General features: G+C 47.1%; 3 protein-coding genes and 2 pseudogenes across 3 annotated transcripts; 3 read left to right on the plus strand and 2 right to left on the minus strand.

Moving 5' to 3' along the window:
- The first annotated feature begins 41,191 nt into the window (after positions 1–41,191).
- LOC120707174 lies at positions 41,192–49,119 on the plus strand (annotated as a pseudogene).
- Positions 49,120–57,653: 8,534 nt separating this feature from the next.
- On the plus strand, positions 57,654–62,165 carry LOC120707175 (putative transcription factor bHLH041). The gene is made up of 4 exons (XM_039991996.1): positions 57,654–57,887; positions 58,006–58,726; positions 60,837–61,202; positions 61,510–62,165. The coding sequence occupies exons 1-4, from the start codon at positions 57,769–57,771 to the stop codon at positions 61,633–61,635; spliced, it is 1,332 nt and encodes a 443-aa protein (XP_039847930.1). The 5' UTR covers positions 57,654–57,768; the 3' UTR covers positions 61,636–62,165.
- A 1,842-nt stretch (positions 62,166–64,007) lies between these two features.
- LOC120707176 (DENN domain and WD repeat-containing protein SCD1-like) lies at positions 64,008–85,517 on the minus strand. The gene is made up of 31 exons (XM_039991997.1): positions 85,173–85,517; positions 84,371–84,464; positions 84,021–84,222; positions 83,802–83,943; positions 83,573–83,673; positions 83,241–83,304; positions 82,982–83,095; positions 82,007–82,227; positions 81,266–81,320; positions 81,079–81,168; positions 79,059–79,254; positions 78,262–78,379; positions 78,073–78,136; positions 77,935–77,979; positions 77,012–77,087; positions 76,863–76,936; positions 76,723–76,773; positions 75,831–75,988; positions 75,004–75,051; positions 74,677–74,734; positions 74,507–74,590; positions 74,193–74,424; positions 73,917–74,116; positions 67,539–67,603; positions 66,756–66,879; positions 66,478–66,659; positions 66,316–66,387; positions 66,080–66,240; positions 65,938–65,976; positions 64,929–65,137; positions 64,008–64,433 (listed from the first exon to the last, which is right to left on the minus strand). The coding sequence occupies exons 1-31, from the start codon at positions 85,353–85,355 to the stop codon at positions 64,338–64,340; spliced, it is 3,618 nt and encodes a 1,205-aa protein (XP_039847931.1). The 5' UTR covers positions 85,356–85,517; the 3' UTR covers positions 64,008–64,337.
- Positions 85,518–109,195: 23,678 nt separating this feature from the next.
- Positions 109,196–118,610, plus strand: LOC120709885 (annotated as a pseudogene).
- A 13,811-nt stretch (positions 118,611–132,421) lies between these two features.
- On the minus strand, positions 132,422–136,687 carry LOC120707177 (LRR receptor kinase SERK2-like). Its single transcript, XM_039991998.1, has 4 exons — positions 136,108–136,687; positions 135,177–135,437; positions 134,171–135,091; positions 132,422–133,239 (listed from the first exon to the last, which is right to left on the minus strand). Exons 1-4 carry the CDS (start codon positions 136,535–136,537, stop codon positions 132,779–132,781), a joined length of 2,073 nt encoding a protein of 690 aa, XP_039847932.1. The 5' UTR covers positions 136,538–136,687; the 3' UTR covers positions 132,422–132,778.
- Between the last annotated feature and the right edge of the window lie 7,492 nt (positions 136,688–144,179).

The raw sequence follows: 144,179 nt of genomic DNA on the forward strand, positions 1-144,179 counted from the left end.
GAAACTCGGCCATCATGAATATTTGAATATATGTATATTATACATGGTTATTTTAAGAGTCATACAAAATATTTGAATGTATTATGTATTATCTCATGTATGCAACAAAATAGCTACAAAAATCAATATGTACTAGATCACCATGAGTTTGTGTGTCAAAGAATGAATTAATCATCTTGCGGACAGCCAAACAGACAGCTTGAAAAAAAAACAACAACCGTCTGCACTGTTGTACATGCCCTAACAGGTGATGGATGGATGGTATGGCAGGTTGTGGGTGGCCCGGACGGGCAGCGAGGAATCGAATGCGTGACGAGTGAGGACGACTTGTTATTACTAGTAGCTTGCAGCAGCACGTCGATTATATTGCTGGCAGCGGCGGAATCAACAATATATATAATGGATCGGACGTCCGTCTCTAGTCTCTACCGTATTACCACCGCTTTGTTGGTGGACAGTCCCTGTTGCTAAATGCTCATGCGCGCGTTCTGCCTTTTGGTGGGTTGGCTCGATGGTGTCGTGTCGTGTCCACTTCACGTCGTGTGTATGGACACCCACAAGGCCACAAGCTTTGTGCAGAGAGGCTGCTCGATCTGCTTGCCGTGTCTGCAGCCAGCAAGAAGAGTGACGATGGTAGCTGCTACAGGCTAGCTACGTCGGTCAGTGTTAGCAGTACACGTTTCCAGGATGGCCTGACTACTCCAACGGAAACGATTTAATTTGTAGCAACAAAAAAGTGATCTAAACGGAAACGATTCGAGTCGTAATCAGCTCGTACGCTAGGGTCTAAGCTCGGAGTACGCATGCTGTTTTAGTTTTTTCCCCTCCCATCTGCCTTGGTAACGGCGGTCGACGATCGAAGGAAGAATTAATACTGTTGCGAATCTTATCTTGTTTCTGGCCCTGCTTGGATTTAGTGGACACTCCTAGTAGTAGATAGAGACGCGTCAACAAACCAACCGCTGGGGATGAGACCGCCGGCCGCGCCGTTCCAAAAAGATCCCTGTTCCATTATTACTCGTCTGTTTGGTTGGGCTGGGCTCGCCGCTCGCAAGAGAGCAGTGAATTACAGTACCACTAATAAGCTGACTGATTGATCTCTCCGTCATCGTACGCGTACAGTACTCGTCCGGTCCAGCTGTGTAGTGCATGCCCAGCTGTTGCAGAGACTCCATCAGTGGCATCTATCGATCAGCTCTAGTGTCGTGTCGTTATTCCATTATCGCCGGAACCTAAAGCTAGCCATGTCGTCGGCCCGACGTACCTATCGGCGGCCTTAATTTTGCCGTGGCTGGTGGTGGTGGTGGGTAGTGTTGATTTGTTATGAGAAAAAAATATTTTTAGTTGGTTGGTAGCTGCTAACTGGTGCTAATTTAGTGTGAGAGAAAAATACTATTAGCTGGATGCAGCGAAAAAAGTGTATAAGTAAGAACGAAACGGGACGAAGAGAAAGGACGAAAGGGCGGCTGCCAAGCAAGACAGATTACAGATCAGGTGGGGTGGTGACTCTGCTCTGAGCATTTGTTGGCTTGGCCGCGGAATAATGGAAGGCCCGCGCGGAAGACGGCTAGCCGGCCGGCGGTCCTGTCGTGCGTGGTACTACTGGCAGCTAGCTCGTCCACTACTGGATCATCGTGAGCGCCATTGGACAGAGAGCAGTGGGCACCTGCGCGAGGCAAAGAAGGAGCAACGGGGAACTTCGGGTTCCCCGGCTCCCATGTTTACGGCCCTACACATGCCACCGGGGAGAGAGGGAGGTGGCTGTCAAATTAAAAGTATTACTTAGAAGATAAGACCCTGGTTGATGGATATGGTAACATTAAAAAACTCAATTGCTGCATGGAGCAATCGAGGGTCGCCAATACATAGCCATTAGAGCTCGGCATGTTATTTTACCTCATAACATAATTTATCTTTTTTTTTCTCCATACACAAGTTGAATTTTAATTTCAAATTTTGCATAGTAATAGTAGATATCACAGTGCATATTTAAAAAAATTATAATTTTCCCCATTAATTTCATATAATTTTGAACTCTAATGATTAATTTATTACTAAATATTCTAACCTATCAAATAATGATAAAAAATTATGATTTGTTTTTCTAACATGTGTTATGGTGTGAACTATTATGTTGTAAAATTTTAATTTAACCTCTACCTATGCATGGAGAAATGAAAAAGACAAATTACATTAGGGGGTAATTTGAACCAAATGGTATAATTTGGGGTGGGGGTGGGTGGGGGGGGGGTTTTAAATGAACCAAACAATAGTTTAAAAAGTTATCCAGACTTTGGCTATAGTTGAGGGGAGTAATTTAGACTTTTTTCTATATTTTATTTTAATATTAAGGATGCAGATATGCATAAAAAAATTTAAATTTAAGATGATGACTACTTAAAAATTCACAGTGATGCACAATATTTTTGGAGGCCACGGTGATGGATATATATATTTGCACACAACAACAAAATTTTAATTGTTAAAGATGCACATAAATTTTCACATTTGTACCTATTTCTAAAGCAAGTAAGATTTTTATCTAATTTTTAGCTTAGTCCGTCTTGTGTTATTGACAGGTGGATCTTAGTTCATCCTGTATGCGAGTTGGACTAGCTCTCCTTTCATGACTTGATCATGCAGATTTCTACAAATTAACACACGATCCCCTATATGTATGCGATACTTATAGGCTTGTCCGTAGCAACACACAGGCACATCCCAATTAATATGAGTATGTTTTTGCATATGAAGAATATTCAAAAGATGAGGTGCATATATTTTCAAAAGCTTAAGACATACATAAGAAAAATAAAAAATATAAATTCACAGTGATGCACGGGACACAAAATGCATTTATAATTGTACACAACACAATCTCAAAACCTTTTATTGTTCAAGATGCACATATACTTGCACATCTAATTTCATGCCCAATAAATAATAGTTAAAAATTATCAAAAATATAATGGATGAGATGCACATATTTTTGTGCAAATAAAAAACATTAAATTATTGAACATATGAGATGCACATATTTGTATGCAAAAAATTCAACAACCGATGCACATTATTTTTTATAAGCCAAGAAATAAATTAAGAAATAGTGTAACAGGCTATGATGCACATTTTTTGCACGCGAATATTACAAATGTACATACTTTATATTAAAACGAAATATTAAAGTTATTTGCCAAATGGACAACTTTGATCATCACCAACCTAAAGATGAACATTCAAAGATTCAAAATTTCATTAAATGTCTTGTAGGTTCAAAGGCGTATAAAGAACTTGAACTGTGCATCAAAGTGGAGGCTAGAGAGTACTTGTTCTACATCATTCAGTTAAAATATTATTCTCTTTTTTATGAAATCATAAAAAAATAGTGCAGCGGTAGCGACAGGTGAAGACGGATGTGATGTGGCGGTTGCATATACTAGTAGAAGTTATACACTCCGTTCGCTGTGCTGTGGCTAGTGGCAGGTGCTGATTTGTTGTGAGAGAAAAGTACTGCTGACTGGCTGGTGGCTGCTGACTGGTGCTGGTTTGATGTGAGAGAAAAATATTGTTAGCTAGATGCAGCGAACAGAGTAATAGTGTCTTGCACAGAAAGCGATGAATCACCGTCTCTCTGCGCCTTTCCAAATCGTGTAGCGGGCCAGACAGGAGCAGGGAACTGTTTATTTTTAGGACTAAAGTTTAGTCTCTATCACATCAAAAAACATTTTGCTATTTAAGAGTATTAAATAAAATTTGTTTATACATTTTTTTTCATAGATGAGTGTGTAAGCATCTAGGCCCTCTAGGTATGTTTCGGTGATTAATGATAACTATTATTGTGACTAATGAGTTTGTGCAGCTTATTGAAACATTTTCGCTCATTTGGTCATATGTTAAAGAGGCCTCTCAATTTTATTATTCAAAAAGGCGATCTCGGTATTCAACTAAAATATATAACAAGACTAAGGATCTTTCTTGTCCTAAGTGTCGCAAGATTGAGAATGACACTTAGATTAGTATAGGTTTTATAGTTTTATAGAGGTCGCACTATTAAGAGGGGTTAAGACCAAGTAACTTGAGCATGGACATGTTCAATCAAAAATGGATGCACACTATGATCACTCAGGTTCTTAGAAGTTCAAATAAGTGGTTTTCAACTTATATCTCAAGAATATTTGGATTTCATTCCATACTCAAATCAGAAAAAGGCAAAATCAGAAAAAGTCTATACACCGGTTTAACCGACGACTCCAATTTTCTATACGTCGATTAAACGCAGTTAGCAGAGTCTGGACAAGTACATACACCGGTTAAACCGACGATATTTGAAATTAACGTCGGTGTAGTTGTCCAGAACGTTGGTTTTCCAGGGCTGTTCAAGGTTATACTCATCGGTTAAACCGACGATATTTGAAATTAACGTCGGTGCAGTTGTCCAAAAGTTGGTTTTTCCAGGGATTTCTAAGGTTACACTCACCGGTTAAACCGACGATGGATTTGAGTTAGCGTCGGTGCAGTTGTCCAGAGAGTTGGTTTTTCAGTTGATCAGTGGACAACTACACTCACCGGTTAAACCGATGATACGTCGGTTAATTTGCCCAAGTTGTAACGGCTAGTTTTCCAAATGGGCAGTTTACATTCATCGGTTAAACCGACGATGACTTTTGGAGGACCGTCGGATTAACCGGCGTTGCGTACTTTTCTGGCAGCTTTTCTCCTACGGCTCTATTCATGTGAGCTGCCTATATATTCCCCTCCAATGGGGCATTTTGAAGTCTCTTGACACCAGGCAACATTCATACACTCATACTATTGTTGAGAGCCACCTTGAGCTTCATATTCCACATATTTGTTCATTCAATCATTCAAGAAGCAAGACTAAGGACTTGAGTTGAGAGAAGCTTGTGTGCATACGTTCTTGGTGATCGGTTCTTGCTCAAGTGAAGGCCCTAGCTTGTTACTCTTGGTGATTGGCAGCACCTAGGCGATCTTGGTGATTGAGGTGTTTCTTCCGGAGGTTGCCAAGTTGATTGTGGGAGGCCGAAGAAGTTTGTACGTGGCTTGAGCTCCACCACGCCGGGATGGTGAACGGAGACTCTTAGTGAGCGCCCTCGTCTCGGTGACTTGGGAGGTGACAAGACTCTTAGTGAGTGTCACAACGTGGATTAGGGGTGTGTGCCAACACATCGACACCACGGGAAAAAATCCGGTTGTCTCTTGCCCACTCTTTACTTTCAAGCACTTATTTTCATGCAATTATTCATGTGCTTGACCTTAGAGATCATAACTTACCTCTACCTTGCTTAGTTTCATATCTTGTTATATCCTTTATAGCTTATGTAGTTTGCTTAGTTAGCCGGTTGGTGAATTGAGCTTTACTAGTATTGCATAGGTTAAGGTTGCTTTACTTTGTTTTAGAAATTTAAAAAATGCCCAATTCACCCCCCTCTTGGTCCATCGATCCTTACAATTGGTATCAGAGCCTCGTTACTCATTTGGATCATTAGCCTTCACCGCCTAGAGCTATGGCCAAGATGGGTGGTTCGCCGCCTCACTTCGAGGGCAAGAACTTTGTTTATTGAAAAGTTTGCATGACAGCATATCTTGATGCGATTGCCCCCGAAGTGTGGTTAGCGACTAAGACCGGGTTCACCAGAAATCCCACCCCCGAACAATTAAAGTGGAATGCTAAGGCTAGAAATGCAATTTTCGAAGCTATTAGTGAGGAAGTCTTTGCTAGAGTTAATGGTATGGACTTGGCAAGTGATATTTGGAAAGAACTCATTGAAATTTATGAAGGCTCCACAAAAATTCGTGAGCAAAAATATCACTTGTTTAGAGCTAAGTATGATTCTTTTAAAATACTAGCTCATGAAAATTGCAATGATATGTATTCTCGCTTGAATATCATTGTCAAGGACATTAATGCACTTGAAATATCTAAAATTGACAGTGGCTCCATCAACCGCAAGATATTCATGCTTCTTTCGAAGCCCAAGTACAATATCATTAATGCAATGCTTCAAAAGGAGAATCTTGATACGATGAAAGTGAGAGAGCTTGGGGGCGAAATTCGCGCTCATGAAATGAGTATTCTTGGTATGTCCGAAGAGCCAACTACAAGGAAATCAATCGCTCTCAAAACCAAGGCCAACAAGCCCCGCAAGCTCAAGATTATTAAGCAAGAATCAAGCTCAACCAATGAAGAAGAAGATCATCATGAAAGCTCATCCGATGATGAAGATGATGGAGAACTTGCTCTCATGATGAGAAAGTTCACACGCTTAAGTGACAAGATCAACAAGAAGGGGTACAACTTTGACCCTAAAAGAAGAATGTTCCGGCCAAGGGAAGATGTCAAGAACAAAACATGCTACAATTGTGGAGAAAAAGGTCACATCTCTCCCGATTGCCCCAAGCCGAACAAGAGAAAGAATGACAACAAGAGCAAGCATCGCCATGATTCAAGCGATGATGATGAAGATGAAAAGAAGAACAAGAACAAGAAACTTGGGAGGAAGAAGAGCCATGACAAGAAGACCAAGCTCTTCCCAAAGAAGAAAGGCCACACCAAGAAAAGTTTCTTGGTGGAAAAACAATTATGGGTGACCGATGTCTCATCAAGTGAAGATTCAAGTGATGAAGAAGACATCGTCACCATTGCTCTCACCAATGAAGAACCATCGCTACCTCCACCTCCCATGTGCCTCATGGCCAAAGGTAACTTTAAGGTATGTGAGAGTGAAGATGATAGTGATGATGCGCTTGACCCTAATGAGTTTACTAACCTCATTAGTGAGTATACATCCGTTATCAAGAGGGAAAAGGGCAAAGTCAAGCTTCTTGAGAGCACTCATGCCAAGTAAGAGCTTGCCCACTCCGATTTGCTTGGCAAGTACAATGACTTGCTCAAAAAGCACAATGAGTCACTTGTTGTCGGTGTCCCGACCCGGGGGCCCGGATCCCAACTAGTAAATGCTACGTGTTTCCTCGTCCCAGATGATGATGCAAGAGGCAACACAGTAACGCACGGTTTATCCTGGTTCCGGCCGCGGGGCCGTACGTCCAGCAAAAGGGGGTGTGCGAGGGCACTGTATTATCTTGCACCCAAAGTGCTTGTAGTAGGGGTTACAAGCGAGGCGAGAGAGGGAGGAAAGCTCCCAAGTCTCAGCTAGGAGTGGAGTCGGTTGAGATCAGTGCTCAGTAGTCCCTGAACGTCCTTTTGAAGAGAGAAATCAGAGAGTGAGAGAGCGAGAGTGAGAGCGGGCGAGACCAGCCAGCTCAAAAAAAGCCGAGAGCGAGATCCCCCGTTCGGCCAGCCCACCTCCTCCTTTTATAGTCATAAGGAAGGGCGGCGTACGTGAGTGGGGGCATGGAAGTCGTCGTTTTCCCCTAAATCACGGGGGTACAGTGGTCGGATACTGTAGGAAGTACACTGTGGGAAGGCGGCGCGCGTCGCTGTTTGTCCTAGATTTCGTCCTTGGTCCCGCGGGGATGGCGCCGGTCGTCCTGCAGTGCCCCGGCGGTAGTAATGGCGTGAGTCGGCCCCGGACCCCCTGGTCGGAGTGCGAGTGTGCACAGTAGAAGGTCCGGGGGACAAGTGACGTCGCCGGACCCCTTCCTCAGTGGGAGGCGGGTCCGGAAGGTCGGCGAGAGCAGTACCGAGCCTGTCTTGTCCCGCGTCGCAGGTCCCAAGGCGCTGCTACAGCGTCCGGGATGGCGGAGTGGTGACCAGAGTCAGCGGATGGGACCCCGGTCACATCTACTGTGGGAGTGGCGGCTTGACGCCGCCCGTCCTTTGAGCCGTGGTGGAGTGGCTGGCTTTTAATGCCTTCGTACGGCGAGCAGTGGGGCGGCAGGGCTGTTTGTCCCTCGCGCCGAGGGGTGGCCTCGAGCGAGGCGGAGATTGGTTACCTGCTCGAGGGTAGAACCGCTACCCTCGAGCGAGGCGGACCCGAGAGGGACCCTCGAGCGAGCCGGAGATCATTCCGCGGGTTCGAGGGGAATGTGAATGGGCCGCACGCTGGGCTTCTTGGAGTCCTTTCCTTTCTTCCGAATGGGAAGCAGGCCGTGGGCCTTTGTGGGCCCAGTTATTTTAATATGTGTTTTGCGTTTTTTAAAGTGATCTTAGTACCCCGATTAGGGTGTCCCTAATCGTGGTACCCGACAGTAGCCCCCGAGGCTTTGGTCGAGTCAAGAGATTCGACCAAAGGGTAATTCGGCAATTTCTCCCTTGACGTGTTTAGTCAAAGTCGTGCACCTGCTGGGTGCGCCTGAGCGCGGGCCCGGCGGGTGTGACAACACGCCGGTTGGGATAGTACGCCCGTGGGGGGAGTACTTTGAGGTGCGTGCCTCTTTGTTTGTTTGGTTTAAAGGACAAGATGTGTCCGCGCGCTGAGGGGGCCAGGGCGACGGTGGCGCCCGCCGCTTGGCAGCTGGCGCTTTCGTCGCGCTGTCCCGCACATCGGGCCTTGGCCCCGGCGTTCCTGGTCGCCTTGCGGCGCGCCGTTCGAGGGCAGCCGGCCAGAGCCGACGCTGCGCCGCTTGGCGTCCAGGGGCTCAGCTCTGCTTTATTTCGTTCAGTCGTGTCTCGGCGCGGTGACCGAGGGCATCCTTTGTTCGTGGAGTGCCGCGTCGTCACGGACGATACAAGCCTCCGCTCTTCGCCAAGCGTGAAGCTTTGTGCTCGGCGCAGCTATAAATAGGGGTCGTGGGGTTCCCTTTCCTCTTCAACCTCCCAACTCTTTCTTCCAGCCTCGCCTAAATCTTGTAATGTTTCCTTTGCCTTTTTGTGACCGGACCCCAGATGGGGTGGCCTGGCTTTCTTAGGCTTTTGGCGCTAGAAGAATGCTTGCGAGCGGTAGGGGAAGACCGGAGTGGGTGTGCGCTCCATCCCTTAGGTTCAGTGGGATCAGCAGAAGAGCATTGGGCCCGTGGGGCCCTGCTCCTGCGATGTCCCCTAGCCTGAAGGGGGATGGAGACGCCTGACCATGGCGTTAGTGCCAGGTTGGACGGCTGTTTTTCGTATCGTCCCCCCCGGCGACAAGGTTGCTCTCGGGGAGACGGTGCGGAGGGCGCTGTCTGCCAGCTCGACCCCCCGTGTGGTCTTCGGTGGAGGAGACGCCAGAAGAAGGCTTGCGAGGAAAGCATCCCGCTGGACCCGTGTGGTCTGGGGGCTGGTCCTCGCATCCCTAGCAGCCTCGCTGTTGCGTCAGCTAAGGGCTCGGTGCCTTTCTTCGTCGCTCGCCCCTCCCCAAGACAGGGAAAATTGCCACGTAGGTGGCAATGTGTTTGTATCTTTCGATGGCTTCGCGCCGGTAACCGTTTGTAATCTTTATTCGCATTTGAGCAATAAAGTCCCCTTTCTCCTCTACGGGGAGGATTACCGAGGGTATAGGGGTGTACATAGAGTTACGACCCTCGAATATGTGTGAAGTCACCTTCGCGGGGGCGCGTCAGCGCACCCGCGGGTGTAGCCCCCGAGGCCTTGGAGGAGAGTTTGTGCTCGTCCAAGGGCTATGAACGTTGTCCCACTGGGTAGCTTTACTGGGGCGGCCGTCCAGCAACTTTTTCAGTCGGCATCGGCACTTTTTCAGCCGGCCTCGGCACTCTCAGTGCTGGTACAGTGGCCCAGCGCTCAGCTTAACCTTCAGGAGAGCGCTCGTCAATAGCGAAGGGTTTGATTAAACACGCGGAGCTTCACAATGGACGATTGTCGACTTATTCGAGGGTGTGGTTTGAACCGTGGTGTGCGGGGACCCCCGAGCCCAGGCCCGTATGAAGGCGTTCAGGGGAACCCTCGACTTCGATTACAACCCTCGTCGCCCTTCCGCAGGGAGGAGGGTGAAGCGCACCATGCTACCCATTCCCGGGCCGCGAGCTATGGCTGCTTCAGTGAGCTATTAGCGGGTTGTTCAAGCGGACATCCGTGCCCCGTTCGATAGGGGTCGGCTCGTGGTCCATAGACACGTCTCATAAAGTGCTCGCGAGGGTGCGCTAGGCGGGGCTCGAACCCATTCGGTAGGGTTCAAGGGCTCGATGCTCTCCCTCGATGGGATCCCCCTTCTAGGCACCCTCGACTGGCCTTGAACACTGCATAGGATGTCTCGAACTCCGCGTTCGAGGGTAGCTTGTACGGCACATCCCTGCAGTCCCTGACTCTGGTGATCTGGGGCGCCTGTCGAACCCCCTGAAGGGCCAGGCTTCGACCCCCTGATTAGTAAGGCCTCAAAATGGGATTCCTTCGAGGGTAAAGAGACCCTATGAAGGAATATTTCGTCGTGATATGAAAACGTCGCAGAGCCGCGAGCCACGCGCGCGCGGGTCTTCCGCCGGTAGCGGGCGACATGGCCTGATTTGCGCAGCACGGTGTGGGCGCGCCTTTTCAGGCGACCACCTTGGACCACGGATGGGATGGCACAACAGTCGCGCCGAGCCCACCGGTTACCGTGCCGCATTTACTGCTGCGTGCGCGTGTGGGGGACTCCACGGTCGTGGGGCCCATCCGTCAGTGGTAGCAAAATGTGGTAGATTTGGGCCGTGGCTGCGGATGCGCCCGTCACGGTGAATAAATATGAAGAGAAAATGGATGCTTTGTGTTCACCTGGCCATTTGCCTCTATCCTGCTTCGCCTCCTCCGCCTCCGTCGCTTCCTGAACCCGTGGCCAAGAGCGAAAAGGAGGGAGAAGGAGAAAGTGAGAGAGAGACTTAGCTGTATCAGAGCATTCTTTTTCGCATCCCCCTTCGACTCACGGAGATGTCGGACATCCAGGAGCCTTTGCCATGGGGGAAGTCCTCCGCCACCGTGGCGGTCCTGGAGCAGCTGGTCAGAGACCGGCTGCTGCCGCGGAACCCCGACTCGGGGGCACCGGCGTGGATTTCCCCGCACCCAGACGAGACTGAGCCGAAGCCCCCGCAAGGCTACGTCGTCAGCTTCGTTTGCCTCCACGAGCGAGGCTTCGGCGTCCCCATCAGCAGGTTCATGAGGGCCTAATGCGAGTACTACGGGGTGGAGCTGCACAATTTCAGCCCCAACTCCATCTCGCAGGCGGCGGTCTTCGTCGCTGTCTGCAAGGGGTACCTCGGCATCGAGGCCCACTGGGACCTCTGGATCCATCTGTTCCGCGGCGAACTCTTCGTCGAGAACGCGCGGAACAAGCCGAGGAGGTACGCGCGCGCCGGTGGTCTGACGCTCCACGTCCGCCCGACCCGGAGGAAATTTTACATTGCAAGCAAGATGATGACCAACAACTCCGGGTGGAGCTGAGAGTGGTTCTACCTTCGGAACCACAAGGGCACGCTCCCGGTGTTTACTAACAAAGTTCTCCGGGAGCGACCGCCGAAGTGGGATTGGGGGGTGTCGCCCCCAGCGCAACAAGCCAGGCTCGAGGGCCTCACCGACGCGCTGGCGCGCTTGGCGAGGAAGGGGCTGACAGCAGCGGCCGTTATTGCGAACTTCCACCGGCAGAGGGTCATCCCTCTCGTGGAAAGGGCCCTGCCGATTTTCGAACTCACCCCCGGGGGCAAGGTTGAAGGCTCGAGCCCCGGGAGCAATGCCGCCCGTAGGGCGAAGTACGCGGTGGCGGAGTTTCCCCAAGATCCCGCGGATCTTTGGAGGATCAAGATGCGCCCCGAGCCGGGGTATATTTCCCTGGTAAGTTTTGGGTTCGAATTCGTCGTGCGTCGTGTAGTTCCCATTTCCTGACCCCATCTCGGGTGTGTTGTACAGGGGTTGAGGTGCGGCACCTCGAGGCCCCCGGTCCCAGAACAGCACCTGATCAATCGCCTCCACGCGGAGAAGATGAAGAGGCGGAAGGATGCGGCGGAGAAGAAGGCCGAGAGGAAAAGGAAGAGGAAGGCGAGGCACGACAAGGCATGCAAGCTTGCTCACGCGGAGGGGAAGCCGCAGCCCGCCACACCCGAGTCCTCGGACGCCGAGGACCACGCTCTGAGGAGCGACGGGGAGGGCGCGAGCCCCCCACCATTCTACCTGTGGGACGAAGAAGAGGGAGCGACCGTGGCGCCAGAGGAGCCGAGGGCCGGGGTCATCGGTGAATCCCTCCCTCGAGGGTGCGGGGCGGGAGTCATCCCCGCCGGCGGCCGGCGAGGAGACGCCCGCGCCCCAGGTGCTGACCCGTGGCGACGAAGCTACGGCGGGAGAGGAGTCATCCGTACTGGCAGCCTCGAGCCACCGGGCCGACACGAGGGGGGCGCCCTCGGGGCAGTCTTCAAGGGACGGCACGATGCCCCGGGCTCGAAGAAGTGCCACGAGGAAGCGGAGCATGAGTGCTCGGTCTGGGTAAGTACTTTGGATTTCGTTTTTGTTACGTGTTGGGTGGATTTCTCAATCTTGTTGTCCTCAACTCGCGTCTCTTGGTTTCCAGCCCCGGGGCCGTTTCCAAAGATGCGGTGCAACTTGCCCCAGCCAAGGCTCTCAAGACTGGGGCACGCAGCACGCTGCACACGGCGACGCAGCCCCAGCCTGCTGTGGATCTCGAGGCGGCGGCCGCGAGGCTACGGGAGGCCCTGGTTCGAGGGGTCCGGGCGGCGCAGCAGGCTCGGGCACAGGAGGGGGGCGACGCCGGCCAGAGTGGCGCCGAAGCGGCTGTTCAGGCCGACGACGCCGAGGAGACCGGCCGGGGCAGTGCCGGTGGCGCCGCCCAGGCGGCTACTGAAGTTGAAGCTGGTCAGGGCGACGCGGCCAGCGCCTCCCGACCGGATACGGAAGGAGAAGCTGGCGGGGACGCGCAGGTGCGCCCTGCCGGCCAAGCAGAGGAGGAGACCCTCGTCTTCGAGCCCTCGAGGGCCGAGGGCGAGGGCCTCGCAGAGGACACGGTGCAAGAGGCGCCAGAGGTGGAAGGAGCCCCCATCTCGGAGCCCTCCGAGGCCCGGGACGAGGGTACCGTTGCGGTAGTGCCCGTGCCAACGGCGCAGGAGGGCGCGACGACGGTAGTGGAGCTGCCGGACAGCAGCGAGGAGTACGGGGACTCGATGGATATCAACCCCGCTGCTGCGGCAAGCGCCGCCGCGCACATTGCCGAGTTTGCGTCGGCCAGCGCGGGCACGCTCGAGGCGGGGGCGTCCGAGGGGGGCCATCTCGGGGCTATCGTTCCGTCCGGGGTCCCCTCGGAGTTCCTCCACAAGGAGCGAGAGGAGGAGGAAGCCTGGAACAAGCAGATGGGCGTCGGTCGTGAGATCCTGCAAGCCCTCGACCGCGCCTTCCAGCTCCACCAGAATGCAGATTACCAGATCAGCCAGGTAAATCCCTCCCCCCCCCCGAGAATTGCTCAGGTTGGGTTTTGGCTTTTACGCGTCTTTACCCACGTCTTCCCCCTTTGCAGCAGCTGAGGGAAATCTCACGCGAAAAGAGCGCCGAGATGAACCGGCTATACTCCCAGATGAGCCAGCTCGGGCAACACAACGCCGAGCTGGTGCTTAAAAATATTGACGCCAACACAAAAATGGCCGATCTGGGAGCGCGTCAGCAGGCGCTGGAGAAGGAGCTGGCACAGGTTGCTAGTGAGCGAGACGTCCAGAGGGCGGCAGCGGAGCAGAAGGCCCGGGAGGCCGAGGCGCAAACTGCCGAGCTGCAGCGCCTCCGGACGGCGCTCGAGGAGAGAGCTCGCGAGGCGGAGGAGCAGAGCGCTGAGCTGCAACGCCTCGGCACGACGCTCGAGCAGCAGAAGGCCGAGCTCTTCCATAAAGAGGTGGCCGTGGTCGTGCTCACCGGGACCCTCCGGGAAAAGGGCGAGGCCCTCGAGGGGAAGGAGGTGGCCCTCCAGAACATGGGGGCCGCTCTTAGAGAGAAGGAAGCCTCCTTGTCCTCGCTCGAAGAGGCCGCCCAGACCCAGAGGGAGGAAGCAGCAGAAGAACATGACGGGTAAGTACCTTCGATTTTTCGTCGATTTGTTTCTTTTCGTAGCTAATGTTGATTTCCTTTGTTCAGAGCTGAGGCAGAAGGTGGCAGACGAGACCGTGGCGAAGGAAGCGGTCCACACCGTGCTCACGGCGGCACAGATGGAGTTTGCTGAGCTGGAGCAGACTGCCGTGAGTGTGTCAAGAGCTCGAGAGGGAGGGTGCCGTCTCGGGCAGTTCGGTGATCAGCCGCCTGCGCGCGCTAGGCGGCCGTGTTGCAGAACACGCCAAGAGCACCTTCCGCCTCGGTGTCCTGCGGGCTCTCGCCGTGGCCTCGACGCATTACCTCATGGATCTTCAGAGGGTGTCATCGGGGTACGTCGTTCCCGATGATGCTGACGCGGACGCCGCGTCGGCCATCATGGATGAAGCCGACGCGGCCGCGAAGGAGTTCGCCACCGTCCTCGCCGAGAAGCTCGAGGCAGACATCCCTCCCATTGCCGAATTCGTCGCCCTAGAAGACCCGCAAGGGGGGATGGTAGCCTCTTTGATGAATCCGGCCGCCAGAAGATTCTGCAACTCCTCGCCGATCGCCCGGCGCTTGAGCTTGTCAAAGCGTCGTAGGCGTTGCTTCACCGGCTTGGAGTTGGGTCGGACATCAAGAGAGTGCTCGGCGACCTCCCTCGGTATGCCAGGCATGTCCGAGGGGCTCCACGCAAAGATATCTGCGTTGGCGCGGAGGAAATCGACAAGCACCACTTCCTATTTGTCGTCGAGGGTGGCGCTGATCTGCAACGCCTTGTCGTCGGAGTGGCTCGGGTCGAGGGGTACCTTCTTGATACCCTCGGCGGGTTCGAAGCTCCCGGCATGTCGGTGCATGGAATCCAATGCCTCGCTTGCCATTTTGTCGAGGGTTGCTGCGAGGGCCTCATCTTCCGCTTGAGCTTCCGCGCGCTCAACGCACTCGACGTCGCACTCATAGGCGTGCTCGAACGAAGAGTCGATGGTAATGACGCCTTTCGGACCTGGCATCTTGAGCTTGAGGTAGGTGTAGTTGGGGACGGCCATGAACTTGGCGTAGCAAGGACGACCAAGGATGGCATGGTAGGACCCTCGAAACCCCACCACCTCAAAGGTGAGTACCTCCTTGCGGAAGTTAGCTGCCGTGCCGAAGCAGACAGGCAGATCGATCTAGCCGAGGGGTTGGACTCGCTTCCCCGGCGCGACGCCGTGGAATGGCGACTTGCTGGGGCGAAGCTTGTCCAGTCCGATCCCCATGAGCTCCAAGGTGGGGGCGTACATGATGTTGAGGCTGCTGCCTCCGTCCATGAGCACCTTGGAGAAGCGGGTGTTGCCGATGATGGGGTCGACAACGAGCGGATACCGTCCCGGATGCGGGACGTAGTCGGGGTGGTCCTCGCGGCCAAAGGCGATGGTATCCTTCGACCAGTCGAGGTAGGATGGCGTGGCTTTGGTGACGGAAAAGACTTCGCGGCGCTCACGCTTGCGCTGCCGAGAAGTCATGTTCGTCGTTGCTCCTCCAAAGATGAAGAAGGCGTTCTCCACTGGGGGGAACTCGTCATCTCCACCTTTGTCGCCCGCATCCTTCTTCTTGTCTTCGTTGCGATGCGCGACGCGGTTGTAGTATTTCTTGAGCATCTCGCACTGCTCGAGGGTATGATTGACCGGGCCCTTGTGGTAAGGGCACGGCTTCTTAAGCATGTCGTCGAACTGGCCCCCACCGCCTCGAGGGGGGCCTCGAGGTCCCTTGCGGTCTGGGGCGGCTGCGAAGGCCTCCTCGGAGTCCTCTGCCTACCCCGACCCGTGCTGGTTCGGTGGGACCGGCTTCCTTCCCTTCCTCCCCCACTTCTGTTTCTTGGCGGGGGCGTTGGGCTTGATGTTGCTGCCCTCCGCGGGCGCATCGTCCTTGCGCTTGCTCGGCTTGTCGTCGAAGATGGCACCAACCTCTTCTTCGCCGGCGGCGAAGTTGGTGGCAGCGTCGAACAACTCGTTGGTGTTAACGGGTCGGCTTCTCGCGAGCTCATGCACCAGATTCCTGCATGTCGTACCCTCGAGGAAAGCGTTAATGACCTCGACGTGGGTGACGCTGGGGAGCTCGGTGCACTGCTTGGAGAAGCGTCACACGTAGTCACGCAGGGACTCGCGGGGCTTTTGGCGACACCCCTTGAGGTCCCAGGAATTCCCAGGGCGCACGTACGTGCCCTGGAAGTTGCCCACGAGGTTGAGGATCTGATCCGCAGGCAGGTGCTCGAGCCACGTTCGTGTGGCATCAGCAAGATGAAGAGGAAGGTTGCGGATGATGACCGCGTCCTCCGTCGCGCCGCCTAGCTGGCACGCTAGGCGGTAGTTGTTGAGCCAGACTGCAGGATTAGTCTCGCCCGAGTATTTGACGAGGGTGTTGGGTTGTCGGAAGCGCGGGGGAAAAGGCGCGGTTCGAATCTCCCGGCTGAACACCCGGGTGCCCGGAGGCTCCGGTGACTCACCCCTGTCGTGCTCGGGGTCGAAGCGTCCACCCCGTCGAGGGATGTACCTCCTGCCGTCAATGACGTTGCGGGCGTCGCCGTCGCCAGTGTGCCCGCGAGTGTCACGGATTCGCTCCCTCACGGGAACTCTTTCGATGCGCTCGTGCACCGAGGGTGCCCTCGCACCGGGTATTACGGCTGCCTTGCCCCTCCGTGCTAGTGGCATGTGCACAGAAGCCTCGCGGTCCTGATGTGCAGTCCCGCCAGGCGGCTCCGGGGCCTTCGAGCGCATACGAGACGCAGAACTTTCGGCCTGCTGCACGGCAGCTTGCTTGATGAGCTCCTGTGCCTCGCGGCGCAGGTTGCGGCCCGAAGGTGTCGATGGCTAGGGCATAGCTTGAAGTAGATAGGCCGCAGCGACGAGTTTCTCGCCGCCCATTTGCAGTTCCGGAGTTTTGTCGACGTTGTCGTCGGCCAGGATGCGCTCCCGCGCAACACGTCCAGCTGCCTGAGCATGTGTACCACGCGCGGTACGCTGCTGCTCGAGTGCGGTGCGTAGCTCCTGAGTTTGTTGACGCTGCTCGTCGAGCTTGGCTTGAAGCTCATTGAGCTGCGCCAGTTGAGCTTGTCGCGCCGCTGAACTTGACGAGGAAGGGGCTGCAGGCGGGTTTACCGGTTGCTTTGCCCGCGCGTCCGCCCCGGCGTCCCCGTCGTTGCTTGGGGCGTTGTCGTTCTGCTCGCCCGCCAGGTCCACCATGAAGCATTCCCGGGAAGGATCGAAATCCCTCTCGCTGGAGCCTTCGGAGCTGGTGAGGCAGTAACCCGTCGCCAGTTGGAACGAGCGAAGGGCGTCGGGGTCGCAGACCCCGGAGTAGTCCTCGGCCTCGTCGGCCGCGAAGTTGTTCATGAAGAAGTTGATGTCGTCGGCGATTGAGCTCGCCGTCTCAGGGTAGGATTTGTCAGGAGGCGACGCGACGAGGCTGCGGATCGACAGAAGATGATGCCCCGAAAGATCCGCACGCTTGGTGAAGTTAGTGCTGACCGAAGAGAGGCAGGCGGCAGCGTTGCGCATCCCGAAAGGGAAGGGTGATGGCGAGGTCGAACCCCCCTAGGGAGCACTGGTGCCGCCGCAGAAGACGGCGGCGACGCAGGCGACGCCGGAGCACGTGATGACGATGCGGTGGCCTCGTTGGCCGTGATGCTGAGTTGCGATATGCCAGCCTCGACCCACATGGGGGAGTTGTGGCGTGCCGCGCGACGCCGCTCCGCGCGCGCTTGTCGCGAACGTTGGCCCGAGCGCCTGTTGCGCCGGGCTGGTGAAGTAGGAGTGACGGGGTCGCGTCCGGGGGAGAGGCGCTGCATGAGGTAACCGTTGCCGGTTGCTCTGAACTCGAGACTCCCGAACGAGATTACAAATCCAGCTGGGAGCGGATCCGAGGCACTCATAGAGTATGGGTTGGATCTGCCCGCCATCCCTGGAGATCAAATAGGAAAAAAAAAGAGAAAATTGTCACGCATCCTTTTCCCCTACCTGGCGCGCCAACTGTCGGTGTCCCGACCCGGGGGTCCGAATCCCAACTAGTAAATGCTGCGTATTTACTCGTCCCAGATGATGATGCAAGAGGCAACACAGTAACGCACGGTTTATCCTGGTTCCGGCCACGGGGCCGTACGTCCAGCAAAAGGGGGTGTGCGAGGGCACTATATTATCTTGCACCCGAAGTGCTTGTAGTAGGGGTTACAAGCGAGGCGAGAGAGGGAGGAAAGCTCCCAAGTCTCAGCTAGGAGTGGAGTCGGTTGAGATCAGTGCTCAGTAGTCCCTGAACGTCCTCTTGAAGAGAGAAATCAGAGAGTGAGAGAGCGAGAGTGAGAGCGGGCGAGACCAGCCAGCTCAAAAAAAGCCGAGAGCGAGATCCCCCGTTCGGCCAGCCCACCTCCTCCTTTTATAGTCATAAGGAAGGGCGGCGTACGTGAGTGGGGGCATGGAAGTCGTCGTTTTCCCCTAAATCGCGGGGGTACAGTGGTCGGATACTGTAGGAAGTACACTGTGGGAAGGCGGCGCGCATCGCTGTTTGTCCTGGATTTCGTCCTTGGTCCCGCGGGATGGCGCCGGTCGTCCTGTAGTGCCCCAGCGGTAGTAATGGCGTGAGTCGGCCCCGGACCCCCTGGTCGGAGTGCGGGTGTGCACACTAGAAGGTCCGGGGGACACGTGACGTCGCCGGACCCCTTCCTCAGTGGGAGGCGGGTCCGGAAGGTCGGCGAGAGCAGTACCGAGCCTGTCTTGTCCCGCGTCGCAGGTCCCAAGGCGCTGCTACAGTGTCCGGGGTGGCGGAGTGGTGACCAGAGTCAGCGGATGGGACCCCGGTCACATCTACTGTGGGAGTGGCGGCTTGACGCCGCCCGTCCTTTGAGCCGTGGTGGAGTGGCTGGCTTTTAATGCCTTCGTACGACAAGCAGTGGGGCGGCGGGGCTGTTTGTCCCTCGCGCCGAGGGGTGGCCTCGAGCGAGGTGGAGATTGGTTACCTGCTCGAGGGTAGATCCGCTACCCTCGAGCGAGGCGGACCTGAGAGGGACCCTCGAGCGAGCCGGAGATCGTTCCGCGGGTTCGAGGGGAATGTGAATGGGCCGCACGCTGGGCTTCTTGGAGTCCTTTCCTTTCTTCCGAATGGGAAGCAGGCCGTGGGCCTTTGTGGGCCCAGTTGTTTTAACATGTGTTTTGCGTTTTTTAAAGTGATCTTAGTACCCCGATTAGGGTGTCCCTAATCGTGGTACCCGACACTTGTACTTGCTAAGCAAGTTGAAGAGAGCCACAAAAAACTTAAACAAGAGCATAGGGAGTTGGCTCACAAATATTAAGAACTAGAACTTGCTTATGAAGCAATTGACCCGAGTCTTGAGAACTCTATCAATGAAAATGTTGAAAAGGTCAATGCTTCTACTTCATGTGATGACCTACTCATTAATGAAGATGCTACTAATGTTTTGCCCAAACTTACAGCTTCTAGGGAAAAGGAATTGATGGATCAAGTGGCAAGCCTCAAGACTAGTGTGGAGAAGCTCTCACGAGGAGAATACATCCACAAGAAAATTTTCTTCAACAATGCTTGTGACTATGGCAAGAGAGGTCTTGGTTCATTTCCGGAGCCAAACCAAGGCACTACTCCTTCTCCGGAGATCAAGACTAGCTTTATCAAGGAAGTTGGTTCATATTGCCAATATTGCCAAGTCACCGGGCACCACAATAGGGAGTGCACCTTACCATCACGCCCTCTTCCCACTTTAACAAAGAATTACAAATCAATGTTTCAAAATAACCATTTTCTTTTGAGTAAAGTGAAGGGCAAGCTGAAGGCCAAATTCATTGGCAAAGTCACTAAGGAGTCAAGGAAGAAGCTCCCCAAACAGCTTTGGGTCCCAAAAGCTCTTGTCACACATGTGCAAGGCCCAAAGCTTGTTTGGGTTCCAAAAACTCAAAAGTGAATTCTCATGTGTGTAGGTGAACTACAAAGCCGGTGGAAAACATTGGGTACTTGATAGCGGTTGCTCTCAACACATGACCGGCAATGATAGCATGTTCACCTCTCTTGAAGACCCCGGCGATCATGAACATGTCACCTATGGTGATAACTCAAGGGGAAAAGTTTTAGGTTTGGGTAGAATAGCAATTTCTAAAGATTTATCTATTTCTAATGTCATGTTTGTAGAAGCTGTTAGTTTTAATCTTATTTCAATTGCTCAATTGTGTGATCTTGTACTAACGTGTGCCTTTGACAAGAATGGTGTTGTAGTAACTCATGAAAAAGACAAGTCATTGGTATTCACGGGGTTTAGGCATGGCAACATTTACTTGGTGGATTTCTCTTCAAAGCAAACAAGCACCATGACATGCCTCTTCACCAAGTCTTCTCTTGGGTGGCTTTGGTATAGAAGAATTGCTCATATTGGCATGAGCAACCTCAAGAAAGCCCACAAGAGAGGGATGATCACCGGTTTGAAGGATGTCACCTTTGACAAGAATAAACAATGTAAAGCATGTCAAACCGGAAAGCAAGTTGTAACACATCATCCTATCAAGACGATGTTGTCTACCTCCAAGCCGCTCGAGCTACTTCACATGGATCTTTTTGGTCCAACCACATACAAGAGCATTGGTGGTAATCTCTATTGCCTAGTAATCGTTGATGATTTTTCATGTTATACTTGGGTCATGTTTCTAGGCGATAAGGGTGAAACTCCGGAAGTCTTCAAGACATTTACAAGAAGAGCTCAAAGGGAGTACAACTCACCAATTGTGAAGATTCGGAGTGACAACGGCACCGAGTTCAAGAATATGAAGATTGAAGAATTGTGCGATGAAGAAGGTATCAAACATGAGTTCTCCGCCACCTACACGCCTCAACAAAATGGAGTGGTGGAAAGAAAGAACAAGACACTAATCACTCTAGCAAGAGCAATGTTGGATGATTATGGCACGTCCGAGAAGTTTTGGGCGGAAGCAATCAATACGGCTTGCCATGCATCCAACCGAGTGTATCCCCACCGACTCCTCAAGAAAACGCCATATGAACTCATCACCGGGAAGAAATCAAACATATCCTACTTTCGAGTCTTTGGTTGCAAATGCTTCATTTATAAGAAGAAAAGACTCGGTAAGTTTGAGAGTAGATGTGATGAAGGATTCTTTCTTGGTTATGCATCAAACTCCAAAGCATATAGAGTATTCAATCAAACCTCCGGGTTAGTTGAAGAAACATGTGATGTGGAGTTTGATGAATCTAATGGCTCCCAAGAGGAGGTTATTGGCTCTGAAAATGTAGGTGATGAGGAGATTGATGAAACTTTGAAGAAGATGTCCATTGGGGATATCAAGCCGGAAGAGGTGCATGAAGGCAATGATCAAGGGGGAGGACCTTCCTCGTCTACAACAAGCACCTCCATGGCACCCCAAGTGGGTGAAGATAAAGAAAAAGATGATCCACAATCTCGAGAAAGTGTTCCAACACCAACACCCCAAGTCCAAGAACAAGAAGAGCAAAATGTTCCACCACAAGCACAAGTCACCCATGATCCACCTCAATAAACATCCACGCATGTACCGCTAGTGAAGCATGGTCGTATCTCCAAGGATCATCCAATTGATCAAATCATTAGTAGTCCTTCCAAGGGAGTAAGAACTCATTCTAAGCATGCTTCATTTTGCGAACATTACTCGTTTGTTTCTTGTATTGAACCCACTAGCATAGAGGAAGCGCTTGAGGACTCGGATTGGGTGATGGCTATGCAAGAAGAATTGAACGACTTCACCCGCAATGAAGTTTGGGTCCTCGAAGCTCCTCCGAAAAACAAGAACATCATCGGCACTAAGTGGGTCTTCCGAAACAAGCAAGATGAACATGGGGTGGTGGTACGCAATAAAGCAAGACTTGTGGCAAAAGGGTTTTCTCAAGTCGAAGGTTTGGATTTTGGTGAAACCTTTGCTCCGGTCGCAAGACTTGAAGCTATCCGTATTCTTCTTGTTTACTCTTCGCATCATAATATCAAGTTATATCAAATGGATGTGAAAAGTGCATTCTGAAATGGCGTTATTAACGAACTTGTTTATATTGAGCAACCTCCCGGGTTGGAAGATCCGAGGAATCCTAACCATGTATATAGGTTGCACAAGGTACTCTATGGGCTCAAACAAGCTCCAAGGGCTTGGTATGAGAGGCTTCGTGATTTCCTAATCATGCAAGGCTTCAAGATCGGGAGGGTGGACACCATATTGTTCACAAAAGACATCAATGGGGATCTTTTCATTTGTCAAATCTATGTTGATGATATTATCTTTGGCTCAACTAATGATTTACTAAGCCATGAATTTGCTACCATAATATCTAGGGAATTTGAGATGTCCAGGATCGGCGAATTGACCTTCTTCCTTGGTTTTCAAGTCAAACAATTGAAGGAAGGGACATTCATCCATCAAGAAAAATATACTGAAGATATCTTGAATAAGTTCAAGATGGATGAATGCAAGCCGATCAAGACACCCATGGCAACCAATGGGCATCTCGACTTGGATGTGGACGGTAAACCGTTTGATCAATCCCTCTATCGCTCTATGATAGGGTCTTTGCTTTACCTTACCGCATCTAGGCCCGATATAATGTTTAGTGTGTGCTTGTGTGCCCGCTTTCAAGCAAACCCAAAGGAATCACACCTCTCGGCTGTGAATAGGATCCTTCGGTATCTCAAACACACCCCAAGCATAGGCTTGTGGTACCCCAAAGGCGCTAGCTTAGATCTCTTGGGATACTCGGATTCGGATTTTGCCGGAAGCCGTGTGGATCGCAAGAGTACCTCCGGGGGTTGCCACTTGCTTGGGCGTTCTCTAGTTTCCTGGTCGAGTAAGAAGCAAAATTCCATGGCTTTGTCCACCGCGGAAGCGGAATATATAGCGGCCGGTGCATGTTGTGCCCAAATCCTATATATGAAGCAAACCCTTTTAGACTTTGGTGTGAAACTAGATAGGATACCACTCCTTTGTGACAATGAAAGTGCCGTAAAAATTGCCAAAAATCCGGTTCAACACTCTCGGACAAAGCACATTGATATTCGCCATCACTTCTTGTGTGATCACGAAGCTAAAGGAGACATATCTCTTCAAGGTGTGAGATCCGAGGAGCAATTGGTGGATATATTCACAAAACCATTAGACAAGAGTACGTTTGTTAGGCTAAGGAATGAGCTTAATGTATTAGATGCGGCAAACGTCATGTAAGTTTCCATATCATATAGAAAAATGCATACATATAGGACACTTGTCTAACCATGGTAAGATAGTGATGAGCATGGGTTTAGCTAGAGGTGGTGGTCCACTTGTTTTCCTCTAGGCTTGTAGAAAGGCTCATCATGAAGAAGTTTCCCGTGGGTTCAAACTTGACAAGTAGAACTTAAATTCTTGTTATGCATTCCTTGTCATATAGATGTGCACTTCATGTTTACTCTTCTTTCGCATGTGGTTATAGCTTGCACCATCATTGCATGCGTAAGGGTCACAAAGGAGATCACTTGTTGAAAATGAGACTTGTTTCATATGCAAGATCTTAATTCATGAAAAGTGAAAAGAGCAAAGTGTTAGGTGTGTTATTGCCTAGTGAGTCATATCATGATGAGTTTGAAGCTCTCTATCTTCAATATTCTTATGACATGACTCATACATTTTATTTGGCGCTTTGTCTCGCTTTGCGGCTTTTCCTTGTGTTTGAAAAGAAAAACTACTAAGTTCTATGCTATCCTAATTATTTAGAGGGGTAAAGTCGCCTATGCAAGTCCATTAACTTGAGTTTAGTTGGATTTTATAAGTTTATTGGACTTAGCATAGTAGAGTGAGCTGAGTGAAGGTTTTTCGGGTTCACCGGTCAAACCGACGCTTAATGGATCTACACCATCGGTTTAACTGGCGTTACTAAGTTCTGTCTCAGCTCAGTCAAAACCAGGCATTCAACCGGCGTATGCAATTGTCAGAGCATCGAATCAACTGGTGAACGTAATGCAGATCTGACCTAACAATCAACCGGTGATAGCAGTGTTCAACCGGCGAGTTCAAAATGCATATCGTCGGATCAACCGGCGTTCAGATGATTTTCTGCTGGAGTCTCGGGTGAACTGAACCGATGCATTCAACCGGCCTTCTAGACCTAAGCATCGGTTTAACCGGTGTTAAGGAAAAACACGGAGCCCACATGTCATATATGTTTCTTGCCCGCGCCGCCGGTCTCTGTTTCTCCTTCTCTCCACATGCCGCCGCGCCCTCGCTCATCCACACATCCGCCGCCGCTCGTTTCGCCACGCCGCCATCGCTATTCCACTCCACCAGCACGCGCTAGCTCCACGCGCCGCCGCGCCTCCCATCACCGTGCGTCTTTCACGCCGCCCGCGCTTTGCCCGCACACAGTTTGCGCCCGCGCCGCTCCACGCCGCCACCGCCACCGCCACCGCCACCGCCACGCGCCGCCGTGCGCCTCAGCGCCGCCCCCACGCTCTCAGAGCTGCCACTGCGTACACCTCACGCCGCCCACGCTGCAGCGCTTGCACGCCGTTCACTCCGTGCCGCAGCCAGCACCCTCACTCAGTACGCGCAAGGTGTTCGACATTTTGCCTGACCGAGATGGGCCGCGAGAAGAGGAAGGGGAAGGAGGTCGTGGTCGAGAAGCCGGTCTGAAAGCAGACCCGTGCAGAGAGGGAGGCCGAGAGGGCCGAGATGGTGGCCAAGGCCGCCGAGGAGCAGGCTACGGGGCGTGCTCATCCGTTCAGTATCAGGGAGCAGCCAGCCAGGGGCAGAGGCAGAGGTATGGGCAGGGTCCGAGGTGCCAGGGCCACGACTGAGGCAGCAGCAGAGTCAGATCGCTCAGATTCAAATGCAGATTCAGATGCAGCGCAGTCAGAGCAGTCTCAGGGGCAGAGTACTCAGGGGTCACCGACTCCACGACGTTCTGGCCGCACTCAGCAGACGTCCCCAGCAGCAGAGTCTTCGCCAGTGACTGAGCGTCGCAGTGGACCGAGGACGCAAGGCGGTCACCAGCCATAGGAGCCTCGCAGGTCCACAGCTGCAGCAGCAGCAGCTCGCAAAGCCGAGGCCCTAGAGGCCGAGCGCGAAGTGTTCCGTATGGACACTGTTGTGCGTCTGGAGCCAGGTGTGCGGCTCCAGAACTTGACCAAGGCCAATGCGGCGAAGGTCAAGAGGCTCAGGTGGAGTGTAGCAGAGGAGGACTGGTACCCTTTGACACGTGACAGCAGGGTTGACCGTAGGTTCTGGACGCTCCTTCAGGCCAGTTTCTACGAGACCTATCAGAGGCGGGGACATCAGATCTTTCTGCACAGAGTGCTCGACTGGGTTTCACTGAGGACAGCCGCAGGGGGAGCGGACGTTAGAGAGCACTTTGCACACGTCAGAGGTCTGCCCAGGTTACTTGAGATGGAGCAGAACAGATACATTGAGGACTGGGTCAGAGTGTTCCATGCCACAGCCTGGATTGCTCCCGAGCACAGAGCCGTGCACTTCATGTTTGGAGGCCAGGTCTTTGGTTTGTCCAGGGCGACGATTGCAGGGATCCTTGGAGTCGACTTGGTCGATGTCTCCCGGCACGAGAGAGTTTACGGAGACGCAGATCCACCTCGCAGGGCGATGATTGGTGGGATTGCACCTACTCACGAGGCGATCTCTCAGTGCTTCTTCCAGCCATTTCCAGCATCGTATGCCAGAGTCCCTAGCTTGCTGACCCCAGAGGCGTACACAGTTCACATGGCACTCCGGAGGACTTTATTACCGAGGAGTGGCTACCCAGAGGGGTTCACAGGTCTGCAGCAGTTACTGCTTCTACACATCCTCACTCACGAGCCATTTGACATAGTGGATTTTATTCTGGCTGAGATAGAGGATGTGATCACTGACGGGATGGGTGTTGTGCGCCAGTTTCCTTATGCTCACTGGATCAGTTACATCTGCTCTATGATCGTGCCAGCTGTGTCACCCATCAGTGCAGTTTACCGTCAGGATGAGGCCCCCAGGTTCCCAGTCTACCGTCCCACTGCACCACATGACCGGAGGAGGGGTAGACAGGCAGACAAGCTGCTATGGCACGGCTGTCAGCTGAGGTGCAGGCCCGAGTGGCAGAGGAGGATGAGGCACTTCTAGCAGCAGAGGCACAACTTCCCGGAGGAGATGATGAGATTCACTGGTCTGAGCTTGAGTCAGACTCCTCCGAGGATGACGAGTACTTTCCTACAGCACCAGCCAGACACGACCACGAGGCAGGAGGGTCCAGAGAGCCACCTCAGATGTCATCAGCAACTTCTACTGTCTCAGAGTCCCAGGTGACTCAGCCGTCCGAGCTCACCTCTCTCCTTCAGCCGCTTGTCACTCAGCAGAGAGAGGATCATATTGCACAGGAGGAGGCCAGGAGAGCCCATGAGGCTCAGCTTGCAGCTATTTAGAGGGAGGCTGCCCGAGAGCGAGCTGCAGCCGAGGAGCGTTTTGTCGGTCTCATTGACCGAGTTTCACAGAGGACAGACGCTCAGTTCCAGCAGATGCAGCAGGGCATGATGGCGATGTTCGGGATGATCACACAGCTTTACACTCACACCGGACTCGCCTCGCAGCAGCCAGGACTTTAGGGTGTTGGAGCACCTCAGCTTGCAGTCACTCCAGCTCCAGCCCCTACTGCAGCTCTAGCTTCTTCGACGACACCGGAGACTACGTTCTTGATGTCCGCACTCCTTGGATTTGCCGGTCGTCCGCTCTTCTCGCCACTGCCAGCGACTACGCTCTTTCAGGACTCACCATCAGCGGTTCAGTCAGTCGCCCTCCCCGTCGTACCACAGGCACCACTTCCAGGGGGAGGAGGAGGAGAGGAGTCTATACTTCCGCAGTCGACGCAGCCGGCAGCTTCAGCAGTCACGACTTCAGATGTTGACACTTCTTCTGCTGACCCGGTTACCACTTCTACGGACCCTCTCCCAGACAGTGCCAGCACGAGAGCCTCCACGACAGCTACACCTCCAGTAAGCTCGGACCCACAGCTCCCGTCCGTCACCGAGGGTTCTCCGTCCGACGACGATGACAACGACGACCTGGACCGCTTCCTCGCCGTGCCGCGACAGCAGGACCCGTAGCTCTCCTTTTTGGTGCTTTGATGCCAAAGGGGGAGAGAGTTAGGGGGAGTTGGAGTCAGGGGGAGGGTAGAGCTAGAGAGAGCTCGTAGTTACAGGACTTTGATGTTTGATATCTTATTTGATGTTAATTTATGGATATGCACATTTGACTCTTGCGTATGCTGTGTTTTGAGACATATCTATGGATTCCGTTTGAGCCGTTGAGCTCTTTGGTTCTCTTTCGAGTTTGCTTGAGTTTCTCCTGTTTATCTTTCTCGCTCTCTCGTTATTTTTATGTTTGTGTTGTCATCAATCACCAAAAAGGGAGAGATTGTAAGCATCTAGGCCCTCTAGGTATGTTTCGGTGATTAATGACAACCATTATTGTGACTAATGAGTTTGTGCAGCTTAATGAAATATTATTGCTCATTTGGTCATATGTTAAAGAGGCCCCTCAATTTCATTATTCAAAAAGGCGATCTCGGTATTCAACTCAAATATATAACAAGACTAAGGATCTTTCTAGTACTAAGTGTCGCAAGGTTGAGAATGACACTTAGATTAGTATAGGTTTTATAGTTTTGTAGAGGTCGCACTATTAAGAGGGGTTAAGGCCAAGTAACTTGAAAATGGACATGGTCAATCAAAAATGGATGCACACTATAGTCATTCAGGTTCTTAGAAGTTCAAATAAGTGGTTTTCAACTTATATCTCAAGAATATTTGGATTTCATTCAAGACTCAAATAAGAAAAGTCAAAATCAGAAAAAATCTATACACCAGTTTAACCGACGACTCCAATTTTCTATACGTCGGTTAAACACAGTTAGCAGAGTCTGGACAAGTACATACACCGGTTAAACCGACGATATTTGAAATTAACGTCGGTGCAGTTGTCCAGAACGTTGGTTTTCCAGGGCTGTTCAAGGTTATACTCACCGGTTAAACCGACGATATTTGAAATTAACGTCGGTGCAGTTGTTCAGAACGTTGGTTTTTCCAGAGATTTCTAAGGTTACACTCACCGGTTAAACCGACGATGGATTTGAGTTAGCGTCGGTGCAGTTGTCCAGAGAGTTGGTTTTTCAGTTAATCAGTGAACAACTATACTCACCGGTTAAACCGATGATACGTCGGTTAATTTGCCCAAGTTGTAACGGCTAGTTTTCCAAATGGACAGTTTACTTTCATCGGTTAAACCGACGATGACTTTTGGAGGACCGTCGGATTAACCGGCGTAGCGTACTTTTCTGGGAACTTTTCTCCAACGGCTCTATTCATGTGAGCTGCATATATATACCCCTCCAATGGGTCATTTTGAAGTCTCTTGACACCAGACAACATTCATACACTCATACTATTGTTGAGAGCCACCTTGAGCTTCATATTCCACATATTTGTTCATTCAATCATTCAAGAAGCAAGACTAAGGAATTGAGTAGAGAGAAGCTTGTGTGCATCCGTTCTTGGTTATCGGTTCTTACTCAAGTGAAGGCCCTAACTTGTTACTCTTGGTGATTGGCAGCACCTAGGCGATCTTGGTGATTGAGGTGTTTCTTCCGGAGCTTGCCAAGTTGATTGTGGAAGCCCGAAGAAGTTTGTACGTGGCTTGAGCTCCACCACACCGGGATGGTGAACGGAGACTCTTAGTGAGCGCCCTCGTCTCGGTGACTTGGGAGGTGACAAGACTCTTAGTGAGCGTCACAATGTGGATTAGGGGTGTGTGCCAACACATCGACACCACGGGAAAAAATCCGGTTGTCTCTTGCCCACTCTTTACTTTCAAGCACTTACTTTCATGCAATTATTCATGTGCTTGACCTTAGAGATCATAACTTACCTCTACCTTGCTTAGTTTCATATCTTGTTATATCCTTTATAGCTTATGTAGTTTGCTTAGTTAGCCGGTTGGTGAATTGAGTCTTACTAGTATTGCATCGGTTAAGGTTGTTTTACTTTATTTTAGAAATTTGAAAAAGACCCAATTCACCCCCCTCTTGGTCCATCGATCCTTACAGAGTGCTAATTCACGAAACGAACCTAATGAGCCTAATTAATTTATGATTTGCAACAGTGATGCTACAACAATCATCCGTTAACTATAAATTAATATATTTTATTAGATTCGTCTCGCAGATTAGTCCTAAGATTCTGCAATTTGTTTTGTGATAAAACTTAATTTAACACTTTTAAATAGTAAAATTCTCTTTGATGCAACATGAACTAAAGTTTAATCCCTCCATCCAAACACCCGCCTCACGCGCGAGGCAACCCGTGCCAACGTCCTCACGCGCCGCCGGCACCAGCGGCCCTGCCGACCTCGCGCAGGTGTTGGTCGTCGGTCTTGAGTGTCGTTCACACCCGGTCTGAGCTCTCGGCTCACGGAGCCTAGCCACCGTGCTCCTATCCCCGTCCAGCCCCTCCACCTCGCATCGTCTGCATCATCGTTGGATGCGCTCATCATTGGGACACGTGCTCCCCTCTCTCGCCAGCCCTAGCGTCACTCTCTAGTCTCTACTTGTTTCTCTTCCCTACGTGGAACGAAGTGTTGCAGAGAGACCGTAGACCCCGTTGCGGCTGCTCTTATCAATTGAGCGCCTCCCTCCCGACTCGTTGAGAACCGGCTATTAACAGAGGTAACAGAGGGACTCGGTCACTGACACATAGGGTCAGATCTACGCGTTAGTAACTGAAATCACCTCTACAGCTACTTAAGAGGATCTCAGTCCACAGTTCAAGATCTAAAGACTCGGCATTTTACCCAGCCGCTGCACTCAGCTCTCAAGTCCCAACAAAGGAAAACAAGCAAGTCGTCCTCCAATACTTTAATTTGCACACCAAATTAAAATGTATGTGCAGCTAGCACGTACATATATACTCCGCTGTAAGGAGTCCGCTGTCATTTACTGATGTTTAAATTTTAGTATTATAGTACATTTCGTTGTTATTTGATAAGTAATATCTAATTATAAATTAATTAGATTTAAAAGATTCATCTCGTATGAAAACAGTTATATTATATAATTAATTATATTTTCAATTGTATTTAATGTTCATGTGTCTAAAGATTTTACGTGACGAGTATTCTAGTATTTTTTAAACTAAACGGGGCCTCATCAACAGGGGGATTGATCGATCGAAGACAGAGCCGGGCGGACAATGCATGTACGGATCGCCCTGTCATTAGGGTTGAAAATGGGACGGGAAAATCCCGTCCCGACCGGCTCCGTTTACCGTTTAAACCGATCGTAAATCGTTTCCGCGAAAAAATGGGAAAATGAGAAAATAAAACGGGAAAACGGGCGGGAACGGGAACGGGAACGGTTGGGGTGTTTTCCCGACCGTTTTCCCGGTTCCCGTTTTCAGCCGGGAAAATTCCCGCGGGAATTCCCGTATTTGTCGTAGTCGGCTGTGTTACCTGTGTTGGAAACGTGAATTGTTGTTTGCATGTGTTCCAACGTGAATTGTGAATTCGTGATTCACTTTACCTGTGTTTCTTAGTTATACGAGTCTTGTTTCCATGTTATTTATGCATAGTTGTAATTATTTTATCGAGTTAAATATTTGAAGTGGTTATATGTATTTTCCCGTTTTGAGTTATCGATTCCCGATCGTAATCGGCATGCTCCCGACCGATTGATTCCGTTCCCGATATCCCGTAATACCGATTTCGTTTTCCCGTTCCCGTTTCCGTTCCCGACCAAAAAATACAGTTGCGGGAACGATTGAAGGGGTTTTCCGATCGTTCCCGACCGTTTTCATCCCTACCTGTCATTAATGCCTCCTTCGGAAAATGGCTGACTGCACCCTGGACTCTGGTTTCATCCATCAATCTAGGCCCTGTTTGCTATTCTGCTGCACGCCTTCAACTCCAAACCAGAGAGAGAGAAGATTTTTTTTCTTGGTCCCTGACGTTCACGATAGGGTGGTCTCGGCTCGTCCGATCTCGATCTCGATCTCGATCTCATCACGTTGATCCATCCATCCAGCACCGTACCAGAGATGCTAAGCATTAGGTACAGATCGACGGTGACGTACAGCGCTGCTGCTGCTATTTTTACATGCTCCTAATCAAAATCATGCCTTTATTATTGCGCTAAAGTTCCGTCTTCAATTGCATGAGGATCGGAGCAGGATGTGCCGGCGAGGGTCCGACTCCGACCTTTCGCTTCTTAACAGATGAACAGTGACGAGGCGAAAGAAAGGGGCGCCGCCGCCGCCGCCGCCACCACCGTTTGCAGCCCCGTTCCCTCGCCTCCGGCCTCCCTGCCGGTGGTGACGAGGAGCGGGGTCCGTTTTTTCAACAGATCGTCTGTTTTTTGTAGGATCTTAGTCGAGTCCACCTAAGTTTAGGGTTTGCTCGTTGTCGATGTTCGGCGATAGAGTTAGATTTTGCCGGAGGAGTGTGGCTCCTCTGCGGCTTGCTTTTCCTGACGATACCGGCGATGCGGAAGCGACGGCGGCGCAGCGGAATAATTTCTCCCAGTCTCTTCCGTTCTCCGATGGCGATCTACTCCGACATCAACGGAGAGGCTGGGGAGACCTGTCCAGGAGTCGAGGGCCGGCGCATCGTCATCTTCTTCAGGTGATGATGTTGTTGACCCTGTTAATCTCGAGAAAGATAATCTTTGGTGAAAATCTGAGCTTTGCTCGGATTGCCGGCGGTGGAATCGAAGGATGCGTAGTGGGTACGGGAGTTGGCTGATGTGCCTGGGAGGCAGTGTACTCGGCTGATTTGCCTAGAAGTAAGCCCTCCTCTGCGGTCTCCACCTTGTGGAGATTGGCTCTGATGCTCGACGACGACTGGGAAGCGATTTCGGCGGCGGTGACGAACGGATCTCTGAAGACTTCGAGAAAGATGAACATGAGTTTTAAATTTCTTTGTAATTTTTTTTGGGGTCCTGTTTGTGAAATGACCGGTATAATGCGCTAGAATCAGTACATTTTTCCTTCTAAAAAACAGATGAACACTGACGGTGCTTTTACTAGCTACTCGTAGTACTGCAGTGCGCGTGGGAGTCTGATGATCGCGATCGTTGACCAGATGATTTAGCCACATAATGGTCGATTAACGGGAGCTTTACTTCCAAGTTCCAACTCGCTACGAGCTACTGAGTCACTGCTTTGTGTTATGCATCAAGGCTGGCCCAATCAGGCCCGCCCCATTTGTTTGCTTGGTTCCGGGCCCATTCGCAGCCATCTCTGCTGGACATGTGTGGTCTTCTCGTTTTCTTTCCAAAGTCTCTCATTTACTACTTGTCTCAAGTCTCTCTTCTTTCATGACGCGTAGATTCATGCTTTTTGAACAAGTTTTGCACAAAAATATATAGTTGATCATGTTGTTTTTTACAAAACTTAATTACCTGGTCGCCCGGTAATTAGCTTCGTCGTCCATGTTACTTGGTCGATGCGGCCGGATGGCAGCAGATTCTTCGCTTGCTAGCTAGGCTATCTACAGGCTACAAATATCTCCTCTGCCAACTCGTTCAGGTTTTAGGAATCATAGAAGCCTCACCATGGTTCATGGCGGATCGCCCTCTTGCCTTCTCTGTTAGAAGTAATCTTTGATTTATTTTCTGCATGTGCACGTTTGTTAAGTTATCTTGCACCTAGAAAAGTAGTACTTGCATGTATATAGTCAATGTGATCTGCATGAGATGAGCACGTCAGGAGTGCATTGCCCTGTTATATATAGTCCGGGTCAAGCTCAAGCCACGATATGATGTGAAGTTGGGCTTGTGGATAGGTCCTGGCTTGCATGGTCAGTGTACGTTGCATTAGTTTAGGATCATGGCGTGAGTCACAGCCAAAGGGAAGTGGCTGTTTGTTATCCCTTGCATGTTGTTGATGACTCTATATAATGAGAAAAAAATGTTGAGGCCTGGCTGCATCGACAAAAGTCTTGTGTCTTGTGCTGTGCGTGTGTGTCCACCAAAGAAGCTCTCTTGTGCGTGTGTGAGCAGAGAGAGGGAGAGAGAGAGAGAGAGAGAGAGAGAGAGAGAGAGAGAGAGAGAGAGAGAGAGAGAGAGAGAGAGAGAGAGAGAGAGAGAGAGAGAGGGAGGGAGGGTGTGATTCCTCACTAGAGAAAAGATTAAGTGTTTGTGATAAACACTTACATGAGAGCAGTGAGCGATCCCATTCCCAACATTCTAGAGCGTTCTATTGTGACGTAGAGAGAGATGATTTCCTCATCTCCAGCCCATGTACTCGTGAGATTGGAAGTAGCTAAACTAAGATTAAAAGAAAAGATCTATCTGGGGAGAAAAGATCGAACAACATCACATCTAGGGATGAAAATGGGAAGGATATAGGAGAACCGATATCCGAGATACTATTCGAATCCGTATCCGTGCAAATCTAATCCACTTCCATTCTAGGGGATGGAAATGGGAAGTAAACATACGATATATATTTGAGATATCTGAATCCGTATTCGTGCAAATCCGATCCGTTTTCATGCTCAAGGACATCAAAGGAACAAGAAAAGATAAAGCGAAACATTGTGAGAAAGATGCCATCACTATGTAAGAAACGTCCTAAGGAGACATGCACAATGGTAACACATTGTTGTTGCGCGCCACCTTAGCGATATAGATGACGTGAAGATGATGCATATCATCTTTGACACCTTGAGGGCCTCCCCAAAATATTGCCTGTCACCTTTCTTATGACAAGTGACGTGCAACATCAAAGCACGTCACCTTTGTTATAGATGACGGAACATATTTATGATCCGTCACCTATAAGTTTTATATAGGTGACGGGCAACATTAAAACACATCACCTATAAGATTAGTATAGATGACGGACTTTGACGAGTCAAGGGTGACGGGCATCATCAAAACGTGTCACCTTTATGATGACATAGGTGATGTGCAACATCTAGGCGTGTCAACTTTGTGACCTTTTATAATATTTGAATACACAATTTTAAAAAAATTGAAATGGTCTCAAATTAAAAAATGGTCTATACAAAAATTGTAGGTCTCAACCATATCTACAACTTTGTAGTTGAAATTTTTTTTAGTTGAGGTCATTTTCGGACCCAAATATATGGTTTAAATTTTGAATTTCAAAATTTTCAAATGACCTCACATGGAAAAAAAATGTATATATGAAAGTCTTAGGTCGCGAGTCGATCTACAACTTTCTAGTTGAAAAGATTTTCATTTGAAATCGTTATAGCTGTGAAATGAGTTAGTATAAGACATTTGAAAGTGATGATAAAAAGAAAAATATCTCATTATTGATTATATGTGATGGTGTAGCCCAGTGGTAGGGAAGGGTACTAGCGAGATTGAGGTTGTGGGTTCAAATTCTGATACGGTAAAAAAATTGCACGCACGCATATTTGTGTAAAAAATCATGCGACTTGCGACCTGAGCGCGGTGGGAAAAAATATTTTTTTTATTTTTATTCACACTGAAAATATTTATTTTACATGCAAAAGAATAATGCCTGTCACCTATGTGTTGACATACGTGACGAGCTAAGACTACTATAGGTGACTGACTAATATTTACGCCCGTCACTTTTATGTTGGCATAGGTGACGGATTTCAGTTTGTTACTTTTGAGTAGTTATCCGTGACGTAATAAAAATGACGAATATTATGACCGTCACCTCTTATTAGAGAGATGATGCCTGTCAGTGTAGAGCTTGCTGCATGGCTTTTGTTTTGCCGACGGGAGGAAGGGAGGTGGGGCAGCCCACGCCCAATGGCGCGCCGACACAGGCAGCGAAAGGCCGGCGACAGGATTTACGGCGCTCCATGCCCGGCGTGGGCAGCTCCTTTGCCCCGTCGAAGGCCTCCAGGTGAGGCGGCCCGACGGTGTGCCAACTTGCCTGCCAAGGCCAATGAGGATGACGGGTAGTCACTGTAAAGGTTTTTTTTTGAAATGGATAACAAGTTCCATTAGTCAGGTGTTCCTGGCTTATCGCCACACACCAACAAAGTTACAAAGTCTGGTATACAGCCTTGCAACAGCAAAGGACCGTTCGTACAGTTTAAGCCCATAGCCGCCAGAGTATCAGCCATTGTATTACAATCTCGGGATACATGAGATATAGTAAATTCAGAGAATTCCTCATACATTAAAGCCTTGATATCACCTAATAATGTGCCTAAGATAGATCTGTCCACCCCTGGAGCAGATAAAGCCTTGGCCACAAAAGCTGCATCAGTCTCCAAAATAATACGCCTCATTCTTAAACCAGCAGCACACTCCATACCTTTCAAACAAGCCACTGCCTCAGCATGCTGAGCACTCATTAGGAAATTAGCTGAGCCGGCACCAGCAGCTATCGCCATGCCAGTGTGATCTCTAATGACAAAACCCCATCCAGCTTTATTTATCCCGGGGATAAAATCTCCATCACAATTGATCTTGTAAACATCTTCTGGTGGGACTTTCCATTTTGGCTTGCTATTTGAGGTTAAAGCCTTCCTCATGTGTGTTGTATCTCTCCACACCTGAAAATGGAAATAAAAGTCATTAATCACTTCATGAGCAGACTTCTTTCTTTCACCTGAGTTTGTCTTATTACGTGCAGACCACCAACACCACATAAATAAAATTATTTTACATTGGTTATCTGTGTTAAAGCCCCAAATTTTCTCCAACACTGTCTTGGGTGAATTTTCTGCCTTCAGCATGATTCTTATGTCCTCCATATTCAGCAAGCGCCAGCACAACTTTACCGCCTTACATTTAAAGAATAGATGACCTGAATCTTCATCAGACCTTAGGCACATCGGACACCGCGTGTCAAGATCCATGCCTCTTCTTGCAATGTTTAATTTCACCTGCAAAGCATTATGAGCCATCCGCCAGACAAACATTTTGATTTTGTTTTGCACATTCAATTTCCATATTTTGCTCCAATCAAAATCCCTTCCTTCTGCATATGAGGTGGATGTGTCACGGCTATTTTGGTGATCCCTCCTCTTTGTTCCTAGAACATACGCATATTTAACAGAAAATTTTCCATTAGGATCTGGGTGCCAAGCCAAGAAATCTTCTATCTCAACAGAGACCGGTAGTGACAATATGATATTTGCATCTTCTTCATAGAATGTATCTCGCACTAGCTGTTCATCCCAATCTTCAGTGACCGGATTAATCAACTCTTCAACTTTCTGGAGGATGGAGGCACCTTTTGGGGTGATGACCCTTCTTGTATCCCCTCGGGGAATCCATGGATCCTTCCAAATATTAATTGTCTTGCCATTACCAACCCTCCAAATCAAACCATCCTTCAAAAGTTGCAGACCCTTCAGAATACTTCGCCATGTATAGGACATTCCTCCCCTCGGCCTAGCTTCTAGTAAATTTCCTGTTGGAAAATATTTAGCCCGAAGGACTTGAGAGCATAAAGCATTTGGAACCATCAATAGTCGCCATGCTTGCCTGGCTAACATAGCTATGTTAAAAATATGCAAATCTCGGAAGCCGAGACCACCATTCCGCTTTGTTCTTGTAATTTTCTCCCAGCTTACCCAATGAATCTTATTTTCTTTGTCCTGTTGATTCCACCAGTATCTCCCTATCATTGAAGAGATCTGTTCACACAAACCTTTTGCTAGGTCAAAACATGACATGGCATACGTTGGTATAGCTTGTGCTACCGCTTTAATCATAATCTCCTTCCCTGCTCTGGATAGGAGTTTCTCTTGCCAACCTTGAATTTTTGCCCAAATTCTTTGCTTGATGTGCTCGAACATGCGCTGCTTATATTTTCCAATGTATATTGGCAGGCCCAGATACTTTTCATTTTTTGCAGTATGCTCAACACCCAGCGCTGTCAATACTTGATCCCTCACATGTTTTGATGTATTAGGGCTGAACATAATGGATGTTTTTTCTTTATTTACCATTTGACCTGACACATCCTCATATAAACTTAATATCTGCTGTAGGCATTCAGCATGAGAAGCTGAAGCTTTGATCAGCATCAATGTATCATCCGCAAAGAATAAATGGCTGACAGTAGGAGCGCCCCGACATATACGAATTCCTTTGATATTTCCTTTTTCTTCTGCTCTCTTAATTAGGCTAGAGAGACCCTCTGCACACAGGATGAAAAGATATGGAGATAGAGGATCTCCCTGCCTAAGCCCACGATGCGGTCTAAAAGGTTCAGTGTACACCCCATTAACTTTGATCCTATATCTCACAGAGGTAACACATTTCATAACCATCTCTATCCACCTTTGCGCAAATCCCAATTTCCTCATCATTTTCTCCAAAAATTTCCACTCGACTCTATCATAAGCTTTACTCATATCAAGTTTGATAGCTGCACAACCTTCCTTTCCAGTCCTTTTGTTTCTCAAATAATGGGTCATCTCATATGCAAGGAGCACATTATCAGTTATTAATCTTCACGGCACAAAAGCACTTTGTGAATAAGAAATGATATCCGGCAGAATTTTCTTTAAACGATTTGCAAGAACTTTTGAAATTAATTTATATAGGACATTGCATAAACTGATTGGACGTAAATCCTTAAGTTGAGTAGGATTTTTTACCTTAGGGATAAACACAATGACTGTATCATTCCAGCCCTGCGGCATGGGACCTCCATTTAGCACAGCTAGGACCTCCTTCTTCACTTGTTCACCCACCAATGACCAGAACCTTTTGTAGAAGACTGAAGGCATCCCGTCTGGTCCTGGGGCTTTTAGATCCCTGATACTCCTTAGGGCTTCCTCCACTTCTTCTCCCATGAAAGTTTTGATGAGGGTCTCATTCATTTGTCTTGATACCTTCCTTTCTACACAACAGAGAACTTCTTCAGTTCTCTGACCTGCACAGGAAGAGAAGAGATTTTCATAGTGATTAGCTATAAAAGGTATCAGCCTCCTCCCTGTCACCATGTCACCATCATCTCCCTTTAAGCTCTTGATAAAGTTCCTCCTCTTCCTCTCAGAAGCACATGCATGGAAAAATCTTGTATTACGGTCCCCTTTTGTCAGCCATAATGTATGAGCTCTTTGTTTCCAATAAACATGTAGCTGATCTTGTAATATCTCCAACTTGTATCGCAACACATGCTCTCGATTCACATTTTCCTGATTTATACACCTTCTTCTACATGCCTCGAGCTCCTTCTTTGCTTTACTAATTCTTCTCCCCAATTCACCTAGAACATTCCTGTCCCAATTTTGCAACTCCCCCAGGATTTTCTTTTGTATAAACAACATATTAACCTCCCTAGCCTGCATGGCTTCAGTCCAAGCGCTTTGCACTTTCTCCCAACAACCCTCCTCCAGCCATTTTGCCTCAAACTTGGGAGATACATCACGAATGGAAAAGCTATTACTGGGGCTGCCTTCTCGAGTGTTCCTAAGTGAACAGTAGAGAGTGGCGTTTTCTCCACCTTTGTTCTTCCCCACGACAATCTCGATCCAGGAGATCGAAAGGGGATCCTGCAGGCATCCGCTCGGATCGCGCTGCTAGTCGGGTGAGGTCTCTATTGTAGTTATGTCACAGTTTTTGCTTTCCCCACATTCTGCCATCTCCACGAGGCTGGTTTTGATTCGGGATGAACAAGGGGTGATCCTAGCATCACTGCCCGTCCTTGGTCGAAGCCTAGATTCGTGGTGCTGAGCGGTAGCAGTGTTGTGGGGAAGCAGGAAATGGAGAAGAAGAGTGCAGTCTTGGAGAAGGGAGAGGGCTCCCTGTCGACTCCTAGAGCTGATAGAAGGAAGGAGATGCCGCAAGGATTGGAGCAGCAGGTTTCGGATTTGTTCGGTAACCTTAACCTGACTGCAAAAGAGAAGAATACTCTAGTTCTGGAGGATGCCGAGGATTCCGATTTAGCTGTGGTAAATCATGTAGTGATTGGAAAGGTGCTTGCACCCAATCCTATGCAATTGCAGACGATTATGTCTGCTATGCGACCTGCTTGGGGCAACCCAAGGGGTTTGGAAGCGAGAATGGTGGGAGATAACTTTTTCATTGCTGAATTTGAATCTGAATTTGACAAGAGCAGAGTTCTTGAGGGTTCTCCATGGTACATTGGCCGGCAAGCTGTAGGTAGACAAACTGTTATTTTGCAGGACTTTAACTCTGATATGCGGCCAACTGATGTTAGTTTTAATGAAATGGCTATTTGGGTGAATATCCTAAATCTTCCCCTTGGGTTAAGGAATGAGAAATGGGGTTTCGAGATAGCAGGCAAGATTGGGAAGGAGGTGTTGAAAGTTGATGTGGATGAACAGAAAAGGGCGGTTGGAAAAGAACTAAGAGCAAGGGTGGTTATTCCTTTAAATGAGCCACTGCCACGGGGAGTATCTGTGTTTTCATCAAGGAGACAAAGAAAAGAATGGTATGATGTGGTGTATGAGAGACTTCCGTATTTCTGCTTCTCCTGTGGTATTATTGGCCATTCAGAAATTGAATGTCCCACACCAGCCATGCGTGATGATAAAGGTTGTTTGCCATATAGTGAGAAATTACGTGCACCTGAAGATAGAAGATTGAAGTACCAAAGTGAATGGCATGACCAGGGAGACACCTCACCTAGGAAAAGTAATTCTTCAGGAACATGGGGAGGTTCTGGTAGGAAAAAGATGATCTCGGAAAAAAGTAATGATCACAACAAGGTTTGAAATAGGGAAGACGAGGATCAGGATGGCAATGGAGTGTCTTCACCAGATTGGGACCAAGAATCTGACACAAGCAGGCAGGATCTTGTGGCGTATGATAAAGAAATTATCTCTCTCACGAAAAAACGTAAGTCTGATAAGAGAATGGAAGGACAGGGAAGGAATATTATAGAAGTTGAGAATTTATCTTTGGCCTTGATGCCACACACACAAAGCGGTGGGGACCTTCAAGAAAAGAGGGGTACTAAGGAGGTTATCGATGGCTCAAAGAAGATGAAAAAAGAAAACGCGGGGCTGCCGGAGCAGCTCCGCGCGCAAAAATGAAGCTTATAAGCTGGAACTGCCGTGGGTTGGGGAATGCCTCGGCAGTTCGAGGGCTTCTGGATCTCCAGAAGCGTGAATCCCCAGACATTCTCTTTGTCTGAGACAAAAATGGACTGGAGGAGAATAGAAAAATTTCGCTGGTGGTTACAAATGCCAAATCTAGTGGGGAAGGACTGTATGGGCTGCAGTGGTGGTCTTGCTCTGTTCTGGAGAAGAGATGTAGATTTAACCTTGATGAGTATTTCAAAATATCACATGGATGCTGTGGTGAAGGAGGAGGATGGACATGTATGGCGTCTTACTGGGATTTATGGGGAGCCAAAAGCAGAAGAGGAGAAAACATGGCGATTGATGCGAATATTGAATAATTTGTACAAGAAACCATGGCTGTGTTTTGGAGATTTTAATGAAATTCTTTTTGGGTATGAGAAGGAAGGGGGGCAGCCTAGGGCTGCATCATGCATGGAGCGATTCAGAAACACTTTGGAGGATTGTGGCCTTGAAGATCTGGGATGTGAGGGCGACATGTTTACTTGGAGGAATAATCATCATAAGGCAGCAAGATATATTAAAGAAAGGCTTGATAGAGCTGTTGCATGTAATGAATGGAGAGGTATCTTTCCTCTTGTGCGTGTTATTAATGGTGATCCACGAAATTCAGATCATAGGCCAATAATTGTCACTGTAAAGGTTAGGGAGGGTGGCGAGATATTTTCCTCCACGAGTTGGTAGGGAGACTCGAGAGACTTCGTTACGCTATCGTGGCGCCCCTGTCCTTCCGGCTTCAATATGACAATATGTATTTCTTCGGTCTCAAAATAATTACACATTTAAAATTTGAAATTTATTTCATAAAAATTACTATTTCGACTCAGCTATCATAAAAAAAAAGAGTATTGGAAGTTTTTTTAAAAAAGACAAGACAATATTCGAATTCTTCTCACAAAAAACAAGACAATATGTAGATCCTACTCCCTCCGTCTCAGAATATAAGTATTTGTTGACTTTTGCTGATCACGTTTGATCATTCGTTTTATTCAAAAAATTTATGAAAATGTAAAAATAATTATGATATACTTAAAATATATACGATGATAAAACATGTTATAACAAAATAAATAATATTTTCACAAATTTTTTGAATAAGACGAATGGTCAAAGGTGAATCATAGAAGTCGATAAATGCTTATATTTTGTGACGGAGGGAGTACTCAAAAAAGACAAGAGGTATTATAGTAATTTCACACTATATATCGATTTGCGTGTTCGGTGTGTTCGGTCTTAGACGTGCAAATATCGGGACGGAGGGGGTTACCTGGCGCTCATGTGTCGGCGTGACGACTTGCGAGTGGAGACGACCTCTGTTGCTCGCCGGTCCAAGTCGTCTGCTCTGTGGCACCGCGACGTACGGCTCCGCTATCCTCCTTCCGCACTCGCAGCCTCGCCCAACTCCTGCCCCTAGCTCGTCTTCCCGGCCGGCCTGCTGCGCCACCGCAGCTCGATCGCCTAGGCGCAACGGGAAGTGATCGTTTTGCTGAATCCATCGTCGAGGCAGAGCACGCGAATCCATTTGCGGCCTTGGAGTTGGATCTATCTATTCCCGTCGGCTCGATGGCCACAGCCACGGTACTACACGATTTGCAGTTCTTTTGTTGCTCCGTCGTCCGATCCAAGGTTGCTGATCGTGTCTGTGCTCTGACGACCGCAGAGGATTGAGCTGAGACTGAAAATGGACTTGCCCGACGACAGGCAGAAGAAGAAGGCGCTCAAAGCACTCTCCACCTTCTCTGGTACGGGTACCACTCCCTCCTCTTTCTGTTTTCTCTGTCATCCAGTTTTTTCTTCTTCTTTTTTTGTGCGAATTCGTTGGCTGACGAGGACAAGCGCAACTCGCTGCAACGCAACCTCAGGTATCGACTCCATCGCCATGGACAGCAGGGCGCACAAGATGACGGTCATCGGCTGCGTCGATCCCGTGGACGTCGTGTGCATGCTGCGAAAGCTCCGGTTCGCGGTGCGCATCGTCACCGTCCGTCCGTCCGAGGAGCCACCTCCTAAAATGGAGCCTTCGCCACCACCTCCTAAAATGGAGCCTTCGCCGTCCGGTGTGCATGTCGTTTTTCAGTCGGGTTACACTCCAGACCTCAGTCGCCCAGGGGGCGTTCGCAAAGAGAAAAAAGATTATTACACTCCAGTGGAGTTTACACTCGAGTTCTTAAACCTTATCACAAATAATTTTTCTGAAGAGCGCATAATTGATCGTGGTAGGTATGGAGCAATTTACAAGGTAAACACGATTGCTTCTTGTATCTTTCATTTCAAAGTAACAACGACACCACTAGTATAAACTACAAACCATGTACTGTATGAACAAGACGTTTTATTAACAGGGAGTAAGGGACAACGGGGAATGCGTTGCGGTGAAGAAGCTTAATCTGAAACCAGGGCTTGAAGGGGAAGAATTTATAAACGAGTTTAATAAACTTGAGGATCCAACACCGGAACATCACCCGGTTAGTTGGTCACTGCCATCATATAGAACAAGTGCCTGTTGAGCACAACGGAGAATATGTTTCTGCTACAGTGGAAGAAAGAGCTCTATGCTTCGAATACTTGGAGGGAAGCCTTGACAAGCATCTTTCTAGTATGATTATTCTCCACTTTCCGCATTTTTAAAAATAATTAAAATGATCCCTAAACTTTACATTGCTAATTGCACTCTGTTTATTTGTACAGATGAACCATGTGGGGTCCCTTGGTACATATGTTACAGAATAATTAGGGGAATTTGCGAGGGTTTACATTACCTTCACAAGGGACTCGAGCATCCTATTTACCATCTGGACTTAAAACCAACGAACATTTTTCTGGATCGGGACATGAATCCCCGAATTGGCGGTTTTGGTTTATCACTCTTTGATTCACTAGAAACCAACAACATATCAGAAGATATGGAAACGAGGTTACTTAACATCCATCAGGAGTAATATATATGCTTATTCTTAACTGCTTGTGAAATATACATATTTTTTGGTACCATGCAGTGTGTACATGCCACCAGAATTCATCAATAAACAGCAAATCGCACCGAAGTTCGACATATTCAGTTTAGGTGTTATAATCATACAAATAATGGCAGGAACGGAGAGTTACTCCAAATGTGCAGATACTCCACCCGAAGAATTTGTTCAGCTCGTAAGGAAAAATCCTATATTATGTAGCATAATCATTTTTCAATGTTATTAGTTTGTGTCTCACCTTTAGGCATTGTTGCTGGCATTATGTTTTCAAATTCTGCAGGTTCATGACTTATGGGAAAAAAGGACGCCAGAAATAAGTTGGAGACATACTTCTCGTGAAGTTAGAGCATGCATCGAAATAGCATTAAAATGTGTGAAGTCTGATCGAGTGATGAGACCCACTATGACTGAGATTCTAGATAAACTGAAAAAGATCTATATTGCTGATTGCTCTTCTATAAATCAGCTTTATAGGAAAAGGGAGTTCACGCTCGATTTTTAGAACGTATTACAAATAAGTTTTCTGAGCAGAACATCGTTGGCCGTGGTGCGTATGGAGTTATTTACAAGGTGCGTACAATTATTACTTTCATCTTCTATTATAGTCCATCTGTCACAAATTATTAGTTGTTTTGGCTCTTCAAAGTGCGTAGTTTTTTTTATTATGAATCTAGATATATGTTATGTCTAGGTGCATAACAAAATCTATGTATTAGAAAGCCAAAAACGACTAATAATTTGGGACAGGAAGTATTTTCCAAATAGCACCATCGTTAACTACAAGAATCCATGTTCCATAACAACAAGAGATGTTCAACAGGGAGTACTGGACAATGGGGAAGAGATTGCTGTCAAGAAGCTTCACCAAATGTTGTGGATTGACAACGAACAATTTAAGAATGAGCTTAATAATCTTATGAGGGTCAAACACAAAAATATCGTCCGGTTAGTTGGTTACTGCCACAATATAGCACACATTCTTGTTGAGTACAAAGGAGAACTTGTTTCTGCTAGGGTGGAGCAAAGAGCTCTTTGCTTGGAATACTTGCAGGGAGGAAGCCTTGACAACCATATTTCCGGTATGATTCTGCTATACTTAGACCTAACTTACATTAAGATTTCCTACAACATATAAACGACTACGAAAATTGGGGAAACATGGTCAATTTACTCGTAGATGGACCTACATAAATGATTCATTGTTGGGCTTGTCTTCTCCCCCGATGGCTTAGCTTATTAATTCCTCTCTGGATGGCGAGGCTGGGCTGGATGGATTGGGACTAGGGATTGCAATTTTCCTTAGGGGCCGTTTGGATATTCTCACTTTGGAGGAATTAAAATATACTTAATAAACTAGGCTATTTGACTTAGAATTTGATCCACCACTTTCCAGCCATTTTTCAAAGTTTAGAAATAAGTCTATCCTAAGTTCTTAGGGTGGGAGATGGAATTTGATTCTATACACCACCAAGCTATGTTTCAATTCCATAACTTATAGTATTGGCTCAGAAATATAGCACATAAGTATCTCCCTCATATGACCAACAATAGTATACAAATATATTTTATATATTTTCATATTAGCTTAATAGATTTGTGTCTAAATTATAACTATTGGAATGGAATTCAATTCCAAGGTTCCAAACGGGGCCTTAGTGAGATTGGGATCCTTGGAAACCCGACCCAAATAGAGATCCTTAGTTGTTTTTAAGTACTTAAGGATGTTCTTACAATTATCCTTTGAGATTCACCAAATTTGTTTGATAGCTACTCATAACACTTTGAGCATATGAGATATTTGGGTATGTGCAAAGCATGGCATACATGATGGGTCTAATAACTGAAGCATAAAGAATCACACACACACTTTGTTGCTAATATGGTGTAGTAGGACATTTGTGTCTTGCAAAGAGTAATACCATGTGATTGGCAGTAAACATTTCTTAGAATCTTGCATATTGGACCATTTCAATATCTCGGCAATGTACTTGTTTGGCTTAATCAAATTGGCCTTTTTATCTACCCCTATAAATCTTTATGCCCAAAATGTACGCCACCTCTTTTCAATTTTTTATTGAGAAACTCTTTCTTAATGATAACTTAATAGCCTCAAGCATTAGAATATCACTTTTCACCAACAATATCATCCACATATAGGACTAGAAATACAAGCATGATCCCACTAGCCTTCTTCTAAACACAATGTTTTCATTTTTTATAAAACTAAACCCTTTGATCAATTTATCAAAACAAATTTTGGAACCCCAAGATGCTTGTTTTAATCAATAGATGGACTTCTTACGCTAGCATATTTTTTCAATATCTTTAGGATCGGCAAAACCTTTCATGTTATGTCATATACACATACATCCTCACTTATGTAATATGTTATTTATTATTTTTGTAGATGATGCCTGCAGACTTGACTGGGACACGTGTTACAAAATAATCAAAGGAATTTGTGAGGGTTTAGATTACCTTCATAATGGATCTGATGGCCGCATTTACCATCTCGACTTGAAACCCTCAAATATATTGTTGGATAAAGACATGGTGCCAAAAATTGGTGATTTTGGTTTGTCAAGACTCTTTGATTCGATACAAACCTATATGACACAATCCCAAGATGTTACCGGAACACGGTAAGTTAATGATTCATAGAGATAATTAATCAACTTATTTTATTAAGTTTTCACAAATATAACTGCATTTGATTCAATGCAGTGGATACATGCCACCAGAATACATCAACAAACAGACAATCAGTCAGAAGTTTGACGTTTTCAGTCTAGGTGTCATAATCATACAAATGATGGCAGGAAAGGAGGGCTACTTCGACTGTGTAGACACACCTCCCGAAGAATTTATTAAGCTTGTAAGAACAAGGAACCAATATCATGGAAACCATTCGTTTTCACAGTTTATTGTAAGTAACCAGTGTATATGCAAGCCTTTTTTCATCATTATGTTTCAATGGTGCAGGTACATGGAAACTGGCGTAAGAGGCTGCTGCAGTCATCAACAGTGTCGTATCATGCATCTCAAGAAGTCAGAACATGCATCGAAATGGCGTTAAGATGTGTGGAGACCGATAGAGCACAAAGGCCTACTATAACCCAGATTGTTAATGAACTGAATAACATTGGTGCTGCTAAAAGTTCGCCAGTGGATCAGGTATGCATTTCACCCATCAGTGGATGATATATTTTCTCGATGATTTGCCTTCTATCTGTAGGTTAGTAGCCATCAGGGACTACGTGGCTAGCTATCTAGGACAAATGTATACAATAAAATGTTCAATAAAATATATTTAGTGTAAAATATGCTCATGCTCGAAATACAACTGATAAAGTAGAGTTCAAATTTAAATAAAATGTGTGTAGAAATGAATTACATCTGTAGTAATTAGATAATCAGACATGCATACATGTTTTCTTCTTGCTGCAATAATTGTATGTACAGTTTTCCTGTTATATTGAGGCCTAATGGTTTATATTTTTACTTATTCACTAGCGTGCACTCTTTTCTCAAATATTTTGCTGGATTATTTAGTACACTTGGGTATCAGCATGACACATACATTAATTGATTAATTTGTGCACAATATTACCTGTAAGACATGATTATTATTCCATCTTCTAGCTTCCAAATTGCAGGTCGTTGTAGCTTTGTTTATTAGATATACAATTTTAGTTATATATCTAGACATAGTGTATATTGAGATGCGTGAAAAATAACTATATATCTAAAAAAGCAAAAGTACCTATAATCTGGAATGGATTATGTGGGAATTCCTAGAATTTTTCTCTTTTTATAGAATACACTATTTTTTCTATAATGAAGAGATTACTTCATTTAGACCTTTTGGAATTTAGCCATTCTCGCGGTTCTGTACGCATGAACAATATAAAGATTTTTTTATTTAATAGCCTGATAATTCATTGCATGCACAATTCTCCAAATACTAATTAATAAGGACACACATCGATCTGCAGACTAAACAGAGCATGTTTGGATTTTTTTTTATATCCAGTTCGTGTACTGCTTGAACTGTGCTTGATATGGATCTTTTTCTTCTTTCTTTCCAATATGATATGCTTAACATGATTCGTAATTTGTTTCTTTTAGACTCATTATTTTTCATAACCCTACATTAATTCGTATGTTCTCTGCATATTGCGAAACTAACCGCTACTAACTTGTTGTCAAATGAACGGAAGAAATTCTGAAAGTAAATCAACGGAAACATATTAGTGTAAAAGTTTGTAGAAACAAAAAGATAGAAATATATTAGTGCAAATTTTGTACAAAGAAAAGATATAATTTCTGGAAAGACCATTCTTCAAAAGTAAAGTTCGGACAGTGTTCATAGTGATTTCAAATCTTCAAGTTTTTTATTATCATATTCATATTTGTCATTAGTTTACCAATTAGTATTTTAGTAGCCTTTTTTTAGCCAAGCATGTCTTTTATGTGGTGTAATTGCACTCAGTCGCAAATTCTTTAGTACAGTACTTTATGACATAATTAGAAGAACAGTAATCTCACATTTTGCAATGCTTTTTTATAGTAGACCTACATTATTAAGGAGAAAAAAACTGAAGCAATATGATTGACTTTGCTATTCTCTTTTCTGTGTGGATATGTAAAGAATCTAAATATATTTTTTTCTAAATGTAGTGGCCTACCATAGTCAGCAGGGACGTGGAACGCCCCTATGTTCCTCATTCCAGGAACGTCGTTCTAGCGACAGGAATGCGGAAACATTTTCGTCTACGTCGTGTAAAAATTCATCTCAAGCACCGTACCACGTTCCGCTCAACCTGCTAATGGTCTGGGGTGAAATCAGTTTCAACAGTTTGGATTTCACCTGGTATGTTATTAGTTTGGTGGAAAATGGGTTAATTTTCTAAATAGTTTGGTTTGGTTTGGTTTGTTAGGAAATCTGGTTTGGAATGGTTTGGTCTGGACTTTAGTGAGTTGAAAGTCACGTCCTCGCGCAGACCTCAAGTCGTGCTCCCACCATGTGCCGTCGCGGCCGAGCCATGCTGTGGTGGGTCCTGGAAGTAGTGCCGACACGTCGATGGTTGAGGGACGCGATGGGGCTGTAGCTGGGTCCCACAGAGGAGTGGGCCCCCCAAGTTATTGAAGAACGTGCGTACCGAGGAGCAGCAACCAGCATCACGTACAGCAGTAGAGGAGGTAGAACTGTAGTAATGGGTTGGTAGATGTTGTATCCAGTTGACATCAGTTAATATTTACGGTTCAGTTTGGTTTTGGTTGAAAAAGATCGTCGTTTTGGTTTGGTTCAGTTTTTTACATATGCAGTTTGGTTCGGTGTGGTTGATTGGTGAGAAGAAAAAGAAATTAATTTGGTGTGGGTATGGGGCGGTTCTCAGACCATTAGCAGGTTGGGGTTCCGCGTTCCCGTTCCTCAGTCCCGACGTCTCTGGAACTTGGTGACTATGTGGCCTACAAACAAGTTGACTGCGTGGAGGACTTCAATATTGTTCACTCACTTCAAATATTGGTTACCCCTCTTAATTGCACTGGTGGTTGCCATATTTTTGGCGTGGCCTCAACTGTGTCCAGGTATTTACGTATTAGTTTTTGTTTAAAAAATATTTACATACTGTAGTTGATCAGGATTTGTTTGAATTTTTTTTTGCGAGGAGGATTTGTTTGAATACATGAGTATGTTGGCTTCAATTAATTTCCCTATGTTTGCACAGAGTCATGGTCCCGATAAACTTGACGTGGGTGCAGAACTCCTCCATCATCCAGGGACCCCAAAACAAAAAAGAAAAGAAAAAGCAACTGTGTCGACCAGGGTCATGCCACACTGTCGTGAAGGGAGGTGCCGAGGCGGTGCATCTATCTGGCAGCAGTGACGTCGTCGATGAATAGGCAGGACGACACAAACATATGACTAGGACATATGTCGGCATTGAGCGTACTTGCAGTGAAGTGAGCATCAAAAAGAGATTATGATTCAGACGTGTCTGGCATTAGAATCATCGGCACTTCACCTTCTTCGCCTCCCATGGACATGCTTTTAGTTTAAGCTCTTGACATTTTTGTTGGTGAGCGTCGATTATGTGAGCGTGTAGCGTGCGTCAACCATGTGTACTATAGTGTCTGATCTGATTTTCTCTCCATGAGGGGTTGAAGCCGGATACTTTTCTCTCCATGCTAGATGCTACTTTGGTTTGGCTCGTTAAGGAACCGAGCTAAATACTTGACTTGGCTCGGTAATATTTTCTAATGAGCCGAGCCGAGCCACTAACGAGTCAAGCCGAGCGAGCCACTGAGCCACGAGTTTTTTGTCCAGTCTTGCTCAGAACAACTGCAAATATATGGCATTCGCAAAATGATGCTTCTACGGGCTACAGCAATGCTTCCTTCTCAAAAGATGCTGAGACTGCACATCGATCAGGTGAAGTTGGGATATACTTTTACGTCCCATAATACTACTATATACTATTGTCTCTACTATATACTACTGTCTGAAAAGGACTCGTATGTAAAGATCGTACGATCTAGATTTATTCTATGCTACTAAATGTTGATTAGTGGTATGAGGCAGTGGTCCTGTTTGGTTTGCGCTACGCTAAGAACTGTAGCAACTTTGACCGCTAATTAAGAATATTAAATGAAGGTAGTTTACAAAACCAACTTCAGAAACTCTGTGCTAGGAACCCTGAAGAACCTAATGAGACCATCGACCGCATGATTAGAGTATGGTTACTGTAGCATCGCTGTAGCCAATCATGGATTAATTACTGTTATTAGATTCGTCGCGAAAAGTTACACTCATCCCTAAAAAAATTTTGCAAATAAATTTTATTTAGTACTCCATGCGTGCAAAAAAAAAATCTGTGCTAGGAAGTAGCATCAAGAAACCAAACAAGGCCAGTATAGCTAGGTAGTATAGGTAGTATGAGCATAAGATGGGAAAGATTATTATCCCTATTTATTTTTTAATATCATTATTTCAAATTTACATTAATATAATTCTTTTTCAAATTTACATCTCTATCTCTTTATCTTTATCTTTTTTTCCTTTCTATCCCTTCACTTCTGTTCTCTGATACTCCTCTTTCTAGTGCCCGCGCCGGACTCACCGCCGGGGAGACGGCACGTACCGCATGTCGCCGTCATGAAGTCCCCCCCCCCCCCCCCCACCCCACCCCACATGCTAGCACCTCTAGCCACCGGGGAGTCGCGTCCGCACGGCCCGCTGCTCGCCGCCGGGGATTCAGATCGGAGCCCCGCTTGGCGGTCGACTCCTTGGCGGCGGTGGGTAGGTTGAACACGGATGGGAACGGGCGGGAAAATTTCTCAACTATTTCTATTTCTGAATTTTATTACGGAAAACAGGAACGGGAGTGGAATAGTCAAAAACTGGAGCGAAAACGGGATATACAGGTTACGAAAACGGGCGGAAACTGAAAAATTTACCGAAATACATTATTATTTAATCACCATTCACCTTGTATGAATATAACACTATACACTCTTTTGCACAAACGATTTTTTAAAAAATATGATCAATATTTCATGTTTCCTATGATTAAATCATGAAGTACACCGATTGATGTTGAGGAACAAGAAAGGACGTATGGTGTGCCAATTAAATTTTAACCATATTGTATAAATACGGGACTAATACGGAATCATCCCGACTAAAAACGTGATTATGCAAATACGGACGGGATACACCCCTTCCCTCTTCTTGTCCTATTTCTATATTTTTTTGTAAATACAAAAACGAACTAGATAAATATAGAAATACAGGTGGAACGCGTCCGTCCTTTTTCATCCTTAGTGGCCCCCACCCCCGCGATCCGTTGCCTCAGGCTGGGATGGCGGCGCGGCTCGGGGATTTATATCTTCCAGCAGGGATGGCGTCCAGTACTCGCGGGGGAAGGCGGCGTCCAGCATATCGGCCCCTCCCTGCGCCCCATCACCGTCCCTTTCCTGGCGGCCGGCCTCCCCGGCGCGCGCAGCCTGAGGATTTCACCTCCCACATGTCGTTCACCTTCCGGGTGCTGCCCAGCCACCCCAACCTGCAGGAAGACAAGTAGCTAGGCTGCTGAATCCTGTTAAGCTCTGCAGTACGCACCTGCATCTTCTAGCTTGCATTTCATCGTTCAGTGTCGGCTCTGTATCTTTCTTTTCATCTCAATCTTGATGAACAATGCTGTCAGGCAGTTACTTCGATGTGGTCGTCTGCGTCTAGTTTAACTTTCGTAAGCTAATGCCAGTCCATGTCATAAAGATGCCAGGATTGGCCAGCGCATCTGGCAAATCCTTGAAGTTGAAGATCAGGTAGCCCGAGACCGCCAAGCTCGACTTGCCAGGGCCAAGTGACCAACCGGACACAGTTTCAGTGCCCCTCCATAGAAATGCTCGACGGCACTTGTCGATAATTATCTTCAAATTACCGTTGCATATCCGTCAACCGAAGCACTGAACGGGCAATGCATGCATCAGGGCTGGCCCTGAGAGAGCGCGGACGGAATCGCCGATTCGCCACCTGCTTGTCATGCCAATTTAATTTTTTATATTTTTATATTTAATGAGGGCCTCCATTAATTTTTCACACGGGACCACCAAAAAGTCAGGGCCGACCTTGGCATGCATATATATACATACAGGCAGACAGCAACAGGTCTTCTCCAGTTAGGACATACACGAACATGACGAACACGCTCGATCACCTGCAGACGAGACCTGGAGAACACCTTCTTGTCTTGCAGACTCTCTGTAGACGGGTCTTTAACCTGCGGAGGGTCTCATTTGGTTTTTTCAAATAACTGTCATATCAAATATTCGGATATCAATTCGAATGTTCAGATATTAACATAATATAAAACTAATTACATAAGTTATAGTTAGAGCTCTAGATGATTAGAGTAGCAATTAGTGGTCAAATTATATGAATTAATTAGATTTAATAGATTGGTCTCATGATTAAGTCACGATTTATGAAATTAATTTTGTAATAAACCTTTATTTAGTACTCCTAATTGATATTTAGCCGTGACGAAGGGACTTATCACTTAAATTGAAAAAAAGCAAACGAGTCCTAAGCTTTAGCCGTACGCTTTGCTTGTCACTAGCTAGATCTTCAGTCAATCCCTTTTCAAACCAAAAAAAGGATCTTCAGTCAGTCCACTGCAGCTTCATTCAGAGTTCTGTCCATCACCGATTAAACAGGCACGCTGCACAGTGCTCACAGCCATGGAATTAGCTTAAGCGTGATGGGTGCTCCCATTTGCGCGTCTTTCTTTTTTTATTTTGCTTAAAGTTGGCCACAGGCCCACAAACATGGGAGGTGCACGCATGTTCATATTCCAGAAACAACTGCGAACCCCGGAAGATAACTCATAGTCACCCTTGATTTTATCTTTTTTTTTTTGAAATGCCGTCCTCTTCTCTCTTTTTTTTCCTTTGACGCCTCTTATCTGGGTACAGCTGTAGCATCTGTTCATACACGCACGCACGCACCGCCCTACATACGCACACACCACACGTGTACAACCAGACCTACAACTACACACAGATACGAAGACCGCGTCTTTCTAGAGATCACCGAAACCTCCAAGGCTCCGTAGGCGACGGGAGCGTCACAGTCCCTTTGTGGCTCCACGCGTGAGAGGCTGTAGAAATTATTGGGAAACACTGTTCCCGGTGAGAACACCAATGTCGAACCCGGGGTTCGAACGCTGGTGGGCAGCGTGCCCACTGGCAGGCGCTACCAACCGAGCTGGAGCTCGTTCTCAAATGCCGTCCTCTTCTAGGATGACTTCGGATTGCATCTTTTTTTGAAATGCCGTCCGCTTGGTATGTCTCTATAAGTCACTTTCTTGGTTATACCAAGCGGTTGTCAAATTTTAACTTTGGCTGTTAAAAGTAAAAGAGCAGCACGGATGCATGGATAACTAACCTGTTCTTCTCGAATAGATTGGTCCCAGGATATTTTAGTTCCACATTATTACACCAAGAAAGTCGGATGAGAATAACTATATTGTGGTACCAAAGCGTGGTAAAACGTCTAAAAATCTTGTCTAGATAAGAGCAGCTCCAGCGTGAGCTTGAGGGGGGGTTCTCCAAAGCACCAGCATCACTTTTTGCATGCGCCACACGCTGGAGTGCAGGATGCTAGCAAGCATTACCTTAGCAGTGGTGCTTACTTTTGCACCTGGTGCTCAAATAAAGTAGCATTTTCTACTCATTTGCGTACTATTTGGCTACCACATGCATGGGAGGCAAAGTTACTAATCATAATTGTTTATGGGATATAAGGTTGCTTTTGCTTTAGCTTGTATGCTGGAGCATTTTGTCTTAGCTAGCACCGGTGACATGCCCAGCTTCAAAAATTTTGCAATGGCTATACGCTGGCCTTGCTCTAATTTAAAGGCCAGATTTTTATTTTATAAGATTTTGAGCTAAAATATATAAAGATTAAGTTGGACTATCAAGAGAACAATAGATCTGTTACCATCTTACTATAGACAACGTAAAAATCATAAGGGATGATCGTCTTTATGCGCGTGCGAGTGCGGGGTACTTGTGCATCCTTGTACGTCAGGTATACGGCGAGTTGCCGTCCATGCAACCATCATGGTGGAAAACAGAAGTTACATTTCCTTCTTGTTGTGGGGAACACGCTGAATTACACTAGCATATCCGCACGGGTAAATTAGAATTAATATAAAATAAGACTTATAGATAATAATTATAATATGTATCCACGCATTATTTTTCATCTATTAAATATTCTAACACATATTCTAAATATATATTTATCATTATCTAGTTACAATAGATTTTATTTTGCATCAAACCTATATATGTATTTGATTATATTTAAATAGACCATTTGTTTGTGAATTGGTATTCTTGTCTCTTCCATCATACATGAATACATAGTGACACATTGTGGATAGTATTTTTATATAAATAATAACATATTAATAACAATAGAAATAATAATTTAGAATTTTATATTAGTGTAATTTAATATTTATAATTTTTTACAATTTACATTCAGATTTAGGGGTTACTTTAACTTTTAATAATGATATAATTGGATAATTGCCAATTTAGGGGGTTATTTGCATTATTTTTATAATGGTATAGATGGGTAATTTATACGAAGATCAGAGCGGTTACTTTATTCTTTTATAATGGCAGAGGTAAGTAATTTAGATACATGTTTATGGGTTTCTTTAGTTTATTTTCATAACAGAGGTGGATAATTTATTAGGAAAGACAACAGATCCAATTATTATTATAATTAGAGTTGTCGGATTGATGGTCGGATCTTTTTTAGAGTGCCCATCTAAATTCTAGATGACTCCATGTGACGAGGCTTGAAAAAAAAACCAAGTAATAGTAAGATCCACATGTACTATCATCGCTAGGGCAACCCAAGTGTCCATGACATTTTTGCTCTGCTAGCTGAAAACCCAAAACTTCCCAACGTCGGCTGTGTTCAGTTCCACAAAAATCCCCACAAAAACATCACATCTCCATCACATTGAAACATTAAATATAGCAAATGACTCATGCATGAAATACTAAATGTAGATAAATAAAAAAACTAATTGCATAGTTTTGATGTACGTTGCGAGACGAATCTTTTGAGCCTAGTTAGGTCATGGTAGGACAACATCTACCACAAACAAACGAAACGTGCTACGGTGTGCTACAATGTTTTTCTGACTGCTACAGTAGATTTCACCGATGACCACTTCCCCCTATAGTACGCCGGGTCGTACTCCCGGTACCCCGCGCATGCGATGCACACTGACCAGAACTCTCTCCCGTCGCATGTCAACATGAAATCAAATCAAAGGTAGTACAAATAATAAATAAATCATGTGGCGACTCGTTCTGTGGCATGCAACGCAACTATTCCCGCAATGACCCCACTTTTGTCCTGGTTTGCCGTGCGCGCCTTGTTTATACTAGCCCGATCCGGCAAGTGGTTCGTACGTGCAGACTGTAGACCAACAATCGTGTTCCACTGTTCTAGAAAAAGAAAAGATGTACAGTACACATGTAATCCATAGTTAATGCTAATACTATGAGCTGGCCGTACTATGAACTTGGCATGGCATATTTTAGCTTTAGTTTTAGCTTCATCGGTTTCATGCAAATCGAGATACTATAAAGTAAAATTATCTTATAAGCTCGAAATTAAAAGCTTCACTGACTTTGGCTTCACCAACTTTAGCTTTGCTAGGCAAGTTTAGACTGACCCCAACAGACGAGGAATCACGCGAGGCAAATGGAAATTGCATCTCCTCTCGGTACTGTGCATATCCTGCGCCTTCTCCAACAGGCGACGCAAAAGCAAAGGGAAACTGCCTCGGAGGAGAGAGGCGATGCAAATATACACACTCTCTCTCCTCAAATGCATCACGACGGCCGGGGCGGGTGCGGCGCCCGGGGCGAGCGGGGCGCGAGGCGGCCGGCGGCGCGCAGGGGGAGCAGGCGGATGGCCGGCCGCCAAGCCGACGCGCGCGGGCCTCCCCGCCGCTGCTCCTCCGCTCTGCCCCGCCATGGCCTCCGCCGCTGCTCCTGGGCAGACACTGCGGCTTCCCCAACGGCCGGCGCGCACGCGAGCTCCGCCGCAGCGGCCGATAGGGGGAAGGGGGAGCAGAGGGCTGCCGCACCGCGCTCGGGGAGGAGCAGAGGGCCGCCGCCGCCGCTGCCGGTGGAGGAGGAGCAGGGGAGGCGCCGCCGCTCGCCGCTGGCCGACGGAAGAGGTGCAGGGGATCGGAGGGGCCGCATGTCGCAACGGCTCGCCGGCGGAGGAGGAGCAGGGGAGGAGTCGTGCGTCCGGGGCCGAAGCTCTAGGTGGCCGGGGCGGCCGTGAGCTCCAGGGGAGGGGCGCCGGAGCAGGGGCCCCGTGCGGCTCGGGCTCCCGGCCTCCCTCCCTCCGCCGCCTCGTCCCCTGCTCTCCCTCCTGCTCATGTCTGGCGGCGGCGGAGGAGTCGAGGCGGTGGCGGCCCGACGGCTGAGCGCGGGGCCGGCGGGGAGGAGCCAAGCCGCGCGGGCCGCGGCGCGCGAGGCCGGCGGCGGAGGGGCGGGGCCGCCGGGGCGTGATGAGGACCTGCACGTGCGCGCGGAGGCGCGGTGGCGAGCGGCCGGTGGACGTGCAGGGGGCCGGCGCGCACAGAGCAGGGGACGAGTGGGGAGGAGCTTGGAGGCGCGAGCCCGTGGGCGTAGGCGGGTTCGGGCGCGACCTGCTCTTGCTGCCGTGGCGAACAGGGACGCCGGCGCGGCCGCGGACCTCCGCCTCCTCCTCGCCTTCCTCGCCGCGCGCGACGGCCGCTTCGACGACGCCGGTGGAATGAAGCTGCAGATGGCGGCGTCGGGGGAAGGAAATGCAGCGCTTTGTTGGAGACGGTGCTGTGCGAAGGAGAGGCAAAACACTGTAGATGAGAGGCAATCTTCGATTTGCATCTCAAAAATGCAAGTTCTTGTTGGACTCAGTCTTAGGCCCCGTTTAGTTCCAAAAATCAAAATTCCAAATTTTTTTCCGGCACCTGCATGGAGACTTAAATCTAGACAAAATAAAAAACGCATTGCGACTGCTGCCTGTAAATCGCGAGACGAATCTAATGAACCTAATTAGGCCGTAATCGGACGCTAAATTGTTACAGTAATGCTACAGTAAACAACCTCTAATGCCGGGTTAATTAGGCTCATCACATTCGTCTCGCGATTTACAGACGAGTTCTGTAATTTATATTATGATTAATCTATATTTATTATTTTAAATATATAAAGATGTCTTTTCAAAAACTTTACGGAGCGCAACTAAACACGGCTTAGAAAAGCTGTTTTGGGTGGAGGCATGGCAAACGGCCCTGTATACCGTTGGTCTGACCCACCGATCCGGGGCAGGGAGCACCGGAGAGTACGGTGCAGCACTGACCGCGACTGACGACCAGTCTTCCTGCAGCAGCAGAGCGAGCGAGCTACTTGAGCTGTCCGGGTATCCGAGTAGTTTGACGGGGCTTCGCTGCAGCTTCGCTTGGCTTGGCCCGCCGCGACTTTGACCGCAGCGAGTCTATGCTTCGGGCTGAACCGTGCCGGGCCGATAAGGCACGAAATTTTACCAGGCCGTGCCGTGCTGGGCCTAAGACCTGAAACCACGGCCCAACTCAGCACGGCCCAAAAGCACGTCGGGCCATCTTTGGGCCGTGCCAGCCCAAACACGGCCCACAGATCATGAATACCACCATTTGAAAGGGTTTTTTTCACAATGACAAAAATTATAAGAAATTAACACTAGTGATCCTCCAGATCTGCAGCTGCCGGGCCGGCCCAGGCACGGTCCAAAACACCGTGCCGTGCCGGGCGGCACGATGGGCCGAAATCTTAGGCACGGCCCAGCCCGCCCTTCGTGCCGTGCCAACACGGCCCAGTTGTTTTCGTGCTGGGCCGGGCTTCGTGCCTAGGTTTTCGGGCCGTGCTCATGCCAGCCCATTAAGCACGGCCCATATTTACAGCTCTAGCAGCGACTATTCCACATCCATCTCATCGTCTCTCTTCCCCTCTCGAAAAAATTAACCAGCAACCACTTGCACTGCCTCCTTGGAAATTAAAATAATTAATTGAGATGAGAGAAAGCAACGCCACCACCAACTCCCTCCCCGTCTTCGTCCTCCCGCGCCGCGTATAAAGCAGCTGCCTCGCCGCCCGCCAACTCACTCTCGCCAGCTAGCTAGCTCCACCACCGTCTTCTTGCACTTTGCTTCGCTGGCCATCGGTATCGATCGACATCTCCCCATCGAATAGATCGTCGTCGTCGTCCATGGATGAAGTGTGGTGCGGCCTCGACCTGCAGCAGCTGCAGCTGCAGGCCGGCGACCCCCTCGCCGCGCCCGCCGGCCTCCACGACCAAGACCCCTTCTGGCCGGCCGCTCTAGCGGAGTACGTGTCCTTCCTTGTGTTCGTCCGCCGTTGCTAGTACCACTTAGCTGGTAATAACCCGATCGCGCGCTGTTCTGTTTCATACTAACCTTTGCTTTCGTTGCCATCCGTTCATCAGCTGCGCCTCCAGCTTCCTCGCCGCCGACACCGCGTGCTTCGGCGGCGTCGCCGACATCGACCTCTCCGGCGGCTCCGCGGCCAGCGGGAAGGCGGCGGCGGACGGCATGGACACGGCCAGCTTCTTCGCCGCGGACGACGGCCACCACCACCACCTGATGCCCCAAGAGCAGCAGCCGGTGCACTCGTCCTCGTCGCTCTCCTCCAAGCGCTCCCTCTCCGTCGACAGCGGCGGCTCCTGGTCCACCTTCTTCCCGCTCGACGACGCCTCCCTGGCCGCCGCGGGCGGCCTCTTCTCGACGCCCTCGCCCTCGCACGCCGCGGCGCCGGCCGCTTTCGCCGCCGGCGAGGACGAGGCGCTCATGCGCGCCATGATGGCCGTCATCTCCTCGGCGTCGCCCTCCTCCTCCGAGTCCTCGTCGCCGCCGCTGGGCCAGGACTACACCACGGCCGCGCCGGCCGCCGTAGTGCAGCCGCGCCCAGCAAGCGGGGGCAACGCCACCAGCCACGTGACGGTCAGGAGCAGCAGCCTCGCTGTGGGGCCGGAGAGGACCGCGTCGCTGACCAGCGCTGCCGCCGGCGGCTGGCAGCAGCAGGAGGACGCCAAGGCCTGCAGCAACAACAGCAGCCAGGTCTACCACATGATGTCGGAGAGGAAGAGGCGGGAGAAGCTCAACGACAGCTTCCACACACTGAGGTCCCTCCTCCCACCGTGTTCCAAGGTATGCAACTATGCATCCATTCTTAATCCAAATCCATCGTCTCCTGCACTTCTTGGCGCCATTGTTACTACTTACTAGTGCCATTTTATTATCTTTCCTTGAACATACATGTCCACCTTTCACGTGCTGATGATCATAACAAAAATAAAACCATCCTAGGAGGAGCTGTTTGAATCTCTATATTAAAAGGAAATCGACACCCCAATTCGTCTCGATAAGAACTCGAACTTGGGCGATCTGAATAATATACATTATATTCACATACCCTCAACTAATTGAGCTTTAGATTTATTGATGATAATAAACTGTATTTGCTATATCATAACTCTAACGTCCAATGCTAAAAAATATGGTCTTGCTTGCTATAAAACTGTAAGATCGTAGTCTCCGAGATCGATCATCTCATTGATCAAAAGTTTATTGAAAAAGATTAAACAATGCTTTTATCTCTATTCTATGGCGCAATCGACCGTCGAGTCTATAAACAAGTACTAAATAAGAAAATAAGGAAAAAAAAACTTTTGATCTTATTTGTTGTTTATCTATATATACATGGATAGACCCGTTGCAACAATGACCTAGCTAGGCTATTATAGAGACAATCTAACCTACAACAAATAGTCACAGGGAAGAAAATTAAATTCTTATTAGGTTGTTGGTTTACGATTGGATGGTCGAAAAAGAACCCAAGAAAGTTGTGTCAAGTCATGTCACTTTTGTGAGGCAGAGAATAGATCCTCTGGTCTTTTTCCAATTTTTCAAAGGTGACTTGGAAGAATGGAAGTCTTGCCACTACGTCCAGCCTTGCGAAAGATAGCATTGTTTATTCTTTTGAAAAGGACATCGGCGGATGAATGAAGGTGTTTAGAAGCGCCCTAGTATAGATTCTTAAGATAAAAGGTCCCCGATTGCACAAGCGGACAAGGTCCAATACGATGCATGGAAGCTTCCAAGAGGAAGCACATTTGTGTGATTGCGAGACAAAACAGGCCCGTGCTAGGATTATAAATTAATAAATTGCAGGCTCTGGTGGAAGTTTTCAACAAAATTGTTTAAGCTGCTGCTAGCACATGATAAAAGTTTTAGTCAATGTATGATGCTGTGTTGAACACTAAAAATAGAATTAGATCCATTCCAAATAGCGAGAATTAACTCCAAATTTCAGGAAAAAAAGCGAGCATATCAGTTAAAATTTCTTTGATGCATCAGAATTCACAGCCAAAGGCATAAACTACAGAAGTAGAAAACAATTATTTTGTTAAAGCATGCTAATTTTTTTGTTTATTAGACTATATGTGATATATTTTATTTTTAGTAGGTTTATGAGATGAACTTTTAGAAGATCAAACAATTTTTATTATAATGATTTTTCTTCGAGGATGATAATAAAATATATGCTCAGCTGCAAAGTAGGACTCAGAAAGTCAAGCGTGTTAGCTGGTCAATAGTTTCTTGTTTCCAAGGAAAGACATCAGCCGAGGAAGGCGATCGGAAGGACCTTGCTGCTGTCTACTGTGGTCCTCAAATACACAATGCAAGTTGACAGCGTTAGGTGCCGATCGACGCACAAGCAACCGCAACAAAAACAAAGTCCAAAAGCCTGTTAAACAGGTTGGTAAGAAAGAAGTATTGGGCTCTTGGAAAGACAAACAAAGGCACATCATCATCCACATTACTTTAGAGTTTTCCGTGGTTGCCGCGAAACAGCCTGCAGTTGCCTGCATAGAAGTACAAGAGGTTAATTGGGCTGTCCTAATCAGCCGAGGACAGCAGATTAGCCACCCGGTGAAGCTGTCCTTTCATGAGTAAGACAAATTTTGAGAATGCCTTTTTTTCATTGATACGCGAGCAGCTTCCGACATGGTCCGGTGGAGAATTCAAGCTAGCTCAAAGTGTTAGCTTAACAAAAAAAAATTTGAGCGCACGTGTTATTAGCTTAACTTTAGAAAAGTTTAAATTCACCGCTGTAGTAGGATCACACAGCAATATCTTCTTTCCTTGCACTTTGGAAAATTTTAAATTCGCTATTATTTTTCATGACAAGTTTTGTTTTTGGGGAAAAGAACAAAATTTGTTAAACCGCCCTGTTCCGTACGTACGTGCATCGCAGAAGGACAAGACAACGGTGCTGATCAACGCGGCGAGCTTCCTGAAGACGCTGGAGGCGCAGGTCTCGGAGCTGGAGGAGAAGAACACCAAGCTGGAGAGGTACGTCCCCCGCGAGGGCGGCGCCGGCGCCGGCGCGGCGGCGGCGCACCGGAGAGCCAAGGTCCGTATCAGCAGGGCGGGGCCGGAGGAGCGGCAGGTGAGCCTGACGGTGATGGTGATGGTGGAGTGCGACATCGTGGACCTGGTGCTGCACCTCCTGGAGTGCCTCCGGTGGATGAGCGGGGTGAGCGTGCTGTCCGTCGACGCCGACACCTACTCGCCGCAGGCGCCGCTCAAGGCCCGCGCCAACATCAAGCTGCAGATCATGGTAAAGCTAGCCCTCAATTTGCATAATTAATATCGCTCTTAATCTCACTCATGCCAATAACTCTGACAAAGAAAAAAGTAAGAAAGAAAAAGTCAGGGCATGCATGTTAGGTCCAATTTGGAATAATGCAGCAAGGAATTCAGAGGATTGCTAATACGAAGGAATTGGTCTAAAACTCATCCCTGAATGAACGGATAAACAATACAAGTTGATCATCATCAGCCTGACTGCTGGTTCATTAGATTCTTCAAGCAATACAATAGTCACTCAATTGACGTCTCTGCCTGCATTGTGATCACCGCCGCAGGACGGCGACTGCTGGGACGAGGCGCTGTTCCACGAGGCGATGACGAAGGCCGTGCACGAGGCGACCTCGTCTCCCTCCTCGTCCTCCTGCGCCGCCCCGGCTCCGCTCGTGGCCGCGGCCTACTAGGCAGGAGCAGGGGGCGGGCACGTAAGCCCCCACCGCCTCGGTTTCTTCCGCCACAGGTTGGCTGTGAAGCGACCGGTTCAGCCATGGCCATGCGCGCGTGCTCCCTCCGATCCGCATTGGGCTCGATCTATCGGCAGTCATGCATGGTTGGACTTTGAAGGGGTAAAACCAAACGTGCCGGCGCCGCTGACGGACGACGATCATCGAGTTCGGCCTGCGGTTCTCCTGTAAGCCTTGGGCGGTTAATTAGAAAAGGTTATGCAACTACACCTTAGTCTCTGGTTATTAGCGAAGTGTAAGAAGCCCTGTGGCTGCCCTAGCGCGGTCAGAGAGGTTGCAGATGATGATGGCATTATGAGATTGTAGGTTGTGTGATGCATGGCTAGTGATCGGTATTTAGTAGTAGCATGTGTTGGCATTTGGAACCAAGTTAGTGGAGGGATTTTGTACATAGGAAATGAAGCTCCCATGACTATGAGCAGTTCGTATATGAATGAAGAAACGTGCACACGCGGAAGGAATCAAGTTCAGCGCTCCTCAAATGTTCTTTAGATAACTTTTTAAAAATTGTATACTTTAACTTTTAAAAAATTGAATACTTTTGGAAAAAATATTTGAATATTTTCAAAAATGATATTTAATCAGAAAGTTACGTAATAATTTTGTTCGAAAAAATTATATATTTTCTTACATATTAAATATATTTTTTGAAAATGCAATTTATATTTTTGTAAAAGTTCATAATATAAATTTTATGTATAACCTTTCCCATCATTGTGTAAAATTTCCAAAGTTTCTCATGGTTCTTGCAAAAATCATCACCTTATAGGATGATCTGGACCAAGAAATAGACTTTAAGTTTGCACACTTTGGAACAATTTTTAAGACGAGGGAAAAGGTATTGAATAAATTCAGATCCTTTCTGATTCTCAAAATAGCATAGAATTCCCAGCCAAAAAGGAAAACAAAAACAGGAAGGAGAATGGCATATAACATCAGAGGCAAATGACCCTCTCATAGCCCAAGAATGTCTAAAATCATCTAAAAAGCCTCATCATTCTTCTATCTATTGTACCATGACGCTCTAATGGCCGTATGATGTGATTTGTCTAACATAACTGAACCCTATCCTTTTTCCTTTTTTGTGCTTTACAACAGCACCTTATATGAAATGATGCAAACATCAGGATTTTAGTCAAAATATACTTTTTTTTAATCGCAAACGTGCTTATGCGACATGGGCAAAGCTATTTTTAGCTATTGCTAGTCTATTGACAGCGTTAAACTTAAGAACATGGAACTTGATCCAACCGTGTGAATTGCACTTTAATGGGCAATGCAAAGCTATTTTTTGCTATGCTAATCTATTGACAGCGTTAAACTTAAGAACATGGAACTTGATCCAACCGTGTGAATTGCACTTTAATTAGACTAACAATAGGATATGCCGTATGCGTAGGGGTGGTAAAAGCCTCAAAATTTTGAACTAGAAAATATAAAGGCTGGGTCCTAAAAGGATCGGGCTCTAATCTTATATAATTTTAAGCTAAATAATTTAAGGGCCTTACTGAGCTGTGAAGAGGCCACTAGGGCCATGACCCATTACCACCCCCAACGTATGCGTAGGGGTGGTAAAAGGTCTCAAATTTTAGCCTAGATAATTTAAGAGTTGGGACTTTTTATACAGTTTTGAGCTAAAAATATACTCCATCCATTCACTTTTGATAGCTATATTTTAAAAACTTAAATGTTCAAAAATGATAGCTATATTTACTATTGGCATGGACTGTGGCAATAAATAGCACTAGTTACAAAGAGTTTCCAGTTTAAATATTGAAAGACCAACAAAAAAAAGTCTGTAGCATTTATTAGATTGATAAGCACACTTGTGGTGCCCTTTAGTCATTGTGCCATATGAAAATATATCAATCAAAACTAAATGAATAGAGTATAAAGACAAGTTGAATTGTGAAGAGAACACGGATCATATGATCTGTTACCCCCCTACGTATGCGTGAGCATGTGCTGCTTGGAGGCGGCTTGAGTACAAGCAGGTTAAGACGTCGGGCGCAATACATGTTAGCAGTCAGTAGCATATCGACTATTCTTGCAATAGGACTTACAACCTCTACTTATCTTATCTAATATTATCCAAAATTCCCATATAAATGACTTTAGGACTGGTAAATAATATTAATAAGAGCGTAAAGGCTTTTATTCTATAAATTTTTCTAAAATACAAAATTCTTTGTAGTTAATGATGAAATTCTAATGTTCCTAAATTCTATGGCCTCTCCCAGTCTCGACAATTGGCACGAGTCTGTGCCTTAGTGGAGTAATTGTACATAGAAAACAAAGCTCCCAAGTTCATATGGAGAAATGTGCACACATGAAAGGGATGTACTAGACTAGTAGCCCAAAACTGCCCGAGTTTCTCATAGTTCTTACAAAATCATCGCCGTATAGGGCAACCCGAACCCAAAAATGTAGTAAACAAAACTTTACAAGATACATCAATCATGTACAAAATGGGACAGTTTTTGAAACAAGAAAAAGAACGGAACAAATTCAGTCCCGTTCTTATCCTCAAGAGCATAGAAATTCCTAGCTAAAAGGGGTGAAAAGTACAAGAAGATAATGCCGTACAACATCACAGGCAATTGCCTTCTTTTTACATGAACATATAAATCCTAGTATGAGTACTAGATACTTGTGGTCGCATCCCAAAGCCGAAGAAGTCCATTGCGACCACCACTGCATATTCTTTTCCTATCTAGGTCTGATGCTATACACCTCACCTGCAACAAGGGACATTTAGAATACCCAGAAAGAAGGAAAAATACAGCTGCTCTGAACACAAGAACAATTATCCATGATGAGTTAACATGAGCCTTAACTAGCCATGATCAGTGATCTCCTACAAACAAGTTCATGTACAAGTATAGCAAAACACCACAGATCTTAATCTTACCTATAAACATGCTTAGATTAGTAAGTTACATAAACATTGTACAATTAGCTTAAATGTATCATACCCTTAAATTGATTCAGTAAAATAGTAATGAACATTAAAAGATCATCGCTAGCGGTAATCAACTCAAATATAGGACATTCTTTCCAAAGGAATGCAGTTTTACTTGCTGTATATAATTATAATGTGTAGGATCTTCTAATGGGTCATTGATATATATGGCCTGAGTCTACACAGAACTAGGCAGGTCAATACTGGAAAACATATTCAAAAGGAATGCGCTAAACAAAGCAATGTGTGGAAGTTTAGATGAGACACGTACCACAGCAGCAGTTTTCTGGGGAGTCCTGTAAAGCTGCCATCCTGCAGCTTTTGGTCCTGCATTTGAGAAACCACCAAATCTTTCTTGGGGCCGATGGAAGAGAGACATAGAATTATCAGCAGCGCCAATTCCTAGCCAGTGATCACCGGCACTAATGGACAGAACGGATGCTGTGTGAAGTGTCAGATTCTTTACACATTTTATTCCTCCTACAAAAGAGAACGAAATCATTTAGTTGTAAAAGAAAATGGAAGAAAATGAATAAGGTGGCCATTCAACAAATGAAAGTTATAAAAGAGGAAACCCTCTCAAGTCATAGGATTGAATACTGCAAAGATTGAATGGTAGTAGTCACAGCTAGGGATAAACATTTTTGGGTTTGAGAAATTTCCCTACCTAACAGTTTTTATTATCTGGTAAACTAATATTTCTCCAAACATTTTTAGAAGTTTCTACAAATCCTACCCTGCTAGGTAAATCTAGATAACCTTGTATCCATCCGTACATAAGTGATTATTGGTAAGCCAAGATAAATAGCATTTTATCATGAGTGGATATATGGTACAAAACCACAAACCCCCCTTTGAAATTGACTTCTAATGCAGAATCCATATTATGACATGTCATCTCTAAATGACAACCGCTGGATCGATTAAATTAGAATATTAACAGATTTTTTTTCTCGAACACGCAGGAGAGCTGCGTATCAATATATTAAGAAGAATAAAGGGGAAAAGAGCCCCAAAGAGTTACAGAAAAAAAAACTGAGAGGTACTCTTTACTATAGCACCCTACTGCAAATTTTATGCATGTTTTCATGGAAGGCACTTTTCACTGAAAGACACATTTAGATTGCACCCTTTTGAATTTATAAATAATCTTGAGGTGTTGATAGACATCATTCAAACATCCCTTAGCAAAGCATGCGCACGCGCTAGTTCCCCAAAAATAGGAACAAAAGCATAGATTCGGTAGAATGGAATTAGTTTTACAATCACTAAGACTTCACCTTCATTTTCCCAAAATCGTATGAGCCCATCAGACGAACCTGGAATAAGTTAAGAATCAGAATCATATGAGGCGCAGATTATTTGGATATATATAGCCACATTTCAGTCTGCCCTATTCTTAAAACGAGCATAGTCACATACCAGTGATAATTCCTTTATCTGAAGGTGAGTATTCAACGCAGAGTATGGGACCAGCATGGCATGCTAACACTGCATCGCATGTTCCCCGGTTAAGTGACCACACTCTAGCAGTCCAATCATCACTCCCCGTTATTATGGTTTCTCCGTTCATTCTCATTGATCTTTAGCCAACAAGACTTTATGTCAGAATCACATGTGCCCGTAAACGAGGGTTCAAAATTCAACGTAGAAATTACCTTATCCACTTTGTATGCCCTTGAAGCTTGAACATCTGCTTACTGGAACGAATATCCCAGACATGCGCCATTCTGGTTGGAATAAAATTTTCAGAATAAATGCAGCCCCTCATAATTTTTTTTAAAAAAATTAAGTATCCAAAATCCTGTTAGGGTACATACACATCTCTTCCAGCAGCTGCCAAAATTCCAGTGGAATCATCATATTCCATACAGAGAACAGCACTTTGACAACGACCCACAGTAGCAACACAAGTATCAGTCCGGACATCCCACATCTTCACAGTACCATCATGGGATGCAGTAAGGACACGTTCTCCTGAGAGCATCCTGACTGAACTAACCTATATCCATATTGAACACATTCATGCTTCATAGTTACTAAAGTGGGGCAATGAAAACATTAAAATGAATCTACAGCTATTTTGTAAGATCCTCACCGGTGCCTCATGGCCCTTAAGCTCTTCTAAAAGCTTAAAAGTCTGCTTATCCCAGACAATCACAGACTGATCATCAGCTCCAGAAACTATTTTACCACGATCTGAACTGATTGTTCGAATTGCCCTGCGCATATTGAAGAAATTGACAGATAAATTCAGCAAACAAAGTGAATGAAAAGGACAATCTACAATTTATCTAAAGAATGGTACAAGAGCAACAAGAAAAGGCAAATCCCTTGAAGATCTACCTCAATTCAATTAATTCCCAGAACCACCATACAGTGTATCAACCAACAACCACAGAAAACATTGCCAACACTTTATAATTAAAGATGGTTCATCAAATGGATAGCCTTACTCTATGATTCATAACATCAACCATTGTATATCCCTTGGATCATATGAACATTATTTTAGACTTTTAAACAACCATTGTTAATACTTGACAGGGACAATGTCACCAATAAAAAATCAATGTTTTCGAAGTTGTGTCACATTAAAGATAACCCCCATTAAATCACATTTCTTGAAAATGTGCCTCTAAAAGATGCAGTTCAAGTTGCATCAATTTATAAGTCAGCTCAAGATAATTGCAATTATGTAACATCCTTAAACCAGTATAAAAAGAGATCATTCAATAATTCTTTTAAATCCATGCTATGTCTTGGTTGTGAAAAATTATAGCTAGCTTATAAGACGTTAAACTGCAATTGGATCAAAGTGGGAATTTAGTATTTTGTGCAGTTAACCATTAAATCTAATAATTTTGATGATGGCTTCTACCTCGTATGCCCTTTAAGTGTTGCTCGAAGTTCAGAACCACGCAAACTTGGATCCCAAATTTTTACCTGTGAAATGTACAAAATAATCTAAATGTTCATGTCCACATCAAAGACAGATAAAGATATGTTGTAGTAATTTAGCATAACTATTAGCTCCAATACCGAGGAATGGTTGGAACATGGTCAATTAACCATATAGCAACACTATTAAATCAAAGACAGATAAATATATATATTGGAATAAATACAATTACCAGCAAATTCTTAGTAAAGTGCACACGAACAATGAATGATAAATGTAGCTTTTGATAGCGTTAAAATGAAGGCAATTAACAAGTGGTATGCAAATTCCACAGTAATTTTTGGCTGACAAGAATTATTAACAACCTCCAAACAAGTTGTCCTTATAGCATTCAAATGTTGTTTCTTAGACATGCCATTCTACAAATTTGTGGTGGCTTCTTAAACTCTCTCTTTAACAATTCAACCTATGTTGTGGTCTTGGCATCTAAGACTGTACATTTCAACCAAAATTATAACACCATTAATTTACTACAACATTTATGGAGTTGGTCGACATGTATTTATTGGTAGCTCATGCATCTATGATATGCATGTTGGAGCTGGTGTATTTACTGTTATCAAGCCATTCAAGAAAGTAGTTTAATCTTTCACATTTGTTGCTTTATTCATATGTGAAATGTTAGAAACTTAGAATTGTGTTTTTGAAAATGAAGCAAACACTTAGTGTGAGGTAATGCCATCTTTTCTCAAGAACATTGAATTCTTTCATGTGGAGAGATGCTAGCCTTTCTCAACACAAAGAAAACCCATATCTGCCATTGAATGTGACACGATTAGTGCGATTGGACCCAATTTGCATATCAATTCTTATTTTAGTGTTAATGCATCTACCATCTCTCACAAAGTTTTCCTGTTTGATGTTGGCATAATTGAAGAATAGAAATATTATTAGCATATAAGTATATTGTGTAGGAGAGAATAATGGCTTGTATTCCTCCAAACCCTAGAAGGGTGGGATATATAGTTACTATATATGGGCCTCTATACATGGGCTCACATATACACCGACACCCCCCCGCAGTCTGAACTACCGGCGCAGCAGTGTTCAAGACTGGACAACAAGAAAGCCAACACCCCCCCGCAGTCTGAACTACCGTCGCAGCGGTGTTCAAGACTGGACAAGAAGAAAGTACAAAGGGCAAATACCCCCCCACAGCCACAACTAGCCACCTGCTACGTTGAGGCTGGAGCGAAACTCCGAGAAGATAGAGGAGGGCAGTCCTTTGGTGAAAATGTCGGCAAACTGGAAGGTGGTCGGGACATGGAGTACCCGAACATCGCCGACGGCGACCCTGTCGCGCACGAAGTGCAAGTCAATCTCCACGTGCTTCGTCCGCTGATGCTGAACGGGGTTGGTGGAGAGGTACACGGCACTGACGTTGTCGCAGTAGACGAGCGTGCTCTTGACGAGCGGGCTGTGGAGCTCCGCCAAGAGCTGTCGGAGCCAGGACGCCTCCGCCACGCCGTTAGCGACAGTCCGGTACTCCGCCTCAGCACTGGAGCAGGAGACAACCGGCTGCCGCTTGGACGACCAAGAGACAAAGTTGCCGCCCAGGAAGACAGCGTAGCTGGAAGTGGAGCGGCGAGTGTCCGGAGAGCCAGCCCAGTCGGTGTAGACCACCAGCTCAGAGGTGGGAGAGCGGTGAAGAACCAAGCCGAAGCCAACAGTGCCACGGACGTAGCGGAGGAGACACTTCAATGCAGCAAGGTGAGACTCCCGGGGATCATGCATGTGAAGACAAACCTGCTGAACGGCATAGGTGTGATCCGGCCGGGTGAAGGTGAGGCAGTAGGATCAGCCACGGGATCACCCTGAACAGCAGACAGCTTCGCCTGAGTATCGACAGGAGTGGTGCATAGCTTGCAATCAGTCATCCCGGCCCGCTCCAGAATATCGAGTGCATACTGCCGCTGGTGAAGGAACAGGCCAGACGGGCGAGTCTCAACTGTAACGCCCGAGAAGTGGTAGAGCTGACCAAGATCCTTCATAGCAAACTCCTGCTGCAGAGAGGAGATAATGCGCTCAAGCAGTTGCTGACTGGAGGCGGTGAGCACAATATCATCAACGTAGAGCAGCAGGTAGTCAGTCTCATCCCCACAGCGGTAGATGAACAGAGAAGTGTCAGCCTTGGCCTCGGAGAATCCCAAAGTCAGCAAGAACGTGGCGAACCGAGAGTACCAAACCCGAGGAGCCTGCTTCAGACCATAGAGGGACTTGTTGAGCCGGCAGACCATATCCGGACGACTCGAGTCCACAAAACCCGCTAGCTGACTGCAGTAGACTGTCTCTGACAGAGTGCCATGGAGAAAGGCATTCTTCACATCCAACTGGTGCACAGGCCACGAGCGAGAGGACCGTGCGCACAGTAGCAGGCTTCACCACTGGACTGAAGGTCTCATCATAGTCCACACCAGGCCACTGGTTGAAACCCCGGAGAACCCAGCGAGCCTTGTAGTGCTCCAGTGTGCCATCAGTCCGACGCTTATGCGTCCAGATCCACTTGCCAGTCACCACATTGCAACCAGACGGATGCGGCACGAGGTCCCACGTCTGGTTGGCAAGGATAGCTGTGTACTCCTCTTCCATCGCGCGACGCCAGTGAGGATCCGCCAGGGTGTCGCGGACAGAGGAGGGTACCGGAGAGACCCGCGGCTCTCCCTCGGTGGCGGAGAGAGTCGCGGCCTGAGACGCCATCCGCCGAGTCACCATGGGATGGATATGCCGAGGATCCCGATGGATGACTGGCGGGTGGTACACCGCCGGCTCGGCTCGAGAGGGAGCCGGAGGAGGTGGCGGAGGCGACGGCTCTGGTGTAGGCGTCGCAAGAGCCTACGGAGCCGAAGGCGGCGCCGGTGTCGACACCGAACGACGCCGGTACACCTGCACCGGCTGAGCGTACCGCGGCGGCACCGGTGTCGGCGCCGAACGACGCCGGTACACCTGCACCGGCTGAGCGTACCGCACAGGTGCAGGGGAAGGCACCGGGGCCGCGCGAGGCGCAGCAGGAGACACCGGGTCCGCACGCGGCACGACCGGAGGTCCAGAGGCCGCGCGTGGCGCGACCGCGGGCACCGGGGCCGCGCGTGGCGCGACCGCGGGCACCGGGGCCGCGCTTGGCGCAACAGGGATCACCGGATACGGTGCCGGTGTACCGGGAAAACCTGCAGGGAAAGGACAGACAGGTAACGGTGGCTGAACCACCGGGTCAGTCGAAAACAGTGAATCCAACTCGGGGTCAGGTGAATGTGTGGAGGAGGTGGAGTACGGGAAATCCGACTCGTCAAAGACGACGTGTCGGGAGATCAGGACGCGGCGAGAGGTGAGGTCAAAGCATCGGTACCCCTTGTGGTCAGGGGAGTACCCAAGGAACACACAACGAGCCGAGCGGGGCGCCAGCTTGTGAGAAGCGGTGGCGGAGGTGTTAGGGTAACACGCACACCCGAAGGTGGTCGTAGCGAGGAGGGGTACCGAAAAGAGCGTGGTGTGGAGTGGGAGCAGGAGAAGCAGTGGACGGAAGACGATTAAACAAGTAGGTGGCGGTGTGGAGGCTCTCAGCCCAGAAGCACGGGGGCAGAGAGGCCTGGATCAGAAGGGTGTGCACGACGTCATTCGTCGTGCGAATCATCCGCTCAGCCTTGCCGTTCTGAGGAGAGGTATATGGACAAGACATACGCAGCTGAACACCCCGAGAGAGGAAGGAACAGGAGGTGGAGTTATCGAACTCACACCCGTTATCGCACTGGACGGCCTTAATGGTGAGGCCGAACTGAGTGGACACCCAAGCAAAGAAGTGGGGAAGGTCTCAGACTTGGCGCGCAAAGGAAAAGTCCAAGAGTAGTGTGAGAAATCATTGACCACCACCTGATAGTATTTGTAGCCAGAGAGGCTGAGAACAGGAGAGGTCCACAGGTCACAGTGAACAAGATCAAAGGCATGCGTCACATGCGAAGAAGAAAAAGAAAGTCGAACATGACGACCAAGCTGGCACGCATGGCAGAGGTGCTCAGCAGGAGCCCTAGTATACGGAACATCGGTACTACGACTAAGCTGAGCCAGAACGTCGCGGCCAGGGTGACCAAGACGGTGGTGCCAGGTGGTGGAAGACGGCGTCGCGGCAAAAGCGGCAGACGGAGGAGAAGGAGAAAGTGGTGCAGCGAAAGACGGAAGGCGAAGGGTGTAAAGGGGCCCCATGCTGTCACACCGGAGGAGCGGACGCTGGGAGGCCGAATCCTTTACAGCAAGGCCAGGAAAGTCAAATTCGATGGAGCAAGAATTATCAGTTGTAAACTGACGAATGGAAAGAATGTTATGAACCATCTGAGGAGCAACAAGGACATTGGAAAGACGAAAAGAACCAGGAGCAGAACCCACGGCGGTGACAGGAAGACAAGACTCATCACCAACCATGATGGAAGAAGGACAAGAGGGGTGTGGGGGTCGGACCGAAGAGAGGATACCGGCATCTGAGGTGGTGTGGAAGGAGGCACCCGAGTCGGTGATCCACTCGGTGCTGACCGGCGTCGTCCGCCCCATGGTGCTGAAGGACTGCGCCAGTGCGGCCTGGTCCCACCCCCCAGGCCAGATCGGCTGCTGGCTGGGCTGAGCGGGTGGGATCCAGAACGGTGCGAACAGGGGAGCAGCACCGGTGAACATGGCCGCCGGCTGGGGCTGAGGACGAGCCCCCCCCCCCCCCCGACCCTGAAACGGCCACATCGGGATGCGTCCTGACCATGGGCCGATGAAGGATGGCCAGAGCATACCTCCAGGGCCAGCAGCAGGAGTGGGAGCCGGAGTTGGGGCCGGAGTGCCCCGACAGCCTCCACCAGTACCACCCAGAGCCGGAGTAGTGCCCGCTCCACCACCACCACGTCCCCCCCCCCCCCCGGTCGACGATGCCTGCAGCCTCCTCCACCCCCGGTCTGGCCGGTGAGAGGAGCACCAAGCAAGGGGTCGGGTGGGTCGATCCGGGATCCAGATCCAGAGGGCGGAGCCTGGTGGGAGGACGGAGCGCCGTGCTCGGGGAAGGGGATGGGCGGGGCAAGGAAGTAATGCTTCTCCGCGGCGACCCGACGAGTGAGAGCGTCGGCCGCGGAGCGCTCATGCTCCCAAGCGAGGGCAGCCGCGCGGACCCGCTTCTGAGCTGCCGTAGCCTCGGACTTGGCTGCGAGGAGGGCCGCGGCGAGAGCCGCGTCGGTCGTAGCAGCATTGGTGGCGAGCTGCTGCCCGCGAAAAGCGGCGACGGCGAATGGCGCGTCCGCGTGGGGCATACCGAACTCAGGCCACGCGGGCGCGGGCAAGGGCGCCGTGGCCAGCGCAGCCGTCGCGGGCGCAGGCAGGGGCGGCGCGGCCGGCGCGGCCATCGCGGGCAGAGGCACCGCAGGCAAGGGCAAAGGCGCCGCGGGCGCGGCCACGGGCGGCGTGGGCGTGGCGCCGTGGGCGGCAGCGGTGGCGGCCTGGCCGGCCCGGGCGGCGGCGGCGGCGCCAGGGGCGCCGGGGAAGGCGGATCCGGCGGCGGCGCCCTGGGGCAGCACACCCGCGGCCTGCCCGCCCTGGGCGGCAGCAAGGGCGGCGGCAGCGCCTTGGGGCAGCACGCTCGCGCCCTGCCCGCCCTGGGCGGCGACAAGGGCGGCGGCGGCGGCTCCTGCCCATGCGCCGGATCGGGCGGCGTCAGGGGCCCCCGCGGCGGTGTTGTCGGGTGTGGGCCCGGCGGATCGGGCCGGCCAGCCCTGGGCCCGCGCGGCCGGCGCTCCGGGAGCAGGGAGAAAGGGGAGGGCCGGTGGCGCGCCCTTGCCCTGGAGCAGAGGGGGCGGCGGCGCCCTACACGGGGTGGCCACGGGAGGGCCGGCGGTGCGCCCTTGCCTTGAAGCAGAAACGGCACCCTGGAGCAGAGGGGGCGGCGGCGCCCTGCACGGTGCGGCAGGAGCAGAGGAGCGGCCGGGAAAGGAAGAGAGGGGAGGGAAGGAGGAGAGGGGAGGGAGGAGCGGCGCCGGCGGCCAGCCCGCCATGGTGCCGGCGGCGCCGGCGCCGGCAGCTAGAGGAGAGAGAGAAGGCTAGTTGATACCATATAGGAGAGAATAATGACTTGTATTCCTCCAAACGCTAGAAGGGTGGGATATATAGTTCCTATACATGGACCTCTAGATGGGCCTTTATACATGGGCTCACATATACACCGACATATTGGCCTGAAAGATGCTGTTATGCCTGATAACAAAGTGAACTGTGATGCTTGAGCAAGTATCGCAAAAAGTAATCATGCAAGGAACAGTATAACAGTGTAAGCTTCAAGCTAACCGTGCAATCTGTGCTTCCACTGATGAAAAAGCCAGCATCTTCACGATCACCAACAAGATCCCAGACCTCCTTTCTTGTTACACAATGAAGAGCAGTTATAGCACATGTATGTCCTCTAAGGGTCCTCATGTTTGTTTGAGTTTTCTTTTGTGCAGCAGATATGTCAGTTTTGCCCGTAGTAGCAACAGCATTTGTATCATCTGACAGTATACAGCAAGACTATATTATAAGATATATTGTATTAATGTCCTCAGATGGTAGTAGCTGTAAACTTACTTGCTCGGTTGAATGAGCTCGCTCTTAAACTTCTGTCTCTGCTGAACATACTATGCACCCAACTTCGGCCCAACCCAGATGCTTCAGCAGGTTGTTGGCTTTCATCAGACACATCAATCGCAAGAGGTGAAGCCATGCCATATGATTGAAGTGGCTGGCTTTTCCCTGTAGCAACCCCCCAATAGCCAATGCGGAGTTGTTGCAGATGTGTGAGCAATGCTCTAAGTTTGATCTGAGGAAAGTTTAAAGGAAATGTAAGAAAACGAGTGTTTAAAGCAACAAATTCCAAATGGTGAAAGTTACGTTTGACTTACAAGCTGCTTATAACCCAAGTTATTTCTCTCAGCTATTTTCTCAATCATATTCCAAGAATCGATGTCAGGTAATCCCAATCCAGCCTTCATTATTTAGTACAAGACAGTAAGTTAGGGGCAGTAAAATTGAGTTCTTTTGGAAAGAACATAAGATGAAAGTAATCAAGTACCATGTGAGTTGCCATGACAATGAGTTGTGCAGTAACTAATGTTACGTAGTTTGTTGACCTGAAGAACAGAAGAAATAAATATAAGATAACACAGCACATGCAATCTTCCTGAAATTCTTCATTGCAACTATACTAGAACTTTTCTCCATACAAATAAATAATCAATCCGTACTGTTGATAATGCAATATTATAGATGAGAAAGCAAAAAAAATGTATATTTACAGTCTCCCTGCACAAAGCTGTGCATCTATACAGGGCATATGATTCTTTCAGTCCCAGACAGGGAATTAAGGAAGATATCACAGAAATACGAAGTCACAACTTACTTGTTGGAACAATTTTCCATCAAATATTCAAAGTAGAAATCCCAGAAGCTGTAAGAGAAGCAGAGTCACATCATAATCGAACACCCAAATTGATAAGACTTGAAAATAAGTCCATAAGAGCAGGACAGTCACAAACTTCTAAACTGGTGTGATCATTTGGAGAGAGAAAATCATATATAATCAACAGGTCAAAAGAATTGATGCAGCTTCTTTTCATTATATTCTCTTTTAACAATAGTGTTGTTTTTGTCCATACATTATCCCAACTTCTTTCAGTTTATAAATGGATAATATTACAAGCTAATGTGTGTGTCTTCAAGTCTGGAGAATGGCATGGGAAACAGAATGCAGATGCCCAGTTTGTTGCTTCAACAGGGCACAGAGAAAGGTGTAACTAAGGTTTCGAAAACCTGATCAGCACCATACCAATCAAGAAAACAGCAGCTATTCACCAAATACTTGCAGTACCAAGTATTACATAAGTATAGTCAACATAAGCATTTTGATCAATTACAGGATTTTGTTCTAGAATACACAAGAGAGCTGCACATCATTTCATTAAAGAAGAAAATAGTTACAGGATTTCATGTCCTGTGACCAACAAACATGATTGTCCTCTGACAGTTCCAAGGTATTGATTATAGATTATCTTTTGTATAAACTTTCTTAGAGTTAGAGCTGAAAAGTTCCAAGGTAAATGGCAAGATCAGCATTATTGGAGCAAAAAGCCTATCAATGCATGAGCAATTGATTTACAATGAACTTGAGAATCAAGCTAGAGTTCAAAACAGTATTGATCAGGCTATCTCGCACTAAGTATGACATACCGAAGCTCCTCCCATACTGACAAAGATAAGAGATGACGCTGAACGTAGTCTTGAACATTGTTTGGGTCTTTCCTGTACATTTCAGCAGCAACTTCAAGAGCGTCTCTAATGGTTGCCAGGTCGTTGCGGGAGTTGGCGAGAGTTATAGCCATCTTGAGCTGCAAGCACAAAAATTAAATAGATGGTTTCATATTGCTAGCTCTGCAAGCATATAAAACATGAGTTTCATAACCATATAAAATAGACGTTTAGTGCATTAAGAATAGCAAGTGCAGAATGGAAATGGCAAAGACAATCGTATAAGGAAAGGCCTAGCATCATAATGAGATGTCAGCATTGGTTAGCAAATGTTAAAACAAGGAACTAGAAGTTTTAGAAGTGGAATACAACTAACCAAAACAAACATACTGGTACTCAATGCATTTCAAAATAAAAGGTGTAATTTGACTCCGGGTGGTGTCCAGAACTGAACTATGATCCTTAGTGGTGATATCTGCTCAAGATATTGGCATGTTGTATTGTTGGATCCTGACTGGTAGGATGTAGTACAATTGTGATGGCTGGTACATAAGTAAACTGACAAGCCAGCTGGTGATACTCATCAGGTTTTCCAAGATAATGTAAATATAATGCATGCAAGAGGTGGAGATTTACTGGTAAACCAGCTTTTATCGGGTTCAATTTCTTGTAAAATATTACTTTAGTTTCTTTTTGTAAGGTCCGCACACATTTCAAGATTCAAACTTTGGAATTTTTAACTAACTGCTACTCAAGCAGTGTATGGATATTGTGATACATAAATGGAGCCATTCAATTCATATTATGATCATGATATTGTTGTTTTTAACTATATATTATATGATAATTGCAAATAGGGAATTAGAGAACTCACCAACTCTTTTACAGCAATAAACTGCTCATCAGTCAAGCGGCATTGCCAGCCCTACAAATATAGTAAAGCAAGATATAAAGTGGATTAGAATTTGGCAGCGTATAGATTCATGAATTGTAAGATCCAAAGATCCAGATTACCGAATGAATATGCTCTCTGATGCATTCAACAAAGCCACTTCCCCCAATGCCTTCTGCATCAGACTCAATCAAGGCTGCAAAAAGAATTTAGAAAACAAATCACATGGATGATACGAGAGGTATAGAAGTAAAGTGAAACTTCACCATACCTAGGATTGTGCCATATTCAAAAGATGAGAGAGGATCCTCAGTTGCCCCAAGTCTCAAAAGACGAAGCCATAGTCCCTGGAGATAAAATGCATACTTTTAGTAGTGACATGCTTATAATGTGCATAGTGCATGCATAGTCATCAAATCATTTGCATTTTGCACATCAACCAATAACACAATAGTAGTAATTATGTCTGCCCTAGGAGCAGATAATCAGAACAGCACTGTATATTCAACAGATGAGTTTGTGGTAGCCTACAGAAAAGATTATGCAGAAAAATAAAACGGCAAAAAATAACATTTTAAAAGTGCAGGCTATATAAGCCTATAATGAATGTATTGCGCTTTTATTGCTTGGGCATCAGAAACAACCCAACAATACTATGAACTAAATTTATGCCACTGCAAAAAAACACAGTTATATCAATAGTCAATAGTGTCATTTAAACATCTTATGCTACTCTAGGTTGCCCCATGGTTGGGTTTTGGTTTGTTAAGAGTTCAACAATAAAAGACTCTTAATTCAAATAAAAGTTCAAAATAATCAACCAAATAGTCAAATCTTTCAGAATCTAGGTTCATTGATTTCCCCAATAACTCATTACAAAATCTCTAAATTAACTCCAATGCGTTAATAATAACTTGGCTACTTTGGACTTCCAAATTAAATGTTACCAATACAATTAAGATTCCATCTTACATATGGTATCAAGCCTTGTTTCATGTTAATACCAGGATACTTTAGTTGCCGTATATTAATAAGATACTTTCAAGAAAAAATAAAATGGGAACATAGGGCAGCTTTGGACATAAATTTCAGAATCCACAATAGCTTTGTAGTATGCTGACAATAGTGATGCTAAGAAGCACATGAAAGTCAACATTTTGGGGTTGGGATAATTGCGATTAATGCAATACTTACCTGGAGTTTTACTTTAATATCAAGAACCATCCTTTCTCTCTCAGCCTGTTGACCAAAAAAAAAGAACATATGCACAAAAAAATTGTTACACTGTCATGCATGTTGAGAACTGATGATTGAGTTAGCAGGATGATTTACCGCCCTCTCTCTTGGACTCAGACTTTCTGCCTTTGGACCCCCATGTACTCGGATAGAAGGTGAACTGAAAATGGATGTCATTTTTTTTTTGAGGGAAACGAAAATGGATGTCATTGACATTGTAATAATATTCTAGCCATTGGAGAAAAAGAATAACAGCAAAGAAATATTTCAGGTGTGCCCTCTTACCTTGGTACTTGCTTACTAGCCCCACTAGCTATTGCCAGTATCGACTTACGTTTTTCTTCTTGTTCTTCTGTTCTTGCACTTGCTGGAAACCTTTTATAGCAGTGTCTATTGCCTGGTTCTGCATGTGAATATATGGCTAATTATCTTTCCAACACACACCACAAACTTAAGTACTATATCAATCTCAATCCACAGGCATTATAGATCAAACATGGACATCAGCATGAGAAAATTAGATACAATAGCTATGCATGGATCCTTTTAGTTGATACATAAATTCAATACCTTACATTACTTTCACTAAACAAACCTGTTTTGTTCTAAAAAAAATCCTACAGTATTGTTAGAGTATATTTGGTAGTATAGGAAATATCACGTAGGGGGCTTCTTTCCCTCCAAGTATTGTACCCCTATATATTCGCCCTTGAGGCTCAATGGAATACACCCCACGCATTTTATCCTTCCTACAAATATGATGTATAGATCCAACAAATTATATTCATGCATGATAATCAAGATACTCAAATGGGCCTTTTCTTAGGTCATTTGATGCTAGCATTACCCTAGTTGACAAGGAACACACAGCAGAGTGCATGTAAATGTTAGTTAAGGTCAAATGTTACTGAGAGCAGACAACATGATGTGTTTAATGGAAACATATGAGTTATCATGCACTGTGGTTTAAGTAGTGTGCCTTTGATTCTAATATAGGCTTGAACTACTAGAACACAGAACTAAGTGTTACTGTAAAACTGGATAGAGTAATGTAGGTCGTAGGAAGAAAAATGAATAAGTACCTGAACCATCAGTCTTAGGGTCAGCTATTGTTATAATCTCAGGATCAGCAACTTCAGAAGGAAAGATGCTTAGAGGGTTTTGTCCTCTGCCGGTGGCATCCTGCAACTTATCCAGAAGGTTGTTGGCATTTTCTTCTGCGCTATTGCATCTCTCCAGATAATCCAAGAACCCCTGAGTCTCTATAAACTGCATAATCTGCCAAATAAACATGATATTTAAGTACTCCCTTTGGACCATATTCCTGGACAAAGCTTCAAGCACACAGAACAACGAATGTTTAAAGCCTCTTTATTCGTTATATAGTTTGCCTCTTATTATTTATATAATTATATGCTACCTCTCGAACACCAGTAGCAATAAGTGATCAATGCAGGTGGTTTGTTTGGAAAGTGATGCCCTGAACACACAAAAGCGCATCTCTTGAAAATCGAAACTGTTTGGATACAATAATTACTTTTTTTGAAAAGAGGTGGCAGTTTGCCAAGAATAGGTCAAACTTGATGTATAAGAATAATGCGAAATTCCCAGGCCTATGTGTATTCACATATGATCAGGATAATTTAATTAACTAGGTTCAAGCCTAAGCTCTTATTCTTTCAAAAAAAAATCTTAAGGTCTCAAAGAAAAGGATGCATGATAAACAAAACAAGAAAAGTAATTTCTAAATGCGAGAGATGGCAGAATCATTGCAGATGTGCAGCTGTAGAACAAAGAAGGAACCAAACTCAAAATCAATCATGGTCAGATATCTTCATAAGTTAATGAACTATATTACAGCTTACACAACATTAACGTGTTCAGGAAATGCACGGTGTATAGAAGAGAGTAAACACCAAGTAGCTTCAATGTAATAGGGCTCTTAATATCTTTTGAGGCCATTTTTGTACGTTCATGTGTATAAAGAATTACACTGGAACACAGCCTTAGATGACGCAAATGTGCTCATTATTTAAGACCTTAGATTTGAAGTCCTTTCATTTGGTTCCTCGTCTTTGGGATCAGGACCATTCACCATGCTATGGTCTATACTGTATGCAGGGTGCTTACAGGTGCCTAGCCGGATTGGTTAGGTGGCCTCAATAGCACTCCTCAGGTCCTGAGTTCTCTTAGAAAAAGCCGTGGGGGCGGTCTTTCCCCCACAGGTCAAGTTTTTTTTTTGTATACTTTATGTGGGCACTATTTTTGTCCTGATTTTGAAGATAACTCCAAATCAAGCCTTCTGAGTATTCACCAGTGAACAGATATTGAATAATTTGCAGATGTTTAAATGCAAGGAACAAAATAGTATGTACCTCTAATTCGAAAACCAAAATAGTCCTCCCATTATTCCTATTTGACATTGTACGCTTGTGTACACTTATTGAGGAAAAAAACAAGATGAACATATGCCCCTAAATACGTCTCATGCTCTCTCATATATTCTCGTCACCTAAACCAACTCTCATTGACATTAATGCTGATGAACAGAGAATCTGAAGGCTGGAAAATGTATTACTTATACTAATTGAGGTACTCAGGGCACATTTGGTTGCTCCTGTCCGCCTGCCAAACCATGACCCGGCCAAATTTTGGTGCAGAAATCGGCCGCCCAGGATTGGGCGGAGTGGGGCTGCAAAAATGAACAACATGCATGCATTGGACCAAGGGCCAGCCAAATTTCGGTTGTCATCCAAATGGTGTGCTTGCCCATGGTGAACCACCGATATTTGGCCTGGCCGCTGAGGGCTCTCATCCAAACGCGCTTTCACTCCTTAGGAGCATGTAGCTAGTTCTCTTCTTGAAATCCTAAAATATCAAAAGAAAATGGGAAACCTCCACCTTCTAGAACATCACATAAAAAACGAACGGAGAAAATACCGCGTCAAGAAAATAGCAACATCTGATGAGGAAACAAAACAAATTTTCCCAGGTTCACCATTTCATTATACCTTTTCTAAAACGGTTCAAATGTACATTAATTATGACAATATGAAGACACCAAAAGAAAATAAAAAGAGTAAGCACGAGCTGTAAGCATACCATTGACATGGACTCGACAGGCTGATTAGTTGCTCGAGAACGCTTTTTAAGAAATGCTTGAGAATTGAAACCAGTTGTCGATGTAGTATCCTGACAAGGGGAAAACAGCACATCTTAATTGAAACCAGTTTACCACTACGGGCAATATAAATAGCTGATGCGGAACTTAATAGAGATGATGGCTTACAATGAAGTTACGGTAACCACTCAAAATCTGTGCAAAGAATCTCAAAAATATCAGCCTGCATCAAAACAGAAGATCAACTACTAAATACATTTACCTGATAACCATGGAGAAGAACATAGTCCAAAAGATCAAGTCTGTGCATGAATAGTATGTTGAGACAAGCTATTCATGCCAATTTACAACCAGACCCCAGCCCCCTTCTTGTCAATGTGTCTAAACTAACCATGCAAGAAGACCGAGGCGAAACGGCCCCACATGTCCTATTGAATGATATGCTGAAACTATTTAACTTCTTTCGCAACATTGAAAAGCAGGGAGTGGAAATATTACAAAAACTAAATTTCAGATCACTTCAATGTACCAACATTTAAAAATAATAGTTCCCAAGAGAGTGGAGAAACATCTTGAAGCATTGCGAGAGATCACAAAGAACTCCAAAGATCCTTGCTGATTCAGCAAGGACATATTTTTCTTTATTTTAGAAGGTTTGTGTTTCTAAAATTGCCTGTGACAAAATATTATGTATCCACAGATTCTGTTATCATAGACACACAAGACGAAAATAATCCAAATATCGAATGTAAGTACATATGCTGGTGCAGGAACTAAAATGCAATTAAACTTATTTATCTCTATTCATACCTAAGGTACTAGGCCTACCCTTAGTAAGTTCTTGCTGAAACATGATACTAATTTGAAATTGTACAAAGCACATAAGTATAGGATGGAGAAGAAAATTACCTAAGTTGGAAATCATGCTCCTGGCCCCAAGATTTTGTGCCAGATCTTAAAGAATAGTCACCCATACTGCCAAGATTGACTTTCATGAAATCAATACCCACGACATTGGGTTGTAGTAGTTTTAATATCTCACCACGCAAAAAACTATGTTCAGTTTCTGGTATTGGAGGAATTTCTTCCGATGTTGTTATCCGGTTGTACTCAAGATCTACCACCACTACCTGCAGTCATATACATTATCGCAACAATACTGAAATGTGTTAATGTGATACAATATAGAAAGCATGAAATGTATTCAATGGTCAGCAAACCAAAAAGAGAAAGACATGGACAGTGCAGAATTATGGCCAGAAGATGTGCTAAACATATGCAGCAAAAGAATCTTTTATTTAAAGCATGTGTGCACAGAATAAAAAGAAAGAAACACTTCATCTCTTCAGAGTACTTTGAATGGGTACTTCTCTTCCTAAGATTACTTTGAACAATAGAACTTATGCTTGATTAAAAGCAGGCGAACTATTATCATAAAAAATATTAACAAATCTAGAAGAAAACCTAGTGTCCTCAAAATTCAGATATTAGTACGCTTACATATTCTTCAAAAGTTCAAATATGTTATAAGTTCAAACAAGCATCTTCACTCTGGAGGATTCTTAAGGTACACTACACATACTTACATTCCTCAAAAGTTCAAATATGTTGAAATATGTTGGAAGTTCAAACAAGCATCTTCACTCTGAAGATTCTTAAGATACATTGCACACAACTCAGACTTTTATGTTGTGAATCAAATAGAACAAAGATGTTTCATTCAAACATCGGTTGTGAATATCAAGGCACCAAAACTACCTTTTAAAAAGAAAGAAATTCATGTTTTATACCAAATAAATGAGAACTGATGTATCGCTCCAAGATAGAAGAAACAAGAACAAAAGTTTGGCTAACGGAAAATCTCATCTTAATATTACAACTTACACCATCCATAGTCACCGCAGACGTGTCAACACCAGAATGAAGTCCCATCATGTAGGGTGTCGGAGCATCAATATAGTCAACCCCACTTGAGAATATTATTGGAATATAGACATGCTGCAGCACAAAACATAACATCAATAGGAATTTTGGATATAAACACGAACAGATTTTCTCAAGCACAACAATTCTTTTCCAAAGGATGTTTCAAGCCCACTGAAAAAGTTGGAGTACAAAACCACGCATTTTGAGTGCAACCTACCTGCCACCTAATTGGGTATATTAAATGGCAAATGGCTTCTGAAACTAGAGTCAATAGGGTATACCTGCATTATGAATCAAATAAAAGTCTATCAGACTCGTAATAATTTCATTATTAATGGTGCTGAATGTGTCAAAAACTCTTTGATGTCGAGGCAATATTTCCAATGAAACATTTCCTTCACTAATGAAGCTATGACATGCAGAGATAAGGTTCAGATACAACAAGGAATTTTAGTCCCAAGCAAATTGGAGTAGGCTGAAAAGCATGAATTGTTAGGAGGAAGCAAAATGATCAAAAGTTGCTAAGTGAGAAGTGAGGACTGAACGAACTTATTTGATCGCAGCAATATCCTTCTTTCAAGCAGGACAGCAGTAAAGAGAAGTATCAGTTTATCAACATCCAGGCACTGCACCAATGGCTGGAATGATATCTGCAGTCACAGTAAAGCTTCATATAACCAGTTGGAAGTAAATAAAATGAATGTTTCTAATTTAACTGAGCAATGATACTGGAAACAAGGTTTGAATAGGATAGGACAAATGGAAACAGGAACCATACATCAGCGTGGGGAAGCCATTCTTTTGGAGGAGCTTCTGCAGAAAGAAGGCAATTCTCAATGGAAAATAAGACACGATTCTTTCCTGGTGTTGGTAATGTCACATGTGACACCATATGAGATATTGTGTCCCACAATGGCTTGCTGAAAGCATAAAGCATATGGACTGTGAGGTAGTTGAAACTGGAAAATGTATATAGTCCACGAATACAGAAGTTTACCTACACCCTGCAGGAGAAAAACAAAGAACAAATATTTCCTCAAGGGCATCACGAAGGACTTGGAAACTAGGAGAATGGGACACAAGGCATATGCATTTATCAGCAAAGGAGTTTGCCGGAATTTGGTACGCTTCAATAATATCTTCACAAATAGGATCCCGAAATGCAATACAACTGACGTAAATTTTTGAACCATCTCCCTCTACAAGAAATGACAACATAGTTAAAAGGGTGATCTGTATACATTAAGCAATAGTGAGTTTGATTAAAAGGCTTGAAAAGCATACTAAAAAATTGCAAAATATCATTGTTCAACCAGAGCTATAAATTTGAATGGCAATTGCATGTACCTGTCAAAACTATAGGATAACTGCGTGGATAAGTTGAGATATCGTCTGTGTCCAGCCCTGAAGAATATATTCTTACTCCGGCTGGCAAAACACACTGCATTTATGACCAGTCAATGTCACATAGGTTCATATTCACAAAACATAGGGAAAGAAAGAAAAAAAGGAGTAGTTTCTTGATTTAAACAAAGATAAGGCCAGTGAGCCTAGATCAAAATTGACAGAACTGCAAGCCCAAGAAATCGAGTCGATTGAATCAACACTGTAGCTGTGTAATTCAAATTTAATAGTACCAACTTGACCAAATCAACACAGTAGCTACTAGTAGCTAGATGATTGAGCTACCAAGCAGCAGAATTGCAGCAGGAGCCCAGCAGGCTGGCCAACAGGCAAGCACAGGAAGAAGCAGGATAGAGAGTTCAGCGAGCAGGACGTTTAGCAGCAGGCAATGACATGCAGCATGCTGATCATCAATTCGCCACATTTTCTGTAATTTTCTGCCTCTGCACTGTGCATGTTATCGCCCAGTGCCATTTTCCAGCCACTGTATCCGTGAATCCATAATACATAAATAGTACAATGCTAATAAGCCCGCTGCACAAGAGCAGCTTCTTTCGATCATTTTTCACTTTTTTGCCGAAATGAGCAACACGCCACCCCTAACCAAATGCCGACACGTCTTTCAATGATCACCGATTCGGCCCATTCTACCGGGAATTCGGCCGGAAATCACCCAACAAGGCCAATGCTCGATCAAATCAACGCGGCGAGGGGAGAGGAGGCGAGGCGGGATCTGCGGACTCACGGTGGGGAGCTGCGGCGGCGGCGGAGGGTACAGAGCGTGGTTGGAGGGCGGGAACTGGTCGAGGAAGGCCGGCATGTACATCTCCTCGACGCCGTGGAAGCCCTTGGCGCCGTCCAGCGCCCGGATCTCCGGGCCCAGCCCGCACACCACGAAGTACTCGAAGATCCGCGACGACGACCCCATCTCCGCCGCCGGAACCGGCGATCACCGGCCTCCCGGGAGGGATCCTCGGCGCGGCGGTGGGCGCCTCCCTCTCTCTATAGTGTTGGCTCGGTGCGCGCTCGAGCGAAAGGGAGGAGGCGCTGGCGGGTCAGGCGGAGGACGAGGCCAGATGGTGGTTGCGGTGCGGGAGGAAGGCGACGAGGCCCCACGGGTCGGGTGGTTGTCGGTTCCTTTGACCCGTTAAGGATTTGGAGGCAATTCATTTTTCCTCTTTTTTGTTTGTGTTTGACAGTTTTGAGACTGATCGTTGACTTCCTAGCAATCAAGCATTTTTTTCACAGCTCAAAATACCCCCAAGGATTGAAAGCACATAGTAGCGTTTAAATTTTTTATAAGGTCAATATAGTGTATATATAGTAAAACTTCAACTAATAACTTGTATGGAAATATGGCATTTCAACAAAAAGTACTTACACATTTTGAAACGATTGTACATTGTGAATGTAATAACTTTCTATCTTGTCTCTTGTGACTTCATAGCATCAAGATTTTGTTCGCACCTCAAAAATTTCCCCAAGGATTAAAACACATATAGTGTTTATATTTTACAACATCAATATAGTAGTATATAGTAAAACTTCAACTAACAACTTGTATGAAAATCATTTCAACTGAAAGTACTAAGATATTTTGAAATGAATGTTAATTGCGAATTTAATAACTTTATATGTTCTATATATTATCAAACACTTTGTAATAAAAAAAAATATAACCAGCATGAATCCTAAGACATCATGTATCTTGATTATTCATCACTTTAATTTAGCCATGTTGGGCAGCTTCAAAGGAGCTTATCCTCATAATCAAATAGCTACATAAGAAAGAATCAACTGCAGTTACTAGGGATATCTTCGATGTTTGATGCTAATCTAGGCTTTGTTCAGGACTGGTCCATATATATGCAAAGAAATGTCAAAGAATCACAACGCGTGCAAGCATGCGATAGGGTATTGAATGTTATTTTCACCTTTAGATGATGTTTTTTTCAAATCGAAGCTATACAGTAAATATGTTTTATTAGGCTCGACAACAAGTGGTGTTACGACATATTGCACGATTGCATGATGTATGAAAGCATATTCAGCACCTATTGGTAGTTTCCTTTTGTTAATTTCTTCATTCATTGTAGGTGATGACACTTGATCCAAAAATCCATGTAAAATAACAGCAGTTTAGTGATTCATAAATTAATTCCAGTGCATAAGATAAATACTGCATAAACATGTATTCTAGGCATGGCATGAAACGTAGGCATTCCTATCTCAAATACATGTACTGACAGATCACAAAATAGCAGTAGACAGGCCATTCGAATCAACAGATGATCCGATCTAGTCACCATAGGGTTTTGCAAAGACAACTTACTGGGAAGCGCTCCGGCTATGGACAATGTAGAGACTGTTGAGTCGATGAAGGCAGGCGCACATGTGTTGTTTCTTTTCCTCCCGTCAATAGTTTCAACCATGGTGTCACAACTCAATTATATAAGTTGGTCTCTCTCCACCTACTCAAGTAATATGGGAATAAAGTTTCCACCATATCATGCATACATGAATGGGCCTTTAGGATTTATTAGCGTTATTATTTGGCCCAAGGCCTAAATCTTCTAACAGTGTACACCAATTACTAATTATTATCACTAATTTCACACCAAAATAAAATAAACAATTGTGCCAACTACTGTCGATTTCCTTCTCCATGCTTAAAAGAAATGCAGATTTGCAGTGGACTAGCCTCCCTTAATGCTTTTGATGCCAACCTTTGTAATAGCCTCCCTTAAATATACGGAGCCATCTATGTTTTGGGGTGTCCGCAAAAAGTTAAACCATTTGAAAACTTGTAATTTATACTATTTACCATTGTAAATATAGAGGTTTTGCTGACTTACTGGTTGATCCCATCTTAGATTTTCTTGTGATGGGGCTTCAACGTGGTACAAGTATAACTCACAGATATATCACATAATTATTCATTATGCAAGCAAACCATCCTAATCTCACTACACGCTCCACCTTAAGCATTTTGGTATTCGAAAAGTTATGATTGAGCCATTGCCGATAAACAATTTTGATATTTGCCATTTTTCATTTTTTCAGCAATTAGAACAACCGCCCGAAACGAGCCAGAGTCAACTGACTGCTTAACTGTCGGATCGGAGCAGGCAACCAGAGTGGACGCATGGTGCAATTTCTGCCCGGAACGGAAGGGTCTGGCGGGCTGCTCAGCCCGCGAGGCTATATATCGCGCGCGACAAATCAATCATTTGTCGCGCGCGTGGAAGTTGGTGAAACTGACTCATTTATAGTTGGCGAAACCGGCCCATTTATAGTTGGCGAAATTGGCCCATTTATATTTCTTCAGTCTACGAGTTACAGGTCGGCCCATCAGTGGATTGAATTTGAACCTGTGTTAAAACCGGAGTTCATTACCACCTCAACACGTGACATTTTTCAGATAGTGGAAGAGAACTAATTTATTTAACATTTCCAGCCTCGTCAAACAGGTGGGAACCCACAGTGGCTCACGCGAGCGCCAACATTTATTTTGTCTGCTCTGCGCTTCGTCCACCGGTCATTCCAGACCCAATGTGCCATTTTATTTATTTCTTTGTTTTTATTTTTCTATACAACCAGTCCGTCCGTTTGAAATTGCTGAGCATAGCTTTCGCTTCATTTTCCTTTTCTATTCATTTTCTTCTTCATTTGCTTTTTCTTTCTTTCATTTCCTTTCTATTTCACATGTACATTCTTTCTTCTGCTTGCAATTCCTTACTTTCACAACTCGTGATATATTTCATCTTCAATCTATTTTCTTTTCATTTTCCTATTCCTTTTGCATTGGTTGCTAGCTATTTTCTTCTCTATTATTTTATACTCATATTTATTTTCTTATTTTCATGTTTATAATTTTGTCTTTCTAGATAGTTTTATTTCCCCTTCCTATTTTATATGCTTACAATTTATATATTCCTTTTCCCATCTAACTATCGATATATACAGTTTATTCATGTGTTTTGTCCCTTCGTTTCTTCTATTTTTCAAATACTCATGTAAATATTCTGTCTTTGATAGTTTACTTATAATTGACATCATTCTTATTTTATTTTTTGAATATTGCGATGTTAACAAATCTATATTTGATGGGTCCTATACTACAACTATTTTTTTTAAACTAACTTGTTCACTTTTAATGCTGATTTGGTTCGACCTGTGGATGTATTTCTATACATAGAAGAATTTGTTCGCATATAGATCCCTCTTGTTCAATTTGTAGATCAATTTGTTTGTAGAACTCAATTATTTATTCGTTTTGTAGATAAAATTGTTCTAAGATGTGGAGACATTTGTTCATGCTATTCAACATCTATTATTTGTCCTATAGACTTATACAATCCATTATTTAAGGAACATGTGTGCAGGGTGCCATTATTCACTATACTCTATAGACTAAATATTCATACTAAATATTCGTTTGTAAAGTTTTTCTTATGAGCAAATGTAAAGTAATTTATTTAAGGAACACGTGGTATTTATGATTAGAGAAAGACGTGTGAACAAAAATAACTATGCAACGCCAAATTATTTTTTCTCTTTGTTGATTAAATTGTTTTGTGATGTTGACTGATTTGTTCGCGATATTTGTTTTTCATTGTAATCAAATGTTCGCGATGTGTAATATTTTTGTTCGTTGTAAATTACTATTTGTTCGTTATGTTTAACTTTTTGTTCGCACGAAATAATTATTTGTTCGTATTGTTAAATATTTATTTCTAGTAGCCAAAATTCATTAATTAGTATTAAAAAATAATTTTTAAAATATCATGCAAGCATAGGTAAGTGTGGTCTTGTTTTGAAAATCTTGTCATAAGAAAGATAATGATGCAATCAGAATTTAATTTGGAAGCAAAATTTAAGATTTGTAGGTTTGTTTGCATGAACTCTCCTTGCATGTGGGTGATGTCATCAATCTATCTTCATATTTTTTTTCTATTTTTTGTACCGCAGTTTATTGAGCTAATGTTTAAGACTCGTTTAATTTGTGCATACCGCGCGCATGCATCGGCTGCCCTACAAACTAATACTATCATAAAGTAATGGTCGGTCCATAATCTTCCTTGCGTGGTCTGGGCCGCATTGAACTCATGCGCTGATTCTGGCACTTCTAGCACAAGTATTTAGAAATAGTGGGCCTGAAGAGCCACGATTCGTGCTAGTGTCGTTTTTGTGCTGGTGACGAAGTCTATTCCATCTGGGCCTGGAGAGCCGATTTCAGCCCAAATAACGAAGCGGCGGCGCCCACCCTTCAGGCGACAAAACTGAGCTGTCGCTTTCAGCGACAGCGAACCGCACCCCTGCTCGGCTGTATTTGTTGAAAGGCCTACTAAGTGTTTGGATGGGTCAACTTCCGGCCCAACTCTAGCGCCCTGGGAATTTAACCAAATTCACAACTAGAAAGAGGCCCACCCAATACGTCGGGACTATATATCGCGCGAGTTACATTTTCATCTTCCTCGGCCTAAAGTAATAGCGCAGGCCTATAGTGTAAACAGAATCAGGTTCTGTTAGTTAATAGATCAGACCATAGACCCACGTCACGTTTACACATGCGCATGGAGTTCAGGCAGCGCATCATCCATGTGGGTAGTCTGATGGGAGTTCACTGACACCATTGAAAGTGGATAGCTGGTTTTTTTTCTTTTCTTTTTAGTATTCAATTTTGTTACCTACACTTTTTTATTGTAATTTGTCCCGCCGTCTCGTTTTTCTATTTCTTCCCTTTCTTTTTCTTTATTTCTCCTTCCAACCATCTGCATGTAATATTTTTTCCTATCTCTTTCTCTATATTTTTATTCTAAAATTATATGTAGATATTTTCATAGATTGTAATTTGCCTATATTGTTGATTCTTATACGCATATTTATTCTTATATAATTAGATATTGACAAATCTATGCTGACTTTTCTTGTGGAAATATCTAACCTTGCTATTTTTTTTGCCCAGGGTCTAAATAAGTTCAACATATTTTTTTATTCTTTATTTTTACTTATTACTTTCTTTCTTTTTCCTTCTTGTCATTGTATATGATATTTATTTCATTCTCTTTCTTTTTTTTCATTCTACAACCATATCTTGATATTCTTTTTTAATATAATTCAACTATTTTTATAATTTATTTTATCCATCTTACTTTTTACATAATTAGATATTAAGATATCTATAATTTGATTATTTTGTAGTGAAGTTATTTGTACATATTAGAATCATTCACGCTCAATGTTTAATACTAACTTGTTCAGCACACGCACATATTCCGTTTGTCCACAAAAAATATTTATTTTGCGATATGGATGCAGAACCGCCTAAATTATCCCGGCTCAAGTGCGCAGGCCATCACCATAAAGGCAACATTAGCTTAAACGCACTTCAAACGGAATAATTTTTGGTCTGTCGGGTAACGTCCCGATACAACCACCGATTCTCGGATCGAACAAGCATACCCCGCACGAAGGCGAGTTCAGAGATATTACAACCACAATTTTTTACAACACAGGCATAGTAAAGATTACAAACCAGTTCAAAACATTATTTACAAAGCCAACTTAAGTAAAACAGTTATACAAACCATAATTATAAGTTCAGAGTTTAAACAGCGGAAGATAAAACACGACGGCTACAACACGTCACAAATTGGTACCAAGCTAGCCCAGGCAAGGTATCACTCGTCATAGTCATTGCCGGTCGAAGACGTATCCCACTCTACGGACCAGCCAGGAGGCAACGAGCAAGGATAGGTCAAGCTAGCGATCTGATCCTCAAAACTCATACCTGAAAAAGGGTTTCAACAGCAAGGCTGAGTATTCTAATACTCAGCAAGACTTAACCGCCAACAGGTATAAGTAGCCCACCTTAGCTAGACTATGCAAGACTTTGTGAGGCTCTGGTTTTCTTTTGCTGAAAAGCAATAAAGAGTGTGTCCTTACTTTCAAGTTTTAGCTTTCAAGGTTCTAGTTGATTAACCGTTCTATGTAAGCAACTACTATCCAATCATGGTAGAAAACAAAGCAAACACCAATATTGATTAAAGTATTGTTGCTCTTCTTACTCTGTGTGGCAAAGAGATAAAGCAGTCTCATTTCATCGTGAGAGGCGGACGATTCTGAATCGAAATTCAACCTTGCAAGGATAACCTAGCACACACGTCTGGAATACCATCGGGTCATTCCCAAACAACCGTTGACCTTTCTTTCCGGCTTGTGGATAGGGTCACTCTCCCCGACTACAGGGCCCCAAGGCCGCACCTTGTCCCTTGAAGTCGTAGTGTTGCGCAACATAAAAATAAAACCTATCCCTACTGAGAGAGTGAAAGGTATATCCACTCCCCGGTCCAATCGGCTACTAGGCTTGCCGCGTACCATATTTACGGCATGTGACTAGTACTTTCAAAAACTTAACCAACACTACCACACACCGCGACCTTAGCAAGTTCATCAACACAGACGGGGCCTCACATAAAGTCATGATATCGATCACAACACCGTCCGTCGTCCTTATATTGATAACAGAAAGTAAACAGGCAATTCCTATAAAGCTCGCGAGTGACAGGCAATCACCCGACTTTTACCGGTCCTATGAGCTTAGCAAGTAGTCGAACTCATGTCTAGTGTTCAGTACATAGGTTCCTACGATCATGCATCTAGGGTTTCAATTCAAATCCTAAGAACTGTAAATGCACAAGTAAGTACTACAGTAAATGATATTAATTTGAAATATAGGTTATGTCCGGGGCTTGCCTTCTCGGTAGTTGCTAACTATTTCAGCCCTAGACTCTTCCGAACTTTGGTCCGGGGCTTCAGTTAGTTCCGCAGTGTTTACTTGAGCTTCGAGATCACCTCCGTCAGATTCCGGGATCAGCTCGTACGTCCCGTCCGATAAGGCAGTCGTGTCTACATGTAATGCAAGAACAATATTATAAGCACACATGGGCAATCGTTTGTAGAGTAGTTAAATAACAAAACTAACTACACAAGGCATCATGATCAACAGCACAAAAGAAGTTGATTAACTTCATAAACAAGTGGGGGTGGTTTTCTTATAACAAACAAAACATAGTTTGCTAACAAAACAACTACTCAAAGTACAAACAGTAATAAATTCTGGCAAAATTACACTAAACAGAACATGAACAAAGTAATCTACCCTGTAAAAAATCATGCCATAACATCTAACCATTTAATCAGAACAAAACAATCATTCAGACAGCACATAGAACAAACTTGAATTATACAGGTCAAACTAAAGCAAAACAGAAGCTCAAAATTTAACAGGAGATTGATATAGAAAAGAACTAACTACAGTGAATTTTTCATGATTTTATCTACACAGAAATAATTATGAGAAAACAAACAAAACCGACAACAGATTATCAAGATTCATTTTTAGCCCCTGATCTAGCCATGAACTGAAGGTCAAACTTCCTGGACAAGCTAAGATACTCCAGATGAACACGAATATTTTCAGGATTTAACAAGAACAGAAACTATATATCATAAATAAAGTCTATTAAACAAGGATTAAATCAAATAAATAGATACACAAGAGAACTAAACATGAAATTTTTATAGCAAAACAAGTGTTACAAGAGTGAACTACCATAAAAGTTTCACTGCAAGACATGGCTTTATGCAGTAGTTAAGAAAAAGATGAAAACAACTAGTATTTATGCACTAGAAACACAAATTAAAATCTACAGCAAAAACTTGCAACTAAAGCCTAACATATTATGGTTCTACTGGATAGAGCTCTACAAGAGGATTCCAAAACATCAAGATTTGCTATTTTACGAATTTTCTATGAATTGATATTGAATTTCAAAGATCACTGAAAATCATTACAAAGCAGCCCCTAAGGCACTATTCATCTGAGTCTAGGCCTATTCAAATAACCCCCCGGGTTCTCTGGAATTTCAAACCCGAGGTCCTCGGGTTGGGTCAGAGGGGGAGCGCGGGTTTGACCGGCGGTTTCTCGGCGAGGGGCTCACCGGCGGCGAGGGTGGAGGGGTGCGTGAGCTTCACGGGTTCACGGCACACCTCTAGGTGGTCTAGGGTTGCGGGGAGAGGCCCGGAGGCGGCGGCTCGGTGGAGCAGGGCGGCTTGGCGGCGGAGGCAAGCGACGGCGAGGTAGCTCCGGCGAGGATTGGGCGAGGGGAAGCGGCCTGGGAGTTGCGCGAGGACGAGGCGCAGCTAATGGTGGGGGCTATTGGGGTGGAGCGGGTCTAGGGTGGCGGCTCCGCAGCGGGGTGAGCTAGCCGGCGTTCAAGCGGGGCGGCGGCTGTGTTCTGCGGTGTGGGAGCGAGGAGAGAGCAAAAGGGCGGTAGGAATTGGTTTCTGGGGTATTTGTAGGGCTCGGGCGCTCGCTAGACGAGGACGGCGGCCACTGCAGCAGGCTCTCCACCGCGACGGCGAGGTGGCGGCGGCGCGGGCGCTTCTGGACTCGGCGGCGCGCGTGGCACGGCCGGGGAGCTCCAGCGCGAGGCAACAGGAGGGGGAGGAGCTCTGGGGCGACGCGTGGGTGACAGCGCACGGCGAATTAATGGCCGGGAAGGCGCTCCACGGCGGTGGCGGGCGGTGTTGTCGGCGGCGAGAGAGAAAACAGAGCAGGGGGGTGGAGGTGGAAGAAAAGGGTCGTTTTGCAATTACCAAAAGTTCCAGGGACTAAACTGTAAACCAGCGATAACTTTCAAACCAAAACTCAAATGGAAAAGTGCCCAACATGAAAGTTGTTCAACTTTTCAAGATCTACAACTTTGATGTTGTGCAAAAATTTATTTGACCAAAGATACAAGAGTTAAAATTAAACTCATAGAAGGGATTTTGAATTCTAGGAATTTTATCCTTTTTAAAGCAAATTCACTTCAAACATAGATTTAAAAGTAAAATTTGCTGCCATGCATTAAATGCACTGCAATTTTACAAAAACACCCCCCACAAAAGCTATATTCACAAATAACTATATAAAGGACCTTGCATAAAATCATAATTACACATATAACCTTTCATAATTACAAAAAGATCCTTTTCAAGCAATTCAAGCACATGATGCAAAGCAAACATACACAATTACTGTGCAGACACCTTTTTAATTACTGTGCAGACACCCGGGGTGTTACAGCCTTCCCCCCTAAAAGGAATCTCGACCCGAGATTACAGGAAGAAAAGGATGCAAAGACTTGGCACCTGGATTGGTTCTAAGAAAGTCGGGAAAGTTTCGTTGGAGAAAATTTTCAGTCTCCCAAGTAGCTTCTTCTACTGTATGCTGATTCCATTGGATTTTGTACATTTTAACTTTCTCCCTTCTAGTACTTCTTTCTTTGGTGTCAAGAATCTTGATCGGATACTCCTTATAAGATAGATCGGATTCAATCTCGATATCCTGTGGGTCAAGGATCTCAGTAGGTACCCTGGTACACTTCCGGAGTTGTGATACATGGAAGACATCATGAATGGCAGCCAACTGAGATGGAAGACGAAGTCGGTAGGCAACGGGTCCACAAGTTTCGATAATTTCAAATGGTCCGATGTATCGGGGTGCTAATTTCCCTTTTACGCCAAAGCGTTGAACACCTTTAGTAGGAGATACTCGCAAATATACGAAGTTCCCTACCTCGAATTGTAAAGGATCTCTTCTTTTGTCTGCATAACTTTTCTGTCTTGATTGAGCCGCTTTAAGATTAACCTGGATAACTTTGACTTTCTCCTCTGCCTCAGAGACTAAATCTGGCCCAAAAATTTTGCGTTCTCCAGCTTGCGACCAATTCAAAGGAGTTCGACACCTTCGACCGTATAATGCTTCAAATGGTGCCATTTGCAAGCTAGATTGATAACTGTTATTATATGAAAACTCTGCCAGTGCTAGGCATTTAACCCAGTTCTTGCCATATTGAATAGTACATGCCCTCAACATGTCTTCAAGGATTTGATTGATTCGTTCAGTTTGCCCATCTGTTTGTGGATGATAAGCTGAACTACGAATCAGTTTTGTTCCAAGGGATTCTTGCATTTGCTCCCAGAAACGTGCAATAAACTGAGGCCCACGATCAGAAATAATTGTCTTAGGAATTCCATGCAAACGAACAATCTGATCGAGATAAATTTCTGCATATCTCTTGGCAGAATAAGTTGTGTGTACTGGAATAAAATGAGCGGTCTTGGTGAGTCTATCAACGATTACCCACACAGAATCATGCTTAAGAGGAGTAGTGGGTAGACCAACGATAAAATCCATACTGATGTCCTCCCATTTCCAGGATGGAATGGGTAAAGGTTGGAGAGTACCAGCTACTTTCAAGTGACTAGCCTTAACTCTTTGACAAACATCACATTCAGAAACATATCTGGCGATCTCTCTTTTCATTCGAGTCCACCAGAAATTTTGTTTGAGATCATGGTACATCTTGGTACCACCGGGATGAATCGAAAACTTCGATAGATGTGCTTCATCAAGGATTTGCTTTCTAAGCTGATGATCCTTAGGTACCACCAGTCGAGATTCAAACCATAGAACTCCTCTATGATCCACTCGGAAACATTTATACTTTGCTTCTCCTTGTGATAACTTTTCCTTGATGATCTTGATACCCTCATCATGTAATTGCCCCATGATGATGCTATCATGAAGTGTAGGCTCAAGGGATATATGGTTCAAACTTCCTTGAGGTACCATTTCTAGGTTTAACTGGATGATAATGCACTTCTAGATCATAATCCTTTATCAACTCTAGCCAGCGTCTCTGTCTCATGTTGAGATCAGCTTGAGTGAAGATATATTTGAGACTCTTATGGTCAGTGTAAATATTACAGTGAGTCCCCATAAGATGATGTCTCCAAATCTTAAGAGCGTGAATTACGGCTGCTAACTCCAGATCATGGGTTGGGTAATTCTTCTCATGATTCCGGAGAGCTCTTGATGCATAGGCAATAACCCGGTTATCTTGCATAAGCACACAACCAAGTCCCGTACCAGAAGCATCACAATAGACATCAAAAGGTTTGGTACTGTCCGATGTAGCCAATACTGGAGTAGTAGTTAATCGTGCTTTAAGAATTTGGAAAGCTTCTTCACACTTATCATTCCAAACAAACTTCACTCCCTTCTTCAATAACTCCATCATAGGCTTGGCTATTCTAGAGAAATCAGTAATGAATCGACGATAATATCCAGCTAAACCAATAAAACTGCGAATTTGATGGACTGAAATAGGAGATTCCCAATCCATCACTTCTTGTACTTTAGTTGGATCAACCGATATACCATCACTGGAGATAGTGTGACCTAAGAATTTTACACTGTCCAACCAAAATTCACACTTGGAGAATTTGGCATAAAGATGATGATCTCGTAACCGTTGAAGAACGATACACAAATGTTCAGCATGATCTTCTTCATTCTTGGAGTAGATCAAAATATCGTCAATGAACACCACGACGAATTTATCCAGCTCCGGCATGAAGACTGAATTCATCAAGTACATAAAATATACTGGGGCGTTGGTAAGGCCAAAAGACATAACCAGATATTCATATAGTCCATATCTGGTAGAGAAAGCAGTCTTTGAAATATCACAAGGCTTGATCTTTATTTGATGGTAACCCGAACGAAGATCAATCTTAGAGAAAACCTTAGCTCCAGCTAACTGGTCAAACAGAATATCAATGCGGGGAAGAGGATACTTATTTTTAATAGTGACCGCATTGAGTGGTCGATAGTCAACACATAGCCTCAAGCTGTTATCCTTCTTCTTCACAAACAGGGCTGGACATCCCCAGGGTGAAGAACTCGGACGTATAAATCCCTTGTCAAGAAGGTCTTGGAGTTGGACTTTCAATTCTGCTAACTCATTTGGAGGCATTCGGTACGACCTCTTAGAAATAGGGGCGGTACCAGGTTGAAGTTCAATAACAAACTCGATATCTCTATCAGGGGGCATTCCAGGCAAATCATCTGGAAATACATCTGCATACTCCCACACAATAGGGATATCTTCAAGTTTAATTCCTTTTGTGGCATAGGCACAAGAGTTGAAGCACTCTTGTTGTGGGAGATAGAGTATGGTGGCTCATTGATGTGGTGAATCTATCTCAATGGCTCGGGAAGAGATATCTAACAGTACTTTATGTTTAGTCATCCAATCCATGCCCAAAATAACATCCATGCCTTCTAAATTCAACAAGATCAAATCTGTCTTGATCAAGCTACTACCCAGCTTAATTAGCACATGTCTAGTGATTTGATTGGAAGCTATCTTCCCACCAGGGGTTGTTATCATAAAAGATCCCTTAGTATGACAAAAGTCCAATCCTATTTTTGCTCCAAATTTGGTACTTATAAAACTATGAGTTGCACCAGAATCAAACAATATGATGGCGGGTTTATTGTGAATAGAAAAAGTACCCGTCATTACTGGTGCTCCTTCTGGAAGGTCTGCAAGAGTAGTGAAATTAACTCTCCCTTGCCGGACTTGCACCATTTGTCTCCTGCCCTTGCCCTTGTTGTTGTTGTTCTGGTTGGAGTTTTGCCCTGGATTATTCCTTCTGGGCTGCGGACAATTCTTGGCAAAGTGAGATGTACTGTCGCAGTTGAAGCATCGATTATTACCATTCCCACTATTGAATTGTGGGGCATTTGGCCTTGGGCTAGATTGCTGCTGCTGCTGCTGTTGCTGTTGCTGCTGCTGAGGCACTGGAGGTCTGAATCCTCCCTGCTGCAGGGGTGGTTTAAACACAAGTCTGCCCACTGGGGCATTTCCCTGTGGAGGTCTGGGTGGAGTATTTTGCACCAGACGATACCTCGGTGGCTGGGCACTCGAGGGTCCTGTGGGTGCCTTCCGCTTCTTCTCAGCACGATGGGCAGTAATACAGTCCTCCTGTGTAATGACCAGGTTGACCAGCTCATTGTAGGTGTTGGGCTGAACAAGGTTCAGGCGTTCCTTGAGCTTGGTATTGAGGCCACGACGAAAACGATCACGCTTCTTGGCATCCGCATCAGCATGATGGCCCGCATACTGGCACAGATGATTGAAGGTCTGTGCATATTGTAAAACAGTGCGGGTTCCCTGATCTAGAGCCAAGAACTCATTCAACTTTCTTTCAATTAGTCCATCCGGAATATGATGTGATCTGAAGGCAGTTCTGAATTCCTCCCAAGATATGACATGTTCAGCAGGCTGCATTGCACAATAATGATCCCACCATATACGTGCAGGACCGCGAAGTTGCTGAGCGGCAAAGTGGGCCTTGTTTACATCAACACACGGTACTGCTAACAAAGCAAACTTGGAATTGATTGTACGGAGCCAAGCATCGGCGTCCAGTGGGTCATCAGCTTTGCTGAAAAGCGGAGGTTGGGTACCAAAGAATTCCTGGTAACCCGCTGGTTGTGCCTCACGTCCTCCATACTGTTGGCGTGGCTGATTTTGTTGCCCTTGGACTAGTTGGCGAAGTAATTCTGTTTGCATGGCCATTAACTCGGCCAGATTCGACGGGGGTGGCGGTGGCTGCTGAGATCCACTGCCAGCTTCACAACCGAAGCCATCAGGCGTTCCACGAGTATGACCTACCATCTGTAATTATGGAAGACATCCATTAGATACATATTTCTTGCTTCCAAAATCAATGGTACATACAATGATCATACATTGGATATCAAAATAAAATCAGCAGAATTTAACTAAATGCGGTGTAGCACAATATGCAAACACATATTTATGTAACCCATAATACTCAGAATAGGTCAGCTGTCAGATAGCTTCATGCTCCATCGTTTTGGATACTTAATACTGAGAGCAAAAGGGTAAAGAAGATCATCTAGCAATTCATTCTTTATCGCTATGTGCTATGCTGCTAATCAACGGAGATCATAGAAGTGATTGGACTAAAAATTTAGTCTCACAAATTCATTAGGCTAAATTTGATGAGCACCCATGCCACAAAACTTGCAACATCTGTAGTATTCATCAAACAGCCTAGAAATGTACAAACGAAGAGAATTGGTAAACAGGAAGATCATGATTTCCAAACTGGTAGTCGCTACTTATATTACACTCAAAGTAGCATTTTTCTTACAACCTAACATCACTCACCCTTACCACATATAATACAACAAGTGGTACTGTTCCCTAGGGCTATTTTACAACATCTCTTCCCTATGTACATAAGCTACCACAAGAGAAAACACAAACTATCTAGGACTAGTCTAAGGCGCCTAGAAGTCGTCGAGGTTGCCCACAGATGAGGCACTGCCGGAAGAAGAGTCATCCGGCTGAGGGTTAGGCTCAACAAGTGCGTGCTCTGAATCTAAGTCAGATACTCCCTCAATCTCCTCTGGGTCCTCTTCTGCTGCTGCAGGCTCGGCTGGGGCATCTAGTTGCTCCTGGAGCATACCAACATGTGCTAAAGCATCAACCCAATCTGCTTGAAGCTCATTCACCTGCCCCTGAAGAAAACTAATAACTATGTTGCGCTGCTCTATCTCAGCACCATGATCCATAGCCTGATGCTCAAACTGTGCAATGGCCAGATCTCTCCCAGCAACGGCATCCTGAAGTCCCTGAATCTGAGTATCCCTCAAATGAAGGCCTCGCTGAAAACTCTGGGCCAAGTCTATCACCTGGTCCATGTGTCGCTGCTGAAGTATCTGGTAGTGAGACTGAGCATTCATATATCTGACTACTGCCTCGATAGTCTCATCCGCTACATCTCCAATCAAGTGCCCAAAGTGTGTGACCCTGAACAGCCACTCTGCATTGCCAGCACTGACTGCTGGAAACAAACCAATAGGATATGCAGCTACCTCCTCGGGATGGTGCTCACAAAAAGTGGTGATAGCGTTGAGAGCTGCTTTCTCAAAAGCATCCACAAGACGGTACCCAATCACCTCAATCTCAATCGGTGGCCACTCCAAGGTGGGGTGCTGAGGAATGGTCATTGTAACTCTGTTCTTCTTAATTCCCTCCTCAGAAAACTGGCGTCCCGTGTACTGGGGTGGATCTGGGTAGTGGAAGATACGAAGTGAATCCCAAAGAATCCTTGGGAAACCCTCCCAGTACAGACAGTCGGTATGAGCATTCCCCTCCTCATCCCAAAAGATATGGGAACAAGTCGCCATCTGAATCAAAAAGGATTCAAATGTGAGTAATACAATTATCTCAAGACTTCTCAAATAAAGCTTTAAGAAGACTGCGGAAAAGCATATATGACTCTAGATCAAAAGATGATATGGTTCCAAACTCAGAAAATAATAAACCACAATCGGTACTGGTTCATCATTTGAGATTCAAAGGAATGAAAAGATTCTTATAACAACAAGTTGGGGCTTAGGATGAAGGCATGACTCAAAACCATTGTTTTCAACCCACAAAGTCTAAGCATTTAACAAGCATGCCTCTAAAATCAAAATCTAACCCACTTATGGTTTAAGCACACTAATACTTATCTATGAGAATTCATACTAGAAATTCCTTACAAAGCTTAGGTAACAACTTCAAACACTAAGAACCAAATCAAACATCAACTAGATATGCATGCACGTCCTGACCGTCCTCACAAGATAAACAATTGCCAACTATCGTTGGGCTTACGTGGTTAGCACGGTGGCATACATAAATACGGCTCTCCCTATATATAGCTAGTCGATACATTCTAACCGTTCTTAACTTATCGAATCGCGGTTAGTGTTCCTGCAGAAGATTGACAGAACAATATATATATCCAATGAACCTTTCATGCCAGCACTCATGAAAGCGTTCCCAAACATTACCGCTCACTATAGAAGCGGCAGCCATACAATTTCCGCCGTATGGCCAACGTTAACATACGCTACTCAGAAGCGTATTCACAAGTTCCTTTACTCCCAATATAGTCGACCAAGATCGATATATTGGCAGCAGCTCAAGTAGGTCACTGCTTGAGCGCAGCGTTCGGCTCGCATCACCGACGGGAAGGTCAGACTCACTCAGCTGACTGAGGATCCTTACCATCTTACCTCACGTAGGTGCGTCGTTACAAGAATTAAGAGTTGCTTGTGAGTATGGTTTAACAAAATGTAAAGTGCTGGAAGTCAGATAACATAAACCATACATAAAAAGCCACCTAGTAATTCCCGTAAATTCCCTAGGACTTTACGTTCTATGCACAACCCTTAACGAATCCAACGTAATTTTTCGAAATACCCTGTTGTTCCAATTTTATACGGAAAGCGATTTTTAAGGTTCCAACACCACTGGTATACGCTTGCAGCTCTGATGCCAGCTGTGGCAGAACCGCCTAAATTATCCCGGCTCAAGTGCGCAGGCCATCACCATAAAGGCAACATTAGCTTAAACGCACTTCAAACGGAACAATTTTTGGTCTGTCGGGTAACGTCCCGATACAACCACCGATTCTCGGATCGAACAAGCATACGCCGCACGAAGGCGAGTTCAGAGATATTACAACCACAATTTTTACAACACAGGCATAGTAAAGATTACAAACCAGTTCAAAACATTATTTACAAAGCCAACTTAAGTAAAACAGTTATACAAACCATAATTATAAGTTCAGAGTTTAAACAGCAGAAGATAAAACACGACGGCTACAACACGTCACAAATTGGTACCAAGCTAGCCCAGGCAAGGTATCACTCGTCATAGTCATTGCCGGTCGAAGACGTTTCCCACTCTATGGACCAGCCAGGAGGCAACGAGCAAGGATAGGTCAAGCTAGCGATCTGATCCTCAAAACTCATACCTGAAAAAGGGTTTCAACAGCAAGGCTGAGTATTCTAATACTCAGCAAGACTTAACCGCCAACGGGTATAAGTAGCCCACCTTAGCTAGACTATGCAAGGCTTTGTGAGGCTCTGGTTTTCTTTTGCTGAAAAACAATAAAGAGTATGTCCTTACTTTCAAGTTTTAGCTTTCAAGGTTCTAGTTGATTAACCGTTCTATGTAAGCAACTACTATCCAATCATGGTAGAAAACAAAGCAAACACCAATATTGATTAAAGTATTGTTGCTCTTCTTACTCTGTGTGGCAAAGAGATTAAGCAGTCTCATTTCATCGTGAGAGGAGGACGATTCTGAATCGAAATTCAACCTTGCAAGGATAACCTAGCACACACGTCTGGAATACCATCGGGTCATTCCCAAACAACCGTTGACCTTTCTTTCCGGCTTGTGGATAGGGTCACTCTCCTCGACTACAGGGCTCCAAGGCCGAACCTTGTCCCTTGAAGTCGTAGTGTTGCGCAACATAAAAATAAAACCTATCCCTACTGAGAGAGTGAAAGGTATATCCACTCCCCGGTCCAATCGGCTACTAGGCTTGCCGCGTACCATATTTACGGCATGTGACTAGTACTTTCAAAAACTTAACCAACACTACCACACACCGCGACCTTAGCAAGTTCATCAACACAGACGGGGCCTCACATAAAGTCATGATATCGATCACAACCCCGTCCGTCGCCCTTATATTGATAACAGAAAGTAAACAGGCAATTCCTATAAAGCTCGCGAGTGACAGGCAATCACCCGACTTTTACCGGTCCTATGAGCTTAGCAAGTAGTCGAACTCATGTCTAGTGTTCAGTACATAGGTTCCTACGATCATGCATCTAGGGTTTCAATTCAAATCCTAAGAACTGTAAATGCACAAGTAAGTACTACAGTAAATGATATTAATTTGAAATATAGGTTATGTCCGGGGCTTGCCTTCTCGGTAGTTGCTAACTATTTCAGCCCTAGGCTCTTCCGAACTTTGGTCCGGGGCTTCAGTTAGTTCCGCAGTGTTTACTTGAGCTTCGAGATCACCTCCGTCAGATTCCGGGATCAGCTCGTACGTCCCGTCCGATAAGGCAGTCGTGTCTACATGTAATGCAAGAACAGTATTATAAGCACACATGGGCAATCGTTTGTAGAGTAGTTAAATAACAAAACTAACTACACAAGGCATCATGATCAACAGCACAAAAGAAGTTGACTAACTTCATAAACAAGTGGGGGTGGTTTTCTTATAACAAACAAAACATAGTTTGCTAACAAAACAACTACTCAAAGTACAAACAGTAATAAATTCTGCCAAAATTACACTAAACAGAACATGAACAAAGTAATCTACCCTGTAAAAAATCATGCCATAACATCTAACCATTTAATCAGAATAAAACAATCATTCAGACAGCACATAGAACAAACATGAATTATACAGGTCAAACTAAAGCAAAACAGAAGCTCAAAATTTAACAGGAGATTGATACAGAAAAGAACTAACTACAGTGAATTTTTCATGATTTTATCTACACAGAAATAATTATGAGAAAACAAACAAAACCGACAACAGATTATCAAGATTCATTTTTAGCCCCTGATCTAGCCATGAACTGAAGGTCAAACTTCCTGGACAAGCTAAGATACTCCAGATGAACACGAATATTTTCAGGATTTAACAAGAACAGAAACTATATATCATAAATAAAGTCTATTAAACAAGGATTAAATCAAATAAATAGCTACACAAGAGAACTAAACATGAAATTTTTATAGCAAAACAAGTGTTACAAGAGTGAACTACCATAAAAGTTTCACTGCAAGACATGACTTTATGCAGTAGTTAAGAAAAAGATGAAAACAACTAGTATTTATGCACTAGAAACACAAATTAAAATCTACAGCAAAAACTTGCAACTAAAGCCTAACATATTATGGTTCTACTACATAGAGCTCTACAAGAGGATTCCAAAACATCAAGATTTGCTATTTTACGAATTTTCTATGAATTGATATTGAATTTCAAAGATCACTGAAAATCATTACAAAGCAGCCCCTAAGGCACTATTCATCTGAGTCTAGGCCTATTCAAATAACCCCCCCGGGTTCTCTGGAATTTCAAACCCGAGGTCCTCGGGTCGGGTCAGAGGGGGAGCGCGGGTTTGACCGGCGGTTTCCCGGCGAGGGGCTCACCGGCGGCGAGGGTGGAGGGGTGCGTGAGCTTCACGGGTTCACGGCGCACCTCTAGGTGGTCTAGGGTTGCGGGGAGAGGCTCGGAGGCGGCGGCTCGGTGGAGCAGGGCGGCTTGGCGGCGGAGGCAAGCGACGGCGAGGTAGCTCCGGCGAGGATTGGGCGAGGGGAAGCGGCCTGGGAGTTGCGCGAGGACGAGGCGCACCTAATGGTGGGGGCTATTGGGGGTGGAGCGGGTCTGGGGTGGCGGCTCCGCGGCGGGGTGAGCTTGCCGGCGTTCAAGCGGGGCGGCGGCTGTGTTCTGCGGTGTGGGAGCGAGGAGAGAGCAAAAGGGCGGTAGGAATTGGTTTCTGGGGTATTTGTAGGGCTCGGGCGCTCGCTAGACGAGGACGGCGGCCACTGCAGCAGGCTCTCCACCGCGACGGCGAGGTGGCGGCGGCGCGGGCGCTTCTGGACTCGGCGGCGCGCGTGGCACGGCCGGGGAGCTCCAGCGCGAGGCAACAGGAGGGGGAGGAGCTCCGGGGCGACGCGTGGGTGACAGCGCACGGCGAATTAATGGCCGGGAAGGCGCTCCACGGCGGTGGCGGGCGGCGCTGTCGGCGGCGAGAGAGAAAACAGTGCAGGGGGGTGGAGGTGGAAGAAAAGGGTCGTTTTGCAATTACCAAAAGTTCCAGGGACTAAACTGTAAACCAGCGATAACTTTCAAACCAAAGCTCAAATGGAAAAGTGCTCAACATGAAAGTTGTTCAACTTTTCAAGATCTACAACTTTGATGTTGTGCAAAAATTTATTTGACCAAAGATACAAGAGTTAAAATTAAACTCATAGAAGGGATTTTGAATTCTAGGAATTTTATCCTTTTTAAAGCAAATTCACTTCAAACATAGACTTAAAAGTAAAATTTGCTGCCATGCATTAAATGCACTGCAATTTTACAAAAACACCCCCCACAAAAGCTATATTCACAAATAACTATATAAAGGACCTTGCATAAAATCATAATTACACATATAACCTTTCATAATTACAAAAAGATCCTTTTCAAGCAATTCAAGCACATGATGCAAAGCAAACATACACAATTACTGTGCGGACACCTTTTTAATTACTGTGCAGACACCCGGGGTGTTACAGTAATATATTATTATTTGTTCTCAAGATCTGAAGAGTGCAAGGCAAACTTCTAAGAGTGTTCTTCACAATGCTAGAATGAGATATTTTCTATGGACACATCTAGAATTAGTAATAAATAAATTTGAATGGGACACTTGTCCTAATATTATGTCCCTCCTTGGCCTATAAATAGAGACCCCCTCCCTTGCCATGTCATCCATCCATGAGCAAGGTAGATGAGAGGTGATAGTGCTAGGAGAGAAGGGTGGGTGCTAGGCTAGCCACAAAAAGAAGAAGAGTGTTGTATGCTCTTGTGAAGTATTATTGTGTTGCAATAAAGTTTTGTTCTTGTAAGTGTTGGTCTCCCGGTTAAACAATATAGTTACTTAGTGTATAAGTTGTGATCCATCAAAGGTTGGCCCTGTCACCCGGGATCGCAAAGGGTCTAGGCTTTATCGTAGATTGGCTCTGCCTCCCGGAAGCCCGCTTCATCTATTGGTAGGCTTTGCCACCCGGAAGTGAAAAGGCGGCTCTGTCGTTAAAAGGACCCAATACACTAAGTAACTGGAAATTTGAGAGGCTAACCGACTCTAGAGTTAGTTGGTATGTCATAGGTGTAGGTCCTCATCTAAATGGGTATTAGAGCCACCTTGATTTCCAACAAAAACCATAGAACAAGCCATATGAGTAGACGTAAATCAGTGTTGCGTACAAATCGACATAATTGACAAGCCCAAATATGGGAACATACATGCTGGAAGCTCATACTGGTGGCCCTTCCTTGGGATTTCAAAAAGGGAGCAACCTATTGTCCTGATGGACACCCAAATGCTATGATACAGATAATTCTAGTAGCAGTTATATTAGATACATGCAATTCTAGCAGTTATAACTTAAGACTTGAAGTCTTCCTAATGGATTTGAAACGTAACCAAAAGTACATATATAATGACTCTGGCTAAAACAACATATAGTTATCCGATAGTATGTGAAACTAAAAGGACATCATATATAACCACTCTGGCTAACAGTACACTGCTCCTCTAGTTAGCATAATTCTACATTATAGGAAAGTAGCCGTGAGTGCGGAACATCCCCTGACACCAAGCGGGTTTCCAATGCCCCTCTGAATTAGGGCATATCCGTTGACACCCCACTTAGCTCCCCAGTTGTTTTTGACCAGCCAGTAGTCATTGCCTGCTTCGTCGGTACCATAGGCACAACAAGAAGTGCATGCTTAGAAAAGTCCTCCTCTTTGCTAGCAGATGGCCACTGAGTCGCAGTCTGATAGAAGCTTCCGCCCCTATGGTTGAGGTCGATCTTCCCCCTCGGCGGGAGGGCCTGTTGGAGGTCAGCCTCACGTGCCCGAGGATGAGTGGCTACGCCGGTCCAGTGTTTTGGGAATGCTTTGATCTCCAACGGTTGAGGAGATGACGCCATGAGGAAAGAGGCATTCAAATAGGTAATCTATACTATAAATATAAAAATTAAAACAATTGATCTTTCTCACCAAAATTAGGCTCACCATACCCCTCACAGAGGTCCCACTTGACAGCCCAAAGGTTTAATGAAAGGAGGTGTAGACCCATGAAATTGATCTTCTTCCTCTACTAGGTTTGTGCCCATGCATTGCTACAGTGAAACAATTTTTTTTGTATTAGAATCAATCTTTGTTATATATAAAATACATGTAATTACATGTAGCAATTGAGGCATGTGCATGCACATGCATGTTTAAAACAAATACATTTTATAGCATACCAAATATGCATGCAAAAACATCTAATAAATAAACTCAAGGTTTATCGTATACACATAATATACAAAATCAACTCCCTTATAGTCTAATATATGATAGAAGTAGAAGAAGCAAAAATTGCCCACCAAATCTGCAGAGATAAAGAATACCGGATATAATAATGTGGTCAGAAGATTCAGCATACTTGTCACAAAAGTCTGCATGTCTCTGAAGATTGTAGGTAACCAGTTCGCAGTCCAATGATGCCTTCTGAAAGCGAGATAAAGAAATATTTTAATTCAAAAGAGGAGCCCATATGTTCTGCAAATGAGGTCAGTCCCATGCAATCTGGCTGAATTATTGAACCTTGGTGCCGCGCGAGATGAGTTGACTTTGCAGTGCATTGCCTATCAACGGCCCACCTTTCATGTGAATGAATCTTCAATTTCTCTACGTAGCTCAACCAGAGATAGCAGGTCCCACAATCTGATAGGTACAAAATGTTAGCTACATTAAGTTGTTTACAGGAAATAATAAAACCTAGAAAATACTATACTTTGTGAAAGTGATAAGAAATATTTTCTTTTTATTATTGGTTTGAGTGAAGTGCAATGCTCAACCTAGGCTGGCAAAAAAAGAGTAAATACACTATAAGTTCAGATGCAATCACTAACATAGTCTAAACGAAGCACAATATAGAGTGACCAAGCAACAAAAATACATTTTGTTCCGCACGTGTGCTTACATAAGTCAGGGTAATAATATGCCTTTAGTAGTCAGTAATCACAAGGAAATGCACCAACATGACACCACAATTACCTTAAGTGAATTTAGTTTCATATGAAAGCAACAACCCATGGATGATTGGTGGTGCACCAGAAATAAATTTGTGTGGCTAAAAAATTGAACTAATGTGAATACCAGATGAGAGGGGCTGGGGGCAGCTTCCAGCCGGTAGTTTTCCGTACATTATGATGTATCGCTTCTTAAAATTCCCAGTATATATAGCACGCCCAGCGGGTAACAAGTTGGCTATCGCATATGTGCCCTTTTGTTACCGCACAAATTTAAAGGCAATGAATTTAGCTATAAGAATTAACAATTACTTTCTCCGTTTCAAATTATAGTTCGTTTGACTTTCTTTACTCCAAATTTGACCACTCGTCACTACAACATATAAGGCCTTCTATGACGAATAGTTGATGACAATACAGGTATTTGTCATTAAATCATTTTGTTTATGACGTTATACATGAGTCAATCCAAGTTAGTGACAAAAATATAGCCTTCGTCACTAAGTCTGACTCAAAAACGTCATAATCTACTTTGGTGTCACATTGTGACGATATTATATGACGATGAATGTTTGTCATAAAGACTAAATAAATAACTTTTTCAAAAAAAAACTTTTATTTTATCCACGTTGGCAGCATGGCCGAGTAGGAAGGGCGGATCCCACTGCCACAAGGGATTCCTTGTTGTCTCCTATACGTGGCAAATAGGGAGGCTAAACATAAGTTCCACAATAAATAAAATGGGGAAAAAAACTCAGTTCATCCGGCTAAAGTAATCGAACCCATGACCAACATAGTTTGCGAAATACCTCCGACCACTAGGATACGTAATATTACTGTTGGATGCTGCAACTTACTTTATATATTGCTACGTTGCAAGCAGATTCATGATGCAGTCCAATCAGGCCAGCAAGTTGACCCGTCGAACAATGAGCCCAGGATCTGTTGCAAAAATAAAGTGCCATTATTTCCATAAAAAACAACTCCGTCAAGCATCATCAAGAGGACTCGAACTTATAACACGGTGAAGTGACAATCGACATACTACTGTAATATGATATGAAGCACTTGTTGAAGAATATACTACTATTTTTTTATCTAAACTAATTGTTTTGGGATCACTGCTTCCATTAATCATAGGGCACGTCTCGATCGACATACCTGCATGCCCGCCGCGCTTTTGGATCGAAGCTTCCTCGCAAAGTTCCTGGCGCTCCGCCGCTCCTCCCCCATAATCCGCGACCTGCACGCGCGCCACGGCCCCGTCATCTCCTTCTGCCGCCTCTTGGGCGGCACGCTCGTCTTCGTCGCCGACCGCCGCCTCACGCACCGCGCGCTCGTCCAGTGCGGCGCCGCCTTCGCCGCCCGCCGCCCACCGAGCCGGACGGCCTTTTCAGCGTTGGCGGCCGCGATATCAACTCCTCGCCGTACGGGCCCTACTGGCGCCTCGTCCGTCGCAACCTCGCCGCCGAGGAAACAGAGAAACGTTGCCTCTAGCCTTGGCAAGAATCCACGATCCGGCGTCGGCGCCGCATGTCTGTATATTGCTTGTCTCATTGCTAGCTGCCTCACTGCTGGCCGATTTCCCTGTCCCTGAACTCGTTCATCTGTACAGCCGTACGGGAGGCAGGCTCCCGCGGTCCCGCCCGTCCACGACACGCACGACCGCGAGACGCCATCACGCCGAGTCCACGACGCCGCACTGCTCGGCGCATATCACAGACTTCATCACTGCTGCCGGCGATTTGCAGACGTCCGACCTCCGACGACGACACCACGCCGAGACGCACGCCTCTATCCGTGAGTTCATGTTAGTCTGAACCTTAAATTCTGATCAGCAATCACTGCGCTGTCTCCCATGTGGCCATGATCTCTAACTCCGTATGTCTCCATTGGCCATTGCCGATCAAAGAACCAATCATGTCAACTTCATGTTTTTCTCAAATTTTCAGCACACTGCACAACAAGCAGATAAAGAGCACAGCAGGCAACTTGTAGTACGGATATTAGTCAATCGAAATATCTTGAGCAGGAATTCGGAACAGACCACTAGCGACGATGTATAGAAGTTTTTCCCTAACTCGGTGAGACAATGACACTCATGACTAATTGTATTTTTCTCTAATGTTCAGCATAAAGCATTGTCATGCCATCTAGAAAATATCAATCCAGAAGTGAGAAGGGGTTTGCATTGATATTGAAACCATAATTTCCATCCAAACTGATCGCTAGAATTAGAAAAATATTCATCCAGCAGTGAGAAGGGAGAGGTCTATGTATTTTCTCATGTCTTCTAGAATTAGAATATGTGATTCTAGTAATGATTAATGAAAAGTGCAAGAATACAAAAAAAAGGCTTAAACTGATTGCTGTGACTTGCATTTTCTAAATATTGGGCATCATATTACGTTCTGCACCAGATCCTCCAAAACATAGGAACCAGCCTCATCGGGAGTGCACCAAAGGTCAAGAAACGAGGCAGCGCCTGCCACAGCGATTTTCTCCTAGCCACCACCGGTGAGTCCATTTTCCATATTAGATTATTTTGTAGTCGGGCGTAATAAAAAAAATTAAAGGTTAGATTTCGTTTACTATTTAGCTTTGCAGTATTTCCAAGTTGACCATCAACAAAATATTGAAGACTAGATTTGTGAAGTATGACAACATAATAAGACTTTATTTTGACTTTTCTTGAATATCACATAGATATGCTAATCATGATCTTGCGAAGTAGATTTATTTTGTGCCCTTAATTATTTTTTTATTTATTGTCTTCTATCATTGTTCTGCAGATGGACCGATCATAGATCAATAGTAGGCTATTTAGTAAGCCCCACCTAGACGGGGTCAGCAATTTCATGAAGTTTGTGTCAGAGAGGTATGATGAGAATGAAGAGATACTTTGTCCATGTCGCCGTTGTTTGAATCGGATTCATCAACATAAAGGAATTATGGAGGATCACTTATACATTCACGGGATGGCTAGCACATATACTAGGTGGATGTATCACGGGGAAGAAATGGATGTCCAAAGTAATGAAAATGCGGACCATCTTGATGGACATATTGATTTCAGTGATGATGTTGGTATGAATGAGGTTCAAGAAGACGACGATGATGATAAAATTCATGATATGGTAGAGGAGTTGTATGTGGCTGAAGAGGAAGGTAACAAGAAAAAAATCTATGTTTGCAGTTCTATTAGAAGAGATGAAGCATGAACTTTACCCTGGTGCAGCTCATTCAAGATTTTCTTTTGTGGTGAAGTTACTTCATATAAAGTCATTTTATCGAATAAGCAATGTTGCATTCACTGCATTTCTAAAGTTGTTATCATCAGCATTCCCAGATTGCTCTATTCCCTCTTCTTACCAGGAAGCTAAGAGACTTATTCGTGCGTTGGGACTCGGATATGATTCAATCCATGTGTGCCCAAACAATTGTGTTTTGTTCCGAAAGAAGTTTGAAAAAATGGATAAATGTGCTATTTGTGATGCATCAAGATGGAAAGATGAAAAAGAAGGAAAGAAGATTCCTGAAAAGGTATTGCGACATTTTCCATTGATTCCAAGGCTAAAGAGGATGTTCGCTTCTAAACAAAATGCATAGCAAGCACAATGGCATAAGCTGAAGAGGAAACCAGTGGAGAATAAGCTCAGCCATCCAGCTGATGGTGAGGCATGGAAAGACTTCGATAAAAAGTATGAGTGGTTTGCAAAAGATGCTAGAAACATCAGACTTGGCCTTGCTACAGATGATTTCAACCCATTTGGCAAAATGAGTGCTTCGTACAGTATGTGGCCGGTGTTTCTTATCCCTTACAATTTTCCTCCATGGGAATGTATGCAGCAATCCAACTTCATGATGGGCTTACTCATCCCTGGTCCAACATGCCCAGGAAAGGATATCGATGTATTCTTGGAGCTACTAATTGATGAGTTGCTAGAGCTTTGGAAAGGCGTCCGAACATTGGATGCGTTTAGTGGAGAGAAATTTACCCTACATGCTGCAGTAATCTAGTGCATTCATGATTATCCAGCTTTGAGCACATTATCTGGTAGAGTCACAAGAGGTTATTATGCTCGTAGGGAACTGTTCCTGATCTATCCTCTGCATTGATGTGTTCTGTATGGCTGTATCGTGACTAGTACAATGTTTGTCTCTGTTTACCCCCTTCGATGAGGCATAGATATCTAATAAGTTCAATCAGTACTCCATGAATGATTTTAGTCTGCAATTTTTCTGGGTGTAAGTATGTTGGTGACTTTGTAAAAGCAAATAGATTATTCCTAGAATATAATGTTTTGAGCATATTTTTCTCAACCTGTCTATACAAATTCAGTACTCTCAACTATGATTTTTAATTATACTTAGTGCTAAACTGTGTCTAGAAACAGAGGATACTTTCTGTAAACATATGGTTGAGAGTCCAGAATTAGTTGTTCTCTAGATTTACCAGCTATAGTTTCATCCGCTTCACATATATTTACTGTTTTTTAATTATTGTACAGAAACTCCACTTACTGACTATGAGCGCTTGAGGGCTCAAAATATAATCAAATGTTTCAAAGGTTTGGGCTTTCTACATTGGCATCAATGATTAAGAATACAAGTTCAAAGAGCAAGGATGATGTTTCTCAAGAATCAGGATCTTTGTATGATGCTCAGGATAGTGAGGGCTCTGAACAAGAGGTCAGCAAGGTACACTTTCTTCTCTGCATTACAATGTTTGTCCTATAACTATTATCTTTGTCCTATGACTATTATCTTTACATCTGCTCATATACCAATTTTTGCATCTTATCTTGTGCTATGCTGCCAATTTAGGATTCTCAGGTTGCTAAGGGTGTACGTAAAAATATACATCCAACCCTGCTGGCAACATCTCTGCTCGAGGACCTAGAGGATCTAAGAGAGTGGTCGCTATTGATCGAGAAGAGGCATCTATCAGAGTCACTAGGCAAAGGAGTGCAATCACAAAGCAAGTTGCCTCCGAAAGCCTCATTGCTGCCACGCAAGATGCATTGGAAAATCCTAATTCTACATTACAAAATGAGAACCATATCGACATTGTTGATGAAGGCAAGTGGTTTTCTTGATATAGTTTGCATAGGGAATGTTGTTTACTACATCAATTCGCATATGACCTACAAATAGAATCAATAAATTTTTCTTTTAAAATTAGCGAACTCTAGTTGTAGTTCATAGATTAATATTGCTACTTACTTAGTAGGTCATTTTTGTTTGCCACTAACTACATTGATGAAATTTTGTTAGGTGCATTGATTGCTACAAGAAAACAAGTACCAAGGGGAAAAAGTCTTGGCAAGGGTCTGGACTCATTAAGCAAAGGGTTAGGCACTAAGATACCAATCCAAATTTCTAAAGGGAAGAGAAGACCGGAGCAACCTATTCAGGCAGCAAAGCTTGCATCGGAGGGTGGGATCATACTCAAGCAGCACATACCAATCTATCCGCATTGGAAGAATTACAAGGAGGATGAGGGACAAATTACAAACTACATTGGCAAACTTGTTGTAAGTCAATTTCAATTCTAGTTGGTTAATCCTATTTCTTTGTGTCCTTTGCATCTGAAATCTTATTATTCATTATTTTGTTAGGGACAATTCACCATGGACGTCAACAGTAAGGCAGTGCATGAAGCATGCACTGACTTGCTAAAGTGTGGGCAACGACAAATGAGGTATAGGCTGAAAAAGCAGTACTTCTACGGGGTACCTGCAAATCAAGTGCGGACAACGTCACCTATTAAGCAGATGACTGATGAACAATGGAGAGAATTAGTGGAGATGTGGTCAAGCCCAAAGCACAAGGTATGACGCATACATACTAGCTTGATATTGAATCAACCTTTGATTAGCTCTATTATTTGGGCAGCACCTCCTTGTATATTAGTCACTCACGGGAAAATGGATGTAGTGAAGTGGCACTGAATTTTTGTACATGTATTTCTGCTATAATTTTGTGTTGATAAATATGTACCACTGAGTCATAAGGCTGATCTTGAAATCAGCTTCCCTGAATTCTAGTACTTGTTGCTTGTCTCCATTAACTAGATTGATTCGTGTCAAAGTGTCTTGCTATAAAATTTCTGTAACTTACTTTTGTTCTATGATCTATAGGACAAGTGTATCAAAAACAAACTTAACCGTGAGAAGGTTCAGTTTCAGCAGAGGACAGAGTCTCAGTGCTACATTGCAAAAACTTATGTCGTGGTAAGAAAGTACCAACCATCAGATACTTCATTGGAATTCTCTGAAATGTCCAGCCACCTAAAAACTCATAAGAGATCATGCAGCTAGAAAATAACATCCATTCTTATTTATTTAAGTAGAGAAGAAAAATAGAAAAGCAGCAAGCAATTGCAACACAAAACCACTGTGAATGTGTGTCCTTTGTTTCAGTGGAATATTTTTAGATGACTATCACTTGTTGTGCATAGTTTCGGATATGTTCTTATCTTACACAAATATGCCTAGGTCAGCATTGCTCCATTTTGTTAATGAGATTTGTACAACATACACACATGGTTAAAAACTCCATTTTACATTAAAACAATTGCACTTTTTAGAGAAAAACTAGCATGTTTTGACAAAGATGAGCAAACACACTAACCTTTCAGACCAACAGATCCTAAGCTGTTGACTATGATATGTCTACTTCTTCTACTTTGTATCCATTCTATCACGCAGGTTTTAGTAATATTTTTTTGTTTAGTTCAAATGTGATATTTGTACACATCCTTTGATCAGATAGGGTTATGTGATATTTGTAGACATCCTTTGATCAGATAGGGTTATCATGCTTGGGTGCAAGTATTTTCTTTATTGGAGGAGTTATATGGTACTAATAATTCTGTTCACATCATTTTAGAAACAAGATAAATATAAAGATACCGAGCCTATTGCAATTGATCTGTTCAAGGAGATGCATTGTAGTAGAAAAAATTGGCTTTACCGAATCTGTGAAGAAAGCAATTGTAAGTCCTTGTTTCCTTTCCCCCACCTATTCTTAGCAAAGTCCTAGTGAAAATAAACCTGAGTCCAATATGCAAGACTGAAATTTATTCATTTTGCTAGGATGATATGGAGGCAATTGTTGCTGAACCAGAACATGATGGACAACATGTCAAGTCTTCCACTGATGCTGTTTCTGAAGTCTTGCCGCAGTCAAGTAAATTCTTATACAATGTAGGCAAACCACAGCCGGGTGGCGGAAGGCACCCGCCCTAGCCTAGAGGGTGTGTACTCGGGGGTTAGCTAGTCCTAGTCCGGTCTCACTCAAGAACACGATGAACACAACAAGATTTAGAGTGGTTCGGGCCGCCGGAGCGTAATACCCTACGTCCACCGTGTGTTGTATTGCCTTCCCACGAGAGTGAGAGAGTTGCGAGAGCTTGTATCTGGAGATCGTCCTGTGTACAGCGAGCGCCTCCCTTTTATATCTCAAGGGGGGCGCGTACACAGCTGTTGGGTCCCCGACAGGTGGGTCCAACGATGTAGTATAAAATAACGTATTGTTCATACATTATGGCGTCGCAGGCAAAGGAGATCTCTCTCCTGGATTCCCTTGCCTGCTCCCGGAGCCCTTCGTCCATCATGTCCTGGCGCTCTCTTGTCGAGGCGATGCCAGATGAGGCTAGTGGCGTCGCCTGCCACGTAGCTTAAGCAGGCTGTGTAGCCTGCGGCGTAGGCGGCATGATGGAAAAGTGACGTGCCGTCGTATCCATTTAATGCGGCAGACGGGCCCTGCGCGGGCGCGGCACAGGCGGCTGCACTGTGCACCTTGGTAATACGCGGTGCACAGCGAGGCCTAACAAAGGCTGTCTCGCATACCGCGGCGGCAGAGCACGCCTTGTCCATCTGCATTAAATGCAGTGGGTGCGCGAGTCTTCCAGCGGAAGGCTTGCGCTCGAGCCCATGCCTCCGGGCCACGTGGCGGCTCCGGACCCCTACGCGGTAAAGGGGGGGTCCGAGCAGGCGCAGGAGGTCCCGGACCCCTATGGGGGTTCGAGGTCTCGGCTGTCAGCTCGGATCTTCCCTTGCTTAGAGGCACGTGGCGTCTCCGGACCCATCCCCAGGCAGGGAACGGGTCCGGGGCCGTTGGCCTGGTGAGGGAAGAGCCTGGACCATGGGGCCTGGCTACTCCGTCCTTTCCACGCAGTTACAGATAACTACGCGGGTCCTGCCTTGCCACAGTAAGAGTGGGTATCCCTGCTACAGGGTACCGACAGTGGCCCCCGGGCCCACCTTCGGGGAGGTACGAACCCACAGGTGGGGCCACTTTTGCGATTTGGCTCCATACAGCTTGAAGCTTCTTACTGCAGGGGTCTTGACCGGCTTTGACCATCCATCGGGTTGTTTGCTGCCTCATCTCATCGCAACGGCTTACTGACTATGGGCCCCACGCACAGTGGTTCCCCTAGTCACGCGCGCGACGCTCGGTATTGTTGCGGCTGGGGTAAACGGATCATTTACCACCGGCGCAGTTCCCGAAAAGCTTGGCCACGCCAGCGCTTAATACGCGCACGCCAGCTCAGCTTCTGCCTCGCTCCCCGCGCGCGCGGGCGACGGTTCAGATCCCGTCTTTTCGCACCCTTGTTGGTTACCCGCTCACCCCGCCAGGTGGGCCTGGGCCCCCATGTCATGGACTGGGCGGTTAACACCAGGCGCGGGCGTCGCTTGAGTTCCGGCGACGGTTCCGGGGCGCGCCGGTTGAGTCAGGCTTTATAATGGGGCGTACCGCATTCCGCGGTTACTTTCCAGCATTCGTCTTCTTCCTCCCAGCCTTTGCGCCCTTTTGCCTTCAAGCTTTCCTTGCCCTTCTCTCCCCTACGCAGGCTGCTCCTCACTCCACCAAGAGATGGCATCCCTTGTTCATCCCCGCCGCTACCAGACCGAGAGAGAGTTGAACACAGTGCACCGCCTGCTTGGGTGGAGTGCTCAGGAGACCGGCTGGGGGGGTGCGAGCAGGCTCGGTTCCCCTTGGCAACCTTCGCGCCGGGGAGTTTGTGCTATTCACCTCGCACATCTCCACCGGCGTGGGACTGCCGATTTCTTCGTTCCTGCTGCTACTGCTGGAAGACTTCGGCCTCCAACTTCAGCATCTGACGCCCCACTCCCTCCTCCTGACGTCCATCTTCGTGCACTTATGCGAGATGTTCGTGGGAGTGCGGCCCTGCGTCATCCTCTTCCGCTATTTCTTCATTCTGGTGAGGTCCGGAAGGAGCAAGGACGAAGTGGGGGGGTACTACTTCCAGATAAGGAGTGACCTGCCAACTCCTTACATTCCCGGCCTTGCTGGCGGAAAGTGGGAGGAGTGGCGCAGGGATTGGGTGATCGCCACCACCGAAGCCAACGAGCGCCTCGCCCTGCCGACCGAGGGGCCCGCCTCCGACCGCGCAACCTGGAGGGCCAAGCCGTCCCTGCAGCCGGAGTTCGACTCCATGCTGGACAAGATCAGGTCGCTGGCGGAGAGCGGCCTCACCTCGTGGCATGTGCTCGGAGACTTCGTAAAGCGCCGGATCGCCCCCCTGAAGCAGCGGCCGCGCCCTGCCTGGAGCTTCACTGGCCTCAACGACTGCAGCAGGACCCACCGCGGAGAGGGGAGCGACCTGACCCAGGAGGCCTTGGAGGTTCTGGTGCGGAACGTGACGGGGGACGCCTTCATCCCGGAGAACCTGATCCTCCCACAGAGCATAGTCCCCCCTCTGCGAGGACCCCGCGAGGGTGGCGGTGCTGGCTACCCTGCCAACTCTGGACGACGGGGGACTGGCCCCACGCCAGACCGGAGGCGACCCGAACCGTGGGCTCCGGATCCCTAGCGCGTCCGGGGATCAAGCTACGCTGAGCGCTACGGGGTCCGGCGCCACCACGAAGGGGGAGCAGGCCGCGGTTAGCAGCGCGGCCGCAGCCGGTTCCAGCCGGGCACAGAGCAACTCCGGTGCATCGTCGGGAGGAATTCCTCGGCGGCGATGGTGGTGGTGCAGTCGCCCTAGAGGACCCGCGAGGGCCGGCAGCCCTGGAGCTACCCTGGCCCGCGCCCTCAGAGGCCCTCTGGCGCTTCGCGGCGGGCTCCGAGACCAGGGTCCCGTCGCCCCTGAGTAGCCTGCGCCGGCCTGCTGCTGCTGCTGCCGCAGGAGCAGCTGCAGTGGGCGCGAGAGCGGCAACAGCAGCAACAGGTGCAACCCCGGGTCGCGCCCGTGCCGCAGCCACGGGGATAGCAGCAGCAGGAGCAAGCCCGGGTTGCACCTGCATCGCAGCTACAGGGGCAGCAGCAGCAACAGCAACAGCCGCAGGAGAAGAGGCCGGGCCTCCGAGGACGCTGGGTACCCGGTACTTCTGGGTTAGTGTTATCCTGCTTTCTTCCCTCATACCAGGTGCTTTGCTTTTTTCCTGAAGGCTTCTCCGCTTTGTTACCAGGGCTCCTCGCCCCAGCAGTTCTTCTACCATCACCGGCTCGTCGGCTGGTACCCAGGCGGCCTCGGCGTCGACAGCAACGGCGACAGCGGGTGCGGGACTCTCAGGTACAGCGACCTATGCCAGCCCAGTGGTGCGTGACGTGATGCTGATAGGCGTGTCATTTCCAGACTCAGCAGCGCACAACGCTGCGGCGGCGGGGGCGCCGGTGCTGGGTGCAGCAGCGCCCGACGAGGCGACGACGGAGGCGCCGGTACTGAACGCAGCCGCACCCGACACGGCTGCGACGGAAGCGCCGGTGCTGGGTGCGGCCGCACCCGACGCCGCGGCGGCTGAGATGCCGGCTCTGGGCGCCGCTGCCCCCGACGCTGCGGCGGCGGAGGTGCCGGTGTTGGGCGCAGCCGCACCCGACGCGGCGGCGGCGGAGGCGCCGGAGCTGGGCACGGCCGCACCCGACATGGCGGCAGCGGGGGCGCCGGAGCTGGGCACAGCCGCACCCGACGCGGCGGCAGCGGAGGCGCCGGAGCTGGGCACCGCCGCACCCGACGCGGCGGCAGCGGAGGCGCCGGAGACAAGTGCTGTAGTGGAAGCCCCCACCTCCAGCTCTGGTCCTGTTGCAGAGGAGTAGTTGGAGGTGGTCTTTGGTAGGCGGCTCCTGTAGCTCCAACTCCCAGAGGAGGATGCGACTCCCCTCCCCCAGGTGCTGTTTCAGGTTCGGCGGTCGATCGAGGAGGCAACCTCCTCCGCCGATGCGGCCTTCCGGCGGGAGTGGTCTGCTCTAGAGAGCGAGCGCCAGCGCCTCTCCGACTGGCACACCCGCCTAGAAGTGCACACGAAGGCTGAAGCCTCCCGCGTTGCAGAAACTCGGTCGAAGCTCAAGGCGGACCAAGAGGCCTACCGAGCCAACCTTAGAAAGGTGTTTGACCGGGAGTTCGCTGTGTTGAACCGAGAGAAATTCTTGGCGCAGCGGGAGAAGGATTTCACCCTGGAGGTTGTTGGCTTCGCGGCTCAGCGGTCCGACCTCTCGGCTCACCTCGCGGCTCAACAGTCCGAGCTGGAGACTCGCAGCGAGGACCTCGAGGTCCGGAGGCAGGAGCTCGACATCTTCTCTGCTACTCTGCAGGGATTGCGCGAGCAACTGCAGGAGAGAGCAGGCAAGCTGACTGATGCCGAGGCGGAGCTGGAGGAGGCCCGGAAGTCCCTCTATGCACGGGAGGCCCACGTCACCGGCATAGAGAAGGAACTTGGCCGCCAGCTAGACTCGCTCAAGAAGCTGAAGGAGTCGGCGGAGCGGAAGGAGGCCAAGCTCGAGGAGAGGTCCCGCGAGGTGGAGGTGGCCAAGGCGGCTCTGGACACCCGGGTGCAAGAGGCGGTCCGGGAGGCGGTCCGGAAGCACCAGGAGGACCAGCGCGTGGAGGCCCAGCGGATCGCTGACTGGGTGACCGAAGCGAGCCTGGCGCTGGTGCCACTTGGACTGAGCCCGATCCAGGTGGCGGAGCCGCCAGCTTCGATAGCTGACTGCCCTCCCAGTGCTGAATTCTGCTTCGGATAGGCTCCAGCGCCTGGGGCCGGTCCTTGCTGGACAGCTCGAAACCGAGGGCCGCGAGCTGATCCGGATGGTGGCGGAGCACATCCTGACCTGCCTCCGGAGCCACGACCCGACCATCTCGCTGGCGCCCGTGGTCGATGGCCCTGTAGCGGAGACGGAGGCCGCCGCTCGGGACAGCGTGCGGGAGGTTGTTGACTTCGTTGTCGCCTACTTCAAGCGAGAGCCTGCGGACCCTTAAGCTGGGGATTGTATCTTTTGCATTATGTAACAAACATTGTATTAGTTGAAATTTTTGGAATAGAAGAAACTTCAACTTAGCTGTTTGTCTGTTATTGATTTGCGGTATACAGCACCCCGGCGCCCTGGCCCCCTGACGGATAGGTTCAGTTGATTGGACCTGTCTGCCACGTGAGCCGTAGAAGATACTCCGGACCTCCTTGGGCATAGGGCTGCATAGCTTGCAAGACGAGCAAGCGCCTTATTCCCTGTGTAGTATACAGGACTACAGAGAGAAGAATCAGATTCGCTTATACAGTAGCAATGATACAGCAACTTAGCTGTTTGACGCATGCAGAATCCATTCATGATGTCTGGGACAAAGCGGATGCCCCAGGCCCCCTGGGAGATAGACTCAGTTGTTTTGAGTCTGTCTACCATTGAGACTGGATCTTGATCTGCATGAAGGCTTTGAAGCGGATGCTAGGACCTCCTGGTAGGTAGGCTCAATGGTTTGAGGCTGGCTACCACCAGTCAGGGCTTAACCTGTGTACCATTTCAAATTCACAACTTAGTAGCAGGCCCGCGGGACTCATCCCTGACCAGTCCCAAGTTGGTACCAGGTCCGGGGCTCTAGATGCGCAGGTCCAGGTAGCTCTGTGCTTGTTACAGAGTGGTGGAGTGCGTAGGCTTAGGGTACGGGACCAGGCTAAGGCGCTACACAGGGCTCCGGACCACTACAAGAAACAGCACGATCTTTCCGGACCTGGCTTCATCGCCCCAGGCCTTTCGCAGCAGTGGGCAAGGTCACTTTGTTGTACTAGATCCTTTGAGATATAAGACTGGACATGCCGTGTTGGACTTAGGAAACCAATTCTTGAACTGGAACGAGGTCCGGGCCCCTAATTACCCGGCTCCAAGTACTAGAGTACTCGTTACAGGGTGGTGGAGTGTGTAGGCTTTTGGGTACGGAACCAGCTAAGCGGCTACACAGGGCTCCAGACCACCCCAGGAAACAAGCACCCACTCTCCAGAGTAAGTCCCTAGGGGTCCGGACCCTTCTTCTGCAGCAAGAGGGTCTGGATCTATACGGCAGTCCAGCAGCTCAATGCAGATCTTAGTTGTAGCAACAAGAGTTGAGGTCCCCGCGGGGGTTAGAAACTTGGAGAATCGAAACGCGAAAATTAACTTGACACAAAGACAGAACTAGGAGAAAATCTTTCCTTTGCAATCTTGATGTACATGGCTTGCGCGATGGATGCCAGAGGCCGGGTTTACGAGGTCGGACCTCTACCGTTCTGAGCCGCGCGTTAGCCGACGGTGCGATGGATGCTAGAGGTCGGGTTTACGAGGGTGGCCCCCCAACCGCTCTGGACCGCACACTAACTCTATCTTATTACAAAGGAAAAGTTTATTTCCCTGCTCTGCCTAGGTGTAAAACTTACGCAGATGCTCTATATTCCATGGGTTGGGCAGCGGCACTCCATCTTCTGTGGCGAGGCGAACGCATCCGGGCCGGCATACCTCTGTAACCCTGAAGGGCCCCTCCCAGCTAGGGGAAAGCTTGTGGAGCCCTGCTCGGCTCAAGATCCATCTGAGGACGAGGTCGCCAGCCCGGAGCTCCCTACTGTGCACGAACCGTTGATGATAGCGCCGGAGCGCCTGGTTGTAGCGTGCATTTCGGATTGCTGCTCGCCACCTTCACTCGTCAACGAAGTCCATGTCGTCACACCGCAGTTGCTCCTGCATGGATTCGTCAAAGGCCTGGACCCGTGGTGAGCCCAGGTGAATTTCTGGGGGAAGGCATGCTTCAGCCCCGTAGACCAGGAAGAACGGAGTCTCCCCGGTGGCTCGGCTGGGTGAGGTCCGGTTGCCCCATAGTACGCACGGAAGCTCGTCAACCCATTTGGCACCATGCTTCTTCAAGCAGTTGTAGGTGCGGGTCTTGAATCCCCTGAGGATCTCTGCATTTGCTCTCTCAACTTGTCCATTGCTGCGGGGATGTGCTACGGACGCAAAGCATAGCTGGATGCCGATGTCCTCACAGTACTCTTGGAAGAGTCTGCTTTTGAATTGGGTCCCGTTGTCCGCGATGATGCGGTTTGGGACGCCAAATCTGCACACAATGGACCTGAGGAATGCGACTGCTGATTTCTTAGTGATATTCACCGCAGGGGTAACCTTCGGCCACTTGGTGAACTTGTCGATGGCGACATAGAGGAACCGGTACCCGCCGACAGCCCAGGGGAATGGCCCCAGGATATCCACACCCCACACAACGAATGGCCATGAGGGCGGAATCATCTGCATAGCTTGAGCCGGGGTGTGTATTTGCTTTGCATGGAATTGGCATGCTTTGCAGGACCTTACCAGCTCAGCCGCATCCTGGAGTGCTGTTGGCCAGTAGAAGTCATGCCAAAAGGCCTTGCCAATAAGCGTGCGAGAGGAGGAATGACTTCCGCACTCGCCTCCATGGATCTCCGCGAGCAACTCGCGGCCTTCTCCCTGGGAAATGCACCGCATGAGGACACCGTTGGCGCCACGGCGGTAGAGATCCCCTTCTACCACCGCGTAGCGTTTAGCCTATCGGACACATCGTCATCAGGGAGGATGTTATCTTTCAGGTAGTCCCGGATCTCGGAGATCCATGCATCGGGAGCTCCCAGAGTAGGTGGGGGTGGCTCTGTGAGGTCACCAGGATCCTCAACAGAGCACACAGCCCAGGTCGGGCACCATAGGTGGAATGCTGCCGGGACCGCTGGCTTCGAGGTGCTAGCTTGATCCCCTTCACCCAGCTCGGCAGGCTGGGCGGTAGGTCTCAGCAGCCGTCTTTCAAAGACACCCTCGGGCACGGATGCCCAGGTAGATGCTCTCGCAGAGAGATCATCTGCTGCTGAGTTGTGCTCGCGGGGAACGTGTTGCAGTTCCAAGGCGTCGAAGTCCTTCTCGAGCTTCCTCACGTGTATGAGGTATGCCGCGAGCTGGGGATTGTTGCAGCTGCAATCCCCTCGGACCTGCTTGATGATTAGCCGGGAGTCCCCCTTCACCAGAAGCTGTTGGACCCCCAATGAGAGGGCTTGCGTCAGGCCAAAGATCAGAGCTTCGTACTCCGCCATGTTGTTGGTGGCCTTGAACTCAAGGTGCACCATGTACTTCAGCTGATCTCCGTTTGGGTCGATGAGGACCACACCAGCTCCGGCCCACTTCTCGCGGGCGGACCCATCGAAGAAGAGTGTCCAGTGAGGCTCGGTGAAAACTGGTGTCCTGATTTCCGGCTCCGGGGGTCCAGCGTTGACGACCGGACCCCCAGAATTGCTTGGGGAAGGAGTCCACTCCGCTATGAAATCAGCTAGGATCTGGCTCTTGACTGCATGGCGTGGCTGGAAGTCCAGTTGGAACTCTGCCAGCTCTGCTGCCCACTTGACAATATTGCCTGTGGCGTTGGAGTTGTGCAGGATTGCTCTTAACGGGTAAGAGGTCACTACAACAACTCGGTGTGCTTGAAAGTAGTGGCGCAGTTTCCTGGACGCAATAAGTATTGCATAGATAAGCTTATGCGTCTCAAGATACCTGGCATTTGCCTCGTGGAGGACTTCGCTGACGTAGTAGATTGGCTTTTGGACGGTCCGGACCCTAGTTACCGGGTCCGGCTCGCCCTTGTCTACCACATCAGGTCCCTGGGCCCCCAGCGGTTCTGGGTTCCCACTGGGACGAGGCTCCTCCGGACCCGCTTGTGCGGGATCTGGACCTTCAAGCTGGTGTGAGGCTGATGGGCCCCCGTGTCCGGGGTCCGGCTCACCATCCTTGGCCGGGAGGACCCTAGTGTTCCCCTGGCGAGCTTGCTCCATCCTTTCGGCGACCAACACCATGCTGACTGCCTCCGCAGACGCAGCAAGATGCAGAAACAACGGCTCACCGGGTTCTGGAGCCACCAATACTGGCAGCGAGGTGAGGTGCTGCTTCAGCTCCTGGAAGGCCTGTTCAGCCTCTTCAGTCCAAGAAAATGGACCGGACCTCCTCAATAGCTTGAAGAAGGGAAGGGCCCTCTCGGCCAGCCTCGATATGAAGCGGCTAAGAGCAGCGAGAGATCCAGTAAGCTTCTGGACGTCCTTGATGCGACCAGGAGGCCTCATTGCTTTGATCGCCTTGATCTTGGCTGGGTTTGCCTCGATGCCTCGATGTGAGACCAGGAAACCCAGCAGCTTCCCTGCTGAGACGCCGAAGATGCACTTCTCTAGGTTCAGCTTCGTGCGCGTGGCGCGGAGCCGGTCGAAGACGAGGGACAGGTCCTCCACTAGTGTTGACCCTACCTTAGTCTTGACCACAATGTCATCGACATAAACCTCAACAATATCTCTAATTAGATTACAGAAGGTTTTGTTCATAGCTCGTACAAACGTGGGTAAGGCATTCCTTAGACCATACGGCATGGCAATGTAGCAATAAAGCCCATCTACTGTTACAAAGGCAGTATGCTTCCTATCCTCTCTAGACATCTGAATCTGGTGGAAACCAGAGTATGCATCTAGGAAAGACAAAAGGTCACACCCGGAGGTGGAGTCCACGATCAGATCGATACGCGGAAGAGGATAGGGGTCTCTTGGACATGCTTTGTTGAGGCTGGTGTAGTCGATGCACATCCGAAGCTTCCCGTTGGCCTTTGGGACGACGACCGGATTGGCCAACCACTCAGGGTGGTGGACCTCCTCGATGAAGCCGGCGTGTAGGAGCTTGTGAACTTCTTCGCGGATGAAGTTCTGCCGCTCCACAGACTGCTTCCGAGGCTTTTGGCGCACCGGCATGGCGTCGGGGTAGATCCTCAGATTGTTCTCGATCACTTCCCTGGAGATCCCGTGCATCTGTGACGGTTCCCAGGCGAATACGTCGACATTTGCCCGGAGGAAAGCGATGAGCGCGTCTTCCTATTTCTCCTCCAGGTTCCCCGCGATGCGGGTGGTCCTGGTGGAGTCCGCTCCAATCTGCACCGTCTTCATGGGAACATGGTCCGGATCGGACGGTTGGACCTTCGGAGCCTTTGCAGGCGCCTTGGGTTGCGAGGTGGACGGATCCTCCTCGGAACATGCAGCCTCTGCCGCCAGAGCATGCAGTCTCTCAACTGCAGCGATGGCAGCGGTGCGGTCGCCCTGCACGGTGAGGACTCCGGCAGGGGAAGGCATCTTCAAGACCAAATACCCGTAATGAGCAATGGCCATGAAGCGGTAGAGTGCCGGTCGGCCAATGATGGCGTTGAACGGAAGGTTCACCTCCGCAACATCGAACAGAACGCTCTCTGTGCGGAAGTTCTCCTCGGTCCCGAACGTGACCGGCAATGTGATGCTCCCAGAGGGAACACCGGGTGTGGGCCCACTCCGGAGAATGGGCGAGAGGGAGTCAGCTTGGACTCCGGGATCTGCAGCTGCTTGAACGCTGCATAGCTGATGACGTTGAGGCCAGCCCCACTGTCAATCAGCACGTGATAGAGCCTCACGTTGGATATGACAGGAGCGGTGACTAGAGGTAGTACACCAGCTCCGGCCATATTCTTCGGGCAGTCGGATGGCCCGAAAGAGATGGTGGTGCTCATCCACCTCTGGTGCGGCGCTGCCTTCGGGACCCCCGGCTTCACCGAAAGGACCTCCCGGCGAAGGGTCTTCACGTCCCGCCGGGAGACAAGCTCCCAGCTTCCGCCATACATTACGTACAGCTTCTTGCGGTGGTCGCCGTTGTCGGAATCGGAGTCGTCGTCGTGATAGACGCCCTTCAGCTCTCGAGCGGGGGATTGGTACCCCAGCTCCTTTTCCCCGGCCGCGGCCCCGCTGTCGGAGGCCTTCTCCTTGCCGGCCCGCTGGCGAGGAGGGGGTGAACCGTCCTTGGAGGACTGCTCACGCTGCCCACTGACCCGCTTCGCGAGCTTCTGGATCTCACGGCAGTCAGCGGTGCTGTGGCGAGCGGTGGGATGCACTGGGCATGAACCTCTGCTTCCACCTTGCGGGCGAGGGCGTTTGCCATGTGCATTCTGGCCCCCAGCCGCTGCCGCCGCAACCGGCGCCGCCGCTGGCGCTGCTGCTGCAACGACTGGTCCGCCAGAATGCGGTTCCCCGCGACCCCGGTTCTTGTTCTTCTTCTTCTTGCCACCGCCCTGAGCGGTAGCACCGGAGCCACCAGCCTTGGCGTCTCCGTCTTGGGGGGCTGAGTGCCATGCACGGCCCTCAGCGGCCCTGGCACACTTGTCTGCCAGGGAGAAAAGCGTAGTGACGCTTTCCACCTTGTGCGTCGCTAGCTTCTCGAGCATCTTCTCATCACGTACCCCCTAGCGGAAAGTAGTGATAATAGATGCATCTGAGATACGAGGAATGGTACCCCGTACCTTGGTGAAGCGCGAGATGAAGGCCCGGAGCGTTTCCCCGGGTTTTTGCCTCACGGCGTGAAGGTGTGCCTCCACACCATGCTGTTGGTATGCACTGGCGAAGTTCGCTGTGAACCTCGCACAGAGCTCTTCCCAGGACTGGATCGTCCTAGGTATGAGGTTCATGAGCCAGGTCCGGGCTGGCCCAGATAAGGCTACATGAAAGTAGCTTGCCATGACGGTGCCGTTACCACCAGCCGCTGTGAAGGCGGTAACGTACACCTGCAGGAATTCCGACGGGTTAGTAGTACCGTCGTACTTTTCCGGCAGGTGGGGGCGGAACTTGGGTGGCCATGCCATGGCGCGGAGGTGCTCCGCAAGTGCAGCACAGCCCACCCCAGCCACTGGCGCGCCTGACTGTATCCGGGCGTTCACCGGAGGCCTGGGTGCCACCGCGTCCAGATCAGCGTTGCGGTTGCGACCCTCAATGTTGAGACGGCGCTCTCGTGCCCTCTCGACGGAGATGCGGGCATCCTCTCCCGCGCGCCGGCGGTTGAGCTCCGCCCGCAGGTCTTCTGTTCGTGCACCCCTCACGGTAGGGGAGCGCACGGACGCCGACGCACCGCCCTGACGCTGGTGGTAAGGTACCACCGCATTGCCGGGCGGAGGTCGTTGCCCAGTCCTTGCAAAACTTGGGGAGGCCTGAGCCAGGTGGAGGAGACGGTCAACATCATCCCGCCACTGCTTCAGGGCGTCTGGCGAGGCTGCCTCAGCCGGGGGTTGCGAAGCAACTCCATAGCCGCTGCCAGCGCTCCGCCGCTCGCAGCCTGTGAGGGGGCCCTTGATGGGCGCCCTGATTCTTGCCGACGAGTGGCGCGCGCCACCGCCAACGGTGGCTGTTCCACGGGCACAGTTGCCCCTGGAGCAGGGACACGAGAGGCGTGTGGCATGGAGGACGCCACACCCTCTGTCATCTCCACGTCGTCCACACGAACCATGGGGACAAAGAAGAGATGAACTGCGACCAGCTAAATTTCCCCTACCTGGCGCGCTAAATGTCGTGGTGCTGCAAACCACAGCCGGGTGGCGGAAGGCACCCGCCCTAGCCCAGAGGGTGTGTACTCGGGGGTTAGCTAGTCCTAGTCCGGTCTCACTCAAGAACACGATGAACACAACAAGATTTAGAGTGGTTCGGGCCGCCGGAGCGTAATACCCTACGTCCACCGTGTGTTGTATTGCCTTCCCACGAGAGTGAGAGAGTTGCGAGAGCTTGTGTCTGGAGATCGTCTTGTGCACAGCGAGCGCCTCCCTTTTATATCTCAAGGGGGGCGCGTACACAGCTGTTGGGTCCCCGACAGGTGGGTCCAACGATGTAGTATAAAATAACGTATTGTTCATACATTATGGCGTCGCAGGTAAAGGAGATCTCTCTCCTGGATTCCCTTGCCTGCTCCCGGAGCCCTTCGTCCATCATGTCCTGGCGCTGTCTTGTCAAGGCGATGCCAGATGAGGCTAGTGGCGTCGCCTGCCATGTAGCTTAAGCAGGTTGTGTAGCCTGCGGCGTAGGCGGCATGATGGAAAAGTATCGTGCTGTCGTATCCATTTAATGCGGCAGACGGGCCCTGCGCGGGCGCGGCACAAGCGGCTGCATTGTGCACCTTGGTAATACGCGGTGCACAGCGAGGCCTGACAAAGGCTGTCTCGCGTACCGCGGCGGCAGAGCACACCTTGTCCATCTGCATTAAATGCAGTGGGTGCGCGAGTCTTCCAGCGGAAGGCTTGCGCTCGAGCCCATGCCTCCGGGCCACGTGGCGGCTCCGGACCCCTACGCGGTAAAGGGGGGTCCGGGCGGGCGCAGGAGGTCCCGGACCCCTATGGGGGTTCGAGGTCTCGGCTGTCAGCTCGGATCTTCCCTTGCTTAGAGGCACGTGACGTCTCCGGATCCATCCCCAGGCGGGGAATGGGTCCGGGGCCGTTGGCCTGGTGAGGGAAGAGCCTGGCCTGTGGGGCCTGGCTACTCCGTCCTTTCCACGCAGTTACGGATAACTACGCGGGTCCTGCCATGCCGCAGTAAGAGTGGGTATCCCTGCTACAGGGTACCGACAGTATATGTTGAAGGATACCATAAAGTCTCAGGCACAGCAATCTGAGGCAGCAATGGCAGAGCAATCGGAAGAGATTGAGAGTTTGAAAAAGACAGTCCAAGATTGTAGTGGGTTCCTTCGTCAAATGTTAACCTTCCAAGGTCAAGTGCCTCCTCCCTAAGACTGCTTGTCAGCGTGGTTCTCATCCATCATCCAATGGAGCTTTGCTACTATTGTGACATACTTGCACTTGCATATCTAGTTAGGTCTGCAGCCACAACAATTTTCTTTCTTTGATTAGTGTTAAAGGAGTTCCATATTTATTTCATTGCCTTCTACTGGACAAATTTGTTTCTCTATTTCATGAGACTTTGTTGTTGATGATGGAAATTGTACTTGTGTTGAATGCATTAATGGACCTGCAGCGTGATGATGGAACATTTCATTACTTGTTTTAAATTGGGCTACGCTACAACTGAATTGGTTCTCAATTGCCTCTGTTTTTTAAACTGGGGCTAAAAATGGATGGCTTATTCTACAGATGGATCAATCATAAAACTGGGCCAGCCATTGGGTGTGGCACAAATCATAACTATTAGTTATGTGGGCTTAATTAGGCCACGAAACATTTTATGATGAACTAAAATGTCACAACGTTTTTGCCATGTCAGCTGACATTTCACATGCCACATCAGCTGCCATGTCACATGCCACGTCATTTCATTCTATGACGAACCAAATCATCACAAAATTCTTGGAGCGTCATCTGCCACGTCACATGCCAAGTCATTCTGCCACGTCACATGCCAAGTCATTCTGCCACATCACATGCCACATGGCAACTCCACGAATAAATAGCTTGTGACATTTTTATTTGATATTATGACGGTTTGGATTGTCATAGTTGTTTGTGACGATGATGTGTTTGTCACTGAGTTTATGACATTTTTTAAGTGTTTTGTCACAGAAGGTGCTAAGACACGGACATTTTGTGATGATGTATTTTTTGTCATAAAGACGTCACGGATCATGGATCATGACAAAACAACTCCTACTTGTGACAAAATCAAATCATCATAGAAGGTATCATGTCTTGTAGTGCGTCTTATTCAAAAATTTATGTAAAATATCACTTTTTTGTTGTCTCAAAAGTCTCGACTTCGGGGAACCGGTTGGTTCCTAAGGCCCTTTCCAACCTGTTCTCTCGTAACCCTTTTTCTAGTAGCGAGGGTGTAAGAATCACCGGGGTGTCCGACCCTAGAGGGGGAGGGGGTGAATAGGGTCGCTAATCGCTTTTTAACCTAGGGCTCAAACTACTTGCATAAGATAAACCTAACACGTCCTACACATGCTAGTTATGACTAAGGTTTATCTATGCTACTCTCTACTTACCCCAAAATACTTACAACCTATAGCCAATCCTAAACAAACTAACTAGGAAAGTAAAGGCATACAAGATAAAGTAAATGCGGAAACGTAATAAGGTAATTAAAGAGATAAGTGCAAGAGGGATGCAAACTCCCGAGTAGACACGATCATGTAACATGGTTCGGCACAAACGCCTATGTCCACGGGAAACCGAGGCTCTTCCGATCACCATCTTGCACTACGCCACCAAGGCTATACCGGCAAGCAAAGGCAAGTGCACACAAGACACCGAGTCTAGTGCACCGCCACCGTCTCTCTCGGTCACCCGGCCGAAATCCACTATGGAGCTTCTCCACCAAGGAGGGGGTCTCCTCTTCCCCCGCACAAAGTGTCGTTGCCACTCCACACCGAGTCGGAGGGTCACACGACGGATCACAAGGATTGCTTGCCGCAACAAGACTTCTCTCAAGGGAGCTCTCGCAAGAACTAATCCCTATTACAAGCACTAAGCACTCTCACCAGTGTGTTTAATCCTATATGATGTACAATGAAGCACTATGGTGGTTGGAGATGATCTTTGGCTCTTGTATACTTCCTTGGTCTCCAGCAACCTCAAATGAGCCGTGGGGTGGCATATATATAGCCCACACACCCCAAACTAGCCGTTGGAAAAAGGCTGACAAAAAGCGCTATCACCGATTAAACCGATACTCCCGTTTTTGTCATCACCGGTTTAACCGGTGAGTGCATTTTACAACTAGCCGTTATACCTCAACGGCTACCTCAATCGACCGACGTAATCAACCGATGCAGCGTCGGTTTAACCGGTGAGTGTAGTTGCTGAAAAACTGGTGAGTGTAGTTGCTGAAAAACTAACTCTCTGGACAACTGCACCGACGTTCACCAATATCTAATCGTCGGTTTAACCGGTGTATAGAATTTCCTCTGTCTTCATCTGTCAATGCACCGACGTATGCAATTTCTTTAGCGTCGGTTCAACCGGTGTAAAACCCTAGCCTGGTGTACTCCAAGTCAATGCACCGATGAGTGTAAAACACCCAACGCCGGTTTAATCCGGTGCCAAACCCTAGCCCGCAGACCTTCTCTGTGATTGCACCGGTGAGTTTATTTTGCCCTACATCGGTTTAACCGGTGATAGTAAAATATCTCTGTCTTGATTTCTTTGACTTGGTTTTCTTCACGGTCTCTTCGATTCTTGTCCTTTGGACCGAAGAGCTTTCAGGGCGCTGCCCTGAGACCCGCGAGGGGCGGCTCCCCCTCGACCCCCGTCCGCTAATCGATTAGCGAACCACTGTAGTGGCGGCCCTTCGGGCCTTGCTATGCCTATCTTCTCTTTGTCATCACTTGAACCTAAAAGTCTGAGAATGGTCATCTTAACAATCATATTAGTCCAAGTGTTGTGTGTGTCATCAATCGCCAAAATATTATATTGAAATATGGCATGAGAGGCCATTTTCGCTACAGAGGGTGTCAAACTCATATATATCCATTAACCGGCGTCATATACAGCTACCTTATATAGGTTTTTATATAGACCTTTGGCTAACTTGTGATCCTTGCAAACCTCCAAATACTCCGCTCCAAAAAACCTAACCCGCTATCATCCAAAATAAGCACACACGGTCACAGTAATTCAGCCTCACCTTGGGTTTAGCTCTTTTGGATCAGCTGCGCTCTTCTTCTTCTTCTTCAGCACTACTATAATTTTATATTGCTTGGTAGAGTCTGTTTTGTCCGGCCCCTCGGCCTCTAGCGCAACATGCAAGCCCATGACCACCTCCTCCTGCGCCTTTTCACGTCCTGTGACTCACTGAGATTTCATCACCCAGCTGACAGCCCCTGTGTGTGTCTGTGTGCGCGCGATCACAAGCCAGGACCCAACACGAGCAACGAACAAGACAACACAGCAATCTATAGCTCACATGCAGACTTCCAGGACGCTTGGCTCCTAGTCCTTCCTCCCTGCTGGAATGGCGCCAGCGGCCAGCGGCCAGCGGCCAGCGACCTCTCCCCCGGAGATCCAGCCAAACCGGCGCACAGGGACAGGGTTGCTGGTACACTTGGAGTCACAACTCACAAAGGGCTCAGCAAAAGGTGTTGCTGCCTTGCAGGGAATGGTTGCATTCGTGAGGGCCCTTTAGTTCGCGAAAATATTTGGATTTTGATATTGTATCATTTTTATTGTTATTTAGTAATTAATATTCAATTATAGACTAACTAGACTTAAAAAATTTATCTCATGCTAATCAGTTAGGCTATGTAATTAATTATTTTTTTAATTGCATTTAATGCTGTGTCCGAACATTCGATGTGACGGATACTATAGAAAAATTTTGAGAAACTAAACAGGGCCAGATTGATTATTATATTCACCAACCAGTCTACCTGACTACTGACTACCACATCCAAGTTAATTATCAGCGTGCAGCCAGTGCACGCTTTCCAGGCCGGCAGTAATACAATGGGACATCATTAGCGTACAAGATCTCATGATCCTAGGCATGTGCTTCCTAAGATCAGCGATTACTGATTAGTGCCTGCTAGTAGCTAGCTCAGACGCTTTTCTAAGATCAGTGATTACTGACTAGTGATCCTAGACAAGTAGTAGTAGTAGCAGCTAGGTTACACGGGCGCCCATGCATGGCGCACTGTCAGGCATGTGACTCTCTCGCATGAACAATTGTTACAGCGGATGAATGTTTTCACGCATCCGTCAGATCCATCATCAGACGGTGGCCAGTTCCTGGAGCAGCTTGGCCATCGTCGGCCTCCGGTCCGGGTCCTCGCCGGTGCAAGCCACGGCGATCTCCGCCAGCTTGGCGGCCTCGGCCGCCGAGTAGCTCCCCTGCAGGTTGCCGTCGACGAGCTCCCCGACGTCGCCGGGCAGCTGCGCCGTCACCGCCACCTTCCTCTTGCCGGCGAGCACCTGGAGCACGATGACCCCGAACGCGTAGACGTCGCTCTTCTCCGAGAGCCGGCCCACGGTGGTGTACTCCGGCGCGAGGTACCCCATGGCGGCGCTGGCCTTGAGCGTCGAGAAGACGAGGTCGTCGACGAGGAGCTTGTGCAGGCCGCACCCGGAGATGAGCGGCCGGTAGGCGTAGTCCAGCAGGACCTTGTCCGCCGAGATGTTCTGGTGGACGAGCGCCGGCTTGCTCGGCCTCGCGCTGTGCAGGTACTCGATCCCTGCGATACAAAAGTTTGGCAAAATTTCAGTTGATTCCCCGTTTAGTTCCCAAAAATTTTCACACAAAAATTTTCACCTCCCATTTGAAGACATATATGAAGCACTAAATGTAATTAAATAACAAAACTAATTACACAGTTTGGATGTACACGACGAGACGAATCTTTTGAGCCTAATTAGTGTATGATTAGCCATAAGTGCTACAGTAACCCACATGTGCTAATGATGCGGTCAAAAGCCTCAAAAGATTCGTCTCGCGGTTTCCAAGTGAGTTCTGAAATTAGTTTTTTAATTAGTGTTTGAAAAACCCTCCCGACATCTGGTCAAACATTGACGTGACACCCAAAAATTTTCACCAAACTCAACTAAACGCCCCCTCACCAGTTTTTTTTTTGTTTTTTTGCACACTGCTGATGATAACAGCAAGTACAGTGAGACGATTGCTAGAGACTCTACAAGTACCACAAAAGTTTTTGGACATGTCACGCGGAGCAGAGCTTTTTCAGAACAGACAAAGGCCCTGGGTGTGCCTATTGGTGCGTACCGGCCGGTTCACAGGTTTCTCCGCAACATGTGAGCAACCGATGGATGGATCCATGTACTACCTTCCATCCGGTGATTGCAAGAATCAACGTGCCCATGCATGACGCACGCCATCTTGGCAAATTTTCAAAGTCGTTGCCAAATGTCGCATGCATGCCATGTGTTTTTCAGGCAGATCAAGATGACAACTAGCCACCACCAAGGGACTAGCTAGAAGCATCATCGTTCATCGGCTTGGACGCTTGGTTTATGGATTGCTGCTGTATATTCGTGTGTGTGAACTAGTACGAAATAGTGTGAACGCAGAGAAGATTTGGTCATCAGCAAGCCACTAGTGGAAGATCAGTGATGACACTGACGGGGCTAGAGAGTGACAGTCCACTATACCTCTGGCGATGCCCTTGATGATGGAGATCCTCGTGGACCACTCGAGGACACGGTGGCTGCCGCCGGCGGCGGCGGCGGTGCTGGCGGCGTCGACGTCGAGGAACTGCGAGAGGCTGCCGTTGGGCACGAAGTCGTAGACGAGGAAGCACTCCCCGCGCGCCCTGGAGCAGCAGAACCCCCGCAGCGCGACCACGTTGTCGTGCCGGAGCTCGGCGAGCAGCCTGAGCCCCCGGAGGAACTCGGCCTCCTCCTGCCGGCAGCACGTCTTGCCCAGCCGCTTCACGGCGACGGGGGTGCCGTCGCGCAGCGTGCCCCTGTACGTGGCCGCCAGTCCGCCGGCCTTCCTCCCGCGCCGCCCGAGGAGGTTGAGCTCCGAGAAGTAGCGCGTCGCGGACTCCACCTCCTCCGTGCTGATCCGCAGGCTCTGGGCCAGCGCGTCCTGCGAGGAGAAGCCGAGCCCCGCGGCGGCGCCGCCGCCCCGCGCGTCGGCGAGCGGGTCCCAGGCGTTGGAGTACTCGAGGCTCGCCAGCGCCGACGACGCGCTCTTGTGGGCCGACGACGCCTTCGCCGCGGCGGCCTCGGTGCTGCAGCGGGCACCGGCGACCGTGGGTGGCGAGCCCCCCGCGACCCTCCGCATGCGCCACCGGCGCCACGAGAGCGCGAGCAGGCCGGCCGCCGTGGCCGCGAGGAGGGCCACGGCGACGACGACCACGGCCGTGAGCGCCTTGGTCGACGGCGCGCGCCCGTGCCCGCCGCCGCCGGGGGCCGTGACCTGCGGCGCGATGCCGGCGCTGAACGGCTGCGGCCGGTCGGGGTCGATGAGGTCCGCCGGGGTGCACGGGCGGAGCGCGGGCAGCCCGGCGCCGCACAGGTCGGTGTTGTTACCGTACTGGAAGCCGGCCTGCAACCTGGCCGCCAGTTCTTGGGACGACGCAAACCAGAAAACCAATCAGCATGGTCTCAATCATCAAGAACAATAGCTAAGCTCGGTAGAAAAAGGAATTACCGGCGGGGACGCTGCCAGTGAGGGAGTTGTTCCTGACGTCGAGCGCGACGAGGCGGGGCAGCTGCGCGAGCCTGACGGGGATGGAGCCGAAGAGGCTGTTGAAGCTGAGGTCGAGGCGCGCGAGCAGCGGGAGGCCGCCGAGGCTGGCCGGGATGGCGCCGGTGAGGCGGTTGGACTGCAGGGCCAGGACGGTGAGCCTGGTGAGGTTGCCGAGCTGCGTGGGGATGCTCCCGGTGAGCTGGTTGTAGCAGAGCTGCACCACTGCACGGGCACATCAATCAAACATTAGCAGCATTGAATCAGAAATTCAGAAGCAGTGCAAGCTATCACATTTAGTAGGAGTAGCATGGACACGCAAGAACAGAGCAGCATCTTAATAGGCTAATAGCCCGACTAGTAGGAGTACTAATTTGGCATGAGCAGATGCAGAGCAGAGCACGGGAGTACCAAAATGGGAAACGAACCAAGGAGTACTAATCTGGAACGAAATGTTGGGTTGGGTGGTATCAGCCAAGGATTGTTGTTGCAATCTGCCCAGCAAGAGCTGCTTGATTGGGACTTCTGACGACAAAATCCAAAGGTAGGTAAAGCAGCAGAGCACCCGTTAGGATTTGGAGTCAAGAAATGCCATGCAAGTCGACGACCGGAACCAAATTTTTTAAAAAAAACACACACACAGGAGGGGGCGAATCGATCATCGATCCGAGCAATGCCAGTTGCCAATGCAGGAGCCCGCCCAGAGTCCACGGCGCCGCCACATGCGTGCGATGCGAGTGCAAGTCAGCGAGCGCGCGCAGGGCGGGCGGGGGAAGGTTCCGAGAGATCTCGAGCGCATCTGAGAGAGAGAGAGAGAGAGAGAGAGAGAGAGAGAGAGAGAGAGAGAGAGAGAGAGAGAGAGAGAGAGAGAGAGAGAGAGAGAGCGTAGCCGTACCTTGCAGGGACGCCATGGCGCCGAGCTCCGGCGGGATGGGCCCGGAGAGGTTGTTGACGTCGAGGTAGAGGTCGGTGAGGCCCCGGAGCGCGGCGAGCTCCCGCGGGACGGCGCCCCGGAGCGCGTTGTAGTGGAGGTAGAGGCCCGTGAGCGCGCGGAGCCCCGCGACGGCGGGCGGGAGCGTGCCGGCGAGCCCCTTCCCCTGCAGCGAGACGTTGGCGACGGCGCCGCGCGCGTCGCAGGCGACGCCCTCGAAGGCGCGGCAGGGGTCCCGGCCGGGCGCCCACGACGGGAGCAGGCGGCCCGTCGGGTCCAGCGCCGCGCCCAGCGCCAGCAGCGCGCGCGCCTCGCCCTCGTCCGCCGCGCGCGCCCGCGCGCACAGGGCGAGGAGGAGGATGGAGAGGGCCGCGGCGAGGCGGGCGCAGGCCATTGCCCCCCGCTGCACGCGCCCGCGCGCCGGTGCTGCTATAGGAAGAGACCGGCGGGCGACGCGGCTCCCGGTGCCGGTGCTCGAGGAGAGCAGGAGGGAGACAGGACTGGGGCGTGGGCGCGTGCAGGGGTGAGGGGTTCGAGGGTGGAATAGGCGCGGCCGGGTGGTGGTAGTCCAGTGGTAATAACGTGGAGGCCCCCCGAGAGCAGCGGCCGGGTCGGGTCAGGCGCTCAGCTCTGAGGAGCAGGCCCGAGCTGTCAGTGACCCTAAGGCCACTTGGCGTCCGATCCGTGGGGCACGAACGAACAAAGTTGTGTACGTGACGAGGAGCACGCACCCCCGCCGGCTGCGTCTGACCGGGGCACGTCACAACAAGGTGGTGAAGTGGCCACTGGCCGGTCAACCGCTTGCGTCGATCGGGTCCGGTGCACGTATTAACTGCTGCCGCTCGTGTCGACAGCAAGGCACGTCATGGTGTACGACGAAATGGACGATCGTGATCCTACTTGGAAATCGGAACGCGGCCGTGATTTCGACGGAAGACGATGGTGTTGCGATCGCCGGCGCGCCAAACTTTTGGCTCGTAGCTTTGCCTGCCCTGCGACCTGCGCGGCCGCGTCGTTGTCCGGACCCGACGGTTCGGCGGGGGGTGTCTCCGTATTGATGAGGAGCCGGGCGTCACGCTGCGGCAGTTTTGAGTGCGCATCAATCGACGATCGGTGGGGGTGCTCTCTCTGCTGGTAGGGCCGGGCCGGCCGACAGTGGGAAGGCCGCCGCAGGGAGAATCTAATCATCGGCGGCGGGAGTACACTCAGAGAGTCAGAGTACAGTGTTCCCGTTGACGACGACAGTCGACAGTATACTATTCGTGCACTAATACAAATCATAGTAGTTTTTTTTGCGAGAAAAATCATAGTATAGTTGTATGTTATACAAACTCTATTTTTTTCTACTTGCCACTTTGGTCAACCGGCAGTCTGGCACACAAAAAAAAACCCTCAGCCCATACACGTCTTTGACCATTAACATTTTAAAGATTTTAATGTTTTACTGTTGTTGAAAATAAAAGTGTGTTAAAAGCTTTTCAATGGAAAAAATATTTATGCTATTTTTATGTGGCATAGCATGCATGCCTGCCTGCCCTTCAGAATCCAATAAGTTCATACAAGCACAGACTAGGCGAGGCCAGCTTTTTTTTTTTTTTGAGGGTCAGGCTAGGCCAGCTTGGAGCTTTTGAGCCTGCAATTAGCGAACTCACCCCAGCAGCTTCCGTTGAAAAGGAGAAGTTCGTTCCCGTCTTGCCAGCCGTGGAACCAGATGCCATATGCTTCCCGTCGGCTTGCTGCTGCTGCTGCTTCTAATCTTCTCCAACTTTTGAATCCTTTCTTCTTCTTCTTCTTCTTCAAACTACCAAACCCCCTGATCAGTAACAATTAGATATACATTATTGGGAGTATAGACATTAATAAAGCAGAGACATGATCACGTGGAGGGAAAGACGAAAGAGCGAGGGAGGATTAAGATCTGCATTGAGTTCCGCGGTTATGTCATGGCAAGATTATTTAACTGCTGCGTGTTTGCTGATCATGGACATATGTGACATAGTAGTTAAGCTAATAATGTTGGAAATTTGTGATCTCAGGATAACAACCTAGATCTACATGGCAAATAATTTCCACAAATTAGAGATAACATACCAAATAAGTCATGTACCGTGATTGGCAGGTACACCTAACGTTTCCATCTATAAGTCGGCCCCGGTCCCACAGTGCTGTATATAAATATGAGGTAGAGGGGAACCCTCTCTAACCCTAATCAGTTAATCTCGTGATTAGCAAAACACCAATCAATTAGAGCGCTGGAGGGGCTGGAAGCGCGACTTCCTCATCTACTTCGTGACAGGCACAAGGAGTTGCTGTTCCTCATCAACTTCGTGGCATGCACAAGGAGGAGTTGCTGCTCGTCAAGAACTTCATCAACAAGAGATCCAAATCTCTCTAATTGGTGAAGATTAAACTCTACTTCATCTACATCAGCCCTACTACTACAACTACAGAGGCGTTCATGGATTCAAAGGTTCTGGTCAGTATTAATCTAATTAATTCCGCATTAAGTAATTAGTGATCATGATTAGACTAAGGTAAGATCCTGTTCATGGATAATTAAATCTAACAATCGGTATCAAGAGCCTTCTTAGTTCTATCATGATCCTAATTCAGAGCCATCAAGTTTTAAGCCTCTGTTAATAGCAGATTAGATCTGTTTTATGTTCATAAATGCAATCAGTGTGATGGTTACTTGTTTATGTGGAATTAGTACTCCGCAGATTAGCTTTTACAAGTTCCATGTGCAAATTAGATTTTTTTTGCGCACAACTAAATGATCAGATTAAATGTATATTGGTTTTCACGTGTCTTTAGTCCTAGATTGGATCTGTTGTGCCTAATAAGATGCAGATCAAATCCTTATGTTCATGTGTAACGTGTGCATTACATGTGCCATTAGATCTCTACAGATAAGTTTATGAAAGTTCAAGTACTTGTTCATATGCAATTAATTATGCGCAGAAGTCTCATGTGTAAATCAATTTAAAATATGCCTAACTACGTGTAATTAGCATTTACAGTGTGGTTATGGTGCATGTTTAAGAAGGAATTAGCCTTATCCTACTCGGATTAGACCCTGATTAAATGCAAATCTTAATCTGATTGGACTAAGTACCTGATTTAAGATCTAAACAATTATGTTAATGCCAATTCATGTTTAGGCCGAGGTACATTCATTTAATTTGATGATTAAGTTATGAAGTTAGGGTCTAGGGTTTCGGCTACAATTTTTTCTCCCAAATTTAACTCACTGTATAAGTTAAATTCCGCATAATTGAAGCCAAATCCATGAGATTCGCTGCCTCAGTAAGCAATAAGAAGGAGGGGAATGCAAATTTCAGATCGCATCATGGGAGTATAGACATTAATAAAGCAGAGACATGATCACGTGGAGGGAAAGACGAAAGAGCGAGGGAGGATTAAGATCTGCATTGAGTTCCGCGGTTATGTCATGGCAAGATTATTTAACTGCTGCGTGTTTGCTGATCATGGACATCTGTGACAGAGTAGTTAAGCTAATAAACCTTCTTTGGGTGGTGTTCTTCCATTTGGAGGGCCGGACAAATAAAGCAGCAAAAGGTACATACTTAGGGCAGGGTTCCTCCACGGGAAGTGTGTCGTGCTTCCTCGCCATGGTACTCTACTCCTAGTAAACTTACCTCTCGCTTTGGCATCTTGTCGATCCGTGCGAGAAGTGATTATATTTACAGTAAGGCAGACGATCATCATCAAAAATTAGGCAGATGATTCAGGTACGACCGTACGAGTGTGGCCTGGGTTAGGGCGGCAAGCGGTCGGTGCTCTGTGCAATGTGATGACTTGCAACGTCCTGACACCATGAGTATTTACTATTTAGTGTTGGGAAGGTGGTAATTAAGGGTGGTAAAGGGCCGTCAAATTTGATCTAGATAATCTAAAGGCCGGGTCCTAAATGGACCGGGCTCTAATCCTATATAATTTTGAGCTAAAATATTTAAGGGTCAAATTGGACCGTGAAGTGACCACTATGGTCATGGCCCATTACCACCCCTAGTGGCAATTCACAAACTTTGAGGGTGATAGAGCCACATCAAACATAAACACATTGCTTTCCTTCTTCTTCCTCTCTTCTCACATATTGTGTGTGGTATGTGCATCGTGTCCTCCTCCTCCTCCTCCTCTGTCTCTACACACACATAAACAGAGCGGAAGTCACAGATTTTGTGCTCGTCACTCCACTCCATCCCATGGAGTGATCTCAACCATGGATTTTAAGCACGATATCTACAGTTCACGGGCACTTGATTTGTGGGTTGTTTTGTTGCATTTGCAGGGTCTCCAAATCATCTGCCTAATTTATATGCATGATCAAATAGTGATATGATGGTTTATATGCATGATTTTTTTAAAAAAATGAATTTTTAATCAATTTTTAGTGTTCCTCATGAGGATTAATACATGTGGAGACTCTGCGAGGCATTGGCGAGCTAGAACTCACTCTCGCAATGACAAACGGCACTCGTGCAGCAACAAAGTTCTGATGATGGATGTACAAATCATAATGCGATGCGTGCCAACGGAGCTAGTCAGCTGTCTATATCCTCCATGGAAAATTAGAAACTCAGTGTCAGTGTGCCACGCCGACGGGACAATGGACCTACTAATAATACCTTTGTTTGTGAACAGCATTATATATTAGCTAGATTGGGCGCCATTAGCACGTGAAATGGTGCGGATTTTCAAGCCTCCGACGACCTTTTTGCTGCCTAGAGACTTTCTTGCACTCCGATAGATATATAATATCCTTGTTGGACGTCCTCCCACCACAAGAGTCAATGCCAAACCTGCCGAACTTCTTATTACTACTTAACCTAGCATAATTGACGCTCAAATTGAACTTGATCGCTTGAGCTTATATAGTTTATTAAATATTTCTCTGATGTTAAGTAGCTTTTTGCTTAAATTGAAAACCCCGATGACCAGCTTTGCCTTATTTCATATTGGCGAAGTTACTTATTTCTTCTTTGGCCCTCGAAGCTTAAATCTTCCCTATTTAGCATCAGGTTTGAATTTGGTTGCTAATACCGTCTATTTTCAGCGATCATGGTGTTAAGTTGATGGTAAAAATTAAATACTATTTTTTTATCAAACGGTTTCTCCGGCTTCACCCAAAATGTCTCACTTAAATGCTCCCTCAATCATGCCGGTAAGACGGCACATATCAGTGTTTTTCCTTTCTTTTAAGGACCTTTGTGCAATTTTTTTGGTGGTACAGCTGTCCTGTCCTCTGCACTCATCCAGTACGTACTTGTATGTGTATTCATCTTTATACAGTATCTTTGCAATTAATACAGGTATGTTTGATAAAAGAAAAAAGACGGCACACTGCAGCTTTGCCTCGGTTCGGGGAGGACGGTCGGCGCGGCCACCGCCCTAGACCGCGCGCCAGGAGGCGGAGACCCGTTCGAACTCGTGGCAAGCAACGGCACACACAGGATGTAGCGCTTTTGTGCATGCATGCGTGCCGGGCGTGTGAGTCCGCGTCCGATTGTCTGATCTTTCGTGTGTGCGGGTGCCGAACCCACGGAGAGATCGACGGTCGTCGACTAGCTTCGTTCGCCGGGTGCAAACCAATCTCTCCGTACAAACTATGAAAACTGAGGGAAAATTTGTAAAAGTGTGATTACATAATCCAAGTGCGGGTCTAGATTATAAAATTATCCAATCTCTCATACCCCTTAGATGTTGATCCAATGATTCAAAATGAAGTTTCTATAGCTTGCACGAAGAAATTAGTTTGCACCTGATACGTTTCCTCGTTCGCGTCCTTCTCTAGACCAACATCTCCGTAATTCTGTATAGTACTATAGTGTGTGTGTGTGTCTATATACACACACACACAATGCGTACTACTTCCCTGTCCTAAATTATTAGTTTTTTTTTTACTTTTTTAGATGCAATAGTTTTTATTATGCATCTAGATATACATCATGTTCAGATGTATAGCAAAATTGATGTATCTAAAAAACTAGTCAAAATGACCAATAATTTGAGATGGATGGAGCAGCTAGTAGTATACTGGGAAAAGGTTCGCCGCTTGTAATTCAAAGTAAAAAAAAACAGTATCTGAACTTGACTTTGAAATGGTCGCCAAATTAATGAAAGGAGGAGAAGAAATTCAAGAGTTCAAACACTATGCATTTGTATTTATATGGGCCTCTCCAACTATAAATATGACATCCCTTTCATCAATCAGTTGTAAGATGCTGAAAGTGAAATACAGAATGTTCTCCCTCTCTACTCTGTGCTTCTGCTCTTGTGTTTTTGAGTTCGCGATCTGTGTGATTGTGTGTGAGCAAGAAGTTGATTTCTAACAAAAACGATTAATAATTTGAGACAGAGGGAGTAGATAGTAGTATACCGTGAAAAGGTTCGCCGCTTGGAAAAGAAGGATGCGATTCCTGGACATGAGATCGATCGATCACTTTTTGGCGTCGATGAATTAGTCATGTGACGTGGCAGGATCGGTGCCGAGATTTGAGCCAGATGCGCTGCATGCTTGTAGCAGCTCCTGCTCCCCTGCCTGGACCATCCATCCATGGAGATCTCGGTCGACGGCAGCCTGCACCACCGGGCACGCGCACGCAGCTATAGCCGCAGTAGCATAGCACAAAGGAAAGGATTACGATTCCTTCGTGTAGCTACTACCTGAGCTGTATCGTCATCATATCTCGATCGATTCCCGCCTCCCGAGGCAGGCCAAGGAATGGGTCGGGTATGGGAAAGCGACGGTGCTATAGTGGGGGGCACCAGCCACTGCAGCTGCAGCTCTCGCAGACCTTTTCCGGCCGGAAGGGAAAAATGGCTTTGCAGCAGATGGATTAACGACCGGAGACTGCTAGCTACATTCTCAACCGATCAGCGCCCTTTCGTATCGTATGTGCCTTAATTTGTTCGCTCGCTTCCTTAAAAGTTACTACTTGCGTGCGCCGCCTATCGGTCGAGGCCTTTGAGGAGTCAGCACCATGGTGCTGCACAGCACTGCACTGCAAATGCGTCGCTTTGGCCCGGCCGGCCGCCTCGAAAGGTGCTTACTCAGCGCATGCAGCAGCCAGCACAGCAACTGGCGGGCCAAACAGTTTGGCGTCAAACAAGGCTCTGTTTGGTTTTGTTTAGCACAAGTAGTACAAAAATTTTGACCAATAATTATGGGTATTAAATAAAAATAAAGATAATTTACAAAACTAACTCCACAGCCATGTTCTACTTCGCGAGACGAACCTAACGAGGCCTTTGACCGCACGATTAGAGGATAGTTACTGTAGCATCACTGTAGCCAATCATCGATTAATTACTATCATTAGATTCGTCGTGAAAAGTTACACTCATCCGTGAAAAAATTTTACAAATAAACTTTATTTAGTACTCCATACATATAAAATTCTTTTCTCGAAAATTGTGTGCTATGCTATGATATGGAAAACCAAACAGTGCCCAAACAAGGAAGGCCCTGGCTGCCTGCTGCTGTGTCTCCGAGACGGTGATCGATGGAGTCAACAACGGTCTGACACGCAGCGCCAGCGTCAGCAGTCTACTGCCAGCTGCTTTGCACGCATTGACCCGCCAGGCCTCAAGCCCAAGCCCAACCTGCAGTCCCGTGTCTTGCCTGCTGTACTGTTCTACGTATACCGTGACACCTGCACTGTACAATTTCTTCCACCCTGAACAGTGAACATAACAGCACATCGTTCGTTCTACCCCTTCTTTTCGCCCCTTCTCGTCCCTTATGATTACGTTTAGGGCAGGTACAGCGATGGGCGTTTCGCCCAACACGTCACCTGTCTGACCGAGCTGGAGGAGAGAGAACGATGAGCTTGTCGCTCATTCGGCGCCGGACTGTACATGCGCTCCAAGACTCCATCACACTGCTGCGTCCCGCCACCTATGCCCTCTCCCCCTTCGCTCCCTCTTCCGGTTCTCTTCCCAAGGCACAAACAGTTCTGAGCTATCTATTTTCACAAACAGTACACGAGACAAGCTATTGTACGTACTGAGCT

The sequence above is a fragment of the Panicum virgatum genome, chromosome 5K, assembly GCF_016808335.1.
Source record: "Panicum virgatum strain AP13 chromosome 5K, P.virgatum_v5, whole genome shotgun sequence".
Classification (NCBI taxonomy): domain Eukaryota; kingdom Viridiplantae; phylum Streptophyta; class Magnoliopsida; order Poales; family Poaceae; genus Panicum; species Panicum virgatum.

Coding starts and splice junctions, on each gene's coding strand:
- LOC120707176 (XM_039991997.1), bottom strand. CDS start 85,355: ATGGGGTCGTCGTCGCGGATCTTCGAGTACTTCGTGGTGTGCGGGCTG. Junction 79,255..81,078: donor CTGTCGAGTCCATGTCAATG/GTATGCTTACAG, acceptor TTTATTTGGCAG/ATTATGCAGTTTATAGAGAC. Junction 74,735..75,003: donor ATGGAAAATTGTTCCAACAA/GTAAGTTGTGAC, acceptor TCTGTTCTTCAG/GTCAACAAACTACGTAACAT.
- LOC120707175 (XM_039991996.1), top strand. CDS start 57,769: ATGGATGAAGTGTGGTGCGGCCTCGACCTGCAGCAGCTGCAGCTGCAG. Junction 57,888..58,005: donor TGGCCGGCCGCTCTAGCGGA/GTACGTGTCCTT, acceptor TCCGTTCATCAG/CTGCGCCTCCAGCTTCCTCG. Junction 58,727..60,836: donor TCCTCCCACCGTGTTCCAAG/GTATGCAACTAT, acceptor CGTGCATCGCAG/AAGGACAAGACAACGGTGCT.
- LOC120707177 (XM_039991998.1), bottom strand. CDS start 136,537: ATGGCCTGCGCCCGCCTCGCCGCGGCCCTCTCCATCCTCCTCCTCGCC. Junction 135,438..136,107: donor CGCCATGGCGTCCCTGCAAG/GTACGGCTACGC, acceptor GTGCCCGTGCAG/TGGTGCAGCTCTGCTACAAC. Junction 133,240..134,170: donor CATCAAGGGCATCGCCAGAG/GTATAGTGGACT, acceptor TTTGTATCGCAG/GGATCGAGTACCTGCACAGC.